We start from the raw sequence: 121,580 nt of genomic DNA on the forward strand, positions 1-121,580 counted from the left end.
CTCTTTCATCACTCCCCAGCTGAAAGGTTCCCACTCGGGGGGGGGGGGACGGGGGGGGACATTACCGCCCGTTCGAAGCACTGGGCAGGCTAACACCCTGCCCTCCATGGCAGCTGCAGCATTGATATCCCCTTCCACAAGTGCTTGCTCCCAAATCTTTTGCCAGAATTTGGCAGGATCTGATCCTGATGCTGTAATTTGGGCTGGTTGTTGAACATGACCTGAGGTCTCCTCTGATAAACCTATCACAGATGGCTCGGGATTACAGACAGGCAACGGGACAATGACCAGATCTCCCTGCTGCCCCGAAGGGAACCAACTCTGCCCACTTGACCCGGTGCCACTCTGCTCCTCCTGCCAGCTTTGACTGCATGAATCAGGCGATGGCAGAGAATCTGAATGCGCCAAAGGTACCTTATTGGACATCATCTGTGCAACTGGGAATGTGGCTATTTCAACTGCAGCCTTTGTCTCCCTGTCTGTTTCTGATTGTTCTAGTAAATCTAAGACCAATCTCCATGTTGTCAATGATGTTGTAGCAATTTTGTCCCCTCTGGTGGCAGCCCCCAACTGTAACAATCCAGCACTTAGCCATATCTGAATGCTGGAGACATTTCTTACTGTAACAGGCAAATTATTCCTTTTACACCACCCTAGCAGAGATCCTATTGCCATCTCATCATACTTTATGCCTTTATTTTTAAACATGTCTATTAGCATTGTTAATATAGAATTTATTTCTGTGGCCACATCTGATTGTTCTAGCAAATCTATGATCAGTCTACATGTTGTTAACGAAGCTGTGGCAATTTTGTCTCCCCTCAAGGCAGCCTTCAAAAAGTACCTTTCCAACACTTCGCCATGTCTGAATGCTGAAAACCTTTTTCACTGTAACTGGCAAATCATAGTTTTTACACCACACTAGCAGAATTCTTATTGTCATTTTATCATACTTTACACCTCTTTTTTCAGATATATCCATAAGCATTGCAAATATAGAATTTGTCTCCCTGTCCACATTTAATTGTTCTAGTAAGTCTAAGACTAATCTCCATGTTGTTAGCAATGTTGCAATTTTATTGCTCCTCAAGGCAGCCTCAAAAAGAAATTTTCCAGCATTTTGCCATGTCTGAACACTGGAGACATTTTTTAGTGTAACTAGCACATCATTTACTTTGCACCATCCTAGCAAAGTTCTTATTGCCTTCTTGTTATACTTTACACTTCTTTTTTCAAATATATCTATAAGCATTGTTAATGCAGAATTTTCTTCTGCACCCATATTAATTAGTCCCCATCTATGCTGGGTACCAGAAGCTGCAATTTGAGTTAAGATGGACAACAAATATTGCAATACACCTATATCAATTAGTTGCAAAGGCTCACCTCTCACAGTGTGTTATGGGTCACGGGTTCTCCCGCTTGTCTCAGCTATGTTGGGTGCCAGTTGTAGTCAGAGTCAAACTCAGTCAGCCCCACACGGGGCACCAATTGCTGCAGCACAAACAAACTAATAGGCTACAACAACACTTAAATAGCAAGGCAGTCAGATTCTACTGTCTGTGCTGTATCTCCTTCCTCCAGAGCTCAGACCACACCCCTCCTCCTCCATCCAACTCCCTCTCCCACCATCCTCGGGGCTATTTAACTACTTAGCAGGAACAGCTACAGCTGCACATTGTCCATGTCAATCAACCCACTGCCGCTGAGGCAAGGCCACAGATGCATGTTATCAATGCCAATCAACACACTGCCTTTGTTCCTCTACAATGCTGAGCATTATATATATATATATATATATATATAAAAATTTTGTGCTTCCTACATTTAGAATAAATCATTCATGTATGCTTGCATTTCATAAAGGACATTTTTGCATATGTTAGGACACTTCTGCAGTTCAGACTCCTGAACCATATAGATTTTATTACCAGGGAGCTGCAATTGGTCAGTCAGTACTCACTCAACTCCATCTACTATGCAATGTGGGTTTTGTGTTTTCTTGCTTCAGTCATTGCATTATTTGAAATTTTTGGAGCCCACATTAGTCAAACAAAACTATGTACTCACAGAGTTTGAAATTAGAGGGGGACTTGTATTTAAGACTGCCATTACATTTATCTGATTGGGATAAACAATGGAAACTTCTTATCTCTATATATCAATGTTCTCGAAGTACAGTAGACTGATAACATTATACAGCCACAGCAAACTGGCAAGTAGCAACAGAGGATAAGCCTGACAGTTTATAGCGGCACACAATATTTTGCTTCATCAGATGATTCTTGACTACACAGTCCTGAGTGATATATGTTGGAGAATCATTTTGTCCACCTGCTCGTCACTTTTTTTAAAGATGTTCACTAAGGAGAAAATAGCTTTCAGTGACCCGAAACATTATAAGGAGAGTTCTCAGCTATCACTTTGCTAAGTGCAAAGGGAAAATACTTATCTCCCAGGCTATCAAGGTGCAGTGTGATTACAGTTCAGACAATTCCATGACATTATCAACAATGATGCCTCTTTATGTAGTAGGCCTAAGTCTTTCCCATGTGAAGTAATCTACCCCAGTGAAGTGTCAAACTGTGATATTCCCTGCCTTCCACATCAACCTAGCCTGGCAGAGTGGTGGGGTTCTCTGTACTCCGGATGAGAACCTGGAAAGCAGTTTCCCATTACCTCTTTCACTACAGAAAAATTCTACCACCACATGACTAGACCTTGACCATTTGCTAGTAGTATAAGTGCTTGAAGCCAGTATAGGATACAGGCTAAAATTTCAAAGAGGTGCTAGACTATAATAAAATGTATAAAAACTGCTTTACTGCCAGCTTTCAGTGTCCCAGGTTGTCATTTAGTCCCAGTAAGGACCAGGAAATACCTTATTGCTAAAGCCAAGTTTGATTTGTGCATCCATTTTACAGCAGTGCTGATCAGTTTTTGGAACAAGCTGCACGGCATCACAAACCTGCAAAGCCAGTAAAAATCACTCAGCTCATGCACGAAGAAAAACATGGTTTAGACAGGAACTTAGTCTGGATAAAGTCTAGGTGAGTTTGTAACCCTCCATATCCAGCATCTTCCTTAATGCTTGGCTTATCTTTTGACTTGATTACAAATGGATCCATTATTTACAGTTTTTAGCTCCCAGGCTGACTGTCAGGAATTACAGTTCTGGTCTGCAGACACTGAGGCAAAAGGTGTATTAATCATCTTGGCTTTTGAAGTGTGTGCTTTATCAGAACCATAGTTTGATTAACTGATTTCAGTATTTTCATCACATGCAGCTCATGAAAATAAGGTTCTCAAGATTTCACTTCATGTGTCTCAGCAGGCTGCTAGTGGCCCCAAATCCAAGCCTATTTTGCATATTGGAGTAGACTGAAGATACCTTTCATTCCATTAAAATGATAGATGTGTTACTAAATACAGCAGATGGTCTTGAAAATTTCAGACATCCACCCTCAACTACAACTCTCATGAATGCTATGCGTAGCAACAGGTACCAAGAGCCTTGATGCAGCATTGGTCTCACCTTGGAAGAACTGAAAAGGGTAAGTCAGTTTGTAGACCTTCATGGGAAGCCTTTAGACCTATCCCTCATAAAAGCGTAACAATTAACACTACTTAATCTTCAGATGGTACAATTAAATTCTTCCAAACACTCAATGCAGGTTAAATAACTCCTTCTTTTACATGTATTTTAGCTTTTTTTACAGGACAAGACCTCAAAAGGTAACAAATCCCTAGTCACCCTGGATCAGCAGAGATGTTGAAATCCTGGGATGTCATCCAGTAACTGTAACATTAAAGATATTGCATTCCATATCTATAGAAAAAGATAATCACACAGATCTCTCTTGTAAAATGCTTTGAGGACAACTTTGTATAAGTATCAAGTATTATGTTTTTAGTAATAGACGATTTGTATAACAGGTAACTGTGTTAAACAAAATAAACTATTCTTTTCATTAAACCACCTTACTGAAATACTTGACAAATCACATTTTATTAATATGACTATAAGAAATCCATAATTTGACTGCAAAAATAATTGCCTTAGTGATATCAGCTATCTCAAAAAGCACAAGGCTATTTAAATCATCTAATCATCTTGTCATACTTTTCAAACTGAAGCATTAGTAGCTTTATCAAGGGTTCGAATGCAGCTGAGACCTTCAGCCTTGATTTAATCTGACTCCCTGCTGACACTGAAAGGAAATACGTAAATCTTATTAGGCTTACAGTGATTTCCTTCAATCATGAATTTAATAAAGCTGGTTGGTTTCTTTTAGTGTGCCAAAATCTGTAAAGTTCCAAAAGCTAAATAGCTTTCTATTAAGTAAACAGAAAGTCAGTATGAAGGAGCATTAAAGTACATTATGCAACACCAAGACTGGAACTGGAGGGATCATTTGCAAAACCCTGAGCCTGTTGTGAAGTTCACTTTTTTGAAGGGAAATACTTGCACCTTGACAATAAAGTCCTGTTGTCATAACTGGAAAAACATGAATTTTTTATTAATGTTGCAAAGTTAAAGCATACATGTTAGTCCAACCTATACAATTGTGTGTGCGCCATCAGGAGAACAGGCACACAGGTGTTACATAGTCACCTTTAGTGCAGGAAATAGCAGAAGAAACTGCATTCAGTGATCCTGAATCACTCCAGTATATTGTGGGGTGGGTTTTCCCTTAGCTCTTGGCCCCTACTGTCCATGTCTGCAAAACTAGAAGGCCTTTTAGAGATGCAAAAAGATGCTGGCTCCATTGGAGCTGAAATTTCCTATGGAAAACCAGAGCCAACCTTCCTACAAGCACAGCAGTGAGGAGACAGAGAAACTGTATTTAGTATATTTTCCCCTTTAACCTCAGCAGAGAGTTGCTATGCATGTATCTGTGACCACCACACCAGGTGACAAAAGAAACTGATACCTTTCTACTGTTCGATCTGCTACTCTCGAAAGTTCTTCATTGGCACTTTTAACTGGAACAGCACAGGATAATGTTAACCTAAAAATCCTTATAATTAATTATGAGAGGGCTGATTTAATCCTTACATACAACTTCGTAAGTCCCATTGAAATTGGACAAAGTGGTATATGTGTGTCCCAGAGGAGAGCTGGATCCTTAGTTAAATACTGCTTTTATTTTCCAGAAAAGCAGATCTACAGACAGCCACAGGGAACAAAATCTTCAAAATTCATGACTGCAGAAAAAATGCCCTAATCTGATAGATTTGCTATTAAAACTTCTGACCTATTTGAATGGATGCTTTAGCTGAAGTTTTATCAAATCTGATGTAACATGCCTTATGCAGTTTTCTTCATCATGATTTGTTGGAGCCACTGTGTATCTAAGTGGGTGAATCCTATGACGTCTAGTCATACGAGAAGATTGCTTCCATATCCTGGGCTGCATAAAAAGGAGCATGGCCAGCAGGTCAAGGGAGGTCATTTTCCTCCTCTACTCTGGTGAGACCTCACTGGGAATACCATGTCGAGCTCCGGGGTCCTCAGTACAGAAAGGGCATGGACCTGTTAGAGTGGGTCCAGAGGAGGGACACAGAAATGATCAGAGGGATGAAACACCCCTCCTGTGAGGAAAGGCTGATAAGACTTGGGGTTGTTCAGCCTGGAGAAAAGAAGGCTCCAGGGAGACCTTATCGCAGCTTTTCAGTACTTAAAGGGGGTTAAGAAAGATTGGGACAGACTTTTTAGTAGGGCCTGTAGCAATAGAGCAATGGGCAATGGTTCTAAATAAAAGAGGGTAGATTCAGACTATATATAAGGAAGAAATTTTTTACAATTAGGGTGGTGGAACAGTGGAACAGGTTGCCCAGAGAGGTGTAGATGCCCCATCCCTGGAAACATTCAAGGTCAGGTTGGACACACCTCTGAGCAGCCTGATCTAGTTGAAAATGTCCCTGCTTATTGCAGGACCATTGGACTAGATGACTTATAAAGGTTCCCTCCAACCCAAACTATTCTATGATTCTATGACATGGAAACCATGCATTGCTTGCACTGCCATATGCCTTATTCTGTATTCTTTGGACAGTCACATGTAAATCTCTGATAAGGTACCTGTGTATCCTTTTGCAGGAAGTGCTAAAGAAGACATTGGACAAATATAGAATATGGTGTACAGCTTGGAAAGATAGACCAGAATCTGTCCCATGTTCAAGCTATTTGAACAAGTAAGTTTGTATTCTCACAGACAGAAACACAGCAAGTGGGAAATGAGGAGCCAAGATACAAGAATGTAAAGAGGCAGATCCAGCCTAAACTTCTGAATTTTTCCTAGACATTTTATTTATTATATTTAGAAGACATTTTCATTAGAAAACATAACTGAAAATAGTCCTATTATTAACAAAGCACTGCATAAAAGATCCTATAGTCTTAAGTGAGAGACAGATTTGTGAGTGATAAAAGCTTGAATTCAATAAAAAGTGCATTAGACACATTTAAAGTGACTGCATATATTGCATTGGAACATGATTTATGAAACCTTGCAGACACTTAAGTGTATATAAAAGTATGACTCCATTGTTAAAATGAGGATACATGCTTCTGATGATTAGTGAAGTTACTATTATTTTTAATGGCATTTGCAGTGAGAGGGAAGGGGCACACATAGCAGAAACTGTCTACAAGTGTGGGTAGGGTCTGATGAAAAATTTAAGCTGAAAATATCAAGGAATTTTAAAATGTAAAAACATTTTTACATTTTCATTTTGGAAAGGCCAAAATCTTTGCTTTCTATGCTTTCAAAATAATAAAAAAATCTGTTCATAGCAGATTAAAAAAAGGAAGGGTTAAAAGTTTTAAATAGCCCATAACCAAATGATATCTTATTGCAGATTAAGCTTTTTATTTTTTTTTACTGATGTGAAAATGAAGCAGCATGGGATCTCCTTTTTCATTTTGCAGAAATCCTCTCTTCTCATGCAAAATTTGTTTTGACTTGAATTGGCCTAATTTTTTCAATGTTGGGGGTTCAACAGCTATATTTATTCATGACAGTAAGTCATATCACAACACTGGCATTACAAGACAACAAAAACTGAGTAGTAAATTTAGTAACTTTAAGAGTCTAAAGATGTAAGGAATTATATATTCTGCTCTCTCTTTTCTACTGAGTATGTTCCATGGACTAAATATTTATTTATTGTTCCTTTTACTGTTTTATAACATAAATGAGAAATAAGTAGCTCAGACACTTCTTCAGATTATTATCCTTTTTAAAATATATATGTATTCATTTTCATGATGTGCTAAGCCCATTGCAATCATCCAGAAATAGCTGAATGTTATTCCAAGATACGAACAATCTAATAGCCAAGAAGACAGAGAGAAGGAAGGGGAAAAGAAATGCTGCTTTAAAAGGGATTTTAGTGAACATAGTAAAAGTGAAAATATGTGTAATTGCAGTGTATAAAGGCTTTTCCACTTTACATATGAATGTCTCAATATCTGGTGTCAGTAAGCAGGTATCACTGAACACATAGATATCAAAGAACTCAAGATGATACATAGGGAAAACTGTCCAAAAGTCAGAGGAAAAAAAAAAAAAAGAAGAAAAAAAAAAAGAAAAATCTCATGTATTTTTCTGCTATGAGGATTATGTGAGTTGTGTTGCTAGAAAGCTAGAGCCAGATTCAGGCCCACAGCTCCTCTGACGCAGTACAGTTTGACAGACTAAGGAAAAAAAGAGTAGCCAGCAATTTAAACGGGAGATGTGACTGGGGACATAGGCAGGTACAATGTCTCAGTGTTTCACGCTTCTACCATAAGCACATATACACACACAGAGCATGTAAGTCTAAGGCCAGGTCCAACTGCAGCAGCTATATGCATATCATCAGTCACCACACCATTTTATTCCCAAGGCATTTCACAAACCGTGCCCATCAGATCTGTGTGGGTAGTCTGTGTGGAGGAGGTTCTTTTTCTTCCTAGTTATTGGTATGGCAACAGTTAGTTATATCTTGATTGCATTCAGAAAGCGATAGAAATTCTTTGGCTGGATCACAAACAGGCAAAACACTGTGACAAATGTTAAGAAGTGTTTTTATCAGACCATTTTTAATTGGGTAGTAGCCTACGGCATTATGGCAGGGAACTATGTTTTTTTCTTCCCAAATGGTTTTAACTGCTTGTTGAATAGTGTCACCCCTGTGATAGAAACTTCAACCATGTACTGTCTTTAGAGCTCCTGTTTGATAGATGAGATTTACTTCATATAGATAGTTTCTTCATAAGATTTACAGAAAAAGAAAATTGGGTAACTTCTCACCTTTGAACTTTGGCACCTCTTGGAAACCATGGAAGAGAGCATCCAAGTAAAGTAAAACCTGAGCTTCAGTTTCCTCCCTTCCCCAGGCAGTGCTGATGAATTGGGGCAGATCCAAGAGTTCCAATGGTATAAGAGGCTGAGCACTTTTTGTAGGCTGGCAGTAACATAAAAATCCTCACAGAATCGTAGCAGATATATGGTTTAGTGGTGAGGTCTCAGAAAGAGGGTGGTTTGTGTCTTGTTTCCTGCAGATCCCAGGTTTCTTAAAGATGTCTGCTCAAGCAGTCTTTTGACCATCCCAGTCTAAGACAATGAATTGAAACATGTGACTTACCAACTGTGATGGGACTGAAACAAAACATCCATGAATTCTGTGGAGGGTTGTGTCCAGATATAAATGCTATCACAGAGCCAGCTACACTAATTATTGCCCAGCCATACACCGATAGCTACAGTGCTCGAAACTGTGAAGCTTATGTGAGGCATCCTTCCCTTGCCATCAGGGAGCTGGGTTTATCTACTTCCATAACACCTTGGGAAAGCTGACTGTTTTCCAGTGATTACATCCTGAACCTTGAGATATATCCAAGATGCATGGGCATGTATGTGTGTATAAGACATTTAATCTTAGTCCCACAAGCTGTTCCCAAAGTCCTTTCTTAAGAGCATGTTCTATCTCCAAGGAACCATCTTGCTCTCTGATTCATTCTGTTAAATGCATGTTGGCTAATCAAACTGTTGACTTTTATGATATGATTAAGGAAGTAGTTCCTCATTATTTATGCCTATTAGCAGTTGTCTTAGATGATACTGTAAAGTCTACCCTCAGAATGAATCATGAAAGAATGAGGAAAATACCACATACCCTCTGCAGTGAAAATTCTTGTTCTGAAATAAGCTGTTTATAGCGTTATACTTCTTTTTAACTATATGGCCTCCAGAAACAAAGATAGATTTATTTTCTTTTCCAACAACATCCAGCACTCCACCTCACTGGGTATATTCCAGGCTTACTGGTACTTCTCCTAGCATTGCTTCTGTACTAGAAAAGATATTTGTTAGATGTTATTTCCTAGACAAAGTGGTGCTGATTTGCTACCACCACAGTCAAAATCATAAACAATAACATAATTAGTGGAATTCCCAAGTTTTTCTGGCTAATGTTCCCAAAATATGTGAGATGGATGTATTATTTTTAGAGATGTGTTTTTCAGCATATCTAGAGTCTCTAAACATCAGAGGCTAAAACTCAAGCAAAAAATAATCCTGTATTTCTAGGAGCCAGATAATGAAGTCCAGGTAGGAGCAATAAGGTGAAGCAAAAGCTACATTTAGAGAATACTTCATTTCTTACAGAACATCTCTAGTTATAATAATAATGTAACTGGTCATCTGCCATGTTCTTCCAGTATGGTGTACATAGTATTTGTGGAGTGGATCATTGTTCATGGAAGATCTTGTGGTGTGAAGATCATGTGAAGGTCTTGTGGTGAACAACAGGAGCTATTTATTGAGTGGAGTGGAAATCAAAGAGAGGTGATTCATGAGCTATGAATTTTCAGATTGTTAGATTCTTGACTACACATGCTAACACATATGATTTCATGACACAGGAAAAAGCAATTAGACAGAAGGGCACTGATCATGCAGGATGATGTCCTTTTGGAAGCATAGAGTGTTGGTGAGGTCTTTATGCCCTTCTCACATCGAAAAATTGTCCCCAGTTCTCATGGACTTTAGTGACAGATCTGAGGATGGTTTCTCAAATGAGTAAAAAAAAAAAAATGGTTTCTGAAGTACTTGTGTGTGCAACCCAGTCAAAGGAAAATCTAAACCAGCTTCACATGTGTAATGTTACTTATAAAGGTACTCTGAGGAGCTCTATATCTGATAATGACATTTTGTTCTCCTGAGATGTTTGAAAACAGATTAGGAGATCAGACAGGTAACTAACTGATACACATACGTTCATAGAGTATTTCTCCCTTATTCCTATTGAAAATCTTCACTGATTGGTCTCTTGTAAACTTGGCTGGGAAACAAAATTTTGTTCCATGGGAAATCGTTTTCTACTTCAAAACATAATGAAAAATTAAAGTACCAAAAAAGTAGGACAAAAAACTATGAGGTTTCAAAATAAAATTGTGAAAGTGAAAAATTACCACACCTGTGATTAGACAAAAGTTCCTGCATAACTTGATCTGGGTTTTGATGTTTTGTTTTGTTTTAATTCAAATAATTATTTGGAACTGAAAAGTATCCTTGTTTCAAACTATCACCTTGAAATGTCAGGGGTTTTGTTTTGATTACCCAACTGTAAAATAACAAATATGCATTGAAATTGACATTTTCTGATAGAAAGTTCTTATTTCAGCAAAACCACACTTTCCAAGAGGAAAAATTTTCATGTAAAAATATTTCAACGTGCTTTACTTACTTGCCAGGAAATATGAAGCTGTCTATAACCACCATCTTACTAAAATTTTTCCAACATGAAAGTTGTTATAATTTTGCAGTTGAAACTTTTAAAATGTTCTGTTGACAAAGAGGATTTGGCCATGAAACAGAACAGTGCTTATTATAGCACAAACACACAGAGGTCAGTTCGCACACTTCATGGCTATCACATGTTTAATTACAGTGGTAAATTCTAAGCATGAGTCAAACACAAATAAACCCAGGAGCTTAAATTTCTGCTTCTTTAAACATTCCAGATGTAGAAGTTTTCCATTTACTTCACGTCAGTCAACTGAGTTCAATGCGGTGGGATAATTAATCCCCTCAAGTGTTCTGCAAATATTTCAGTCTAGATATAGCTTTACCTTTTTGTGAATGTTGATATACTTTCTAATAAAGGTATAAGAAAAAAATTATTTAAATCTAATTGACAGATTAGAATCAATACAAAATTTTACAAAAAAATCAAGTAAAATGACTAAAAAATCGGAATGCAAATAACATGTTTAGAAATGTTTGTTGTTACTGCAACATACAATGCTAGTCTTATTTGCAATAATTTTCTGGGTACTTATTCTAATCAAGCAGAAAATGATGCTTTGGGATAGCTCAGTGTTTTGATATTCACACTGAGAAGTTTTACAGATGTTAGTTTTCCATAAAGTGATGAAGATCTACTCTCAAAAAAACAGGTCTACTAATTAAGAATCTGAAGTTAGTCACCTCCAAACTACGAACAGCACCGTTCCTCCATTTTTAAAGTCTTGTTGCCTCTTTAGTACTTTAGCTCCATATGGTTGATTGACCAATGATGGCACAAAGGACTTAATTTTCAAAATCTAAAAAAAAAAAATAAATTCTAAATTAAACATTCCAATATTTACTTAGGTACATTGAAATCCATTAGACTCCTTTGTATCAAGGTTTATAATTCCACCACTACACAGAAGTATATAAATATCTTCATGTGCTCATTTACACACACACATTTACAAATGATTCTACTAGTATGAATTCCAAATCCAGCACTTATAACACCAGTACAGAAAAAAAAAAAAGTATTTCAAAACCAAACTCTGACATTTCTGGATAGAAGCTTAAGTGTCTTCAACATTTAAAAAAAAAAAAAAAAAAAAAGCTGCTTTTATGCTATATTTCATGTTAACCTACAAAATTGAACAAGGGTATTTCTCATAGTCCTTCAACATGTTTCTTGCAGTCAGAGCACAATTCAAAATTATATGGGCAAGTCAATCATATATTCCTGGGAACAATATGTGTGATGAAATGAAGTCCTGCCTTGGGAGACATCTCTAACAAGAATCCTGTGCAGGACGGAATATGAGGAAACCTTTTTGTCTCCAACATACTGAGATTTCTCACTCTGAACCAATTCTTTCCACACAGCTACCTAAATTCTCTCTCTCTCCTGTGAAGTCATTAGACTAACCTTTACAACATGAATAAGGAAGGGGTGATCTTTGTTTGACAGCAATAATAAGCAGACATTCAGTTTCAATTATGTGAAGAAAACCATAGAAATGGAGGCATGAAGAGACATTAGCCTAGGTGATATCAAGGTCAGTTAATACCAAAAGCATTCAATTTCTGCTTTCATTAAATTAGGAACCTCACCCACAAAAGGCTGGAACAGCAATAGCAATGGAGTGAGGTGTACTAGGGGGATGCTGTCTGGTTTCTCGACTGACCTAGAAATACTCAGCAAATTAGAAAAGTCCAGACATTAGATGACACTGCAGTTGGGGCAAGTTATAGTACATGTAAAGGAGTAAGTTGTCCACAGTAATAGAGCCAGGGACAGCAAATGTCCATTCAAATCCTGGAAAGCCAGGTCTGCAGCTGCTGCTGGGAAGGAAGAGTCAGAGCATGCTGGTCAGCTGTGGCAGCAACCATGGCAGGGTGGGAGAACTAGTGATTAGGAGCACGAGGGTTAATGGCATCTTTTCCAGGCAGAACAGGACACTGGCAGAACTGACACTTTTTAACACTCCTTGTGTTAAAAAAAGCTACGCTGACTTCTCCAAAGCTCTCCTCTCCCATCTTGCCTTCACCCAGAAGAACTGTCGAAGCCTGCATGTTCCTAGGAGAGACAATTTGGAATTTTGTACATTGCTGAAGAACTTTGAGCTATCTGTGATCATGGTTTACACAAGAATAGACTCTTAAATCCGCTTTCTGGTCTTCTTCAATCTGGGACCACCTTGGGATTAACATCTCTGGAATAATTCAGGTTGCTCAAGGCTCCATAGGCTTTTGGCTACAGCAGATCCCGGAGGACCACTCTGACAATCCAGAATGAGATGAGTCTATAAGGCTGTGGTTCAGCTTTCCTCACGACCCAAATCTCCAATTAAAATAGTTTTCTCAGGCAGAACCATGGGAATGATTGCTGTAAAAGCTGTCTATTCCTGATTTAACATTGTGTAGCTGTAAGGGGAAGGGACTAGGAGTGCCTAATAACAGGAATTTGACTGTACTAAGAGCAGATTCCTCGTTGCCTTACAGCGCTTGAGAACCTTAGTGCAATCGAACATGAGGCCAGGGACCTGACCTTTGAGCAAGCTGGAATATCATATGATTACTGCTCTGTGTAAGCCCACAGCTGCTCTCCTCCCAGCTGTTTCACAAGTTTGGCTGACTAAGGATCTACTTTGAGATTTAACATATTTTTAAAATATTGTACTGTACCTTACACAGAAGTTGATTAACTCACTTTGACTAACTCATGTTTATATTGTCAATTTGCAGGTCCCAAGCTACTTGTCACCTATTTGCCAACTGGTCTTCTTTTTAGGGATCACATATTTCTAGTTGGAGTATAAACTAGTTTGCAATTACTAAATAATGATTATTTTCATAATAAAAATATTTATAAAAATAATGGTACAAAATAAATCTTTAAATTGTTCAGACTTTTTAAGCTCTGAGCAGCTGACTGAATATACCAAGATAGAGCTTACCCACAACAGACAAGAATCCAAAAAAAGTCTATTCCAAAAAGCAAACATGCAAATAACTCCAAAACATTCAGAAAAACATTTGGAAATTATCAGCTCAGAAAACTAAAATAAAATTAAATCTATATCCCTTCCTAAAAAAACCCACCTTATTTATATGTCTTTTAAAATTTTTAAGTATTTCTTTTAATATCCAAAGATAATAAAGAGAAAGAAAAACAGAAGCAACATCGTCTCAGATTACTATGAAGAGTCACACAGCATCAAAACTGAGTGCATTGTCACCTCAATGAATTAAGGTATGGAATATTATCTCTAACAATAATAGAAAAGAACCAAATAAGGTACTTGCAGTTCAGACCTTGTCATTAGTTCATCTTTTATTTTTATTATTTTTTAAAAATTTAATTTAATAATAAAAACTATTAATTAAGCACACATAGATCTCTTAGGTCCCTAATTCATCTGAGGAGCCCACATTCCTAACAACTGGCTTCTTGTTAAAATGTTAAATATCCTTAGGAAGACATTGCATTAGTTTATAAGTCCAGTTAAAGCATAAGATAAGAAGCAAACAGGCAATGAAAAATTTTGAATGGTCAGACTTAATGGATGCTGTATGCAAGATGTTTTTTGGCAAGCCCTAGGTGAAATCAGCAGTATTAAGAAGGGCAGGAGGCAGTGGAAGGAAGCAGGCAGTGCCTGAAGGAATCTATCACTTCTGTTATCATCTGTCATTTGCCTCCTGCTGTTATCAGCTACTAGTAGCATCATGGTTTAGAACCTCTTGCCTTTTTCTGTAGTTGGCAATTGAATGCCTTTCACAGGCATTAAAAAGAAAACATGAATCTTAAGTGATTTCAGGATTAAACACTACTTCATTAAGCCACAGCAATGTCCTTCTCAAGTGATCTGAACTGTGTGGCATTTGCTCTTTTCCATGTTCTCCAAAGGCGAAGCACATGACATACCGCCTAGAGTATCCAGATCAGTGTATTGATCAGGTGTGTTAGTGATAATACTGCCAGTCTCAAGCATGTAAAATTTATGAATCACTTCTTTCTCCAAAAATCATGATGTTTTATTTTTTAATTATATATTTGCATGCTTTTATGTCTCACTTTCTGAGCCTTCAGGGTGAAACTGTGCCTTGTTTTCAAGTTTCTCTTTGAAAGGAGAAGGTTAGGAAGATACTTTTTTCTGCTTTAAGAAAAGTTGAAAATCCTAGTAATTGCTTTTCAGGGATTACACTTCTAAGAAAAAATATCCAATGTCACTCAGACCCATGATGAAATATTTACACTTGTCATTGCTTTTATAGTAATACTAATTAGCGTCTGATGTGTCTTCTCACTTATTCTTTAGTTTCATCACCCCTGTGAGCTGAGATAGAGCTAGGAATAGGATTAACATCCCTCTCTGCCCCCACATTCCCACATTTCTCCTTAGTATAAATAGAAGGTATGCAGACTAGCAACAGTACATCAGTCATCTTAGTGTAATGACTGATATTTCTGATCTCCGCTAGGCTACAGGACTTTTCTCAAATTGTTCCTGTTTGAATTACAGCATGTGTTTTAAAAAAAAAAAAACAAAAACCACCCAAACCAAACCCAAACAACAACAACAACAAAAAAACACACACAAACAACCCTCTAAAAAACTATGCTACATTTAAACATTTCTGGTAAAGAATCCAGCTTGGTAAATATGATATCTCATCATCTTTACTGAAAATACTAACAATAAAAGAAAACAACAACAACAACAAACACAAAAAACCCAAACATATTCCTTAATTCAAGCTTGAACATGTTTCACTTCAAATTAAGACAGTGTCTGCTGAAGACTGTTTTGTTATCACGTTGTCTTACTCCCAATAACTCCAATAACTCTTCCTTTCACCCATTCTTAGTTTTTAATACTTCTCTTGAGCTCTGGACACATGAAATGGACATGCTGTTTCAGCAGAGGTTGCTTTCACAAGCACAGAGGTGACCACTCCAGGCTCATAGGTTTTGTTTCTACAGTTAAAAGCTACACCAGTGCTTTTAGCTACACTGTTATGGTGGGAGTTCATCTTCAATGTGTATAATTCCACACAAACAAAGCCACCAACCACCCAGGATATCAAAGTAAACTCCAGGATCATTCTAATATTTTTTCCCTATTTTCAGTAGTCTTTAAACACAATATGTTGTCTTTACTTTGAATTTCAAGGGAAGTTTTCAGTAACAAAATCAAGCCAACAATAGCTCTCCTGTTGTAAAAAAGTGCCTCTGAATTCCAAGCTTTATTTTGTCCAGTTGTTTGTATGAGTGGTTAATCTAATAAACCAGTTTGCACATGAAATTATGACTTTTGCACTGAAAACATATTTAAAAATACATGGTAAAATTCCTGTGCGTAGTTCTCCACAATTACTTTATTCATTTCTAAGACAGAAGCCATGAAGTGTTGCAACAAATGTAATTGTGTTACAGTTCTCCTCAGTTTGGGTAACAGCCATTCTTCAAACTGGGAAGGAGAGAAAGATCACATCACATCACATATTTTGGATGTTGAATGACATGACAAATATTATCAGAGCACCTCTACTGCACTGTAAAAACCTATTTTTAAGCCCAAATTAACCTACTACCTTGCTTAGATGACAGTATTCACCTCAGTAGAGTAGCAAGGAGCTCAGGATAGGCCTCTTGATAAGGTAATTAGATTATTCTGAGCTCTGCGTTTCTGTGATAGGTTTTGAAAGACTAGAAGCAAATACCTGATGAGGCAAACAAGAAAAGTCATTCTGTGGCAACATATAGGACAACAGAGTAGAAAGTGTTATGCATCAGCTGTAATGAGAAGAAGAAGGAAAAAACTACAAACTAGGGTTTACTTACCTCAGGAGGCCAACCATTTGGGAGGAGGAGATCTACAGATTCAAGGCAGAATAGAAATGGTCAACATGCTGCCAACACTATCTGCTCTTCCCTGATGAAAGTAAAATGCACAGGAATAGTCATCAGGTAATCCGCCTCTGACATCTTGGAGAGCTGAAGGAGGAATTTAACAACTCCATACTACAATGGGTAAATTACAAGTCTAAGCAGGACCCACACTAGTTAATTCAAAGCTCCTGAGGACACTTTCAGTATTACTGGGGCTCCAGGGAGGAGATAGGTGGTTTGCATGGTAGGAGAGGACTCAGTTAATAAACAAGAACAGTTGCACTCCTGTTTTCTTGCATTCTTTTACACATAGCTTGCAGAGGGTGTGAGGCGAGGAGAGGGGTTTTCCAGTGAGTTTTGAAACTGAGCAGAGGTTAGTATGTATGAACCTGAAGTCCTCTATGTAGAGCCACATCTAAGAAAAGTCAGCTAATGAATTTAAAGCCCTGTCTAAGATGAAATATAGATATTGTGTCTCTAATAATCATGAAAACTCCTAACAGGCAGAACAATTTTTCTATGTGTTTGTACCTACATAGGATGAGGTACACCTACACCAATTCTGTTTGGAGTGCATGTACTATTATAATACTAACTGTAAATAAATACGATTCTTACCTAAAGTTGGAATAAATTGCAAGCAATATTTTGATGGTAGGGCTATCACAAATGAGAGTACCCAAAAGTTTAGCACAAGTTAGCCCTTCTCTAAAACAGAATATAGCTTGATCACAGGGAAATGTCTATTGCAAAGTCAGTCTATGGTTTTTGGTTTTGTTTTAAAAAGGAATTAAACCCTTTTCTATTAAAACAATAGATTTAAAGATGGTTGTTTTCAGTGGAGCATTTTGAGCACAAGTGTTTATATTATAGAATAAGAGAATTCACAACCTGTGAGTCCAGTATCTCCACAGCTAAATTCAAAATAGACTGGGAGCCAAGAGATCTGAGCTAACTCCCTCTGCCACAGATTTCATTGTGCAACCTTGAGCTTTTAATGTCACTCTTACCTGTTCAGTGGTGCAAGTAGCACATAAATATAGATGCTTGGTCAGAAATAAATTTCCCCCAAGAAAAAAACTGTAAGTACAAGTTGGTAGGCCTAGACTTTTTTTCTGAAAAAGTGGGTGCAACCAGAACGCTTGTACACCTTACGTACGAGTGACCTGTGGCTGAAGCAGTCACATATGACAGTTAGAATGGTTCTCAGGTGTCTCTGGAATCTGAAAGCCATGAAGGAGGTGTGAAAACTGCATCTAACATCCTCACTTCACATCCAGGTCCTGCACAGTCCAGATGGACCTAGGATACCCAGGCATGTCAGGATTTCAGGAAGCAAAAAAGTGCATTAGATAACATGCCAAAATCTGTAATGCAGCTAAGCATTTTCAGAGACATATTTTGATCAGGACACTGTTCTGCCACCTTTACTTCAATAACTGCTATGGATTATAGCGCTGTGAAACAGTACTGCTCTTCTGAAATCACAAGCTAAATTATGGGCAGTACCCAAGTTTGTGTTTGTCCTTGGAAAACACCAGACTCCATCACCCTACCATTTCAGAGTGCAAAATGCTGCCTGGGTAGAATCAGGTTTTTTCTCATCTGATCCAACTCATTCACTGTTGTTAAGAAAGAGTTCTTATATTTTCACTTGTTTGGAAGGATCTGATGTAAATATTATTTGAATCAGTTTCTCCCCTTGCCATAGAACAGATTTACTTGCAGTAGGTGAAAATAAAGCAGAATTGAACATCTACTGTGTATTCCTCAGTTCCAGAATAGCACTTTTCACTGCATTTTGCTTTATTCAAAAATTACATGTACAAAGGGGTCTAATTCTGTTGTTACGAACAGGGAATTCCAGAGCAGCCCCAGAGAATTTTTATGAAGGCAACCTCAAATATTTATGCCTGGTAAAGAGAACAGTAACTTTTTTGCTTTTCCTTTATTTTGTCACCCTTATTTATATTATCCTATTATTTATTGACACAGTTCTATTCAAAATAGTAGAAACATGAAGTGCTTATAAAATACCAAACATATAGATCTTGAACATTATTTAAAGAACGTGGAGTGAGGCAAAACGTGGCATATGACCATTTTTTCATTCCTCAAAGAGAAAAACTATACAAGGCAAAGCAGTTCTACAGGATAACAGCTTTCTTTGGTTTTCTGGTTTTACATGATTCCCAAACAACAAATAATATCAGGAAATTCAACACGTCACATGTAACATGAAGTTCTCTGTGCATGTTTATGTAATAAGTCTGGTCTGATATAAAGTTTTTTATGTAGACACAGTAAGTCTGCCATATCACATTTCCTGTACTCTCAATAAATTCTCAAGAAACTGAGATCTGGTTTGTAAGGAAGAGATTTTCCAAAATTAAATTTAATTGAAATGCACTTTTTCTGCATTTCATATCTTGACTTCTTAGCTTCACAGTCACAGCCCTAGCACAAATAATTGCAGAATAATCTCCCATTTTTCTTTTGCTTAAATAGGGCTGAATTTAAAGTTTAAGATAGTGAATTTGTTCATCCATGTAGAACCACAGAATCACAAAAGAGAATAATTGGAAGGGATCTCAGGAAATCTATAGTCCAAACTCTCATGCAAAGCAGATTCAGCTTTGAGATCAAACTAGTTTACTCAGAGCCTTATCCAGTCAGGTCTTGGAAGCCTCTAAGGATGGAGAGTGCACAACCTCTGTAGGCAACCACTTCTTGACTGTCTTCATGGTGAAAAAAAAAATACTTCTCAGATCTTAATTTATCCCCACTGTTTCTTGTCCACCTACCGTGCATCACCACAAAAAGCCTGGCTCTATCTTCTTGATGTCTTGTAGGTAGTGGGCACTGTGGGGGTGGAGGACAGCTATTAGGTCTCCCTGAAACCTTCTGTCCAGGCTGAACTAGCCTTGGTTCTTTAGTCTGTCCTCACACAGCAGGTGCTCCAGCCCCAACCAGCTTGGTGGCCCTTCCCTGAGCTTGCTTAATTCACTGATGTCTTTCCCATATTGGGAGGCATAAACCTGAATGAAACATCTAGACATGATCTCATGAGTAAAGGGAAATAATCAGCTCCATCGATCTACTGCCTGTGCTCCTGTTAGCACAACCCAGGACCTTGCAGCCAGGGCATGCTGCTGGCTCATGCCCAATCCTTAATGGCTTGATGTTGCTACGTATGTTTTGATCTGTCAGCCTGATACGGCTTCTCATATATGCCAGAATATATATGCAAGTATGAAAACAAGTATGCATGTATATGTTTAAAAGCACAGATTTCCAGCTTTCTGTTGTTTCTAATATAGCCTCTGTCATCAACATTAGTAGTGCCAGTGGAGGCCCATGGGATTACACAAGGATAATAGGAAATAGTTTCTGCTTGCATATCTTAACTAGCTGATATAAAACAGGGTGGAGCTAGTGAATATAATCAACTGTTCTTAGACATGGAAAAGGAAGAGGACAGTAACTGCAGCAGCAACAGCATTCCATTATTCCATTGGTTTGCAACAGGTATCATCAGCCAAGCTAGAAGCAAATCAAACAAACTTGATTTGGTCAAACCAGTGTCCATCTTACACACACACACCCCCCACACACACACACACACACACCCACACACACCCCCCGTTGTTACAGTTTCAGCTGGAGAATAGTTTTGTTAACCTCACTGTTAACTATTTCACATCACTCACGCACTGGTCAACCCATTTCGGTGATAACCTATTGCAACATCTCTTTGTTCCTCAGTACTCATTCTTTAGGCATGAGTGGTCAGATTCCCTTTTAGAATAGGTCAGATGAACTCAGCGGCTAATGGGGCTGGAGGAGTCTATGATCACATGTTTAAGGGTTGTAGACAGTTCTGAATAGTTCAAGACGCTGATTACTGGGAAAAGAAAAAAAAAAAAAAAAAGCCAGTAATGGGAATTACAGCTTTACATGAAACTCTAGTGCTTATGCCTATCTAGTCTGTAGACAATGCTGTTGATGTTAACAGAAAAAATAAACAAGGAAGTGAAGATGAGAATAAGAGGAAGAGAATGTTGGGTAAGAATGCGACAAGTATTGAACCACTGTGTTTATACATAGGCCATATGGTGTGGACATAAACACTGTAAGCTTACTTTACCAGCATTATGCAGTCTGTAACCTCCCTTTCAGACAACTCCTGCCAGCCAAATGTTTTTCTTGTCTTTAATACTGCAGATTCTACAGACATGAAGCCTACATGCTTATATATACCAGAGACAGATTAAGTACACAGGCTTTCCTAAACTAGAGCCATTTTCTGCTAAGAGTATCGGTAATAGCTGGATTGACTTTAAATAAATAAATAAATAGATAAATCCTTCTTTTGCCATTAAAAAAAAATACTTTTACTGAATTTTAATGTGTAATGTCTATTAAAGGTATAGATTTTTCAGGGGAAAAAAAATTAAAATTACAATATAATCATTGCCTGAGCTGCTATCTGCCATGGACTACAGCTACAGGGAGACATTAAGATTTTTATCCAGTATTACTGTACCTATGGTTTTGAAAATCCATGCCCAGCTATCTGGCAGCCTATCTTTGATCTCTAGACTTTTGTTGCTAATTTGCTTTAATGACTTCTGAAGACCCAAGGACTTCAGGAGAGTACTTTCAAGAGCAAATTACATGCCATCTCAGTCACAATGCTGACAAATGCATAGATGATGATGAAATATCAAGTGTTCTTAATGTAGCAAGCACCTGGTTTTAATTCCATCATCTAATACATCATTTTGTCATTAGCCCATCTTTTACCAGTCATTTTAGCACTATGTATATTGATACTTTTAAAATTAATGTAATAATCTTAAAATGTTGTGGGGTTGTTTTGGTTTTGGTTTTTTCTTTCTCTTTGGCCTGGTTGTGTCTTTTTCCCAAGAGTTTCAGCAGCAGTGCAGACTTCTGCCGAAAGATTTTCCTTTTCAAATGACACCTCCTATATAAATCAGCCTATTTCTATTTCAGTCAATGGGCGTTATGCCAGTTTGCAGAGTATAACGCCCTGCTGCAAAAATGCCCTGCTGCAAAAATGCCCTTTTTAGACTGTCGGAGAGAGGTCTTATGCTTCATTTACTGTGCTTGTCTCTAGTAAGAGGAAGAGGATAGTTCTAGAGGAGTGCTGTCTTATTGCTGTCTCTCTACGGACAGGTAGAATAGATGCCTTCACCCCAAGTCTAGTAGCTGGCATAGTTGAAGATGTCATGATGACTGGGTAACAAGTCAGCATTCTCCCTGCTGGCAAGCAAATTTTAGGGGTCTAGTGAGGCTTTGTGCAGCCCAAACCCCCACAACCAAAGCCAGTGCAGAAGTAAGGTTCTGCTAGACAGGCTCAGTACTTCCACACCCAGATCGCTTTTGTTCAGCCTTCTGAGAGCAACCAACAGAGTTATCAGTGACTGCCATGAAGGTAAGGGCAAGCTGTGAATACTATTAGGGTTTCGACAACACTGTTTGTGACATTTAGTCCTGCAGCCTCACTTCCATTTCAGCTCCTGCCTCATTTGTTTCTAAATCAACAGCACATTGTTTGAAGGATTACTATATCATCTGTTTCCAGGAAACTTTCTGAATTTGACATTACCTTTTACTCCTGCAATATACCCAGCAGGGAGCTGAAGCCGAGTAGCCCCTTCCCCCCCACAGGATATTATCTTAACCACCAAACTGCCTGTAAGGAACTCTTGCCAGAAAATGTAGGTTCCTCAGTAATTTGAGGACCCTGTTCAGGTCATTCAGATGTATTTCTATATTATTATTTTATTTTGTTCTATTCTAAAGATTGCATGCTTGGGTATAGAGACCTAAGCCTACACTACATTTCAAGAGCCAAGCTTCTACTTCTGATATTGCTCTTTGTGCCCATTTTTTTGAAGCTATTTCATTTTCAGGTTCTGAAATGCTTCTAAGTGGGAGCAGCTGTATCATGCATACTGCACGCTATGCGCATCCAAACCAGGTGAGCCTAAAATGCAGGTATGCTCTAAAGACATGGTAACTCCTCCCTGTAAGCAAGCTCCAAGATACTTAAAATATTCATGGACAGTTCTGCAGAGTTCATGCCTGCAATTGCTATTGTAAGACATCTTTCATCCCCTTTTCCTCTCAAAAATGCAGAGCCAAATCTCATTAATCCTACAATGAAATTACAGTAAAATATAAACACTACTCTCATTTCCATCATATAAAACTCTACTTATTGTTTCAGTTGTTCCTTTTCCTTTTTGACCAAACTCAGCAGTTGTTCATCAAAACACTAATTGTTGTTTAAGTCTCTGTTGATCTACACAACAGCTTTGGGACTGTACCAAGAAACAACCTCACAAAACACTTGGAGCTGACTATAATGTAATTCCATTTACCCTAGCAAATATTATATGCTTACAGCCTGTAACCATGCAACCAAATAAGTGTTGTCAGTTTCTAACCGCAAGTCCTCATTTATATTTTTAGCTTTTTTATGAAGACAGGAAAGGTGTGGTCAAAACTGATCAAACAGCGTTTTGCAGAAAAGGGTTCACACATCTGCAAAATGAATTCTCAGTCAATGCATGTTTTCTCTATTCTCCCTAGCACCAGCACTCAGGACTAAAGAAACCACTGAAGCTCTTGCATTCTTAGCAACTTGATTTTTTTTTTTTTTTTTTTTTTCCTTGTGAGCATGCAGTGTGGTCTTATTTTCATCATGTTCCTCACACATATATACTCAGCTCCCTTTCCCCTCCTCCATTCTCTTCTGGAGAGGCTATAACCCATGGACTTTATGTCTGAAGGTAGAGAGCACAGATCTCATTACAATCAAAAAATTATACTAGCTTAAATATGACTTACTGTATACTGTTTTAGACAGAGCCATATTAAACATTAAGAGGCTACTCAAACCCAGAATTCTGTATTCGATCAAGTCTCATTTCTTTCTTCATAGCTTTTATTATGACATGTAAATTATGCCAGAAAAGAGGAGTGCTCCCCCCAGGTACAGATCAATTAGAGTTTATGCCAGTCAAGTGTAACTGCTAGAAATATATTATTCATAATCTTTTGACTCTGGATTTTCTTTCTGACCACTCTTTTCTCTCAAGTCTACAAATTATATGATCTCTTCAGTAATGCACACAGTAATCAAAATTCCCATTGCCATCACAATACATGGTTTAGGATGCATTTCTGAGACTGGGGAAATATGCAAACAATAAAATGATACAGGAAAATGCATTTTATCAAATCTAATTTTATTTTATTTGGCAATATGAAGCAGTGTAAACACAGCTTAATCAATCAGTTTTGTATTGTTGAAGCGTAGTGGTCAAGCTGGTTTTCTACATTAAGTTCCACACCTTGCTGCTGTTAGGGTGGCACAATTCACACTTGCATACAGAAAAACAGTTTAATTCACTATTAAAACAAACCAAAAAATAGTCAGGTTTTTTTCCACTCAGCTGAAAAGAAACTAGAACTGCATCAATACTGAAACTCTTTTCAGGCTGATTCCTGCCCTGTTATTACATAGATATGAATGTTGCTGTCTGACATTTCGGGAAAGCATGAGAAAAAGAAAAGCTGAGCTGCTGAGTCTGCATATTACATGCAGTCAGAGAGAATTATCTCACCATGAAACATCCAACTTAAGAAGCAGATGCAAGATATCTCTCAGAAGTGTTAAACAAAAAGAAAGAAAAAAAAAAGAAAAAAGGGGAAAAAAAGACCTAGTTAGTGATCCCAGAGCCAAAGGCTAACACACAAACAAACCAGGCACAAATGGATGACAGACAAGCTGGATCTGTCAGCTCCATGTACGGTACTCCAGCTCTTGCCCTGCCTTCCCCTCTCCCCCTCTCAGACACACAGCCATGAATGGAAGGGATGGTAGTGGTCTTCAGGGCATTAGCTGTATCGGTTATTTAGTCCCGTGGAAAGACTGACCCAACAATCAATTCCTTCTTTGTTTGGATGCCCAGATTAGTGTGCCTTTTGTGAAGGTTAATTCATTTATTGCCCACTTTTCCTGGCATGGAAGATCTAGGTTTTGCTCAGCCCATCCTCTCACTTGCTTTTCTAAGATCTGCTGACTGGCACTATTGGCATTCAAATGTCAGGCTCCTGATAGCACCAATTGACAGATTTGGTGCTGGTGATGGGTCCTAAGGCCCAATCTGGAGGTGGGGTGAGAGGAACCCCCTGACAGCAGAGCATCCCATAATGCCTCCTGGCACAGCAGCTGGCACAACTCAATGCCATGCAGCAGTGGGTGCACCCACTTACCCCTGACCTCAGCCTGCCAGTGGTGTGCAATTTCAGAAACCATTTTACAACTCCTCATTGCATCCTCGGTTGTTATGTGTGGGCATAAAAGATACAACAGAAAAACTTACTCATGGAAAAATATGAAATAATTGCCTCCGTCCATAGCCATTCATTACTATGATAAACAAAATGAGCTGGTGATAGTAACTCACCTTTACTCTTTGTTTAAGATATTAATATTCCATATGCCTTCTGTCCTTTCCAAATAGTACTTATGACTTACTTGTAAATCACTGCAAACCTATGCCAGTTTACATCAGAATACCTCTGCTGACTTCAGGAATGTTTTTCCATTTTGCATCTATGTTTAGATTTATTTTCTTTCAATTATGTTGATGCTTACCTATTCTCTGCAGCTAGATATAAGCAGATTATTGCATAGACTCTGCCTACAAAACAAATATTCACAGTGATAATCTAGGTCATCAGTTTTAATCCAACTAATTTCTGCATGAAGCCCTTAACTTCTGATTGAACTACAGTTTCTCCCTGAAAGAGAATATCAGTCTGTAAGAGTTGAGCAAAGAATCCACTGTCTCCTTTGGTAAATTATTCTCATAGTCCATCAGGCTGGCTCAACGTGTGTCTGTGGCTCAGAGCTCTCTATATCGGGCACACTCGGTTGTGCCCTCTAGAGTTAGTTTATTTTACATTTGTTTTGAGGGTCATCAACACCAGCATAAGGGGGAAGACCAGCAGACCCAGTCCAGCAGGGTGCAGAAAGCGGGTGATAACTTCAGCAACCCAAGTGCCATCTGAAAGACGGATGGCAGGGAGGATGTGGTTGTATAACCTGGGTGTTTCTTGGTAACTCAAGACTGCAATCGGCTTGCTTTTAGCAAGTGGATGATATCTGCCAGGATCTTTCATAGATAAGAGCAAGTTAAATGTGTTATGACAATAATGTAGCATAGGTGTCTCTGATGCTGCAGATGACACTAGGGTAAGCCAAAATTACTGTTCACAAGGAATGGAAGCAAGAAGAGGTCTGAGTGGGTGGCTATGGGAAGATGTAAAACAGAATTACCCTATGGCTATGCCTTTTAACAGGCTTTTTGGTGTCATCTAAAGTTACTCTTGTAGTAGGTATTCATGGTATAGCTCCATGCTCTTACCTGTTCTTTGCGGCAGTCAGGACTGCTTAAATGCAGGCTGATGTAGCAACATGTGAACTTTATCACCATGCCACATTCACCACCTCTTGAATCGCTGACTTTGCAGATATCCTGAACTTCCCATTCCCATGAACTTGCAGGGTGCTGATATACTGACAAGTTAAAAAGTGCTGATTTAATTCTCTCTCTTGTGATTTTATTAGAAGAGACATAGGGAAGTAAGATGAAGGCAGCCCTTCCCCCGTACCCCAAGCAAAACCTGATTCCAGTCATGTCACAAGTGGCTTGTCGGTTCTGCAGTTGTGCAATCCCTGTGCATCTATCCACAAGGCAGCAACAGCCAACAGCAGCCAACTTACCCAGTTGTAATGACCTCAAGGAAGGACTGGACCTTGATCTGGGAACGTAAACCCACAAGCAAGGCCTTCCTTATCTTCACAATATCTCAAAATTTTACTTCTGAAGAGCTTAAAATTGTTTCTTCTCAGCCTTACTTCTACCTCTCCCTAAACCCTAAGACAAATACAAACTAAAATATATGAATTAATTTAAAACAGGAAAATCAAACTAAAGCACTACAGAAACAAGCAATTTTTTTCATTTAAATCACCAGAATATGTTTTACTAGAAAGCAAATGCAGCACAAACAACTGGAACAAGGTGGCAGATTACATCAACTTCAAATGTTGATGTCCTTAAAGTTTACTGTTCACATCCTAGTGCACTGACCAAACCTAACATCACATTTATGCAGATTATTTATTAGGCTATGACTGATTTAATTGAAAGCATTCTCTAACATGACTGGAGTCAGAAACCTGATATCACAAAAACACAGCTTTTAAGCTTTTATCATTTATGATACCTAAGTATATCCATATCGTTCAATACATACTGATAAATTCTTTTCACATGTTTCAATAAGTAAAGTTGTTATGAACTCCTGACTTCAATACTGTCTGTAAAAAACCCACCTTGTTTAAAACCTAGAGGAAGCAGCATGCTGTGTAAACAAAGATGACGTTTGTGTATCAATATTTAATGAAAATGTAAAACCTGCCAAGCCAAGTCTCAGATCAATGTATTTTTTTTTCCAGCTAAAAAGAAGTTGCTATTCAGGTGCTGAGTAGCAAGTCTCAGATCTCAATCTTGTTCATTTTAGTTTCACAGATAGAAAAAAGTGGTTTTAAGTTCTCTCACACTATCAGAATAGGGAAAAGAGGGAGTAGAATTGGTACTGCTCAGTGACTTTAAACACAAATATGTTGAAATAAATGTTTAGTAGATAATTAATTCCAATAGAAAAGAAGTGAAAGCCACTAAAAAGTTAGATAACTGAAGAGATGGCAATTCTGATGGAGGAAAAAAATAAATAAAAAGTCTAATAGAATTGGAAAACTTCAAGTGACCCTTTGTGTCCCTACACCCAGCTTTGGCTTCTTTCTTCATTTCTTTTATCCTTCTGCCTCTTTCAACTTTTACAGTCTTTAATGTTGCTTCCTATGTTTGGAAGCCTCCCACTCATTGTCAGCCAAACATCTTTCTTTGCTTTCAAGCCCTATTTAAAACCTACTGCCTCATTGCACCTTTACTAACCTGGCCAGTTTTTGTTCATGCCTTGCTCTTCCTCAAACTTTTTCATGTTCTCTGTTGTCCGAGGCTGATCTTTGAAGATCTTCATGCTTGGAACCACATTTAGGCTTTTTTTAAAAAAAACACTTTTTTTAATTGTTGCTGTTGCAAAGCACAGAAGAACAAGCCAGTTTTTCAGCCTTCTGGGGTGCTTGTTGGGAGCATTCTGCTACTCACAGCAACTTCCTTATACCTGCTGCTGTGTCAATAAAGGAGGAAGGGAAGTCAACTGGTGCACATTTTTGACAGCTACAATATTATTTATCCAGACTAGCTAGTGACCTTGTTTCCCACTTCTCCATTGTTTTCCAACAAGTCAATTTCAGGGTGGGCAAATTGGCAGCAGCTACGCTGTGGGCTTACTAAAACCTTTATGCAGGTTTTAAAAGAGGTGTTATTTGGTCCTTCTACATCCTTGTCTGTCTTCTACAGCCATGTAAGGGAAAGCAAGATTTGTCTCATTCTCCTCTTCCTTCCTCCTACCCATATTAAGTATTTTTACAACACAGCTGAGATAATACCTACAATATGTTGCCAGAAATGAAATACTGCTTTAGTAACCCACAAAGCATATTTAGAACTTTTCTGTTTTCAATCATTCCACTAAATCTAGTCAGAACATAAAAATACATAGAATAAGTGAAACAATAACAACATATGCAGTGGTGGGAACTTAGCAACAAATTAAACTTGAAGCAAAAAAAGAAAAAACACAAATCTACAGTACTTTGAACTTGGCAGAATAGCAATACAAAAGGTCAGCAACAAATAATTTCTGTGTAGACGAAATCTCCATTTTTAGGAATGTTATCCCAAAACTTGAAAGAGAAATGCCAGTTGAAAGAACTGAGTCTCCCCAAGAATCTCACTTAACAAGTAAGAATGAAGCCCAATCAAGCCTTTAAAGTTTACACTCTGATCATTCTATGACAAAATATACTTTGAAATACATACCAATAACTTAAAGGAAAGGTTAAAATAACATTGATAAATACATTAACATTTAAAAAATCTGGAATATTCAGTAAAGGCAAGACAAAACCAAAGCGAAAAGCAAAGCAGACAGTCAAAGTGTCACTAAAATAGCCAAGGGACTTCATCAGGCTTTCTGTCCTTATCACCCTTATGTTCAGTTATATTTTTATGTCATGTAAGGCACAATAAAGGCACTGTGAAGTTTTCCAGCTGTGGTTTATATCAACCTTTTTTTCCAGTCTCTGACTCTCAAAAAGATATTTTCTACTTTGCAGTACAATCTATATTGAAAAACAGATGTGATTTACAATGCAAAGCACCATATGTGAGCATTACAAGATCAGAATCTGATTTATGTCACAGAAGCTAAGAATTTGACCCACTGAACACAAATAAAAAAATTTAATAGAGTCATCTACAGCTTAAAATTGTTTAAGTGTGTTCTGATCCAATTGAAGTCCAAAGGACTATATCAAAGTAGTCTGGTTCATTATGTAGCTCAATGTTGGGAAGAAAAGTTTATTTACTAGCTTTTAACTGAAAAAAAAAAATATTCATATATAATCAGGTTTTGTTCTGATATAACAGAAGATCTGTGTTACATCATTGATGACAATTGATGGCACTTCTCAAATAGCAGCCTCCTGACCAAGATTATGAGCAGGTTTTCTTCAGGACCCACCACATAACACCTCTTGCATTCCTGCAGAATGTCCTGTACTTCTCACCATCACCCCAGCTCTTAGGAAGTAGCTAACATACACTACACCTTCAGGCTGAAAATGCAGCTTGCAGAGGGTGGCTAGCACAGTGGAAGGCAAGTGGACACCACACTCTGGGAGCAGACTTCAGTAAAAAATTAATGATAAGCCTCTAAACCATGGCAACACCTAAAATCTTGACCGATTTGTCTGCCCTACTATCAGTAAAGCTGGGAGCCACAGCATAAACAGAGCACAGACAGTCTTTAACATTTTAAGCAGTGTTGATTAGGCCTGCTCTAAATAGATAACAATATTGAAAACGCTGGCAGCTTTATTTACCCCAAGGCTTTGAATGCTGCCAGCACCTGAGGAGCAAACCAACTGTTACCAGCACTGGGACAGGTCTGCAGCATTTTCCTGTGCTGATGAGAGTTAGATCTCTAGAAATGTTTGACCCCCCTCCCTCAAGCAACATCTGCTGCCAAGTTGAAGAGTTAACAGATCCTGCAGTGCTCTCCTTTAGATTAGACTGCATCTTCTCTCAGCTTTATTTTGGTTTTGAATGGAACACTGACAACCTATTTATATACACAGCAAGAAAACAACCGACCCATTCCAAATAGTAGTTAAATACTGGAATACGTAAAAAAAAAAAAAAAAAAAAAAAAATTCCTGTCCTCATTACAAGAACAGAAGAAAGCCAGTTCCACTTCTGGGAAATAGAACAAGGAAAGCCTCCATCATTTGTGAGAAGAATAGACACACTGAAGAACTGAGTCAGCCCAAGCAGAAGGAACCCTGCTTATCAGCCTGGGAGGAGGGTCACAACAGATGTTCAGGTACCCACCAGAGCTGCTGGCACCCTGGATGTGGCTTCAGCGAGGTGAACACTGTGTTTCCACACAATGATTTTTCTTTCTCATCTTTCATCAGAAGAGGCTGCAAGAGCCCCACCCAGAACATCCTACTGGCTGGTCTTCAGACTTTCACCAGGAAGCGGCAGGTTGAAATCTCCTACAGAAGGAAACCAGCTCTGGAGCCCCCAGCATAGGAAGGACACAGATCTGTTGGAGCGAGTCCAGAGAAGGGCCACAAAAATGGTCAGAGGGATGGAGCACTTCTCCCTGAAGACAGGCTGAGAGAGTTGGGATTATTCAGCCTGGAGAACAGAAGGCTCTGGGAAGTGGCCTTATAATACTTGAAGGGGGCATATAAGAAAGATGGGGACGGATTTCTTAGTAGGGCCCGTAGCAATAGGACAGGGAGTAATAGTTTTAAAATAAAAGAGGGTAGATTCAGACTAGATAGAAGGTAGAAATTCTTTACTGTGAGGGTGGTGAGGCACTGGAATAGGTTGCCCAGAGAAGCTGTGGATGCTCCATCCCTGGAAGTGCTCAAGGCCAGGCTGGATGGGGCTCTGAGCAACCTGGTCTGGTGGAACATGTCCCTACCTGTGGCAGGGGGGTTGGAGCTAGATGATCTTTAAAGTCCCTTCCAACCTAAACCATTCTACGATTCTGTGTGTCCCATCTAACAGGTGAGAGATTTAACCACCAGGTTACCAGTTAAAGGGGGTTCTTCCAGCATCAAAGTTGAGGTTTAGGGTAGGTTTTCTTCACCTGGCATTCTCTGAATACATGCAGTAGGTTAGCTGAATATCCACATTTTGAAAGTCGATGCCTAATTTGTGTGTTTCAGTGACTTGGCCCTGTGAGTTTGTCAGTGCCTCTGAGCACCCTCAGGTCAGACGTATGTCCACTTGGGAAACTCTTCTGGTAGAAAAAGACCTATCTCAACACAGGTGTCAGACAATGTAAAGTTTTAAGTTCCATATTTTGGAATTAATTACCTACATTTGCAGCCTATAAATAGCACTTCAGCATGCATTCACTTTCCAAGCTCCAGAGGAACAGGATTAGCCTCTGGGGAGGATGTTTGGATCTTCCAGGATGAAGCTAGACTCTGCTGGAGTAAAGCTTAGGTATATGCAATGTAAATGGCTACTACGTCTTGGCTGAAGGTCAATATCAAGATCAAATGAACTATCAGTGAAGACACAAATAGATATATGCTTTTCTGGATGTAGGTTCTGGTAATGCAAAGAAAGGGAGGTAGTTAAAATAATTATTGCATAAGATCCTCATTACTACAAGCCCATTCAAGTCTGCCACACTACATACTGTTTAATATGTCATATAAGGTAAGGTAGCGTAACAGTTTCTTAAATTGAAGGTTTTCAAGTTACAGTCTACATAATCTGCATAAACTGTGCCCAGTATCTTTAACAGGCAGCAAAGAGAACTGCTTATGGACAGTCAACCTAAATCGACTGTGCAAGACCTGCACTGCCAGTGGAGCCAAGAGCACAAACAGAGGCTGAAAACCTTTCACATGGGTGACTGCTCTGGATCACAGGCAGGAGGGTATGTTCAGTCTGACATTCCAAAATCCACTTAAAAGGAGTTCTGACTGCAAATGCTGAAGCTCAGGGTATTTATTAAACCCATTGTGCAGAGAAGGCTGTCTACTCACAGCAAGTATTTTTAAGCATGATCACTAATGAGATTGCCACAAAACTTCTAAGCACAAAGAAATTAAAGTCACTCAATCAATGCAGAGATGCCTAATTAGAACACCTTTACATAATAAAACCTGCCTATTAAGACTAGTTTTAAAAGCAATTTGCTCTTCCAGAAAAGGACGCTAGTAGACTAACGGCATTTTTGACAGCCAAGATGGATAGGTCCTGGCCCTATCCATTTTGTCAGCCACAAATCCCTGTGCAGAATGGCCAACAAGGCTTCACGATGTCCTTAGTTAATGCAGAAATTCAGTTTAAGACAGGTTTTATTTTCTTTGCACTTCTATACTGGCCCTATTCAGTGATCTCAGCTATTGTGTTCATTCCGCCTTGAAGTTGTAAATAAGGAGTACGTCCTCCCCCTCCAATCTGTTCTTTCAGTCAAACCTTCGTTTGAGAGTTCCGCCTCAACTTTATTCTGCAGTATCCAAATTTTAGGCTTTTTCTTTCCCACCAGTAAATACGACACATATTTATCTTTCAGTTGCATTGATCTGAAAGTAAGTAAGTCCTACTACAGATGGACAAAACACTGAAGAAAAATACATTTTCATGGGAACTCTTTTTTATCGATGTGACAAAGCTGTCATTATTTTATCTTTGCATGTCCCATCTTACACCTCAAACTGGGTTGTTTTGGTTTTGGTTTTTTTTCCCCAGAATTTCACATCCAAAAGAGCATTCGATTTGCTTTACTATCACATGACGGGAGGAGGCTATGCAGTCTTGGTGTATTGACCCCAACCCCCTAAAGACTTTGTCCATATTTAAATGTTTACATATTTGAATTGTGACAGTTTCCCTAACTTTTTGTAAGTAATTTCTTACGGCACTTAAGTTGCTTACATACTTGGGAGTGGTTCACAGACATAGAGGAGCAGATCCTTTGCAGAGTAGATACCACAAGAACATAACCTGTATTGTTCACCACTGTAACACCTGATAAAGCACCCAGTTGTGGACACTCTCATGTAATGAGGAGATGCAGTTACCAGCTCCCATTTTGACACCGCCATCATCTGGACAGAATCCGAGTGCTACTTTTCCATTTGAGAACATAGACCAACTATCTAACATTTCTCCTAAGAGCCAAAACCACAATCCAGCTACATCTATGTAAGACCCGTTCCAACTACCACCATAAGCTAGACATACCTTTTCTCAGAAAAAACACATGACAATTATGAACAAGTGTGCTTCTCCATGACCTTTTCAAGCACATAGTTTCATTTACTCAAAGGACAAAAAACAAAAATAGTCACAAATTGCTTTATAAGTAGCAGCTCTAAACACAGGACTTCTAAGCCCATTCATCTTGAAAGCCCCAAGGGCCCAGCAGTCAGCAAGAAGACAGGAATATTTCCTCTTCCTTCAAACTGTTCTTGCAGACAATTTCTCCTTAAGTAGGCTGTCAAAAATGAAAAAGTATACATATTTACTCTAGCTCCTTCTGTTCTAAACCTTCCAGTCTGTCTGTCAGACAAGACCCATTAGACAACCACAAAACCCTGCTGGACAAATCTGTTGACCAAGTGATCAGTACAGTTCTACCTCACTACAGGGAAACTAACTCCTTCCTCTGTGACTGCGTTTCAGTTAGCTAAACAAAGCAACCTATACAGGTAATTCCACTGAAATTTTAGTTCACTAGAAAAGTGAGACACCATTGGAAGACAAAGTGTGACCATACAACCATCACAGACAAAACAGAGTTGCAGTCTGCAGCCAACTTGTGTGCACCTTATAACACCATCAAGTATCAATTGACTAGATATAGCTAAATACAAAAATCATCACAGATATGTGCTTTTATATTTGTACTTGAACACCAATCAAATGCAGAAAAAAAACCCCAAGGACATACACGACTGTAGGAGATACTAACATAAAACTGAGATCCCAAGGGGAATTTCATAAGCCCAGTGATAGAAGCAGCAGCATATATGGTACCGTGACAGTTCTTACAAAGGAGGACTGCTACCCAATTTAACTGCTCTATTGTACCTTGTAGAGGAACTGCCAATCAACCTTTCTTTCTTTAAAAATTGTAGGAAAGGTAAAAGAAGACAGCTTTCTTGCAATAGCAAAAAATGTGCAGATCCAAGCTGCCTGCTCTTTTCTCAGAGGACTGATCATAGTATTGCTGTGAAATAGCAGCAATGCAGAAAGATTTGGGAAGTGGCAAGCAACCGAGCAGCACACACTGCAGCCCACTCTGCTTTGTAATCCCTGTATTTAGATGAATAAGAATACCTAATGTCAAAATAAGCTTAAAGAAAAGCAGGTTGGCAAATGCAAAGTTATCCTACTCAAGAATTAGAGATGCAGAACTTGGAATGAGCTGTATTATCCTGCAGACAAAAAATATAATGGTTTTGCCTGCCATGCTATCAATAAAAAATTGTCCAATTTTATAAAGTTATTTGTGAAGTTATTTTTAGCACATTGTGGTGACAAATATTTTTCATTGTCACTGAACTGTTGTTTCCATGGAAATTTTCTCACTAAACTCCTGTTTTATTTGCCCTTACATAGAAGAACAATTCTTTTAATGTCTAGTTATGTGGTTACAATCAAATCAGAAATCTCACTGAATTCCTTAGTGATTCTATGGACAGGGAAGGAGAGAAGGAAGGGAGGAAGGATGGGAAGGAAAGGAGAAAGGCAGGAAAAGAAGACAAAAGGAGGGAGGCCTTTCGCTTCTGAATACAACTTATTAAGCTCCAACACCCTTACACAATCCCCTCAATTAAATAAATAAATATATAAATAAAAAGCACAAGTGTGGCTATAACTAAGCAGTCTTGTCTGTCCTAAAGCTATACATGGAGAATAACCCAGCTGGAATTTAAAAAGTGAGCAAGTAGGCAGTGACTGGAAGAAAATGTTGAGTCAAGTAAGCAATGAGATCCTGAGATTCAAGAAAATGTAAAAATTAAAGTGAAGCCTTAAAGACAGAAGGTCACAGAACTAATGTAAAACATATGAAACAGATCTTTACATAAAGGATTGAACTCTTTTCTCCTTAATCTAGTTTTGTTTACTAACACTATAAAATTCTGCAGGTTGACAGCTTCCTAAGACTATGGGTTTCAAGTACCTGCTATGCGTTGAAATGCTGTAGAGCAAAGAATGGTGGTACTGATGTGGTTCAACAGCCTCAGCAGAGGGTTAGGATTTGTTTGTCATACTCTTTTCCAAAAGCTGGCAGAAGAAAACTCCTTATCACAGACAGAGCTATGTGGTAAGCATCCTAAACACTGATGTGCACCAGCCTGAAAGAGGGGACAAATCTGGCTCTTGCTAGCTGTGCAGCCCTGCATGAAAGATTCGTGCCTGTATGGCTGTGGTGGGTTGACCCTGGCTGGAGACCAGGTGCCCACCAAGCCACTCTATCACTCCCCTCCTCAGCAGGATGTGCAGAGGAGAAAATAAAATTAAAAAAACCTCATGGGTCAAGATAAAGGCAGTTTATTACAGCAAAAGCAAAGGTCATGCATGGAAGCAAAAAACCCCAAAAGATTTATTCTCTACGTCCCATCAGCAGGTGATGTCCAGCCACTTCCCAGGAAGCAGGTCTTCAGTATACATAGTGGTTACTCTGGAAGACAAATGTTATAATAACGAATGCCCCCCTTTCCTCCACCTTTCTCTTAGGTTTTATTGCTGATCAGATGTAATACAGTATGGAGTATCCCTTTGGTCAGTTTGGGTCAGCTGTCCTGGCTATGTCCCCGCCCAAGACCTTGCCCACCCCCAGCCTAGTGGTGAGAGGGGAATGCTGGAGAGACAGCCCTGATGCTGTGCGAGCGCTGCTCAGCAGCAGCCAAAACGCTGGTGTGTTATAAACACTTTCCTAGCTACGGATACAAAGCACAGCACCATGAGGACCGCTATGGAGAAAATTAACTCCGTCTCAGCCAGATCCAATACAAGAGTAAAGTCTACTCCTTTGTATGTACTGATCAGACTGTGTCTTGTGCAGCTGAAATGTTGGGGCAAGAATGGAAACTTTTGGCTGGGAACATTTTTAATGCCTTAAAACACAGGAATGTTACATAGAGAAAACAACTATATCAGGCCGGAGATACATAAGCTGTTACAGGATATATTTCTACATTTCAATAGCTGCAATTTCTTAACATTTCCCGTGTTAAAGTGCTTCACTAGTTCAGATGTGCTTTCTGTATTTCTTTTTTTACCTGAGACCACACACCACACAAGACATTTAATTTAAAAAGTGATCTAAAAGAGTCTCCAACAAGACCTATTAGAACTTTGGCAGTTCATAAAAATGACCAAGAAAGTATGGATTTTTTTTTTTCAAATTAGCAAGGAAATGAAACAAGAAATTAAATGAAACAAAGACAATATATTACAAAACAAGTAACTTGAGAAGTGCTACTTAAATCGGAAGTAGTATTTTGCAGGTATCTAGTAACTGTTCTAAACTGCATGTAATAAAAGTACTAAGTCTCATGAGTGAGACTTCTTTATTTTCTTCTTTATTTTAAATATATGATGAAAAGTGACAGGGCCATTGTTTGTGCAGAAATTACGAAGTGCACTGATGAGGTAAGCATGTAATAGTGAGGTTATGAATTCCCAACATGCTGACAGAAATCCAGGTGTCTGAAAAAGCATTGCAGAGATGTGGCTATGAGTTTTCCCTTCAGCTTCTTCTTCATTTATTTTTTTCCTATGATAACTGAACATATGGAGATTAATTTAAGTGTGGGAGTGACAGTGTGGATGTCTAATTAATTGCCCTAGAAAATAAAAAATGTTTCTGCCTTACTCATAGAAGCCATTTGGCTGAAGTGCTGCCTTACAGTCAAAATCTGCATGTAATATGCAGCATTTGATATAAAAACTGAACAAAAGGCAGAAAAACTTAGTTAAGAACCTGGCTTAGCCATGAGCCAGATTTCAAGTTGGAGTAGGTAAGCTGTGCCATCAGGCATGTGTGTTGGTTACTGCTTGTCAGCTACTGAAGAACTACAAATATGAATATGTACAAGTAAAAGAGTGATGAATTTGTAAATAAACCAAATGGTCTGGTCAAATAGACATGCAGGTGAGTTTTCCTTCTCACTGTAGCAGAGAGTGTTTTCAGAAGAGGTAAGGCTGAAGCAGAATGGGGCTTGCTCCTCTCATATGTCTCAGATAAATAGACACTGGATTTACATTTCTAAGCTTTTGGGCTTTGGGCTTTGTTTATTCTGGTCTCATTTTTCCCTACCACCAGTTTCCCCATAGCATAAATGATCTGGCAGATAATTTTTGTAAATAATTTCCTGAAAGCACTTCAGTGCCATGTTTTCTACACTATGGGTTTTTTTTCCTGAAGGTGTATTGTGTCATTACACTGTGTGTGAGTCCCCTCTTCTAAGGGGAATACGCTCAAAGGGTTTTCAAGCTGTTAGGTCAGAGAAAGGTGTTTCATGGATAAAGCAGCTCCAACAACAACAAACAGGGAGTGTCTCTGAAAAACATATCTAAAATATTAGCACTTTGTGTCAGATAGACTGTAAAGCTGATGTAAAAACTCAGTTGCACCACAACACTTCAGACCATTATACGAGTGGTGCCTGATGATATATTTGATGAGTAGACATGGTACTACAGGCAGAACTCCTGAATGACTACATAACTTAGTAGTGACAGACTATATAACTTAGTAGTAAAAGACCACATAACTTAAAAAGTAAGTTGGGTACAATTAAAGGAAGACAACCATCCATCAAAAATAGAAACTTGATTTTTTCTCCTTTGAGAAAGGCACAGCCTTTATACCAGGTTTATACCAGGTGTGAAAGACAGTTTATATCCTTTTCAAGTCTTCAGAGGCAACAGTATTTTTTCTTTGGTGTTTTCCATTTCCAAAGGACATCACCCAACAAATCAAATGTTTTGAACGTTGCAAGCCTGACATCAAACATCCAGAGTCCAGGAGAACACTTAAGTGTGCATTAAATAAGAGGATAAAAAAGTGTGATGAAAAGGCAAATAGTTTCACCTAAGAACTGGCAGCAATTCAGTGGACAAAAAGAAAAGGGTAAGTCATGGAAATCTTTTGCACGGGTAAAGCAAATTGTTTAATTGCAAGTTAATACTATCATTAAATAGGGAGTAGCAATTACATCAAACTATATTCATAAAAATATATCCCTGTTATTATCTCGTAAAATTAAATTTAATGAGTGAACAATATACAAAACTTAAAGTGTATCAAAGGATAACAAATACCTCTTTGTAGATTAGATTTTGTCTTTTAAAGTAAGGATTGGGAAATAAGAATTTTAAAATTTAGAGAACAAACTGATCCTATACACTGTTGATATATATTTTCTTTCACTATATCATCTGTTTCTCAAACCAACACTAAACCCATTGTTAGGATTAATATTAACTATGGAGGAAAGCAAATATCAGGGAAGACAAGAATAAAATGTGGATACCTTTCCCCCAGCTGTTCTTTAGACTGTTAGAAGCTTAACTCTGCTGTGCTCATTCTGGGTGAATACTGCTTTATTTATTTACCTACTAAACCGGTACTGTTTGGCATTTAGTGAATTATTTTTCTAAAAGCTGTTGCATTGATAGTCTATTAGAAGGCTGTTCCCTTTTTAACCATAATAAAAAGTTAGGATATTGTCTTATCAATGTACATAAACATTATTTTACCTCACCTGAATCCTCACGAACCTTTAATATGTCTTCCACAGTTTACACAAATATTACCTTTCAGTCCTTCTTCAATTTGCTTTTGATAATGTGAAAGTTCTCCTTCTTCAGGGAAATCTGACTATATTTTAAACTTATTTTTGGCTTTACAATCAGACAAATCATAATTAATGCATAGAATGTATCCTAGTGTAGGAACACTGTAGAAGAAAAAAATGAAAGCATAGAATACTAAAAATTATTTCTTTGACATTTAATACATAGCAAAAAATGGTAACTATTCTGCAATAGTTGTATTAATTAAAAAGATCCTCCAGTCATCAGCTAAAAGTACATGATTTAGAGATAACAATGGAAAAACAAGCCAAAAATAGAGAACAAATAGGCATTGTCAGGAAGGAAGAAGTATTGTATAAGAAGCATAAAGAAACATCATGAGTCACGTTTAAAAACAAAATAAAACAAAAAATAACTGGACTGGTGTGTGACTAAAGCCAAAGCGGAAACAGACCATGTCACTGATGTTTATCTAGATTATGGTATAAAAATGCAATATTTGCATTAAACACTTAAAAAATTATTTTTGAAACATAATTTATATACATTTGTTATATAACCTCTTCTTTCACTGCATGTTCAAAATATACATTGAAGGAACTGGAATAAAATTGAATGCATTTCATGTGATCAAGTATTTGTATTTTTGTGCTTAGTCAGTTTTGAATTCTTGCAGACTCACAGAGTACCCCTAAATACAGCCCTGAAAAATAGGAGATAGCTAGATTGCACCATTCCATGAATGAATATCTAAGATATGACTCAGAGGCTCATGCTTGAGATCCATTACCCCTCTGATTTCTCCCTACTTTGAAGAATTAATAAATATCTTCCTACTATAACAGGTCAACATATACAAAGTGGTAGCTGAGTAAGAGTGTGTGGAATCAGGACTTCGTTGATTAATTTTCTGCCTTCCCCACTCCCTCCTACCACTTCTTGAAAGAGCTGAACACTCAGCAAAGTAATTCATCCTTTCCATGCAGTAGGCCTCAGGTAGAAACTGGGAAAAGCTGAACAATGAAATAAATCGGACCTGCCCAGTGACTACTATTTGAAAAATACTTGCTGATCTTTCAAACCCTGCTGAAAATGACACACACCATGAGGCTTAAGATCAGATTATTTCTTTGATATATTTCAGGAGTGCAATAAAGTTGAAATACATTAAGAAAAAAAAACACTCCTTATTCTCATAACAATGGAAAATAAGTGCACATGTTTAAATTTTCAAAGGAACAGACTGGAGTTCTGGCAAATGTTTCTCAATATTGCAAATGGAAAACAATGACTGTACTGAAAGAGATACAGAAACTCCTTGATACAACACGAGCAATATATTTTCATGAGTTCCTTTAGGCAGTTTATGTCCTAAACCTGCAAAGGCATGCACGAGTTTAACTTAATCTACATACATGTTTCTGTTTGGAACTTGCAACAGAATAATAGAAAAAAACACCTTCATTAATACAGGTATGAGATATATATTATGTTCATTGCTTTCACTCACATAATTTTATTTTTGTCAAGCATAAACCCAAAAATAAAATAAGAATACATTCCAATGTGCAGAACACATTGAAGGAGAAAATAGAAATGTTGTAGCAAGATATTAAAAAACCTTACCCCTCAACTTCAAAACAAAAAAAAATTAAGGGAAGACACAAAATTATCTGCTTTTTACCTACCTTGATATTATGTCAGCAATAAGAACATTGACACACCAAAAGTACTGCAGTATGGATAAGAGTAATGTTGTAGCTTCATCTCTGAATTTTCTGACATTATGAGTTAAGAGAGGGACTTTATGTTAGCTTTACTTGTCTGCCAATGTAATGTTTCATGTAGTTTTTAAACTAATTTAGAAAAGAGGAAAAGATCAGGGAAAAAAAACAAAAACAAAAACAAATCCCCCCCGCAAACTTAACTGCATGACACTATCTGTTTTCTGACTTTAGAGGTCTTGATTAACTCCTGCTGGTTTCATTTCTCACAGTTAGCATCCATTGTCTACCGTAAGAGTTCTGTTTCCTTTTTAAAAAAAGAACAACATTTTGTATGTTTCCCATATAAAACCATCAGACATCCGAATATTTTTCTAAATCAGATATTTTTGCTTTTCTTCTCAGCAAAATTAAAATGTATGGGGATGGAAAGGGACAATTTTGTTTTAGGTAACAAGCTGGATTTTCTAATACCAACAGAAATTATGGACATTTTACTGTTGCTTTACAACTTAAAGTTTTATTATTTTTGTTAAATGTAGTACTGGTTTAGAGCTTCAGCTGGACATATGTTTAGACTACAGAGTCCTTCTAAAGGATGTTCTCTTTATGTATATGTATATTTTCTATCTATTTATACACACCAAAACATTTTTTGAGGGGGATTCTGGACACTTTTCTGAGTGCTAACACTTCCCTGCACTTTGACAGAGCATCACGGACTTCAACAGAACCACATAAAGGTAGGAGGCAGACAAACCTATAGTGACTAGGAAGATCAAAGCTTAAGTCTCAGTCTCATTTTCAAATTAGGCTGTGATAGTGCTGGCATTTTCACCCTGCACCTCAAACCTTCCATGTACTATATCCAGTATGGGAACCACAGCCATTTTCTTCCCATGGCTGGCTAGTCTAGCAACAAAGTGTACAATCTTAGGGGAGTTTAATCTAAACTGAGCCTATAAGGGCCACGGCCAACGAACTCATTGCAATTCAAGCCAGGAGCCATGTCCTGCAAGCTTTCCCCATGCCAATATCCCTTTCTTTACATATAGCTCCACTGGACTCAGACATACTTCACTTACATTGTTACTTAAGATCATGTCATTTACTTCATAAGATTATTCACCTCAATTCAAGTTTCCACACTTTAATTACTAAACCTTGTTAGCAAAAGTTGCACTAATTAGAAAAGCTGTGTTCATTAAAAATCACTAGCAATAGCTTGCTTTAAAACCTCCTTCTCCTGGCGCATATTTTCCCTTTTGGCTTCCTGGCATAGATTCTCCTGTTCAGTGGCCACTTGAAAGTAAGGCTGGTAGATTAAGAGAGTCCAGAATATCATGCAGTCTGAAAGAGAAGTTCATCTCACATACCCACTGCTAACCTTCGGAGAGTTAGACATTTAAACTTAACTACTCACCCTTGCTTACCTCCAGAATTAAAGAAGAGACAGTGACAACTACAGAATTTTCCTAAATGTTAAACTCAGAATGACATACATCGCCTTCTGGAGGCTGCAGCTTCTCACCATTGACTATAAAAGGAGCCTAGGGTTACTGGTACAGGTCTAGATGTGTCCCTTTTAGATTCCCATATAAAGACAAGTGAATCCCATCCTACTGGCAAGGGGAGGAATACCACACACCAAGAGCATAAACTGCAAATTAATCATCTGATGCGTTAGTTCCCCAGAATGTTCTTGGGGTCTGGTTTGGTTTGGTTTGGTTTGGTTTGGTTTGGTTTGGTTTGGTTGGCAGGAAGCGTGGGAAAGGTGTTACTCGGGGGGGGGGGGGGGGGGGGGGGGGTGCGGGAAGCTAAACTGAAGGAAAAGTGAAGGAGAGAGTACTTAAAAGGAAAAGAGGCAAAGGGACTTACACAAAGGAACAAAGCAGGTGGAAGAGTGTGGCTCAGCACTTTAGCACAGGGCTAAGCAAGTCCTAAAGAAAGATCTCTAGAAGTTCCCAAATGCCTTCCTTGGCTGTCTGAAACTGCATTATGATGTGAATTCAGTTCTTGAGTTGTTCATCTCTGCATTTTCCCTACATAGAGTAGAGAAGTATGAACACTTGGATCATCCCTATGATAAAACAAAAGTCTCCCCTTCTACTACTTTTAGTCCGGAGCGGACAATGGGGAGAGGTGACTGGCTGAGCTTGATTTAAACCTCCCACACTCCAGTGCCATTACAAGTCCTTCTGCAGCAAACTGTAGAGGAAATATTCCTGTAGAGACTGATTCATGAACAGTAAGTAAATGTGTGTTTTCAATGTATATAGCCAAAACCTGCACAAATGCATTAGGATAGTGGTTCTCAGATGCTTTGGACCAGTGGACTATCATTAGCCCTTAACATTTTTGAAGACCATTACATAAGCTACCAAGGACATGTCACACATTTACTCCTAACCATAGTCCCACAGACCAGCTGTGGGACCTTTCTGATATCTCGGTGGACCGATGGTTCCCAGAGTGTGGCTTGCAGTTCAAAAGCCACTGCTGGGGCCTGGGAGCTTGAACATGAAAGGTACTGAAAACTGACCAAACAGTGAAATGGACCTGGCTGGTTTTAACATCAAGCTGAGTGAAACACAAAGATTAACAAACTTAGGATTTACTGTAAATCTAAAACTGAATAGATCTAAAAGCCTTTTATGGGGATTAATTTCTAAATCTCTTTTAGCAATCCAAGGTATTTTTAGTAACATAGGTGTCAGTTTTAGCAATTTTTATGCATGTGCAGCTTTCACTGAATCCAGTCAGAACTGAAGAGAACAAAACCATCAATGTTTGGACTGCTGTCACGTACAAAATATTTTTCTATTTTTTAATTCACTTCTGTCCTAAACCAAACTGCCTTTACTGGTGCATAACATGCTGTAGCCTGAAAATAACCTACAGCAGTACTATTACTAGATGTGCCCATAACATGATATATTTAAACTCTGCTGGTTCAGTACAAGGCTGCCATGTTACCCAACTGACAAAAGGGAATTTAGGCCGAGGAAAGTCCTATTGATCTTTTCTATGAGTAAATTATTGAAATACAGTTGATATCAAAAGAACTTGGTTAACTTTCCTTGATTTTATGAGCTAACAAGCAACATTCTAAATTCTTTTTAAAAGTTTTTCCGACTCACCTTAATATTTACAGTTGTATTATTCCCTGAAAATAGAGACAATATCCTAGTCAAGACCTTCCTCTTTTGACTGCCCATAATCTATGCTTAAGCACTCTAAGCACACTTGATTTTATATATACTTGTATAAAGGCTTTACATAATACTTTAACTATAATTTATACTACTATGAAAAATTATTTATTTTGAGACTTTGATACTAGATATTCTATACCCACACCTTTTCATGGATAGCCAAATTTTAATCTTGCTAGTCTTCGGATCTGTTATTTGTAGTCTGGAACCTATTATTCCTGAATAAGGCTTGCAAGACTGAGCCCAGAGTTTTAAAATATGCATGTGAAATAGGTCATTATTAATATTTTTAAATGCAACTTTTGGTCGGTGGGATATTTTTCTTAAAAACAGCCAAGATGATTTGGAGCTATATCTGATCAACAAAGAAAACAGATAATTTATTCAAGTATGTTCTGGTCATCGTTTATAATTTGAATTATTAATCCTTGATTAAGGTAGTAGGAATAAGGTACTGCATTTTTTTCTGATACTCCTCCTTCAAGGAAATGCAGAATGGGACCTATTAGTTCTAATGACTCTTCAATGTTTCAAAACCATCTTGAACAATCGCCAAGGGGCAGAAATGCTAATGTTTGCTGAAGGAAAGGAAGGCTTAAATGAATTTTATCTATTTTCTTATCCAAAGGACGTTAAAGTAGCATTGCTAAGAGACAGTTTATTGTTCTCCTCAAGACAATTACCCAGCACTGATGAGAGAGAGGAGGGGCTACACTTACTCTTCCTAAAACTAATTTTTGTGAATCAGGAGCGTGACTCAGCCTGGTCAGTGATGTTGATGTTAGCCTCAGAAAGAGATAGCTTCATTATGCATGTTACTTCCTATCTTGGGGAGGGGAGGAAAAATAGACAAAACTCTTGCCATTTGATCGCAGAGGAAAGAATCACAGCATTACAATTTATGAACCAGATATGAATTGGAACAGATTCACAAGAAGAGTGAAATCAATGAAGCTTCACAAACTAACATCAGCTGACAAGAGGCTCTCAAAGACCACAACTTCATCAGACAAGTTCAGCAGAGAAACCTTAAAAACCAACACATCTAAAAGCACCCCCAGTAGCATACATCAAATGAACTAACATTTTATTTCAATCCAGAATTGTATGTACCATGAACCCCCAAAAGTGCTTTTGCAGCTTGGTAAGCATAATGGGTACTCCCACATTTTGAGTCTTGGGGTGGTAGGTGAGCTGCCTGACCAATATATATCCATACCAAGGGCAGGCGCTGAGACGATGGCTAATAGCAGTTCCAGGGAGACAGCAACAGCAGTGTAATTTTTAACAAATCCTAATGGTGAACTGGACTGAATTGCTTCCAGGACAGCCTTGCCTGAGACTGGCTGTCCTTTAGGAACACAACAATGAAGCAGCAATGGTCTGGCCATGGGGGAGAAAGTATCGGCTCCAAACTGGGGAAGTGCTATGTAGGAAAAGCCACTGCAGTGCAGGTAGCTGGTTGCTGGCTGTTTTTGAGCTCTGCTAGTACGGTACTTGCAGAGTAATAGCACAAATCCATTCACTAGTCATTTCTCACTTTCTAAGAGGCAGCCACGGTCATACTGTCTCATCCCATCAATACTTGGTTTTATTTTTTTTTTTTTATGTTTTATCATAAAATGCTTCCCAAACGTTTTTTTCCTGCTTTTTATAGCAGTGTAAACTACGGTTCTCCTACCCTGCTCTCTTTTTTTTTTTCTCCTCCTTTCTCATGTTTGATCAAAGTCCTTTAACTGGCCAGATTCTCCATCAGTTCTAGGATTTTATGCTTTTTTTTTTTTTTCTCTGCATGTAGACGTCATGCCTTTGTTCACGAAACATTTTTCTACTCTTTCATCTGGTTTGAGGCTGTAACGCTGTGGTGCTGTGGTGGCACCTGAAAGGAACATGTAAAGAAGAAACAGTTAACATATGAAGTCCAGTGTATTTTTTCTGATACATTTCAAATACAGTGCATATGAAAAAGTGATTTGCAATAACTCTTGCCTCTCACATTCCTTTATTTCTTTTTTAACTTTCACCCTCTTGATCCTGCAGTATTGCAGTAAAAGAACAAGAAACTAAAAGAAAAAAATGAAACAAAAAATGTTGTGAGGAAAATTAAATAGAGCAAAAAATATTTTAACTACTTTAAATTATCATACCCATTCACAACAGGAAACACATTATGCACTAATCCAGAGCTCCTGAACAGTCAAGAGGAAGAATTTGGAGCTGATAAAAATGCAAATGTTTATAGATAGGCCTCTTTCCTAAGGGAGGGGTAGACGATTTCAGGATGAATTGCATTATATTGTTTTGTTTCACGAGGTCATTGCTTGGCTGCAGGGGTGGATGATGGAGCAATTCGGTCATTGTGACACCTACAAGATGAGCTAAAGGTCATTTGTTTGCTTATTTAGATGGATGTCTGGTCTTTTAGGCAACAGACTGATCTGTTAGGATGCAGGGTACTGGAACCATCACAAGATGCAGCCTCCATGGCCCTTCGGCAACAGGGGCAGGGACCCAGCCTGGAGCACAGAGAACAGCAATCTTTTCCAAGGTGGTCTGCGGAGAGTGGTCAAGCAGTAGTACTGGCCTGAGAAAGCCGACTGGGAAGAAATGTAGTTGGTATGGAAAATGTTTGGCTCTGCAAACCCCATGGAAGCTTTGGACACTCATCTGTCCGCACTCAGAACACAAATATTCTCCCAACTTCTCACGCTTTCTCCATGCTCTTCAGTTTCATCAAATTTAATTCACTGTCTGAGTGTGAACAGGATCAGTACTAGCAGGATAGTAAAAAAATAAGTTTCAAAATTAAATAAAGTTAAGATATATGCACAAAACTACAAAAAGTCTGTTTTCTATTTTCTCTTCTCAGGTCAAGCCCATCATGCAATTTTGCCAAAAGACCCCTAGTTGACACTGGACAGTGAGGTGGTCCACTCAGACCTTGGCCACCTTATTAATTTTTGACCGAATATTGTCATGATCAAAATACTCCAGTTCATACTCTTTACGGTAAATGTCTCATAGTAAGTAGATCAAAATCAGGCAACCCACTTAAATTCTCTGTGATACATTTTCTGCAACTGTTAAAATGTGTGATGCTTCTGTTGTTAGAGTCGGTCATGGGATGAGTTGAGCTATTGTCACTCATTTGTCAAGTCTGGCCTTTCCAAATTGTCTGCAAATGACGCTGAATCTTCCAGAAATGGTAATGTTTCCTCAAAATTTAAATGAAAGATCTCCAGAAATATTCCTTTGTGCATCTTGGTTTTACTTGCTTTATAAAATTGGTGACCTACATTACATGGAATGCTTTCTGTTAGTCAATTACATGTCCTAACCTTTAGAAATAGGAGGAGTACCTATTTTCTCACAAAAATTATGAAGAGTGTTGTAGCTCAAGGATTAATTTGGAAAACAATTTGAAATCCTCAGGGAGAGGGCTCTGTAGACCTAGAAGAAATTCCCTCTTACTCTCAGTCAATGTGTTGCGTGTTTTTATGCTATCTTCATATATCAGTGCAAGAGGAACATTAAATAATAACTATTTTGTGCCTTGAAAAATGTATCCACTTAGAGAAATCTGCCATAACAGTGCAGCAAAAAATTAACGTTACATACCCCTCCCACCTTTGCTTCCTTCCTGTGAAGAAAATAGGATATTATTGCCATTTCATAGACAAAGAACTGAAGCACAGCCTACCTACTTTCCTGCAAGACAAAAGTAAGCCAGTACAGACATGTACCCAAACTGCAATGCGTTAAACACATCATCTCCTTCTTAGCTGTTCCAAAGCTAATTTTGTCTGCCTGAGAGCTAGGAGATATGACAGAACAGTGCAGAACACATCTGCCAATCTTATAAAGCTGTATCGAGAAATGCAATTTCCAAGTGCCTGGGGAAGCCTTGCTCAGCTACAGTGATCAGTGCAGAGGGTGCTGAACTGCAGAACCGAATGTAAGAGAATTTTATATGCATTCAGATAGTTTTATATTCTCCTTCTGGGAATAAATGTGAGAAACCTCCTCAGCTGAACAGTCTGCAGGATTGCTTACCTCAGTATTTTGATTTTCCAATTGACCTCTAGATATGGAGAGGTAAGGTAGTATTTTTAGCAACATCCAAAATGGGCAGGAGCCATTTACTGCTCACAGTCTCTTTTGATTGCCTCTCTTGAACAAGGAGAAAAATGTAACAGCCATTCAGGTAAGAAAGAAAGAGACAATGAAGCTCAGGCAAGCCATGATAATAACGTAGTTAGGATGATTTATTTATTTGCCAGTTCTTGTGGGATGTTTTGTGCTGACTTCATCCTGTTGCTTTAACCCTCTAGGCTCTGCACCATCTCGGTCTGCAACAGTAGTGATAAGTGAGCTTCTCCGTTTCATTTCTCTTGCAGCGTTGGCTCTGGCAACAGTGGGATTTGAACGGTAACAAAGGAGAAGCCGGGTATTAATGGCAGACCCAATGAACCTGACAGCCTGTGCCACTGCTGGCCAGTCATTCCAGTGAGATGCCTAACAGAAGGGCGGGTAGGATGTCAAAACAAGGCTCGAAAAAACACACAAAGGGGTTGTAGAATTACGTATGGGTTATGGATGGGGATTTTTCATTGCGGCGGGGACGCGGAAGATCTACTGCATTGGGTGGGAGAGGAGAACTCAAATCAGGGTCTCCGATTTCCAATTTAATTCCCAACCCTGTTATTCACTCACAGCGTCAGCCCGGACAACGCTTCAGGGCTCAAACGTTTCTAACCCCGTTTATTTTTCCTTCACCGATCAAGGAGCCCTCGGCTGGAGAAAGGGAGGTGCTGAACACCTGCGGCCCCCACCCCTTCCTCCTCCTCCTGCGGGAGCGGCGGACACGCCCGATGGGAAGCTGGACCCGGTGTCCCCCGGTCCCCGTCGCCGGCAGCGAGCGACAAGCTAGCTCCCGCCGCTCGGACCTCAGCGGCGCCGCGCAACCGGGGACTGGGCAGCTCCCGGCGCGGCGCGCTCCAGGCGCCCAGCTCACCCCTGCGGCCGCAGCTGAGCCTCACCCGGGCTCCGCCGGGCTCCCCGTGCCCGCCGCTGAGGAGCCGCGAAGCCGCCGGTGAGGCCCTCGCGGCCCCCTCAGGCCCCGGCCCGGCGCTCAGCAGCGCCCAGCTGCCCTCAGGCAGGGGGAGGCCGTGAAGCGACGCCGCCTCGGGCCCCGGCCGGCACGGCACGGCATTGCGCGGCGGCCCCGCGCCCCCTGGGGCAGGGGAGGACCGCGCCCCGGGCGCGCCGCCGGACCGTTAGGGCGGCCCCGCGCGGTCACGCCTCCCCTCACGGCGGCGCCACCGCCCCCGGGACGGCCCCGGCCCTGGCCCCCGCCCACCGGGGCAACCGCCGCACCTCGGCCCCGCGGCCCGGCTGCCGCCCGGCCCGCCCTCCCTGGCGGAACCACGGCCTCTCCCGCCGCCGGGGGATCCCCGCCCTCCCGAGGCAGTTCCCAGCCCCGCTGGCGGCGGCCCGCGACCCACGGGCGGGGAGGACACGCCGCCGCGGCCCGCCCCCGCCCCGCCCCGCGGGAGCCGCTCGTGGCAAAGTCACCGACCCCCGAAGCCCGCCGGGCTCCATCAAACGCCGCGGCCCCGCCCGCCGACGTCATGGAAAGAAGCGCGTCAGCCTCCCGCCCGCCAGTGGCGGGAGCGGGGGGCGGGGAGAGGTGCGGGGCCCCGCCCCCGCAGGCGCCGTGCCTATCGGCGCCCCTCCTCCGCCTCCCCCATTGAAGACGCAGCACGTCGGGACCCCCCTTCCCCGGCCGCGCGAGGGGCCCCGTCACGTGGCCGGCGCTCCGCAGGCGGCGAGGGGGGCGGCGGGGACCGGCGGCTGCGGCGCTGGGAGGGGAGGGGGCGGCGGGAGCGGACAAGTGAGTGACCGCGGCGGGCGGGCGGGCGGAGGAGGGAGGCGGGCGGACCGCTGCGCCCCGCCCCGCCCTGCCCGGTGGCGCCCGGCTCCCGTAGCGGCTGCTCTGCGGTGCTGGGGCTCGGCGGAGCGCTCGGCGCTGCCCGGTGCGTGTGGGGGAAAGGAGGCGGGCGGGCCCTGGGGAGCGGCGGCGGCGGGAGCGGCCGCCGGGAGGGCGAATCGCTGGTTCCTGCCGGTGAGGCGACGGGGGCGGGGCGGGCGGTCCGCGCCCCCCCCTTCCTTCTCCTCCTCCTCCTCCTCCTCCCCCGGCTCTCCCCGCGCCGGTGCCCCCTCCCTCTCGCCTTCCCTCCCCAATTCGGTCGCCGCTTCCCCCCCGCCCCCTCTCCCGCCCTCCTCCCGCGGCCGCAGGGCGGGGGCGGTGGGGCCGGCCGGCCGTGGGCAGGGCGGGGAGCGCGGGGACCTTGTGCGCTCGGCGAGCGGGCGGCGGCAGGTTCACGGGCGCCTCGTCCCGGCCCCCGGCTGGCGGCTGGCTGGTGGCGGGGTCGGCCCCGCGGCGCCGAGGTAAGTGCGGCGGCTCCGGGCGGCTGTCCTCCCGGCTGGCCGGGGCGGGCAGCCGCGCGGCGGCAGGTGCAGCGTTGCTCCGCTCCCGCTGCGGGCCGGGGTGGGCTCGCCCGGGGAGGCGGCGTGCGGCACGGCGGGGGTGGCGGCGGCAGCGGGGCCGCCGGTGGTCCTGGGTGCCGCGCTCCCAGGCTTTCGCCGCTTTTTCCCCGCAGGTAACCGAAGCGCGCACCTGGCCCCGCCGCCGTGCAGCCGGGGCGCGGCGTGACCTTGAGGGCAGCGGATGCGGGGCTGAGCCTCCGCGGGAGCGCAGCCGCCCGGCACGGCGCCTCCACACCGCCGCGGACCCCGCGGCCGGGCAGGGCCGGCACGCCGCAGCCCCCGCCGGGCGGGCGGGCGCGCACACGCCGCGGATTAAGGTGGTGCTCAGCCGCCGCCTGCCCGCCCGCCGGGTTAAGTAGCCGGGATTAGCCCGCTGCGGCTGCACGACACCGACATCCTGGGCGCCTCTCCGCCGCCCCGCGGGGGCCGGCAGTCCCGCAGCCGCCCCCGCCGCCTCCTCCTTCCCTCGCTCGCCCGCCCGCCCGCCGCGCCCCCGGGGCGGTGTTTTTGGCCGCAGCTGGGTCGTACGCCGCTCTCCGTCGGGGCGGGCGGGCTGCTTTGATTTGTCGATGCCCGGCCCGGCTGCTCATCGACCGGCGCGGGCGGGGGGGGGGATGCGGCGCCCCTTCGGGAGCCGAGGGGGCGAAGCTCTGGCGGGCGTCGCGCCGCGGGTGAGCGCGGGGCCGCTCCGCGGCGGGGAGCGCCTCTGACGGCGGTGTCATCCTCGTCCCGGCGGTGCGTGTAACCTTTGGATGTAGCACCACGTGAGTCCGGGAGCGGGCCGGAGCCTCCGGCGAGAGATGGCTGGCCGCTGCCCGGCGCGGGAGGGAGCGCTAGTCGCTCACGGTGGAGCGGAGCGGGAGGGCGGGTGGCCGCACCGCCGAGCCCCGCCGGCTGTCGGACAAGGCTGAGGTCGGACGGGTTCGGGCTCTCGGCAGGAGAGGTCTCACGGACGGCTGCCGGGTGGAGGTGGCCGCCTCGCCTTCGGGAGCGTTTCTTTGAGCGCGGGGTGCAGCCGTGCGAGTGGAGGCTGCGGGGCGCTGGGGGTGTCGGCTGAGCCCCCAGAGGCGTTTGGACATCGGTAGCTGTGGACGAGTCTGTCTCAGGTCTGGCAACCGATTTGCACGTAACGGGAGTGTGCAGCGCTGTGCGTGTTTCACGCTCGACATAAATTCTTAATAATATCGAAATGTTTTTTTTACGTTTCACTTTTTAAACTGCATGGCGGGGCAGGGGAGGAAAGATGCACAGTAACAAAATTTCGGGGCCTCTTGGGGTTTTACAATCTCCATTACAGAAATACTTAAGGATCTATTACCTACAGTTTTCTTAAATTTGCAGCTTCAGGTGCTGAGGCTTTCTTCTCAAGGTCTGTTCGAAAGGAACTGGTGATAATTCCTTGTGCCTTGTCTCAAACCGCCATTCTGAGAACGTGTTTGCGATGGTATCTGGCTTAACAGTGTTTGGGGGGTGACAAGCCAGGTGAATATTCAGATCGTGTCCCTTAACGTGTCTCTTTTTTGGAAGTGAAGTCCCAAGCTGAATGTCTGTGAAACATGTATTGCATCATTGGCGACTGACAAACCTGATGTGGAGGGGGGAGAAGGGAGTAGTGTGCCTTTGGAGAGCCACCACCTGTTGAAGAGTTGTTGCATCTTTAAAACACTGGTGGCTCCTAATGAATTTGAGTTGAAATAGTGTTTTTAAGTGCTCAGAAAGACTGTGGCTAGATAAGTTGCCAACTCCTTGGTTCATCAGGCAGTGTGTGTTCAGAAGGTGGTAGCTGTAGCTATTTCCAGTGCCTCCCCCCCCCCCCCCCCCCCCGCCCCCTTTCACCCCCGTTTGGAGCTTTTCAAGAATTTGTTCCAAACACCACAAATCGTGAATTCCAACAGAAGTAAACTTGCGTATCTTTAAACTATTGGCTCTTTTGGCAGGAATAGCTTCCAATGTACTAGGACTTTAGTACTTATGGCATAATGAATGGAAACTCTCTCGGTGTCAGTGGAAAAAGTGGTCACTGAATTCAGTGAGGGGAAAAAAACCTCGTACACTTCAATGTGAAATTGTCGTCTGTAATAGCATCAAACAACATTGGGTGGTCTAGTGTATTGCTGCTTTTCCTGTTTGTTATGGTAACCCAACCTGGGTGGGTTATCTGAAGAAAACAGGGATCCTGTGTTGTGCACAGACACTTGCAGGTTCTCCTGATCAATGTTGTTATCTTGGTGCTGATTGCAACATTATTACTTCAATTCATCCAAAGGAAAACGCTGTTCACCATGTGGGGAACCAAAATCTAGTGATAAAACCTAATTTTAAAGGGAATTGTGTTTGGCAACTTGAAGCAGAAAAGAGACTAGTGTCACATTAGCATTGGGTAAACTGTGTATGGGTTTCTTACAAAGTTACGTTACATATAGGTAATGGTATAAGCAAATCCTCATTCGGGTAATATATAATCAGTTAGTAATTGGTGGGTGATCCTACCAATTAAAATGCTCTGCAGTCTGACGTTAGAATCTCATTTAGAAAGTGATTCTTTCATGGCCCACAATATAGAGAACAGTCAGCTGTTAAAATCGAGAACCACTAAACCATGTTGTGGAAGCTTAACAGGAAGCTGAGAGGCTTGTAAATGTCTTGCAGCTCAGTCATGAAGTAATTACGTTTTGGCTTTTTTTACTGTTTGGATCTATTTGGAAAAGAAGAATATGATAAACTGGAGACAGTCATAAGGTGAAGATACTAAGAAGGAAGAAACAAGTTGAATCTGCTGAAGCCATCTCAGAAACTGATCCTTTGGAAGAATTAACTTTGCCAACATTTAAGACATTTAAGATTTTAGAGCTAGGAACTCAGTGTTAACCAACAAGTTCAAAATGGACCTGGCAAAGCAATCAATAACATGCCATAGCAAGCAAGTCTCCCTTGACATAAGGGTGGACAAGATAACCTAAAGTATCTTCTAACTCAAATTTCTTCCATTAAGGTAGACTAAATATTAATGGCACTGAGCATTCTTTACCACTGAAATGTGACCTCAGTGATGTCTTTCAGTGTTTGAACTGTTTATTTTAATATATGTTTTCTTCCTTTTTTTAAAGGGAAAATTAACACTAGTGCAACAAGGACACACATTTTGCCCAGAGTTGAGGTGGGGTTTCAGTCAGGGCAATTTAATCTAATGCAGAATAATGAACAGCCATGATTAGCCCGGGGCATTTAAATGTAAGTATCTTTTGAGAAATAAGGAAGACTACTTGAATCTGTGGCAGATTTTGTTACAGAAATGCATGCTTACTTTCCTCCAAAAGGATCAATAACTTTGCAAAAATATTTTAAAATTTGTACTCTTCAGTATTCTCAACTTGTCTTAAAATGAATAATAATAATAAAACAACTTGTTTAAAGCTGCTGTTCAGGAGATAATGATCTTTCTCTGTAGAGTATTTTAATTAAAAATCAGATAAAATCTAGGTGTTACAGTGTTTTGTCTAAAAAGCTAAGATTAGCCTGGCTTGCTATAGTGTGTGCAACAGTCTTAAGTAGGTTTATTTATTTAAACCTGTTGAGTTTTCACTTGAAAGCATAATTTTTATTCCTCCTTACAAATTTAACTGATTGAAGAACAAGGAGGGTAGTGGACATGAGGTGATACTGTTGCCTGTTTGAAAAAGAAAAGTGAACCTGTGATGACTTATGTAGAGGATGGGTATTCCTTACAAGCATTAAGAATTACTAATCTAATTCAAAATGGCTTGTCTTTATATTTGGATTTCTTCACTTTTAAATAACTCACTAATGTTAGTTTTCCCCTAGCTTTGGCTTCAAATAGTTGAAAAGACCACATTCACTAATCGCACAGCAGAGTGATAAAAAACAAGGAAGGATTTTTTTGTTCGTGAAGCTACCCAAATGTTTGTATCTGCATGTAAAAAGTGAAAATGTGCTCAATATCTCTGAAACAGGGCAGCTGCATACAGAACATGGAAGCAAAGCCAATGATAAGCAGTATGGAAGGAGGATTTCTGGGAAGTAACATGTACCGGGCAAAATATTAGACTAACCCATCTTGGAACAGTTGCACCTTCTCGCACCAAATGTAATTTCAATGCAAGTATATGGTATCGTCCAGTTTCTTTTATTTCTAAATTATCAGGCTTTTGAATATCAGTTTCTAGTTTTCATGACAGGCTTCACTTGATATGAACAGTAAATTTGAGGGATCTGCCTATTCAGGGTATTCATATTCCAGTAAACATTATGAAAGTGATTTCTGCTGCCAGTTATAAATCTTATTCTGACAGATGACAGCAGGAGGTGTTATAAGTTTAATTTTGGTGAACAGCAAAGTAGGCACGAGGCTTTCTCAGTTGGTATTTCAAAGGTCTGATGGGAGAAGAAATGTAAAGAAAATGTAGGAGGTGTTTTATTGTTTGTTTTGTTTTTTTAAAGCCAGAAATAGCTCTGAAAATAAGTCCAAATTATTTTTGTCCTGTAAGAGATAAGATGTAGCATGCTATTACAAGACACAGAAGTAATATCTGCCTTGCCTTTGAAGGGGAATGGACTGAGGGGGAGGGTATACTCTCCCTCCCCTTACTGCTGTTTGCAACTGTGCTGTGCAGTTGAGGAGTGCATGGGTGCATTTTGAGGATGACAGAGTTGACAAGCATTGGTGCTGGCCACTACATCTGTCAGGTTTAACTACTTAAAATGTGACCAGTCTCAGCAGTCTGGGCAGTGTTGGTTTATTGCTGGCTATTTTCTGATGCTGCTTTGGAGGAGAGAGTTAGGTAAGTTCCTGCATGGCCTCCTACTTACAGTGAACTTTGGTGGTCTGCATGTCTCAGTTTTTTTTAATATTGCTTACGAGCTGGATGCTTCCTTAATTCCCAGTGAGCACAGGAAACACCGTGTTCTTAAAGCACACTTCTGCAGAGCCTATCACTTGTAATCTGCTACCCTTACTTGTGCCCTTATATTCGCAGAAAGATAAGGTGGCAGCAAGGAATACAACACTATTGGGTTCTGACCACTTGGTGTACAGTGTCTGGTCTATGAAGAGGAGGCCTGGGATGTACCATGCTCTGCATAGTCAATGGCGACAAACCCCATCTCAAGGCAAAAAAGATGATTCAGCTGCTCTTGCTTTAAGCAACTGTCTGACTTCCTGGGATGCAGCCCAAGGGTCAAGGGTGTGCTTTTTTTCTGCTTGTCTTATGTATCATTGAAACACAAACTTCAGTATTAATTTTTAGATTTTGAATTTGAAATGACCTTAAATCACATGCACCAGTGGAAGAAAATCCATGTGCTCTTTTTGCTGGAGCGTTACAGATGTGCCCTTACATAGGAATCACACAACCTTTCTGCACTTGTTTTTCAGCAAGTGACTGGCAGCTTGTCCACATGGCTCTTTCAGGATTGCTTCTGTGTCTATGCAAATACCACGATGTATTGCTTGTGTGTACTTTGGCTTCCTGAACTACTGTGTTTGTAATGAAATCAAGACTTCGTGGGTCTTATGTGATAACATATTTTTTAACAAAAAAAAAGTAAAAAAAAAAAAGTGCGGTATGGCAGAATAAACTTCATCTGCAAATCAGATCAGAATATATACCTGGATTTAAAATAAATCAAGAACAACTGATAGTTCCATAGGTGGACAGGAAGAAGAATAGACATTAGCTGTGTTTGGTGGAGTTTTTCTACCACAGAAAGAAATAGCCATAGTACTGTGCCCCTTGTTAAAATAAGGAGCTTAGCCACTAGCAGTAAAGAAGTCTTCTTGCTACTGCAAACTTACTTTAGGAATACTTTATGTAATATTATAGAAAGTTCTGAGGATGGGCACCATGACTCTCCAAAAGCTTGGAAAACATTTGGTTTCGTTTGGTAGGTATTTCAAGAGCTGGGAGTCTTTTAAGTCCTGATCAAAAGACTTGCTAGTCCCTTCTGTTAATAGAAGATGGTTGATTGCTTTTTTAATATTCTGAAGTTATCGCACACTTTTATCGTGGCTTTCTGAAGCTGCTGTGTTGATACGCATAATCCAAGAGACTGAGAGGACAGTGAGACAGCTTCATTTGTACTCACGTATTTGGCTTGTCATCATGAGCGGGAAGTTTTATGGCGTGGCTGAGGTGGCCTGGCAGCTACTTTAATTTCCACCCTGTCCTGGACTGCTCAGTAACTCCCTCCTCTTTTGTGCCATCTCTGCTCCTTTGCATTTACTCGCTGCACCAGTAGATTGTATTACACAATCCTGGTGCACAGACTCCAAGCTCTCCAAGTCAAGAGGCAAGGCTCGCATAAGGAAGGCGGCACAAGTCTTCAGATAGGTGGTGTGGGAATGTGTGGTCATCACGTGAAACCATTCCCTGGAGAGTATTAACCTTTTCATGATGAAGAACTTGAAATTATTGTTCTGACAGTAAGTCAGAGAGTAGTTTGAGTGCCAGCCTTCAACTAATAGCTTTCCAGAAAATAGTATTTGCATCTATGCATAAAGATCTTTGTACTAAGTAAAATATTAAAAATATTTTAACACATTAGCTATATGCCTACGTTGTTTCTGATACTGTAGTGGAGGAATTTTGTGATCACATTGTGCATCCAGACTTGCTTTCTGAGGTTTTTGCTTAGATTGAGGAGGTAGTAACAAGAAATGGGTAGAAAATGACAGGTATGGTTAGCCTTTAAGCTGAGAAAGGGTGCTATTTTTTAACCTCTTTTGCCTATTTGGATATAGTAGACACTAAAGCAGGATCTTATGTGCATATTGAGCAGGAGTTTTTTCATTTCCTTCTAGGTGCTACTGCTATCACTGTTGATACTGCACTTTAAATTTCCTTGTGTTGCTTGAGTCTGCCAGTTTTTCTTCACTTGAATGAAGCTAGTACACAACTTCATGAAACCTATGGAATACAATGCAAATCAATACATAATTAGAGCAACATGTAGCAGTCTCGCTCTGGTGAGGTTGTATGAAACTTGAAATGATTTTAAACTGGCTGGCAGGATCTGTGCCAAGTGACTTTCAAACATACATAGTTGAGACTGACAGCTGAGGAGGGTAGGGAAGGTGCTCTACCACTGCTAGTACAAATTCTGTTTATTAACAACTCAATTCTGTTTGTGTTCAGGTACTTTGGCTCTGAAATCTGTGTAGTTGACAGTGACAACAACTTTCTTTTACATTCTGCAATGTGAAATGTCTTAACGTCTTCACGAAGTAATTTCAGACGTGTGTTTAGGTAACGGGTAGATCTGGCTGTAGTGAGTGCAGATCTAGGGGTTTGTTTCTAAACTGGAGCTGTATTTCTAAAGTGAGTTGAAAGAGATCTGGTAATGAAGTACTGAATTATCTAAGTTTTGAGAAAAGCATGGTCTCTTGCCCTTCATCTTTGTTTTGGTTATTTATTTTTTGTGTGTGCATGTTGGTTTTTGTTAGTGGAAGCACTCATACTGGAGCTATCCTTCAGATGGAGATGGCTGCTCATGTTGCATACCAGGTTACAGGAAACTTTTGAAAGAGCTTTAGTACAAACAGGCACTTTCAAAAATGAAATACCAGCATATAAAGCAGTGGTACGTGCTAAGGTTAACATCTTGTTTTAAGTGAACAATTCACATGTGGCTTTCTTTTTTTCCTTGTTGATCCTGGCATTGCTGGGCACTGGACAGCAGCACCTCAAACTGTATTACCAAAACCACTCAGAAAAGGTTGTCTTGGTTGTACGAGGTCTGACACTCTCAAGCTGCAGTGCAAACGTAAGCTACCTCAAAGCAAAGCACAGTAAATCAGTTTACCAGATGGAAAATACAGGGTGTGGATGTTTGAAGGGGAGTACTCTGTTTTCTGGGAAGATGCTGTAGTAACGTTTTTGCAAAGCAGACTACTCATTCCAAAACTGAAACACTGAATTTGCATAGGCTTGAAGCTTTATGTTCTCATTCTATTGTCGAATCTAACGCTGGCAAAATTATTATAGAGAAGAAAGCTATATGTATAACTATGGGGGAAATGCTGTGAACTGGACAAAATAAATACGTGTTACTTTGAGGCAGTGATCATAAGCCAGGCCTGTTTCAAGCTCCTGATGGGAGTTGCCAGAGGCCTCTCCTGGCCATTACTGAGCCAGCAAAGTAAAAACACCACTGAAAGGTTTTCCTGCTGCGACAGTTGGGAGTAGCTGGGGATGGCAACATGTGTGCGGTGCAGGATTGCAGTGGTAGAGCTGCTGGGTGGCCTGGGTCCCTGGTGGTGAGGGTGAGCAGGAAAGCTGGGGGCTGCCCTGGCACCTGTCCCTCTGCAGTGGGGCTGGAGGAGGAAGGCTGTAGGAAAGTTCCTCGCCAGGCTGCTTGCCTGACAGGGGACCCAGAGTCAGCAACAGAGGTCTCCTGTGCCAATGATGACTACTTCATGCCGGCTGCGTTAGCAAGAGCGTGGCAAGTGGGATATTGCCCTCTGTTGTGCTCGTGAGGCTGCATCAGAAGTGGTGTCCTGTTTTACATCTCTTCAGACAAAGAGGCTGGCAGAGGGTCAGTAAGCCACTTGGGGTCTGCCATGTAGTGTGTGGTGACAGGTTGAGCAAGGTGGATTTTCTTGACCTGGAGGGACTGTGGTGATAGTTTTCATTGGGGCCTCACAGAGAAGATGCAGCTGGGCTCTTCTTTTTCCTGGGATGAGCATGGGGGTGAGAAGAAGAACTTCTGTGACTGACTTGAGCTTGTGAGACATGTGCTGCACTGGAAAGGGGCACTCCCTGTCATCTGTGTGACCTTCAGGAGGATCTGCCAGTATTGCTGCTGTCTCCCTTGTCATCAGTTCTCATCAAGGGGGCTCTCCTCTGACCTTGAGGTCAGGTGTGCATCAGTGCTGGCATGGGCCAAGGTACAGGACTATACCCTCTGGCAGTAGCACAGGCTGGGATATTCATAAACGAACTGTGAAACCACATCCTTCCTCTGGTGTGTACCTGCTCTGACACGGTAGCACAGCTGCTGGATATGTGAGTTCATCAGCCCAGCTGACTGACTACACTTAACTTCAGCAGAGCAATCCTGGCCACTCACATAGGCATCTTAAACTGAAACTGGTTACTCTGCGCCTCTTTTGTTGAAGAGACACGAGCGTGTCTAAGATGAGATTCATGTGACTATTTTAGATCACATGCTAGGTGGCTAAATTTAATCTTTCAGCAGAGAAGTTTTAATTTTTCCGTTGCCTATTTATAAAAAAAAACAAAAGCCTGAAGTGCCTACCTTAGATTTAGGTGTTATCATTTGGTCAGGTGAATCTCGCATGTGATGGGAGGAATGTAAACTTCTAACCTGTGGAATGCAAAACAGACTTCAGAACTTCAGATGGCACCTCCAGGTGGCGAGACAAGGATGGGGAAGAGCACAACTTCAGCACTGTCTTCTAAAAAAAGCTCTTGTATCTGCTGCATGCTGTCTAATTATTGAAGTACTAAATCTCAGGGAGTGATTAATACTGGAATCAGTAGTTGTTCAGCTGTGTGCTAAACTGTAAGGTCTTCAGCTTTTCCGGTTAAAAGCTGAGATAATAACAAACCTCCATAGATCCTTAAAAGCAGCTGTAATAATTTTTAAAGTGTAAAATTTTGTAGAATCTGCTGTAAAAGCTTATCAAAGAGAAGCGCTCCAAATATACTCATGTTTTAAGGGGCTTTTTAATGTTTCCCCCCCACCTTAACTGTTCCATGTAAATGGATCACATGTTTTAACTTGCTAATTAGAAGCCTAATGTCAGTCTCTCAAATGTAAAGGCTATTGTAAACATAATTATTTAGGATCTTAACAAGGCTCCAGTTGCAAGATGAATTGGAGTTGTGGTATTGTACCCAACCAATAAATTGCTATGTGAATTTTTGGTGTTCACCTTGCTTATACACCTGTTTATGACTTTGTAGTCATAAATTCAGTCATGTGTTTTGAAAAATGCATCTTTCCTGTGAGTATGGTTTTACATTTGCTTGACTCAAGCAGATTCATTGTAGTTCTGTGCCCCGTTTTGAGTAGGCACTGATACTGGATTATCTGTGTGGTGAATCTGGTTAGATAACCAGTCTGCCTGAAAAACAGCAGGATCAGCTTCTCATGTTATCTGCAGAAACTTCACTGTTGTCACAAGAGACAGCAATATCTTGGGGAAGGGCAGGATGATCAGAGTGATTGGTATGCATCCTGATACTTGGCCATCACCATGTCTGTGATGGAAGAGGCAGGGGTTTTCCTGCAGTGGTTACCCCACATAAAGCATACTAGCAGCCTAGCCAGAGTCCTGGGAACCAACCAGGCACAGCACACAAGTAGGGAATGCCGCTGGAGCACTGAATTTCAACAGCCAAACTGTGAGGTGGTCTCATTCCATGCTAGGAGTGAAATTTTAGTCAGCTATACAATATGCAACTGTAAACTCTGTAAGACGGGAACCAGTTTGGCCCACTTTGACTTACTCATTTGGTGAATCTGCTACGTGGAAGTGAAGCTGAAAAGTGAATACTGCTTTCCTGTAGGAAGTGGGGAGCAGAAGCAGCCATCTTAACTTGCTTACAGGTGGTTCTTCTATTTTCAAAACTTGAAACAAGTGAAGGCTAAGTTCCACAGCTACAGGCACATTTTTCTTGGGTAGGTAGTCATCAAAATATAATGATTCAAGCTGTCAAAGCTTTTTAAAATTCATGTGAAGTTTTAAGATGATGGAAGCTTACCTTTTCTTTGGGAGGAGGAGCTCTTTTGGAAGAAACTTTTGAGACTAAGGAGCTAATTGCACGTGAGCTCTTCATATACAAACTTTTAAACAGTGGAACTTAGAAATAGCCACCCAGTAAAATAATTTGATAAATGCTGAAGATTGGCAAGAATTTTGTGTTAGCTTAGGCTCTTGCCAACAAGTTGAGAAATACTGACTTTATTTAAAAAAAAAAGGAAAATCTTGTGAATTTTGCAGTCTAAACGAGCAAAGAGTGTAGAGTTTTTGCCAGGAAGATGTTGTGTTGGCCTAGAGCTTAGCATTCACCTCTACGAGATGGCAAAAAACTATCAGTCTGTCTGCTTGAAGCCTGTTCTTTCAAACTGTTTCCACAGCCACCATGGTGTCAACACTGCTCAGTTGTAATTGCCAACTCCAAAGCAGGCTGATCAATGGAAATGCTAAATAAAGCAGCAGACCTCTCACCTCAGAGGGTGCATAAAACCAGATTTGCTAGCAGGTGCATGCCACTGAACACCAGCAGAAAGGTTAGCTCTTTGTTATCTTCCTGGCTTCTTTGTTAGCGGGTCATCTTGAACTTAGATTTTCCTCAACTTTTCTTCCAGGTGAAGCTGCTTTTTAAAAAATGAACAACCAAAAGGGTTTAGCTTTTCTGAAACTGAGGAGCAGCAGAATCCATAGGAATAAAAAGTGTTGACTAGCTCTAATTGTAGCTATATAATGTTTTGGGGGTTTTTGGCATGAAACATCAGGCTTGTGGTATTTCTTAGTGCTGTTAGAGTTGATCCTGCCATTTTTGTCAGATGTCACTGTAAGATGTTACTGCTGGTTGGGATCAGAAACAAAACACCAACTCTACTGGCCATTGACATCCATGTCTGTGAAAACCTGGGGAAGTTCTTGGCATGCTTTAACCGCATTAGGTTTGCCGGCAGAGCTCTTTTAGTGCTTTCTTACAAGGTATCTTTTCCGAAGCTGCTAAGTAAAATGATGTCTGTACTCCCTCTGCTGGCTCTGCAAAAACAGCTTTCATGAGCTTAAATAATCACGTATCACATCTTTTCAAATGTGCCTGTGTGGAATTCTGAGTTAAGAACAGTTTAATGTATGGAAGAGGGATTTTCCTGAAAAATAGGTCAACAAATAGTTACTGAAAGCTAATCAGGTGTCTCAGATGCTATCTCCTGATATAATGGTAAACACTGGTGTTGTATATACCTTTGTAATTGTAGTCTGGTCTGTTTTTGTGTATCAACGATTGGATGGGGCTATACAAATAAAGATACCGAATACTTGTAGTACATCTAGTCAAACATCTGAGCCCTATTTTTATAGGTTGTGTGTGCTATATGTACATAGAGGTCTGATATTTGGAAGCCTCTGGGGATGGTGGGGTGGGGGAGAGAACTTGTAGCCTTCCATAAATTACAGTGCTCTGGACACTTATTTGCTTATTCTGAGACTACTGCTTTCTTCCTAGGTGAAGAGATAATGGATATAAAAATTCTCAACCAGAGTGGAAGAAGTTCAGGCCTTGAACAAGGCTTTGGTATAGATAGGCGTTATGTCTATAATCAAAACAATTGCTCTTGGAAGTCAACAGATGTCTTTAAATGCCAGTGCAGTTCATTTTATTCTCTTGTTTTCTCATATCATTAGTCTATAATACTACTATTCTAGTTATTTTGGTTTTCTGTAGTTTAGGGATGGTTTAACAGTTTCAGAGGACTGAGCGAATAACCTACCCTGCTATACCGGTCAGTAACTGGTCTGAACCTGGGCAAGTGGAATAACAAGCCAAACTGCCTTTTTAGAATTTGCTTTAGTTCAGGGTATCTCTGAACAAGAACCCCTGAACCTTGTGATGAGAGAGAGTGCCTGGCTTCTGGTTGTTAAGTCTGAGGAGGTTTTCTGGCTTTTCACGCATGCAAGGTACATTTTGCATTTCCTGGAAAGTGCAGTCTTTTGTCTAGATGTTCGCTTGCGTAATTCATGAATGTCAGATATTTCAGAATGGTAAAACTATTGTGCAAACCCAATTTTAAGAATTCAGTGAAGCCAAACACCCTGTGGTTCTTCCTGTTAGATTTCTCTTTGGGTATACCTGTGGCTGCCTGCAGGTGTCTTTAGGCATTGCTGGACTGTGAAGGGACTGCTTGGCTGTGTAGAAACAGGCAGTTGCCCACAAGAGTTAGAACAGGTCTTTCTCTCACAGTGAGTGTATTCCCCCTACCAAATATCCTGTTCTTCCAGTTTTTCCCTTTGGGCATGCTGTTGTGGATTAAGGTCTTGAAGCTAAGCCCTATGACTTGGATAATTGCCCACTTTTATGTTCAGAATTTAGAGTTTTACTGCCATGCTCAGTAATCTTTCGTTTTAACGTCCAGTGTTGTATTTAAATCGTTTTCATGTTACTTGACAAGTAAACCAAAACTTGCTGACCTGCATAATATAGGTGATAAAATTTAGCTTAGCAATGCCTGCCTTGAACCCTAATCTTCTCAAGCAAGAACAGCTGAGGATTTTCAGTGCACAGGGAAATGCTTCTATTTTCTAGGAAAGCCTACTGTATTTTAGAAACCTCCAAGTTAAGGAGTCAGAGATTGCTAATCTTAAAGTAGCTTAAAATAATAAAGTAGCTTAAAATAGCTTGGCTTAGGCTTTCTTTGAGCAATTTTGCTGTGAGGCAATTGTTTAAATACTTGAAAATACTTGCTCGGTGAAAAATTTTTTGACAGCTAATGGCTTATTTTAGTAATAATTGCTCAACAAGGTAATGTTTTATTTAGTAAGTACCTACTTTTTGAGTTTTAAGGAAGAAAGCAGTCTCGAAAGCTGTTTAGTCTGAATTATGTGCCTAAAGCACTATGCCTTAAACCTAGATTGTGGTTTTGACAGACAGCTGTGTAATTGTCTGAAATTGTTTGTTCCTTCACACTTACTTTTGTTGTAGATTTTGACTGTATCATACTTGATCGCTTTGCTCAATCCCTTTAATTAGATAACCATCCTAAACTGTGTTCAAATACCAACAAAATAAGGTACTCAGCACCGAAACAAAACCCAAACAAACAAAACCCCAAACCCCTAACTACCACCCCAGTTTCCTGCTGTTTTGGTTAGAGGGAAATACTTCAATTACACCTGGATACATGTGTAAAAAGCTAACTCCTGTAGCAGGAGTGTAGCACACCAAGAATTAACTTGTTACTAATAGTCTAGAGAAAGTGACTAGTTTCTCATATGGAGTCTACAAGTGCAGAATACAAAAATATGCAAAAATGTTTAGTGTAAATGCATGTTTTGAAAGTGAACTGTAAGTGTTTATAAGCTATGCTGCTATACCTGTGAATCGTAAACATATGAAGGATATTCATCATGGTGTTAGTATAAATTTGTCTTACTTTAAAGCATCCCTTCCCTCCAGAGAAGGAGAAAGCAATGTTGTAAAAATAATGGAAGTAGACTCAAACTAAGAATTCAAACATGGATTAAAGGCAATGGTAGAACTTGGATGTCAACCTGCCTGACACTGTGTACAAACTTGAATATATACGTAACTTAAATGAGCCAAATTCATAATGTAACTTTGAAATTAGGTGTATAGTTTTTTAACACGTGAGACTTTTTACTGAGGAGTCCTACTTCTTCCTAGCCAGTGTTTGGTACCCTGCGTAGAGAGAACTTTTGAAGTCTGAAAGTGTGGAAAAACAGGTCTGCTACTTGTTACTAGCAGACCTCATGCTTGCACAGTTTCATTCAAGGTCTTACCTACCTCAGGTAGGTTTTTTGGAAACACTGCTGAAGTCATACTTAATTATAAAGGTGTTCAGATGGCTCATTCCTGTACTTGACAAACTAATTGAAATAAGTAATTCTTAATGAGACTGAAATAATAAGCAGGCTTTTGGGAGACCACTCCTAGCTCAGCTGCTTTCTAGCAGTCTACTTTTTCTTCTCCATTAGAAATGGAGGCAGGCTGCTCTGTGTCCTTCAAGCTAAAGAGTCTTTTGAAGGTGCTGAGAAAGCAGGTGACTATTCTGGGAGGAAAGCAGGGATACAAGAGGCTGCTTAGAACTGTGGAGCACTGGGAGGCAGAGAAGGAAAACTTCCATGCATCTTCCAAAATTATCTCTAGAAAGACTGAGGCCAGAACTGTGGGAGTTTTGGTTAAGTCATGTTATCTTTTGTTTCATGGTGCTGTGTCACTCTTGTTTCATGATACTCTGATGCTTTTTTCAGTCACTTCCCCCCAATGGGGAAACAGTCATTTCCCTCAGTCCTGCAAATCTCAGGCTAGATGAAGTTTTCCACTTCTCTACCCTGCTCTACCTGTTTGCTGTGGTAAGGGAAACTTGTGGGCTGTAGGGCTTAAATTAAAAATGTGATTAGCTTCTGATATTGGGGATGATCTGAGCCCCTACTTGGCTGCATGGGGAAAGAAACTCACACCGAGCTGAGGTGTGCTTGTCAGATGTGTAATTGCAATGGCCCTTTGAGGAAGTTCATTTGAAACCTTCAGCTGGACATACAGATCTTTTTTCTTAAGAAGAAATTGTGCCTTCAGCAGTGGCTGGTTGGAATTAGTCTAACATGCACAAATCCAACAGTTTGGCAGGTTGTTTGAAGTTTGTCACTTGAGGAGCTGACACTGCCCTTCCCTATTCCCTTTCTTCAGAGATACTGTGTGCTATTGCTAAAAACAACCTGATTGCAGAAGTTGCGGAACGTTGCTATGTGCCACTGTAAAATAAACAAACACTTGTGAGAAATAGCTTTATGTGGACGGAAGAAAATGGGTCTGACTTAAATAATAATTCTGACTCAGCTGTCATTCTGGTTGGGTAGGCTCTTGGCCCTGCGGGTCAGCCACAGCTGAACGAATGGCAGTGGGCTCCCAATTCAGATGCTGTCTTTTGGAAGAAGGAATATTGCCCTTATTGAAGTAGCCACTAGAAATTACTGCTGAGGGTTCAGAGCTGCTTTAGCAGGAGACCAATACCTCACTGTGTATGCCAATGGTAGTTATGTTTTAGGCGTCCAAGTGCCTGGTGGTTTACCACATTATTTCTGATAGCTTTGTGCTTTGATTGGGCAGGGGAGTGAGGGAAACAAATATCAGATTGTCAGTACTGAACAGGTCTAGCTGGTTGCTACAAAGTTTTCAAGGCATATTTCCCTACCTAGAGGAATAAGCATTGTGCCAAAGCCAGACACCGCTAGTTCACCTCCAGATTTGAATGCTTACTGTTAAGACTGGAAGCACAACTGTCTACAAATTGCTTTAGCATCCACTGATACTGGTGAAGAGTTAAGACCTTTGGTTCAGGGGAAACTGGGGGGGGGGGAGGGAGGGATTTCCTTTATTGGATGGAATAGGACTTTTAAATATGTGGCTCCATTTGCATTCTTTTCCCCAGTCACTTTATTCTAATGAATTAATCATGAAACTGATACCTTTGCGCTCTCAGAAACGAAAGTTATGCACAGTACAGATCTTCACACCTGACGAGTTTAGAAATGAAGCTGCAATTGTTAATTGTGCATAGCCGGTTTGTACAGCAATTATTAAATAGCCTACCAAAACTGAGAATTAATTAAGCTTACTAAATCTGCTTGAGCTGTGATTTGACGGTCTGGTGAATTTGCTGTTTGGTTCAGACTGTGTCTGGCCTTGGCAATAAAGTGATGTATCGTGATTTTGGTGGCCTGTCACTTTACCTGAAATAACAGGGAAAATGAAGCTTTCCTTGAGTGGAGATTAATGTTATCTTAAAGGTGGCAGCGGTGTAGTTCCATGTTGAAGATGCTCCCAGCATTAGCTGAACGTGTATCCCTTAAGTTGGCATATCCACACTGTGTTTATGACTTTTACAAATAAATCAACTGTTCTGGCATTTTGTGGGAAAACTTCTCGGGTGAATCTGCTTTGATAACTTGTTCAGCCAGTAGAAACCCTGATATATAAATCTTCTAGCTTTATTTTGTGTCTGGCAGGATGGAAAAATCCTTTCTCAGTGACTGCTTTCTGTGCCTGGCTGCTGCAAGTAGCTTCCTCTTGGACCGCAGAGAAGCGAAATGCGTGGCTATGATCACAGCTAGCTAGTGGGAGGGTGGAGGCTTGGTACTGTGCATGGTGGTTTCTATCTGCTTGGATCTGGAGGAGACAGATTGCATTGCTGTCAAGGAATTTGTCCATTTTTAAAGGTCATGGAAGTGCAGGAAGGAGGCAACAGCAGTGGAAAAAGGATTAGTAAAGGAAGGGGGTGCTGAAAACTGGTTGGAGAGCTGTGCGTCCCATGAGAGACGGACTTAGAGCAGGACCCAAAATGAAATGCTGTCTCTCAGTGGCTGAGGTGCTGTGAAAAAGAGTGAAAAGGCACACACGAAGTTACTGTTCTGAGCCCGGAGTTGCCTGTGTGACTGTTGCAACAGCAGTCTTTTGCATAGCCTATTACTTTGTTAATGCAGTTGCTAATTAATGTAGGTGGCTTTTCCCAGTGCAAAAGAATAAGGGTGGCAGGTGTTAGCTGCAGTGTTGTTGGTGTCAAATAATGAGAGCGACTTCAGGACCTCTGTGGGTGGAAGTCTTACGCCTTGACACTGTAGCACAGCCATGCCTTTGGTCACATAAGGATGTGACAGACTTGCTGCTTGCGTTGCTAGTCTTATGAAGAGATGGGAATCTCAGCTTTGTACATCCTGTCTACTAACAGCTCTTACACGCTCCCTGTCTATGTTAAAGAAACAGAAACTGCCAAGAGAATAATTTATTACCTTAAATTGAATGGTGGACCAGGGATTGTCATGTAACTCGTACTGATCACACAGCATTTAATTTGTCATTTTATGGACAAGTACCAGTAGCTGTATTGCAGTAATACTTAAATGTATGCAAAAAACTCCAGACCAGCAACCAAGCCTGCATAAATGACAAAGTTCTTTAATAGGAGTAGCTACAAGAGCATGACAGTGCAGGCAACACGGGAATTTAGCCTTTAAGTGGGTGTCAACTTCAGAAAGATCAAAGAAAAAAAAGTAAAATCACGAGGAAGGACTAGTTTTGAAACTGGAGATGTGGCTGAGGATGAAGCAATATATAGCCTCATGAAATGGTAAAATGTATCAGATAATACCATGAAGCGCAATTTACTGCAGACACTTCTTATACTGTACCAGAAAGAGGAGGCCCACTGGAATGAATTAGTGAGCTAAGCTCTCAAAACTTACCAAAAAGAGCTAAAGGGATGATCAATGTAATCATAATGAAGAAGTTTGCAAGAGATTCCACATCAGTGTTTCTTATAAAGCCATACAGTGGATTCTCAAATTCAAATGTTGAGGTTAAAAAACAAACAACACCCCCCACCCCACCCCCCAACCTCCTCTTGTCGCCACCAGCAGGAGCAGCAAACTTTGCAGTAGTTCTGAAAAAGTTACGGAAGTGTAGACTAAGATATCTGAAGTAAAAAAATTTGGCGCCTTACGAATAGAAGATGTCAAATGTAATTGCAGTTTTTGAAAGGATTTTTTTCAGAATGACTCTTTAGTCTGTTTACTTGGTATATTTCTGGCAGGAGGGATTAATCACCATTATATTTATTTATATATTATGTGTTTACAGTTCAATAAGCATATAGAATATTTCATCATACTGTTTCTATATAGCAGTAAGCTAGGCCAAGGTAGCAAGAAAACCCTTAAAACTTACCCTGCTAAGTTAATTGTACTGCCCCAATGGAAAGGAGTCAGTCATATGCAGAGTGACTTCATGGAAGTAACTAAGTGTACTCTCACTAGACGCAAATACATCTAGCAGTTTTAAGGCTAATCTTAAATTTGTCCCAGTTTCCTGAATACAAATAAAATCGGGTAGGGATGGACTTTTGCCCTCTGCCTGAAGGCTCAGAGCTCTAAAGAGCCTCTGGCACCTCTTTGATATCAGGAAGCATGGTTACAGTCAAAAGCATACCGCTCAGCCTAAATGGATATTAATATGAAGGAATACTTTCTAGAAGAAAAAAGGGGGAGTGTTCAAATCAGGATGAGATGGTAAATGTCTGATTCTGGCTGAAGCGTTATATGCAATTTAACTTGAACATGTTTTAATTTAAATGGGTGTGATGTCCTGAAACAAGGTTTCTGGTATTAAGAACTCCTGAAGTTGACTTGGAGCTTCAGAACAAAAAAATTTCCGCTAATGCTACTTACTGTCTAATAACATGGGAAGGGAAGAAGATCATTGTTCAAACTGACTAAAGCCATTTCAATGGTATGCATGTATGGTGTTGTGGGAATTGAAAGATGGAAATAAAGAGATAACATCTGAGATATGTGTTTAGCTCAAAATGTATCAGAAACACAGTTAAGGGGAAGCAGCAAAAAATTATAGGGTTTACCTTTTTTCTCAAGACAAGTAATATACCTGTAGGAATAACTATTATGAGGAAGTCAGCTGCTGTTTTGCTCAGTCATAATTACTGTCAGAGCTGACCAGGCGGATGCATTGCTTACAGACATGCACTAAGCTTAAAATGCAACAAGTGACTGAAATCCAGGAATCCAATTCCAGCTCTGGACAAAATTTGATGCAATCTCACTTTCCCTGTACTTGAAACTTGGCTGCATAGAATGATGTCATATGCCTCACTTAACACATGCCTGTTAGATTTTGTGACTGGAATGCATTTTGTGATTTGGGAATGCAGGTAAACTCTGTTGTAGTCTTATGATGCGTGATTTTAATAAGTAGGATACCATGCTACCATCTTTGTTTTTTTAGAAGTTCAGCTTCTCGTAGTATTATTTTTGCCAATATGTTTTTGATGAATACTGGTGAGAAAATTGGTAACTTGTCCCCAAACTTAATGAGTGTTTGTCAGTGGATGATTTCACTGCATAGTAATATCTACTTTTAGGGTTATATGTTGTTATTAATGCAACAGACCTGTTAATAGTACTTACTTTACAGCATTATTACACCAAATAAACATTTTTATTCAGAACTGTGCAGGATTAAGAGACTTTAAATCTTCAGTCATCTTATTTATGACTCAATGGATGTGAAGTAAAGGAAAATATTGATAGGCATTGGGCACACTTTTTTATTGCATTTTAAACACTAGTAGGTGGAGCTTTGTGGTATCCCATGATTGTTTTCAGCCATTAGCTACCTTAGTCCAAATTTTGGCAACTCTGTTCATTTCAAGTTATCTGAGGAAGCAGGCTCACACCATAAATTCACCTTAGGTACTCGAATGCACTAGAAACAATGCCCAATCGGACAGTCATATCTAGAGGTTACAATTTTTTTCTCCAGGATTATAGTCTTATCTTGGAATTACCTGTTCTTACAAGCAGTTCTGTCAAATTTAGCCTTTTTGCTTTTGCTTACGATGGCATTCCAGAGCAAAAAATGTGTGAGCCTAGTAAAAGGAAGCACTGAGAAGGAAGCTTCAGGGCCTGCAGGTGGAGAAGGGAAAAGCTGTCTTGTGTGTTGGTCAGAGCTGTGGACAGTGGGAGACCCTTCAAGATATTGCTCTGATAGTGGATATCTGGAATGATTAACTCCAGCTTCCAAGAGAGTATTTTAAGTAGTTAAACTCAACTCTTTCTGCATGGGTTTGTGACTTGAAGTGTTTGGCTTCTTGTGGTCAACTCAGTATTGTAACATGAAATGGGAGACACTGAAAGCCTAGTATTTTAAATACATGGGACACTTGATGCTTTCTGTAATGGTGATCACGTTGGTTTTATTCCCTGGGGCTCTGCAGTATGTCTCAGTTTGATGTTTCTTGGAAGTGTTCTTAGATTTTTCTGAAGCTCTACTTGCTGGGTCAGTCTTTTTTACCTATTTAGTTCTCACATATTCAAGTTAAAGTACTTTAAATTCAGAAAGCTAATGATCAGTTTAAGCTTTTGATAAAAATATTTTTTTTGCTTAGACATCTATGCAGCACTTTCCGATCTTGTTTCTTAATGTAGCTGTCGCTTCAGTTGGAGTGGATTTGCCTTGTGAGTGAAGGGCCACGGCTTGGAGAAGGCAGGGCAGCACAGGCCAGCGTCGTGCCTTGATGGTATAGGACAATGTGTGCTTGCTTGCCAGGCTCCTTGCAGAGGCTGTGGAGTGAGCTGCTTTATAAGAGAAGGTCATGCTTTTCATGCTGTAATAATTCCCCCTCAACTTACATTTTCCCTTGCTGCTGCCAAAATAGGAGGGAATCGATGTGGGAATCCTTTGCCTGAACGTTGCTAACTTGTACTGCCAAATTGACTTCACACTACTGAAGTCCTAATTTGTTAGCTGTCATTTCAGTAAGAAATAATTTGGGGTCTTAAAGCAAAGAAACTACCACTGGATGAAACTGCTACTAAGAAGTGTCAATCACGGTAGGCAGCAGCAATCCTTTAAGTGCGATAAATGCCACTGTTTACATCTGCTGCAGTCTAGGAGCAGCAGCCAGTTTTTATTTCAGTCAGGCGAGTACACCTCCCAAGAGAATAATAAGCTTCAGGAAGAAGTCAGATTTCTGTTTGAAAACTCAGCAAAACTCATGACCTTTGAATTCACTGTTTATAACACAGGAGTTGTAATGAGGGAGACTTGTCACTGGGCATATTTAAGGTTGAAGGTGATGTATTAAAAACTTATTTGCAGAGTCTTCCATGATTGTGCCCTCTCCCTCTTAGCTCTTCAGTCTACTTGTAATTGTCTCTTCATAAGCCAGGCTCTCTGAGATGCTTGCACTAAAGCAACAGCATGCGACTGAAACGATTTAACTCCTAGTTGCTCAGTTTGGCACACGTTAACATGTGTGATTGTGACCTGTAAATGCATTCTGTTCTGTATGAACGTATCGGTTTATTAGTGTTCATTTGTTCTCTTGTGAAAAAGCTGGTGAGTTTCTGTAGGCTTTCAAGTTGGTATGAGGGTCTGTCTCTTAAAGAAAACTGACCCTCCACAGCAGAAGACCTCAGACTTTTGCAGTTTGATTTCCAGGTCACTTTCTCAGTTACAGTTACTTTCCATTATAATATTATTACAGGCAAATTCCACCCCCTCCACCCCAGAAAAATGTCATGTGATGGCTTGAAAACTGTGGAACATACCCAGTGCTGCGGTTTTCAGTCTAAAGTATGCAAAGGCATATTACGTTTTTTAGTATCTCAAAAGCTGTTTTATGAAACTGATTAAAATGGCATGACTACTGAAATACATGGGGACAGTTTTTATTACTGTAACCTCTTGGTGTACACATCTGTCCAGTCTTCATTGAACTAATTAGATTAAACAAAGGCTTTCCTGAGATAATCACTTTGCAGGCCTTTTCCTATATTACAGCAACTAGCTTTAGTGTGTTTTTGAAAGTCAAATGCTAGTACCAGCTCATGTTTAATATCTGAATGCACAGTGTTCAAGCAGATGTATAAATTAAATTGAGTGCTACAGGATATATAATTGCTGGACCTTTGACTCTTGAGATTTGAGTTTGCTTAAATGTTTTAAGATTTAATTTCCTTAATATTAAAATGTATTTCTTGTAGGTTGGTGAAGCAAGTATTAAATGCAGATTCAATAGCAGGAAAGGTTTGGATAGGGGTCTAAGGTATGCTAGGTCCTGTGCATCTGGGTAATAGTAATTATTCTACTCTTAAATCCAGCTGTTCATATTTGGTTGTCAGTGTGTGGCCACTGTGAACTATCACTTCAAGGTAGCCTTAATTTTGATGAATGTGGAGCACAGATTAGCTTTTGTCCAAATAGAGGGAATTATTAGTTACTAAGTGACTCCACCTGTGAAGGACTTCCTGGAGTCCTTTCTGAGGCGTATTTAATGTTCAGGGATGCCTCAATAGTAGCATTTTTGGGGTGGTATGGGGTATTAACATGGGTTTATATTTAAAGTGTTGTTACAAGAACACTTCAAGAAACATGTTACAGCTGTTTCTAGTTTAGTCAACATAGTGTGTTCTGGTGGTGCTAAATAGAGTTGTAATCTGTAGTCTCATCATGCTTTGGTAAACATCTCTTTGGTAAACATGGACTTCAGTTTAGAGCTTGTCTTTTTTGCAGTCCAGCTAGAGAGGATTATGAGATTGTTGAACTTCTAACACTGGTAAAATTATCTAACCTTTGTTTCTTGGGTTATGGTTTTGAATTATTGTCTTGGGTAACAAAACACACTCAGTGATAAAAAATACTAATTTGATTTAGGTAAGAAATTTGGGGTGCAGTACTCCTCATAGGCAGCTGCAATGATGTGACATGTCAGTGAAGCTGTTAGTCATAGAGCAGCAAGGTCTTTTCAGAGAGATTTGCACAGGTATCTGAATCCTGCCTGTGATAGTATGTGCTGCTACTGTAAGGTACTTCTACAGTACAGCATTTCTAGTCACTTGAGTGTGACAGACAGTAGCTTCAAAGTTGCTCATAGTCTCAGTGGTATGTGTAAACAAAGGATTATCCAAAAGTTGATGTGCCTAATGAAAGACAGACTTCTCTTCATCATGTTCTGTGCAGCATCTTTAAGGTGGATACCAACATAACTTCAACGGAATTAAACTTTAAATAAGATGGAACTTCAGCAGTGGTGCATAAGTGAATAATAGACAGTCTAACTGTTTCTTGAATTTAAAATTTGAGGTTAGCATATTGGAGTTGCTTTGAACTATAGTGCTTCAGAGCTTCTGCTACTCCAACAACATCTGAAATGGCTGCTGCAAGAATTAAGAAGTGGAACGCTGGTCAAATCAAAATATTCCACTAGTGGGAGATAAATATTATTAGAGGATCTATGTAGCTTAAAGATATGCTTTCTTTTGATACTTGGATTTCACTGTTTATAGTTGCATTATGCATTACCACTTTGTTACAAAAGTGGACTGTTGGAACATGCTGTAACAGGAAGCAATTGAATGTTGCAAGTTTTGACATAAAAACTGCATTAGGATGTTTCTTAAAGGCATTTCTAGCGAGATTTTTCTGTAGGAATCAACAGAGAAACTATGTTAAGGTAAGTTGGTTCTGTACTGGTGTGTAAAGAGGCTTTTGTACTGTCCATTGAAATGCCTGGTAAAAATGGGTTACCAGAGCAGATTTTCTGGTCTGATTTGGTGTAAGATTGCAAATGTTTAACAAAGTTTTTATGATTTTGAGGGAAACTGCTCTTGCTTGGTATTTAAAATTGGAGGAGTATTCATATTGTTTCTCTCTATTTGCCACAGCTATTTCCTAACATGGATGTGCCATATAGTCTGTAACTCTACTAGAGCTGATCAGCAGAACCACACGGCTTTTGTAGTGTTAATGTAAGCTTATTGAACTTGTCTGTGAATGCTAAGTGTCTTTTGGTAAGTTAGGACACCACTGAGGTACTTCAGAACATCAGATAACCCCTTTCTTTCAGTATAAACTGTTAGTAGTAGCTAATCAATGGACTATTATGGCTTAACAAAAATGCATCTAGGTGCAGAGGTGATAGAACCAGAGTGCAAAGCACAGTGTGAGCTATGATTAAGCACTGTTACTGCTCTTAAGGTCTTGCCCTGGCCCAGAATTCGCTCCTAAAGCTTTTCGATGCTAAGTGAGCAGTGACTAGAGCTGCAGCTTTTCCTAACTTCATGTCTGCACTTGGATTTGGGTGTATTTGGGCCTCAAGTGCAGGGCTCCTGCTAGATTGAACAGAGCTTTTCTTAATTAAAGTTGAATCAAGTTTGACATCATTAGTTGTGGGGTATTCTGCTTGGTCTATTTTTGCCTAATTAGCAGCTGCAGAACCTTCTGCATAGCTATACAAACTCATTTGCCTGATCTGTTTCTTGTTATACTGTCATAGCTTATGATCGGATGCCAATTGATAAATCTTCCTAGACTAGTAGTTGGCCAACAGCCTCCAGCTTTTGGGCATAGATGAGATAAAGAAGTGGTGTGGTGTGGCTTTAAAGACCACTCTTTCATATATGATTTGCATGAATTTCTTCACTTACAGGATACTCTAGCAGAACATGTTACAGTCAGCTGAAGAATGTGCGTTAATCAAAACTGCATCATAGTATGCAGGTTAACACCATCATCGTGGACTTTTCAACTGTTGTAATTTTTTTTTTGCAAGTAACAGAAGACAATTGAGATATAAAAATGAATTTTTAAATTAGGTACCTTGTTGATGTTAGTTATAGGATGTTGAAGTTTTATGCATATGAATATTGTTTGCTTTGTGCTTTTCGCTGCTCTCCAGGAAACAGCCACAGACAGTGCTTTTCTCAGAATCTCCTAGTGATAGGAAGAGAAGAGCGGTTGTAGTTCTGCTGGAAATGGGACTGTCGCTTGTGGCTGGGTGACAGCACTTTAGAGTTTTTCAGCATCAGTGGTTGCCTTCAGTGTAAATGCAGTACTGTGGCACAGCGCTTGAAATGTTTGATTGACTAGAGCTGAAGCTGATTGTTTCCAGAGCAGAGAACTGAGACTTTCCTCTCCTTACCTTAAATGTCTGGCAATTAGGTGCTTATACCTGGATCTTAACATAGATGGGGTGGTTCAGCTGAACAGTCCTCTAACCTGGAGGGCAATAGACAGAAATCTTTTCTTTGCTATTTGACTCTTTGCCTTTGTAAAGCAATGCAGTCAGTGGTAACTTTTTGCTTCTGCTAGGCATATGACACCTGAGGGTCGTCTTGACCTGGAATTGTCCAAGTTACCGTTTGTCTGAGCCTGGCAGACATTATGTTTCATGAGGAGTATATTGTTAGTTGTGCTTGCTGTGCCTCCTTTATGTCAATAAAGCTGACTTACATGATCAGACATCAGGTCTTTATGTAGGCATGAAGTGTCTGTGTGTGTTCACTATACTGTTGTGGGGATACATGTGTGCATGCAAAATGTCAGCTGTGTGGGAATTAAATATAGAACACCTGTGCAGGTTAAGAATCTGGTTAGTAAATGTTATTAAGCTACAGTGCTCTGATAGTCAGATGGAAGAGCTACTCTTAGTCTGCCTATCCGTTCTGTAGGAAGGTGGTATTGTGCAGTTTTCCCCTCTGTTCAAAATTAAATGCAGGTACTGTGGGAGGCTTGATTTGTGATGACATGGGCTGGAAGGGGGCTAAAACTGTTTGCACATGAAACTGCATTAAGGTCTGCCTGAAGATACACACCTACTTACACTACAGAAGTGCTTCATGCATGGGCTAACTTTGTGTTGAACCTGTTTTTCTTGAGATTTCCACAAATGAGTTCATGGGAACACACAAAAGCTTGCTGATCCCAAACTTTGAGGTGAAAAGTTGGGATTTTTAGCTTGAGCACGTTCTTACCCCATGTGACGTCAGTGGTGGATGATCCAAACTCCAGTTCCCTGGAAATAGATTTATTTCCTGGTATTTTAAAAGGTTTCCTCTTGATGATGAACCGTATGGATATACCAAGCAAAACGCAAGACTTAAAGGCAATAACTGTTCTAAGTAGTTAATGATTTAAGAAAGTATAATAATGCCTGGTTATTTTGGTATGCAAAACATCCATTTTGTGCCTCGTCATTCTTTCCAGCTGAAATATTTTAGGAAATGTGAAGAAATTGTCCTTAAGCAGAAATTGGTTCTATAACCTCAATACAAAGGGTAGGGTTGTCTTACAATGTACTGCGATATAGCTGTTATGTAACTGAATGTGTATTTATTCTTTCCCTAGACTGTACATGCCATTTGGCTTGGGGAACAGAACACGCCATGGGACAAGCTCAAAGATATCTCTTCAGACGGGGTCTTTTACTTGGGTGATGTGTCTGCTCTCCTGACTGTCTCCATACCCAAAGGATTTATTTTCGTTTTGGAAATATTTTAAGTTGAAATCTTTTTCCTTACTGGAAACTGTCTACACGAAAGACTGCACGCATCATGGGTGATATGGCAAACAACTCGGTTGCATATAGTGGCGTAAAAAATGCTGTAAAAGAAGCTAATCATGGAGATTTTGGAGTTACTCTTGCAGAGCTCCGTTCTCTTATGGAACTTCGAGCTACAGATGCACTGCATAAAATACAGGAATGCTATGGAGATGTACATGGCATCTGTGCAAAATTGAAAACTTCACCAAATGAAGGTAAGTGGATTTTAACACTATTATTGAGGAAACATCATTTAGGAAAAACCTTGGTCAAGCCAACAACATTTTTTCTTAATGTAACAAAGTGTATAAAAGTATTTCGGTTACCTTAGTATTGCTTCTTACTCTTATAAGGCAGAGGTACTCAATGGCTATAAATAAGCAAGTGGGGTTTTTTCAGTTGGTCTAACTGCATGTGAGATGTTGGACTGGTGGTGAAGTTGCACTTTGGAATGAATTTCATTGATGTAGGCATCCACATATGAAATAGCAATGCAACTTAGCTGATGTTTAACTTTGAAAGCGTTAAGTTTAGTGAATAGCTCATATGACCTATAGTTCACAATTCAAATCATGCTGTTGTAGAACACAAGGTTTTAATAGTCTAATGCAGGGCTTATTAATGCTTCTGTGTTGCTACTTAGTTCTTGTATTCCCCTATACAACTATTTTTAAAACTGGTAAAATCTGTTTTCTATTTGTACTACATTGAATTCTTAGTGGCAGGATCTAGTTTCTAAATCTGTAATATTACTTTAGATTTCATTTGATCTAAACAAAGTAACTATTAATACAGCTTTAGGTCCTAAGAGGTACTGTCACTATTAGTAGAAAGTTTGCAAAGTGATCATACAATATTATTCTCTAGAAATAAGCATCTTTAAAGGACATTTTGCCATGTTGGACTTGATGACGTTCTGTGAAATGCGGTACCTGATGTTTTTGCTCACTAGAGTTATTACTCCCAAGATAGACTGTACAGATGTGAAGAAAGTAAATGTATCAAGTCTCCTTCCTGAGAGCTTTCCAGAAGTTTTTCTTAAGATCTCACCCTTTTTTACTACTCTTCCAATGGAAATGAAAGCTATACACTTCAATTTCTACAAGAAAGATGGAAGTCATATCGCTTAAGATGTCTAAACTGTAGTGTCCTGTACAAATGTTTTTATGTATTTTTATCTAATATTAACTCAAACTTATGTGAAGTCCTGCTGTTGGTGGTGCTTGAGAAGGACCAAAATCAAGACTTTGGCAAATGGTGGTGTCTCGGCATTTAAACAATTACGTGGCTTTTAACCAATGTGGTATGTTGGTGTCAGTGAAGTACCTGCTGTCTTAATCCTGGAGAGCTGTTGCTTTCTGTTCTTCAGAAATGCTATGGAAGGTTTTGTCTCCTTGGATCAAGAACAGCCTACTAATGCTATAAGGTATCTTTGGGTACATCTGCATTTAGCATGTTTTGGCTTGATCTGCTTTTGAAGCCAGACTCCTGAAATTATTTCAGTACATGAACTGGGTTGTTCTTACCAAACTGAAAGTAGCCAGCTCTTGTGCCTGACCTGCCAGTGAAAGGGAGTAGACCAGTTTCAGGCTGAAGAAGGAATCTGTAAAACACGAGGAGTGCAAACTTCTGTTCCTTGGCATCAACGGAGTTGTAAAGTTTAGTGCATGTGTGTGAAGCACTGGTGTTATATTGCTTGTACGCAGCTCTTAGGAACAGCAGCCTCGTTACCCTGTTGACCTGTTGCACAGTACTGAAAGGCAGTTTCCTTTCTCAGTGAAAAGGGCTGCAGTTTTCTACAATCAGGAACTGAACTGAGAGTTGAATACTGTTTTACAGTAGTCTGCAAGGTTTAAGGCCCATTATTACTGCAAGCTAGGTAGGCATACAATTGTAGATGGACATGATGCACTAAGCACCAAATACCTGGGATACTGCAGAGTTTTCTTCATGCCCCTTAATGTAACAAGCAGGTTAACACATGGCAATGGTGAGTGTCAGCATACTTAAATGAGAAAGGGTTAGATGCCCTTTCCTGCAGATTGATCCTGCTGTACTTGTGATCAAGGCCTTTCCCCATTCAAAAGCATTTGACATTTAGGTGTACTGCAATCAGTTAAATACAATCACTAACTTGATAAAAGGGCACCATCTCTTTTTTTTTTCCTAAGTGTGAGAGCAGCTCATCAACATGGCAAGGCCTCAACAGTCAATCATGATAATTAGCTCAGAAAAGGTTAAGTAAGATGAGTTAGAGCAGTGTCCTCTACAAAGGTGTCATTTTGGCTCTGAATCACTGCATGAAGCTTTAGAGAACCATCCTGTCTGTCAGGTAAGATGCTATAAATTTCTTGGAGGTAGTACTGGGGAGCTCTTACAAAAGTAGAACTAGGTCTCTTTTCTTTTGTTAAAGTTGTAAGTATAGAAATGCAGACATTTCTAATGGAGAAAACCTAGGCAAGATCTAAGAAGAAAACTGCTATGTGTTACACTAGTTCTAGCTCTCTAAGATACCATGTGTACACCTGCAAGGCTCTGTGACACTTCTTCCTATTCAGAAGTTTTCTTTATAATGTGAAATGCTGACTTGCGTAATTTCTAGTGGCTTCACAGCAAAAGCACAGGTAGTTCCAAAATGCTATACAGTGGATGAGTTCAATTTGTACAGTTTCTTGCTTTGCAGTTGTTGACAGTGTAAGGCAATGTCTGTTTTCAGGTGAAATGTGGGCCAGACCTACCTGATTTGAAATGAGAAATGGGAGCTGTCCTTTACCAGTATTGCAAAAAAAAGACAGTGAGCAGACTTTACGGCTTAGTATTTAATGTTTATTATGTTCTTTACATGTGTACCAATGTATATAAATGTGAATAAATGAATGTTTGACATATCCATAGTAGCAAAAGTTCTTCTTATATTCTGGAGAGACGGACCACTATCAATATTTCCACGGGTCTACATAATTTTGATTGTCTAGTAACTTCTAGATTCTAATACAATCAGTATATGAAGTTTTAACTAGCCCCTTGCATAATACTTTTCAAGCTTAACCCCAGATAACATAATTTACTCTAGTTAAGAAATATAACAAAAAATATAATGGCAGTAGTTTCAACCTCAGGATGGTAGATAGTGAACTATGACATTGCCAGCCATGTGGTAAGTGTAGCAAGTTTGGTAATGGTGCTTGGTGTATTATGGCAAATACTAAAAATATAAAGCTTTGTGTCTTTGCTAGGTGTATTTACTAATCTTCACTAAGTGGTTCTGATAGTAGCTTAACTTTATGTAGCCTTTTCGGAAAATGCTTTTCATTCTTCAAAGACCATTGCTGTATACTTCTGATACTCTGCATCCTGGTGCTCTGTGAAGGGAGGAGGAGAGTGGTGCTGCTGCCACTATGTAAATAATCTTCCAAACTCTGCTATGCTAAAAGGAAGACAGAAATGGTATCTGTTGCAAAACAGCAGTATGGCTGAGCCTTTTAGAATGGCCAAGCTGTCCTGAGTTTCTCTAATTTCTCGCATATAGCTTGATTATGAAAACGGCCTTGCAGTGCTCTGAGTTGAGAGTTAAATTAAGCACCTGAAAGCTTGAACTTTGAGAAGCGTAGTGTTAGGGCTAACCCGTAAAATTGCTCCTTTGTGTTAAACCTCTAAAGACATGCATTGAAGGTGAATCTAAAAGTGCTGGAATAAATCATGTACACTAAGAGTACATTTAATTCATTTCACTTTTGTAAAGATCTGCACATGCATTTTGCTTTTCAGTTAAGTGATTACATAGAAGTGTTAAAACTGAGGTCTGCAGTTCATTAGTCTTTGCAAAGTGTCTTGCAATAGCATGATGGTGCTAGGAAATATCTATTAGGTATGTTAAATACCCCAGTTACGAAATCCAGTTGCGGTAGTTGCCTGTTCTTATTGATTACCTAGCATGTTTGCAGTACCTTTATCACTAAACAGTTGGGTGAACTACTAAAAAAAATGCTATGAAACAAATTGTTGTCTTTAAGCAGGTGCTAATCATAACCTTGGGGGCAACATAGTTGACATGTCCAGACCTTTGGTCTGAACATCACTGGATCTTTGCCATTTTGCTTTGAAAAATGAGCTTGTGGCTTAAATTCTGAATGGTGGGTTAGGTAGCTGGAAACTATTGAAGGAGTTAACAGGAGGTGTAGTTATGGAAGACCTTGAGTGCATGACCTTGCACTGAATATACTTGGTATTCCTTTATTTTTAAAGGCTTGGCTAGCTCTTGAAGCATGAAGTGCCTTTTAGCTCTGGCCTGCTCTAGTGTCCCTTAAGGATAGTACCACAGCTGAGACACAGAAGAGGACTCAAAAGAAATACGACCTATAAAAAAGAAGATAGGTACAAAACTGAGGGTGACAGACCCTGCACAGTGCTAAATATGGACTCCCTGTGAGATGAGATGGAAAGTGAAGCTTTAGAAAAGCAAACAGTGGCTGTCCAGGCAGAAGCAACATTATTAAGTGGCTGCTTCTTTCCACATGATGCCTGGAGAGCTTCACTAGCCTTTTGTAGTATTTTATATAATAATTCAATAATATACAAATATAATATTTAATACAGTAATCATATTAAATATTATATAGGTGTTACATTAATTGTAGGATCCTAGGGCATTATCACTGAATACAGAATCCCTACAGGGGAAACCAGAGCTGGCTTCACAGGCCTCATCTTGCTGAAGCTGCATGGTGCTACTCAGTTCCAATAGTAGTAACTCTACTAATGGTCTTGTCTTGCAAACTTGTTGACTTTGTATGAAGGTATGTCTGTTACTGTTCCTCTGCTGCTGTGTCATATAAGTGCGAGCAGGCAGACTATCAGCTTACTTTATATTGGCAAAGTGTGAATTATAAAATATAGCTGGTTTTCTGTTGCAACTCTTAATTTTAAAGGATAATACTTAAGTAGTTATATCTGAGATACAGCTTTTCAGTATTGTTACTGAAATACGGAGTGAGGCTTGACTCTGTGAATGGGAAACCTCAATCGCTTATGATGTGAGGGTGAAATGCATATAAGTGTCACTAACTTTGTCTTATTATTAAATAGGTTTAAGTGGAAATCCAGCAGATATAGAAAGGAGAGAAGCAGTTTTTGGGAAGAACTTTATACCTCCTAAAAAGCCAAAAACATTTCTTCAGTTAGTATGGGAAGCACTACAGGATGTTACACTAATCATATTAGAAATTGCAGCCGTAGTATCCTTGGGCCTTTCTTTTTACCAGCCTCCAGGAGGAAATGAATCACGTAAGTAAAGTTTTTTTAAAAAGTAGGTATCTACCTATATTATCCTACTGACTTTCCTGGTCCAACATGCCTTTACTGTGAATCTGATGGGAAACAGTAAGTCGGTGGAAAAGCAGCTAATTGACAGAAAATTCCCAAAACTCTAGTTTGCCTTAAAAGGGCAACATGAGATTCACCTGGTCACGATCCGGTATCATTCTGACCAAAATAATGCCAAATGTAAAGTGCAAGCAGCAGGAGCAAGGACTTGTCTTAGATCCAGTCATGTTTCTGCGCAAGTGGTTTTTTTAGCTTTGCCTCAAATATTTAAGCAATTTATAATTTGCAGTCATGTGCTTTCTTTGGGGAGTCAGCAAGTCTTAAATTTCTCTTGATTTGCAATATGACACTGGTAACTTTCTAATTTAAGAAATGAAGCTATGTTTATACTTCTAAACAGAAAATGAAGGGATCTGGTCTTCATTGAACTGAATTTTGCAAGGATATCTGGCTTGTTAAGATAAAAGTAAAGTGGGAAACATTGAGAAAGTAGAAGGTGGTGAACTAATTTGTCTAGTTTGGCATTCTTATTATTATTCATTTAACAAGATAATTAGGACAGGTAACTTCTTATATCACCTTTTCTTACGTTCTGATAAGCAGGGATGTAAATTCTAGGCGGTTTAACTTCATTGAGCTGTTCTAGCTTCCAGGTTCTTTAGCTGCTTTGTGTGCTATCCTTACTGAAAAAAAAGATAAAATTGTAAAGGCTAGCACAGAAAATGTAGCAACTATTAGTTTCTTCTGTTTGGCAAAACTTTTTTGTTGAAATAACGATTTGCCTGATCTTTCTTAAATCTAAAACCTGTTTTTACAGTATGTGGATCAGTAAATGTTGGTGAAGAAGAGGACGAATCTGAAGCAGGTTGGATTGAAGGAGCAGCAATCCTCCTATCTGTAGTTTGTGTGGTATTAGTAACAGCTTTCAATGACTGGAGTAAAGAGAAACAGTTTCGGGGCTTGCAGAGCCGTATTGAACAAGAACAGAAATTCACAGTCATCAGAGGTGGCCAAGTCATCCAAATACCAGTAGCTGACATAATTGTTGGAGATATTGCACAAGTGAAATATGGTAAACATTTTTAAAGTTGAAATTTCTTTTATTTTAAAAAAGGAACTACAGTCCACATACCCAGTGATCTCTTGTAGGTGATCTTTTACCAGCTGATGGTGTACTCATTCAAGGAAACGACCTCAAAATTGATGAAAGTTCACTGACTGGAGAATCTGATCATGTTAAGAAATCTCTGGACAGAGATCCTATGCTGCTGTCAGGTGTGTAACATCGGACAATTCTTGAAGAAAGTGGTTTGTTTCTGGGGGTAAACTGGTTTTTTAAAATTTTGAGGTTAAAATCTGGCAAACTGGACCTTTACCTAGGGCAGCTTCTTAAAGTAACCAAAACCAGTGCAGCTAGTACAAAACTTTGTCAAAGCAGGCAGACTCTTAAAACTGATAAACATTTTGTGTAGCTGCTTATGGTCTTATCTTCCAGATAGTTTTGGCAATTAAAACTCTAGGGGAACACGGTGGTATATACACATATCCTAAGGTTTCATCAGTGTGAAGTTTGAAAATTCATTTCCTTTGTGCTCTGCCATATAACTGGTCAAGTCTCAGTGGAAAACCTGATTCAATCTTTCAGGTACACATGTGATGGAAGGCTCTGGAAGAATGGTTGTTACTGCTGTAGGTGTGAACTCTCAGACTGGAATCATCTTTACCTTACTTGGGGCTGGAGGAGATGAAGAAGAGAAGGAGAAGGAAAAAGAGAAGAAGGACAAAAAAAGTAGGCATAATAGTCTTAAGTCCCTGGGGAGGGAGGTGTGGACTCCTGAATGTTACTAATAAAACCATGTTCTTGTTGTCTGGAGCCAGAAATCTTTTTTTCTATTATTTTTTTGAAAACCCAACTCATGCTTTCAGTAAGTATCACAAGGGCAAAACCGAAATCAGGTCCTGTCGTGGTTTAACCCTGGCTGGTAATTAAGTACCACGCAGCCACTTGCTCACTCCCCCCTCACTCAGAGGAATGGGGAGGAGGGTTGGAAAGGAATGTAAAACTCAAGGGTTGAGATGAGAACAATGTAATAATTGAAGCAGAATAATAATGAAAGAACAATAGTAATAATGATGACAATAACAATTATAATGAAAATGGGGAGGGAAAGAATAAAATCCAGAGGTAGAGGAAGAAACGTGTGATGCACAATGCAGCTGCTCACCACCCACTGACCGATGCCCAGCCAGTCCCCAGGCAACAGTCTGCCTGCCCTGGCCAACCCCCAGGTGTATATACCAACCATGGTGTCCCATGGTGTGGAATATCTCAGGCTAGTTTGGGTCAGCTGACCTGGCTGTGTCCCCTTCCCATTCCTTGTGCCCCGTAAGCCTTTGCACTAACAAGGCTTGAGAAACTAAGAAGTCTCGCGTCAAAGCCAAAACACAGCACCATACTACCTCCCAGGAAGAGAATTAACTCCGTCCCAGCTGAAACTGGGACAGGTCCAATCATGCAAGACTACACCACAACTAATTCTCCTTGCATAGATTTTTAATTAAACTTCAGATCTCATTGATCAATTAGAGGTTTGGAAGTTTACAACTTCTAACCAGCCATACTATGTATAAATTTTTGAACTGTCCCCTTGTGTAATTACAAAGTATGTTCATGTCTAACAGCAAATATTTCTTTTATGGCAAACAGGTTATTACCAATAACTCAACTTAGTAAGTATCTAGTTCTGCTTTTGACAGGTAGAAAATGTCCTGTGGCAAGGAGTTCTGTGACACTTGGAGGGAAAAAGCTTGCGTCATTGATATTGCTGAGTTTGTGGGTATCTTAAGCATATGTAAGACTGATTTTTATACAAGTGAGCAGACAGCTGCTCCTGCTATTCCTTTTCTTGCAGAGCTGAACCTTTGAGTGTTCAGAGACAGACATAAGGCAAATCCCTTCTAGCACTTTCCTGTAAACTGTTTGTGGAGGGATGAGGGGCTTGTAACCTAGAGCATTTTGGAGCTCTTCTGTGATGTGTGAAATGGGCGGTCTTCCTTATTCTGAAAGACTTGCTCAGCAGCTGGAACTATAAGGTCACTTATCTAAGCCACAGCCTTTATCCTGAGAATCAGGGCTTGGAAATGTTAACCAGTAATGTTTTGATCCTAGCTCTTCACAAGGCATGTTCAGGACTGAGCTTCATTCACCACAGCAGTAATTTTTCTAGAAATGGTTGTGAGGCCCACTGGATGGGACTAAGCCTGAAGATTCTTGGCAGAAGACTATACTTTTTCATCAGAGGAATATGAAACAGTAATGGAAAGTTCATACAGAAATGTGCTTGGGAATTTCAGTGGCCTTCAAACTAAAGAGATGATTGTTGGAATGTGTGCTCTTTGCAGGAATTAGGATCAAACTGTGCTTTTTGTCTTGTCCTGATCCACAAATACTTTGCAATTCTCACTGTTCTTGATACTTAGAGTAGTAAATTTCTTTAGAAGTAAGTTACAAGAATTGTTACAAAACGACTTTAAAGTTCAAAATCAGTTTCAAGCTCAAGTGTGGTACTGAAGAGTAAAAGTTGACCTACAGCACTTCCAGGGATTGGTGTGGAACAGTTTCCATCCTTTGCTCTTTCCCTTGCAGAGGAAAGAGAAGGAGAGAAGTAACAGTACCAGCTGCTGCAAGAGCTGTGGAGAAGACTATAGCTTTTATTAATACTGAGCCAGTGTTTATTATTCTATAAGCAGAAGTTGTTTTGACAAGTAGTGTTTTGTTTATGTCCTAGGGCCTGAGCACTTGTGGGGTCTTTTGTCTCCCAAGATAGGCGACTTCCTCTTTCTCTTAAGTTAGGTGCCTGATAAGATTCTCCTTGGTAAAACTCAGGTTAAACTAATTTAGCTTCTCTGTGGATGTTAAGGAGATTAAAGTGGCTATTTTTAGTCAGCTGTATATGGCTTGGTTCAGAGTGAAAGCAAATGTATATACAAGGAGTTAGAAGTAACTCAAGTGTAGAACTTTCCTCTTGTAATGAGAGAAGAACTAGGAAAGAAAAAATACTGAATTAGGAGACAATTATGAGTTCTGAAGAGGTCTGAAGTGACATCTTCTGGAGAAGGTGAACATGCTTTCTTCCCTCTTCCTCCCCCACCCCAGCTGTTCTGAGGATGCTTGGAGGAAAATCCTATGTACAGAAGATACATATAGACTATGTCTACAGTAATAATGTAGTGGAAGTATAAATGTCAGAGAGGCTGCCTGATAATTTGATTTTTCTTCTGCCTGAGTACTCTTATACATTTCAGTCTACGTAACCTAAGTCCAAAAACTTAATACTGGTACTGAATAAATAAATAGTGATACTGAGAGACTTTGCGTTTCGTTCTTAAGTTCCTCAATTTTGCTTTTATTTCAGGTTATTGCAAATAGTAACTATAACCCTTGCTTTCATTACTTAGGAGAAAAGTTTTTCACTTGGCAAAGTAGTATCTAAACCTTTCTACCTGAAAATACAAACAAAAAAAGATAGTGTGGCATGCCCCCCCCCTGCCCCCAAAAGGTACACATGATGTGTTTGGCCTTCTAGTTACCTTTAATGTTTCACTCATTAATTTATTTTGTTATTTCACTGTTTTTTATGATCTCTTGTTGAACTCCATTTCTGAACAGAGATAGGAGTGATATTTTATTATGAACTTGAACTATCCTCCTAGTGATGTAATATTGGTATGTTGCCAACAGATTATGTTCATGCTTGCATAAATAGGGTTAGCATAGATCCAGTAATCCAGCACTGTACCTCCATTAAGCTTTGGTGCGGATTTATAAATATTTTATACTACAATAGTTTCTGCAGTGTTGTATGAAAGCATGCATTCTGGAAGTGAGATCCTACAGTTCATTTACAGTAGTAGTCAGATAATAGCTGCAAAGTGTTGGAAGAACAGAGAGCAAGACTGAGGCCACCAGAATCACTTCACGTCACAAATTTCTTTCCTAGAAAAATGTTTAGGCAAGCCTTTTAAAGGCTTTCCTCACAAGTATTAAATATCTGTATCAGTAATTTGTGCAAACTTAACTATGGCAGGATAACACTGTAGCAGTTTTGTATGGGAAAAATAAAGTACAAAAACCCTAATACGAGCTGCTTCTGTGGGTTGACCTATACTTTTGAAGCCTCAGTTACATGAACCCTTGTCTCCAGTTTGTTCTATACTTTCTAAAAATTCAGTTACTCGCTTAAGCATATGGTAATGTGTGCATTTTTTATATGAACATAAGCACTGCACTGAAATTAACTCTGCACAGCCAGTTTAAAACACAACTTGTTCCTCTCTCCAGGTAAAAAGCAAGATGGAGCTGTTGAAAACCGTAACAAAGGTAAACGCATGTTCTCTGATCCTTTCTCACACAAGTACCTATTTTCTGAGAGTGTATGTAATGGGTACGTACTTTCCTTTGAAAGTACATATTGAATACTTGGATCCAAAGTGCTTATGCTAAAGATGGCCTAAGTGACTCTGCCCAAAACAAATGCTTAAATGAACTCTGTAGTCTCAACATAGCTAGATACTACAAAATTAAACTTCACCAATGATTTTTTTCAGCTATCCTGTAGAGGTGAGTTAACCTTGGCTGGCTGGCTTCCAGATGCCCAGCTAGCTGCTCTCTCACTCCCCTTCCTCAGGGGTGTGGGGCTGAAAATAGAATTAAAAGCTTGTGATTTGAGAAAAGGATGGGGAGGTATTGCTAATTATCCCCATGGGCAAACCAGACTCAATTTGGGGAAAATTAATTTATTGCCAATTAGAGTAGGAAGGTGAAACAAAAACAACTAAAACCACCTTCCTCCCAGTCCCCCTTCCTTCCAGGCTCAGCTTCACTCCTGACTCCTCTGCTTCCTCCCTCTGAGGAGCTCAGGAAGATAGAGAATAGGGCTCTTTGGTCAGTTCATAATGTTTGTCTCTGCTCCTTTGTCCTCATACTCTTCCCTTGCTCCACCACAGTGTCCCTCCCACAGTATACAGTCCTTCATGAACTTCTCCAATGTGGGCTCTTCCCACAGGGTACGGTCCTTCAGGAACAGACTGCAGAAGCATGGGTCTCCCCGGGCCACAGCTTCTGCCAGGATCATGCTCTGGCATGGGCCCTTCACATGCTGCAGCTTCTTTCAGAGCACAGCTGCCTGCTGTGACAATGGGGTCCTCCACAGGCTGCAGGTGGATATCTACTCCACTGGGGTCCTCTGGGCTGCAAGGGGACAGCCTGCCTTATCTATCCATGGGCTGCAGCTCCCCTGCTGCCAGCACCTGGGCACCTGCATCCCAATACACCTGTTTCAACATTCTCATGTAGTATGGCATCTCTGGATACAAGGTACTAATGCAGTCCTGCTGTTTACTGGAGCCCAGTGTTATTAGGCTTTTTAAGTATCGTTGATTCTGGGGACTCCCCAATATTTAAACTTTATTTGATTTGAACTTCTAGCTAAAGCTCAGGATGGTGCAGCCATGGAAATGCAACCACTGAAGAGTGAGGATGGTGGCGATGGAGACGAGAAAGACAAGAAGAGAGCAAATTTGCCAAAGAAAGAAAAGTCAGTTCTTCAAGGCAAACTTACAAAGCTTGCAGTTCAGATTGGCAAAGCAGGTATGGTATATCAATAACTTTGTTATGTTGATGTGACATGTTTGTATAAAGTTAGAACATGCATGGTTTGTGAGTAGATAACTTAAGTAGCTAGCCTCGAGTAGTTTGATTCTTTAAGTGCAAAATTTCAATGTATGCCATCGTGCCTGAGTGTGCTGATAGCTTCTCACACTGTATCATGTGGATGGCTTTTATTTTTCCTTGATTGAAATAGATTCAGGCTTTAGTGTGTCAGCTTCTGGGTGAGCAAATTCTAACTTCATAACACTGAACAATATGAAAGATGTTCTTATATAAGATATGGCATTTAGTGATGTATGTAGAGAACTATAAATTGAGCGAAGCTTGGAAAATGTGGTAGGGTTGACCAGGTTATCTCTGCTACTTCCAGAGGAGTAGGAATTTCCACTTGCCTTGCTGCTATGTAACATTTTTATTGACTTTCTGCTATTCTTTAGCTTCTGTCACTCTTCTGTGAGCTAATATTCAGCTGTCATGTTAAAATCTTTCATAAACTCTTGCTTCTTTAGACTAAAACAACAATGAAGTGCAGTGTAAATTTTGGGCTGTATTATGTAGTATGTAGAGAGAGATTTATTTCAATTATTTCAGGTTTTATTTTGATCCATTTTAGAATTGCTGAAAGATTTAAGCTAGAAGGAGCTTCTAGCAGTCTTCTAGACCAGCCCACAGCTCAAAAAGGGCTGACTTCAGCATCTGTGTCATAAGACAGTTATGCTGTGAGGACAACCAATTAAACTTTTAGCTTTAGCACTCCATAGTTATGTATAGCAATGTTAATTTTTCAGAGAAACCTGTACTAACAAATGTTGAATAAAGCTTCCATAGTATGTTTAGTGTAAAATAGTGTTATGAGAAAACGCTTGTGAAAGATGTGAAAAAAATTTAAAGTTTTTGTTCTCCTTTATGCATATTTTGATCTATTGTAATTCTCCATGCACCCTTAATTAATGCTCATGTACTTCACACATGCATTTTTCTGGCCTGCTGCTTTGCGATGGTGCTCACATTGAAGCATCTTTCTATAACAAGCTGGCACTTCAGTGGCTTTATTTTTTTATTTCAGCCAGGTTCATTTTCCTTCATTGTTTCCATGCAGTGTCTGAAGTGTGCTGTTCAGCTTGCTAACAGCAGTTCTAGTTTGTCTTCCCAGTTAATCCCAGTTCATTGATCATATATGCTGAGCTGCCATATTTAATCCCACCTGCAGCAGGAAGCAGGTTACAGGCTGTCAGCAGCTTTCTCTACTAAGTCAGCAGTACAATTGCTGAAGGACCTGCTGAATTATTTCAGTTCTTATGCTGCTTAGTCAATCCACTTTACATATTGGTCTCTCCCGTTCATAAGTAGATCTACACTTTTCAGTGAAAGAGAAAGAAAGAAAAAGATTTTTAGAAGTTTCTATGTGAAATGCATGAGGAAAGACTTGCATTGGAAGCTGGAACACCTTTGAGAACTACCTCAATGTATCCTGACTTGCCTGCTTAAAATCTTAGTTATAAACTAACTTCTATAAAGGCAGAAGTATTTGCACTACTTATCCAGAATCTGTACTGCCAAACATTTGAGATAATTTCTGAAACCTGTTTATTCTCTTTTTAACAAGGTTTGTTGATGTCTGCAATCACAGTCATTATCCTTGTATTATATTTTGTAATTGATACCTTCTGGGTTCAGAAGAGACCGTGGCTTGCTGAATGTACACCAATTTATATTCAGTATTTTGTGAAGTTCTTCATTATTGGAGTTACAGTCTTGGTGGTGGCAGTACCAGAAGGTCTTCCACTTGCAGTTACTATATCTCTTGCTTACTCTGTTAAGGTAAGTGAAGGGATGGGGAACAGATTTTAAGGTGGGTGTATTCATCAGCTGTAAAATCTCAGTTGAGATACACTGCATCACATATGTGCAGCAGACTGGGGAGGAACCTTTTCTTCTTGTCCTGAACTGCATAAGAAATCCACAGCAGTATTTTTCTTAATCTCTGAATACACACTAACGTGAACAGTGAGCAGTGACAGCCTGTTACCACCAACTAAGGATGAATGGATTTAGCTCATAACATTGTGGCATTTGCTTATAATAAATGGCTGAGTTCGTAGATAACACTCTCTTCTGTAAACCTGAACTTCTACCCTAACAGATGTGTTAAGCAACTACTACAAAAGTTCCCAGACTGGTTTTCCTTGAGTGTTGAATATTGTAAAATTACAGCTTTCTATTTATTGGAGCATGAGTTAAAAAACATGCTGTATTTGTTCTCTTTATTTTTTTACTACTTCAGCATGCTGGGACTAGTTATTGATCTGAAAATCTAATTGTAAAGACAATGGCTGTTTAGGCTGTGTTCTAAAACTTATTAATTTAAAGCACTAACCAGTAGTGGCCTTGGTATTGTATCATTTGAAGTTACTCTAGCTCTCTAAGGTTGAAATGCACAAACTTGTGAAGTAAAGAATTTAAAGTGATACTTAACCTATGAGACTTGTGTAGTCCTTGCTGTCTTAGCTGAAACATCAGTCTGCTCCTAGTTTGTGTTTGACTTGAAGTCTTACCCAAACATCATATGAGATGCAAGAGTAAGTCTGTAACACAGCTTATTTGAGCTTGTAAGCAGGAAGACTGTTTAAATTTTGTATCTGGTAAAGCTCGGTCTGTACCTGTCCTCTATTTCTAAATATCATAAATTATTTGCTCCTAATGGTCTGAATATTATCAGTAGTCAGTGTGACATGCAGATACAGGAGACTTAAGGCTGTATTTATGAACATTGTTCAAAATGAAGTTTACTGTGACATAATAGACTTAAAGGAATCCTTACAGTATGTGACATCTACAAATTCTTCCTCTAAGACAGGGGTCCTCAAACTTTTTAACCAGGGGGCCGGCGCGCGGATGCAGTGGCAGGCAGTCACCTGCGGCTGCTTGGTTTCCCCCCCCCAACCCCCGGGGGGGGGGGGGGGGGGGGGGGGGGGGGGCGGCGCAGGGGGGTTCTGTAAATACCGGGGGCCAGATTGAGGACCCTGGGGGGCCGTATCCGGCCTGCGGGCCGTAGTTTGAGGACCCCTGCTCTAAGATGTTAGATAACTTAAAGGCTGAGTAACTTCTGAAACTGCTGTGTAAGTAAGACTGGACACCCTAAATGAGAATTTCTGAAATGTAAAGTAATGGTTATGGATAGCTGTTGACTGCTTTTGTTTCCTAGAAAATGATGAAAGATAATAACTTGGTGAGACACCTGGATGCGTGTGAAACGATGGGCAATGCGACAGCTATTTGCTCAGATAAAACGGGAACATTGACCATGAACAGAATGACAGTGGTCCAAGCCTACATCAATGAAAAACATTATAAGAAAATTCCAGAACCAGAAGCTATTCCAGAGAAAACTATGGCTTACCTTGTGACAGGAATTTCTGTTAATTGTGCTTATACTTCCAAAATACTGGTAAGTGGACTTCTTCTTTCAAATCAAGATAACTAAAAAACTTCCTCAAAAGATGCAAATTGTCTGGTGGCCACATGGTAGGCAGTTAAGTGTTAACACATGGCAAAATGTAGTGTAAGGTATTTTGTACCTGCTGTAAATTGCTCAACCGTTCATTTGAGACTAAACTTCAAAAATAGTTTATTTCAGTTACAACTTAACTTAGGTTTTGAACTGATAAATCAAAGATGCACTCTCAGGAAGATAACTTCCTTTAAGTTCAGTTTTGTCTAGATTTGTTTTTATAAGTTGAGCGGTTTACCTTCCTTGAAGAGCATCTTGGCTTGATTTGAGTGCTACTACAAAGTAAACATGTAAGAGTAGCATAACATTAGCATGTAATGAGAAAATGCAAGTACAGGTGAGGATTTTCATGGATTTTTATTCCAGATACTGTTTATGAGTTTGTAGGATTTAGAATTGTGACACCTTTGATGATAACTTGTTTGAGACTTCCAAAATAATTTGAAATAAAAAGAGTATTGGACTTAAGATATTTTAAATAGTGAACTATTTAGCACTTGTATGCTGTTTGCTGCAACTCCAAACATAGTTTCCTTGCTGCAGTTATTCCGATGTGTTGCATAACTTATATTCTTTAAAGCAGTTAAAATAATCATTAGGATTTAGCTTTAGAAAATAAACTACCACTTCCAGATTCAGTAGAAACCTCCATTATGAATGCTTTGTACAGGAATAGCAGTAAAACCTCAGTCCAAAAGCTACTTTTCAGCCAATAAAGATGGTATCTCTGCAAGAAGTTCCTCAATAGCAGTACTTGAGGTAGCGCATGGAGATCACCAACACTGATTTCTCTGAAACAAGACTGAAATGCTCCTAATGAGGTACAGCATGTGAGGAGTTTCACAGTCTGTTTTCTAAAGATGCTTCTTTTAAAAGTAGCTGCATGCAAACTGACCAGGTCCCTCACTCCTACAATTTTAGTCAAATCACATCCATTGCAGTCAGAGTGAGTCTGTTCTACAGAATCAGAGGGCTGAAAGGGACCTCTTGAGATCCTCTGGTCTATCCCCCCCTGCTCAGAGCAGGGTCAGCAAGAGGACATTGCTCAGGGCTATGTCCAGTCAGATTTTAAGAATGTCAAAGGATGGAGACTCTGCAACCTCTGGGCAACCTGGTCAATTATTTGACCACCCTTAGATTAAAAGATGTTTCCTTGTGTTGAAGTAGAATTTCAAGGGTTTCAGTTTGTACCCATTGACTGTTGTCCTCTCACCGGGCACCACTAAGAAGTCTGGCTTAGCAGTCTTTACTGTTGCCCCACCTACCTGCCCCATTCAGGTATTTAATATATATGGATAAGTTTCTCCCCCAGAGGCTTCTCTTCTCCAGGCTGAACAGTCCCAGCTTTCAGCCTCTCCGCGTATGTTAGGTGCTGCTCCAGTCCCTATATCATCTGTGTGGCCCATGGCTGGACTTGCTCGTGGATATCCATGTTTCCTGTACTGCGGAGTCCAGAACTGGACATGTTAAACTGCAGATTAAAGTGGACATTTTGAAAGTGTGAGCATTCAGTACAGCTAAACCCAAGATCTTGCAGCTCTGAATGATGAAAATGGATTACTGACTTGTGATTAATACAGTTCAGCTCTAGCTGCTTGAGGCATGTCAGGCTGAGTAAGTGCAGCTTCTGCCTTTTTACTACAAACCACGCTGCAATGTTATAGCTATATAAGATGAGAAATACCTTGAGAGAAATACTCCTTGACTTAAAGCACTAGTACGTGCATATTCCACATCGCTGAGATAAGAATTTGTTCTGGTATTAAAGGGTGGGAAACTTGTTTCTGAACTCCTTCCAGATAAATAGGCCGTGGCCTGGAAAACAGAACTTGTGGTGAGGCTTAAGAAGCTTAAAGACTTAGTTTGTTAGTAGAAGGCTAACAGGTGATGTGATCACAGTGTAAGTCATTGAGGAAGAGTTATTACAGGAGCAGATAATTTAGGAGAAATAATGTTATTTAGCTTGCTTAAATCAGTTTTAAGTAAACCTGTCTGTATTTTTTAATGTGAAATAATTCTTCAGGGACTGTGCTCAATTGATCAGATAGATATTTCAAGTAATGGAAAATGCCTTTTAGAAAGGTCATGTTGGGGTTGGATACAAACTTAACAGGTGATTTTGGGGTCTGACAAAGGGATGGAAAGATCCTGAAACAGGTACAGAAGAAGTTACTCACAAAAGCCAGCACTATGACTTTGGCTCACGACTCAGGAATTTATAGAGTAATCATCGCAAAAGTGAAACTTCCCCCATCCCAGAGCTAAGCTTGGTCTTCACTTCCTTGTTTTCTAAATGCTGTTTCAGTAGTTCATAATTTAACCTGATCAGTGAAGGTTCTTGTTCTTCTTGCAGCCTCCTGAAAAAGAAGGTGGCCTACCACGTCATGTTGGAAATAAAACTGAATGTGCCTTGCTGGGATTACTCTTGGATTTAAAACGTGATTATCAGGACGTAAGAAATGAGATACCAGAAGAGGATTTATACAAAGTGTACACCTTCAACTCTGTTAGAAAGTCTATGAGTACTGTGTTAAAAAACTCTGATGGCAGTTTCCGGATATTCAGTAAAGGTGCCTCTGAGATAGTTCTTAAAAAGTAAGAAAAACTACTATTGTAATTCAGCACTTAAATTTGGCTAAATGTTGTGATAGATGAGGAGACTAAAGTGCTAAACAGCCCTGTGGCATTGCCAGTTAAATATTTCTGTTGTTCACAAACAAGTGCAGCAGTCCCATGTGATTGCAGCCAGCTTCCTAGCTTGTCTCCTTCCATTGTTTGACTTTCTACACTAACATGGGTAAAACTTCGCATTTCGGTCACTGATTCTCACACCCCAGCCATGCCCTCCTTCCCCCTACTCCCCACCCCCCCAAAAAATGTCTAAAATTCCAGCAAAGATTTGTACCTTTGAAAAGTGATTACTTTTAACTTCAAAAGACTCTGTAAGTTGGTGTGCAAGTTGATCATTTTAACAGGAGGTTGAACTTGGCCAATGGAGAAACTTAAGGGGTTTTAATATGAACAAAGCAAATTGCTTCCTTAACCATCTGCCCATCTATAGAGGATTTATTAGAATAGGATTAGACTATTAGTGAGAGAATAAGTCACCACTGGGACAAACCTTTAGGTATGAGGAAGGCTGCGGTAGCTCCTGACTAGGTGAGGAAAGAAGTCAAGCATTATGTTTTCTAGGAACAGCACTTGTAGCCAGTCTGGTTTTGGTTCTAATGTCAGACTATTTCTAGTCTGAGTAGCGTATAAATTCTGTTAATCAGTTCAATTTACCCATTTGCTTGCTACTAGCCCCCCAGATCATGAGCTAGAAAAGTACTAATGTACTAAATGCACATCTTCTCTACTTAATGCTGACAACAAAAGGTCAGTCTTTAAAGGGCTCTTGTTCCTTTTGATATGGATCTTAGATTTAGATGTGAATTTTTTCATCACTAGATTTTAAAGCCAAGTCTCATCAGTGAATAAGTATGCCTATACTTGCATGACTTCTACCTTTAGAAATATTTTGTACCTTATTATCTTATTGAGCAATTGAACTGTAGAAGTTGCTAGAACTCCTGCAGCCCAGACTCATGCAGTCAGTCCACTTGGCTTCATAACTGAGATAAGAAAATAAATAATTTGGCAAACAACAAGAAAACCTAGACTGATTTGGATACTATTAGAACAATTGCAACTCCAGAACTATTTCAGAATATGCACCAACTAGGGAAAAAGTCTTATCATCATGACTTTATCCACTACCTATGCAGTGCCAGAAATTAATCTCGGAGCTTGTAACCTGGTTTGTCTATTGTGCGGCTCATTCTTTATTATAACATGTTTAAGCTTTCAGTGCCTAAAAACAGTCATACGTGAATATTTATAAGACACAAATTAGTCACTAATAAGTGTAGAAGAAATCTAGTAAACTTTTTTTTCAAGCAGAGCAGTTGTATTCATCTTTCCTTTATGGTCAAGCTGAATATTTGAAGTGAGTTTCAATTAAATCTTTATACAAAGCTTATTGGCTTCCATTTAGTCATCTTGGAATGCTTTGAATTTTTTAAAAGCCCTTTGATTGCAAGTAACACAAGATATCCTTAGCCACAGCTGACACTTGAACAGATAACCAAAATCAGAAAATTCAGATAGACTTCACATTTCAGTTATGAATACTATGAAGCTTTAAGGGACTGCTTTGTTTTCATTTCCTGGCTGAGGTAGAAATTTTTATCTGTGTATTGCACCCCGGAATTCCCTAAACCCTTGGACTAAATACTTAAATCTAACAGTAGTCACTTTAGCAGATCTGCCAGGTCTGAATTTAACATTTTTTTTAAAGTCATAAGCTCTTGTGTGTTTTTCAGTGTCACATCAGTACTAATTTGTAAAACAAATGCTTGTGGCATTGCTTTATGACAAAACTTTGCTAAGGATGCAGGTGAACAAGACTAAACTTAGTGTTCAAAGTATTTGCTAGTGTTATGGCATCAATACTGGTAAAGTATGTATGCTGCCTATGAAAGCAGTGGCATCTTTGGCAACTAAAAGAGCTTGTGTTGTAATGCTAGAGTACTTAGTGTTGAATCCAGTCTCTATACAAACATTTAAATCAGATTTAAGTATTCATTTTTAATGTAATTCTTCACATCTACAAGAATTTTGACAGATGCTCTTTGAATTCTTTGCACTCTAGATTGAAGGGTGCAAACCTTACCACTTTTAAGGATAGCAGTGCCAGAGTTTGCCTTCAGTGCTGTAATTTTAGTGCTTACAGCTGTTTAAGCACCAGATGCATGTTCTGGAAGCACACTGTACTTCTGAGACTTGTATAACTGTTAACAAGGTGGGATTATTTTGTTGAACTTGAAATGGGTTTGCCTGACTCAACCAGTGCAGACACCAGTATGTTTACAAACGCTGGAGGAAATTGATACTTCTGGGAGGTAACTAATGTTTGTATCCTAAATTCATTGGGCATTATTTTCAGCCTAGGATGACTGACTTGGTTAACTTTCTACAGCTAGTATGTTTTGCAATTGGGAAGAGATTAAGTGCATATGGAGAGGATTACCTTAGAGGTGCTGCTACTGGCTTTTGTGTGTATATGTGAGTCTAGTAAAAACAAAGTTTGTGGAAACTTACTGGAGTTGACTAATAAGCTGTTGAATGAGTTTAACTTCTGTTCTAGTTAACTCTTTAAACCTTCCTTTTCAGGTGCTTCAAAATACTGAGTGCTAATGGAGAACCCAAAGTATTTAGACCTAGGGACCGTGATGATATTGTGAAAACTGTAATTGAGCCGATGGCTTCTGAAGGGCTCAGAACAATCTGCCTGGCATTCAGAGACTTCCCAGCAGGGGAACCTGAGCCAGAATGGGACAATGAAAATGATATTGTTACTGGTCTGACGTGCATTGCTGTTGTTGGGATTGAAGATCCTGTGAGACCTGAGGTAGGGTCACTGATAAACTGTGGTGATTCTGTTACAACAGATCTTGATTCTTGTTATACTCTCTGCATGATGAACAAGAAGAAACTGAATTTCTATTTTAGGCCTTAAGCATAGTTGATAAATGAAACCCTGTTTTCTAGGGAGGGAATATTTAATGGAGTTAAAAATGCAGATTAAAACTCCTTAATGTCACTTTTGCTGTTAGGGGAGGTATGTACAAACTATTGACTTAAGGCACTTACTGTACAGGGTCTCAGTAGATGGAGCAACTTGTCATGATTTTTACAACTTATATTATTCTAAACAATATTCCTAATATTCTTAGCCGTTGTGCTTGTTGCCAGCTTCTCATGGGGAATGATGTACAGAAGGGTTTGTCACCTGAGAACTGAGGTAAGGGGTCCAGCTTGTGGTTGAGGTCTATGGAGGGCAGTATTTTTCAATAGTGAAAGCTTTTATGCTACACGTAAGTGGAACTCCAGTCTAATCGGCGCTATTGTAACTTCACACTGTGTCATGGGTGAAGCAGGGGAGTATGAGCTGTAGTTTCTTTCACGTAAACATAAATGAAACTATAATATAAACAAAAACGTGGTGGTTGGAGGACATCTTAGACATAGCGATCATGAGATGATAAAGTTTTCAATTCTTGGAGAAGTAAGAAGCAGGGGTCAGTTGAACTGCTACCTTGGGCTTCTGGAGGACCAACTTTAGCCTGGGTCAGAGCCTGGTTGACAGAGTCCCTTGGGAGATAGTTCTGAAGGGCTATGGGGTCCAACAAGGCTGGATATTCTTTAAGAAGGCAGTCTTAAAGGCACAGGAGCAGGCCATCCCCATGTGCCAAAAGACAAGCTGCTGGGTAAGACCGGCCTGGCTGAACAGAGAGCTTTGGCTGGAACTCAGCAGGTAAAAAAGGAGGAAGGGCCAGGCAACTCTGGAGGATTATAAAGATGTTGTGAGGTTATGAAGGGCAAAGATTAGAGAGGCAAAAGTGCAATAGAACTTAGACTGGCCACTGCCATAAAAGATAAAAAAAATGTTTTTACAAATACTTTGGAAACAAAAGGAGGGTCAAGGATAATCTTCATCCTTTATTGGCTGTGGCATGGGATTGCTACAAAGAATGAGGAAAAGGCTGAGGTCCTTAATACTTTCTTTGCCTCACTCTTTAATTAGCAAGACCAGTTACCCTCGGGGTACTCCGCTCCCTGAGCAGGAAGACAGGGATGAGGAGGAGCTGAATTAAACCCTTGCAGTCCAGAAGGAAATAGTGACCTGCCGCTCCACTTAGATGTGTGCAAGTCTATGGGGCTGGATGGGATCTACCCAAGGGTACTGAGGGAGCCTGGCAGAGGATCTTGCCAAGCCACTCTCCATCATTTATCAACAGTATTGGGGAGGTCGCAGAAGACTGGAGGTTAGCCAGTGTGACACCTGTCTACAAGAAGGGCAGGAAGGAAGATCCAGGAAACTACAGACCTGTCAGCCTGACCTCAGTGCCAGGGAAGGTTATGGAGCAGATCATCCTGAGTGCCATCACACGGCACGTGCAGGACAACTGGGGGATCATGCCCAGCCAGCATAGGTTTGTGAAAAGCAGGTCCTACTTATGAAACTGATCTCTTTTCTGCAGCAAGATGACCCACCTAGTAGATGAGGGAAAGGCTGTGCATGTTGTCTACCTGGACCTTAGTAAAGCCTTTGACACAATCTCCCACAGAATTCCCCTGGAGAAACTGGCTGCTCATGGCTTGGAGGGGTGTACTCTACGCTGGGTTAAAAGCTGGCTGGATGGCTGAGCCCAAAGAGTCGCACTAAATAGTTATATCTGGCTGGCGACCTCTCACGAGTGGTGTTCCCCAGGGCTTAGTATTGGGGCCAGTTCTATTTAATATCTTTATCAGTGATCTGGATGAGGGGCTTGGGTCCAACCTCAGTACGTTTGTGGACGACACCAAATTGGGCAAGAGTGTGGAACTGCTTGAGGGCAAGAAGGCTCTGCACAGGCTGGGCTCATGGGCCAAGGCCAGTTGTATGAGGTTCAACAAGAAGTGCTATGTCCTGTGCTTGGGCCACGACAACCCCACGCAATGCTACAGGCTTGGGGCAGACTGGCTGGAAAGCTGCCTGGGGGAAAGGACCTGGGGGTGCTGGCTGACAGCTGGGTGAACGTGAGCCGGCAGTGTGCCCAGGTGGCCGAGAAGGCCAACAGCATCCTGGCTTGTATCAGACACAGTGTGGCCAGCAGGACCAGGGAAGTGATTGTCCCCCCTGTACAGGGCACCGGTGAGGTGGCACCTCAAATACTGTGTTCAGTTTTGGGCCCCTCTGTTCAAGAGGGATGTAGAGGTGCTGGAGCGTGTTCAGAGAAGGGCAGCGAAGCTGGTGGGGGGTCTAGAGTGCAAGTCTCATGAGGAGTGGCTTTGGGAACTGGCGTTGTTCAGTCTTGAGAGGAGGAGGCTCGAGGGGACCTTACTGCTCTCTACAGTTGCCTGAAAGGAGATTGTAGGCAGGCAGAGGTAGGTTTTCTGTCCCAGGTAACAAGAGGAAGTTGCCTCAAGTTACACCAGGGGATGATTAGATTATTGGGAAACAAAATTTCACGGAAAGAGTGGTGAAGCATTGAACAGGTTACCCAGGGTGGTGATGGAATCTCCATCCCTGGAGGTATTTGAAAAATGTGTGGATGCGGTGCTTAGGGACTTAGTTTAGTGGTGGACTTGCCAGTCCTGGGTTAATGGTTGGACTTCAAGATCTCAAAGGTCTTTTCCAACCTAAGTGATTCTATGCAAAGCCAGTACTCAGTACCTTTGATTATTACAGCCTAATATGTCATGAGGATTTTTACAGTATTTTTAAATACTGCAGTATGTGAAAAATGGAGGGGGGAATGATACATGGCATGACATAACAACAAAGCCTCTTTGCCAGAACTGGGGTGTGTGTGTGTGTGTGTTTCAGGAAAAGAATTGTGGTAAACTACATAAATTTTTACAATGTGCCATTACAACAGTCTTGATTTTAAAGTAGCAGTTACGCTGGATTGAGCCAAAACCAATCTTTTCATTCACATTTCTGGATTTATTCAAATAACATACAGTCTCTGAGTCTGTGGGTTTCTTGTGTTTGGGTTTTTTTTGCTTACAGGTACCTGATGCAATAAAGAAGTGTCAACGTGCAGGCATAACTGTACGTATGGTCACTGGTGATAACATTAACACAGCTCGTGCTATTGCTTTAAAATGTGGTATTCTGAATCCTGGTGAAGACTTCCTGTGTTTAGAGGGCAAAGACTTTAACAGGAGAATACGCAATGAAAAAGGAGAGGTAAGCACGCTGACTAAGTACAGTACATAAACAGATATTCTCCGTCGCCTAACTGTAAAACGTAACCAATGCTGTTTTTGCAGATAGAGCAAGAGCGAATAGATAAAATTTGGCCAAAGCTTCGTGTTCTTGCAAGGTCTTCTCCCACTGACAAACACACTCTAGTAAAAGGTAAATAAAAACTATCTGTGCTTTTAAGTAAAGCTAGATTTTATTTTCTGCTTCTAGAAAAATATCTAGGACCTAGCAGTGTGAAATGTCTGTAAGCGTGTCTTCATTTGCCAGCTGATTTTTTTTTTTTGTATCGCTTGAGAAATGGAGCCACCAGCTAGAACTATCTGTTATGATTTTTTTTTAATGATGACTCTGAGAGACAAAACCTGGGTTTCTCTTTTCAGATTTGATCTGCTGTGTTATCAATTTTGAACTGTAACACCGAGATGTCATTTTATTTTAGGTATAATTGACAGCACTGTCTTTGAGCAGAGGCAAGTTGTAGCAGTAACTGGTGATGGTACCAATGATGGTCCAGCTCTGAAGAAGGCAGATGTTGGTTTTGCTATGGTATGATTTTATTTTATTAAAATCTTCAGTATTTTGGAGAACCTGTTTTGATAAAATAACTTACCAAATCACTTAAGATTATACAACCTTGCTTGTTTCATGAGCCTAATATACAACTAAGTTAATGGAGTCAACATCTCTCACACTTAATACTTTTTCCTCCTTCCTCAGTTTTCCAACTTAACCATGTTTTTATTTTATGGAAAATGTCCTTAAAAAACACAGATCCCCAGTCACTTGAGAATAAAAAATTTTTTACACAAAGGTTTGTTGAAAAATGTAGGAACAGAATTGCTGATACTGAAGATTTCTGAAATGAGATCTGTTCAACACAAGGGAAAATTACTTTAGGTGGCAGATAGCATACTGTGGTGACTTTGAATAAAGCTTATATGCAATATGGAATGAGCTCATTAATCTGTTTTCCATGAAATTATGCATAGGAACAGAGAGACTATAATGAGAGAGTGCCAGCTGATGTTTACCAATGGCTTTGGAGGCTATACTAAGGTACATCTCTTAGTACAACTGAAGTAACATCATTTAGTAACAATCTAGGATCTTCATGTGTCTAAAATGGTTTGTTAAATTACTTGGTTTTCTCAGTTTAAGTTCTCAACTACCCTTTCAAATGGTAGCCAAACCAAGTCTTGGCTTTTAAGTGCTAGTACTAGATAATCATGCCTTAAGTATGTAGACTTCAGCTTTCTTCTGTCTCTTTCAAAATGCTGCAAGACAGATTCCTCAAGCTTCCTCTTGCCTCAAGATTCTTCCATAGTCTTAAGCTGGAAAGGTACAGCTTGGTGCTAGTAGGTCCTTTAAGTCTTTAAAAACTTTTAATAAGCAGTCGAAAGGGGAAAAAACCCCACCATACTCCTCCTACACCACATGCAGATGCACTAAGATGCTAAGGGAAAAACAGGAAGAGTTTTCTGTCATTTTCAAGGAGATTTTTCAAAGTGTACCTTACAAATTTGACAGCTACATATGAAATGTTCTCTAGACTAATGGTCTTGTTTTAACGAGTATCTTTTTTCTACTATTGTATAGTTACTGTAGTTGGCACTGTCAGGGGCAGATTTATTTTCATCTTCCAGAATTTAAATGTTTTCTGCAGTTGCTGTCTGTGTTCATCTGTGTAAGAAACTAATTTCTCTAACTGCTTATCTAAATAGCATTTAAAATACACCATCTAGTATGTGGTATTTAACGGTACCTTTGTAAGATGTACAGATAGCTGTGCAGGTGACTCATTTCCTTGGGAAAATAATGTATCACAAATAACGATCATTAAATTTGCTATTGAGTTAGTGTTTTTGAAATGCCAACAGCAAAATAAATATCCTATTACTCAACTGTTTGGATACTGTAGGAGACTACAGGTGCTTAAAACTTAATGTCGTATTGCATTGCAACATCATATGCAGTGACATTGCATGTTCTACTGTTTAATGCCAGTGCTCTCCTGCAAAAGGCTTTCGGTAATGTGTGTCTTTCTATTGTGTTGGGAATATATGCATTGCTCTGCTGCTAGAATCCATATAGCAAACTCATTAGGAGATGGACCAAACTGTAGTACTGCACCATCTGGTGGCCTTTGACTTGAACAGGGTTCAGTAACATTTCTTCAGAACTTACTTGGTGTCTTTATTATTGACTTGAGGATTTTTATTAAGGTTTTTATTTTAAAGACAACAGTACCTTTTTTGTTTACATTCTTCTATGCTTGAGTAGAACTTGCAAGCAGAACTTGATTCAATAGAACTTTATATGCTAACATTAAAATAGTCCTTCAGACCCAGTGCATCAAAGTGAATGCTGACCAAGGATATCACAGTAGTAGTTCCTATTACATAAGTCAGTGCATGCTATTATATTTCATAGTGTTTTTCTTTTTCTACCAGGGTATTGCTGGAACAGATGTAGCTAAAGAAGCTTCTGATATTATCCTTACAGACGACAACTTCACAAGTATTGTTAAAGCAGTTATGTGGGGACGAAACGTATACGACAGCATCTCCAAATTTCTTCAGTTCCAGCTTACTGTCAATGTAGTAGCAGTTATTGTAGCTTTTACAGGAGCATGCATAACACAAGTACGTACTGGTGGTGGATTGTTTCAGCTAATAAAGGTTGAAAAGGTCATGACTGATTGATTAACTCTTGAAATCAAACTTTCAGTTAAATACTAGTCCAAAGAACATAATGCTTTTCAGAGCATGCCCATGTTGTATAATGAATACTTCTAATAGCTGCAAGTTGTTTACTTATATTGGAGGGTTTATGTATCTGTCTTCATAGGATTCTCCACTTAAAGCTGTGCAGATGCTGTGGGTAAATCTCATAATGGACACGTTAGCTTCTCTTGCCCTGGCAACAGAACCACCCACTGAAGCTCTTCTGTTACGAAAGCCTTATGGTAGAAACAAACCTTTGATTTCTCGTACAATGATGAAGAACATTTTGGGTCATGCATTCTACCAACTTGTAGTGGTCTTCACACTCCTGTTTGCTGGTAAGAATACTGAGGCTTTACAAAGTTATTCTAAAAATTGTACAGACATGATTAAAATGAGGGGGTTTTGTTGTACTGTGCATGTAAAGACACCAGTTAAGCTGCTGATAAATGCCTTTCATACACAGGTGAGAGAATTTTTGATATCGATAGTGGAAGAAATGCACCTCTGCACGCTCCTCCTTCAGAGCATTATACGATTGTATTTAATACATTTGTGATGATGCAGCTTTTTAATGAAATCAATGCCCGAAAAATTCATGGTGAAAGAAACGTTTTTGAAGGAATCTTTAACAATGCTATCTTCTGTTCCATTGTTCTGGGGACGTTTGTTGTGCAGGTAAGTAAATTCTTGGAGAGGGGGGGAATGCACTTAGTACACTGATTACCTTGGAGTTGCTTACCTTGGAAATGCTAATCAAGTAGTGCCAGGCATTTCATTTCTGCAACATGAAAACCTTCAGTGTCAAACACACTATAAATCACTTGAAAATGCTGCTTGATAGGACTTTCAGGTACAACCTCTTTGAAATTGGTAAAATTGGAATGTAGAAGTATTTGTATTTACCTTTTGAATTTTCAAGTCCTTTAGATTGATCTTCATGTTCTAGTCTCTTGACAAAATATGAAGTTGTATGTCCCATGCTGCCACCCCCATCAGAACTCTTCCTCATACTATCTGCCTGTGTATCTATTTTGCTGATTGACTGGATACCAAGAAAAAATTAATTCCAAATCAAATATAAGAGTAAATGCAGATTATTATATTACACTATAAGGGGGAAAATGGCATGCAGTATGATAAAAGGAAACAGTACTAGTTATGATAAAAGAGCAATAGGAGCAAAGCATCAAATCATTCCTGCAAAGCATTACAGAGACTAAGAAAAAGATACATCACCAATTATCACCTTAACATCATCCAGGCCTGTACTTTGGCTGGGAAACCCCATTGCAGCTGGCACCAGGAGTCTCTTGGTAACTGGGAAAATGTCTATATGGTGCATCAACCTGTAGGTGAGGCTTCTGACCCAGTCCCAGAGCTTGCCCACCTTTATACTCGATGAAAAACAAAAATAGTTTACACACCTAGTGTATACAAACTTTTAAGTTTATGCTAAGTGCAGTCGTGCGCTATCTCATGGTTCGTAAGGTTCACACACATCAGGGACGTTGGCCAGATGCCTGAGCATGGTGGAGTTACTGTCATGACAGAGCTGCACACGGTATTTATTGTCTGGATGGTCCTGCCCACATCTGGCTTGTTCGGGAGCTCAAGACAAACACCACCTGCTTATTAAAGTTGTCCTTGAGCTCCCTGAGCTCCCTGTCCACAAGTTAAGCGATCCCTAATTAAAGACAAAGGCTTCTCCATAAGCAGTAATCAATTTAATAAATTTTCTCCACAGTGTCTGAATGGGAGCCCATTTAAACAATTATAGAAAAGTTACAACTTCTCATATCATCTTAACGAGATTAGGACAGGAATAAGCTTTAGAAACTTAAGTGTTGAATTTCTGCATCAGGAAGATAAAAATTGTTATCTTTATTGGTATATATTTTAGTTATCTGCGTAGATGCTGCTGGTTTAGGTGGAAAACACTGAAGGTCTAGGGACCTTCTGTTGGTGCATCTAGGTAGATTTGTAAAAGCTAGTTATTTAACTCTTTATATGCTAACAAATGAATCTGAAATTGAGTTGACACACCGGCATTGAGAAACACCAAGTCAAAATTGAATCTAAAGAAAATAGTTTACAAGAAATAGTTTCACCTTCTAAATGGCCTTAATTTTTGATTTATCAGAAGAAATAATCAGCAAATCAGTATACTACTTTTTTTCAGAACCATCTTTCATTTTAATTTGAGTAATTTTGGACTTAAGATATAACCTACGTCTTGAGCTTTTCCTTAGACTAGGGATTCCATGAAGCTGACCAGATTCATAGTGGTTCAAGCAGTGCAAATGTATGCACCTCTGCTTCACATAAGTTAGTTCACTTATTCACCCAAGTTTAGGATTTTTTAGATGACAGTTCTTCAGAAGCGTTTCCGTTTTTAGGGTTGCATATGCAGTAGACTGTTGTTGTGCAACAAAGCCAAATACGTAGAAATTCATTCTGATTGCAACTGTGTTCCCTTTATAAACTTGGCAAACTGAATGCCTTCCCAAATAAGTAATGCCTGAGTTGTCATCTCAGTGTTTTACTCTGTTAGTAAAAGACTATACTCTTGGGCTTTTCAGCTGTCAGGTGTCCTACTTAAGGGTCAATACTGTCTCCTTTTCACACCTACCCTGCTACTTGAATTGTTGATTCCTCAGGGCAGACTTTAATGCATGTAATTCCTGTGCAGAGGGATGCCTTGCTTGTTAGGGCCCGTACAGCTTGTTGCAATAGGTAAGTCAGCAGGAGCTCATTTAATTTGGCTTTTGAGATCTCTACCCCTTGCCCCCAGGACTTAATACACAGATTTCACACTGCGATGACTTACTTTGACACTTAACACTGATGGGATATATAGTAATATTCTGTTGAATTATTTCTGAAATGTTTTGTGTATTGTGGATCTACAAATTCTATTAATGCAAGTTTATCAATCAACTCAGTGCTGAGATGGGTGTTCATATGATAAATAATCACCATAAAATTGTAGCATCAAATACATGCTGTAATTGTGAGATGAAGGGAAAGAACTGCAAGTAAAACTAAGTAGTTAACAGGTTTTTGTGAGTGGTATTTGAAGAATAAATGGGTAGTTCTTGAAATACTTAAAATCAGTAGATGATGCCTTAGTTTGGAAACTTGCTGAAACTGCTGAGATGGTGAAAGTATATGTTTAAAAAGATGGGCTGTCCTATTTTCTACTGCAGAGTTGTCTGTAGTGATCTTAAAGCATTACGGAATTTTCTAGTAACTGGTCACTCATACATGTTGTTTAATGATGTTGCTCTTCACAGATAATCATTGTGCAGTTTGGTGGGAAGCCTTTCAGTTGCTCAGAACTCTCGATTGAACAGTGGCTGTGGTCCATTTTCCTGGGCATGGGAACACTACTGTGGGGCCAGGTAAAATAGCTTTTTCAAAATGCCAAATATTTACCTGCATTAGAATACACGGAAAATACAAATACACTGTCTTTAGCATTTAGATCTTTCAAGTGGACTATATGAATATCTGGAGATTAACAGTAAATACTGATTAAAGTTGACTAGTTCAATAGCTAGGAAGTCCTTAGTTGGATATTCCTTACTCTGACTTTGTCAATTAGTTACATTTCATCACTAGATGCTATGGTTGGTTTGTGTTTAGTAACTTTTAACTAGAAATAGCTGTAGTTACCTCTTAAATGAAATTACATCTTTTGCCAGATAAGTACTGCAAGTCCTGTAAGAATACAGATGCAATGAACGTATTAATCTTGAAATAGATTTAACAATGTTGAATGGTTTTCTTAAAATCAGAATTGTTAAACTTGCTAGTATTTTCTTGATTTAAAAACTTTCTGGAGTAGCAAGAAATGCAGCAAACCTCATAACAGCTTTCTCTTCATTTGCATAATTATGAAATAATTGGAAAGTTCTTTCACCTATTAAACTATTGCATTTGCATTTTTATTCTTCCCCTCCTCCACTTCCCCTTAAAGTTTCATTGGTATTGCATGCACAGCAGTGCTTGTAAGCAGCAAGCTTATTTACATGAAACTTTAGAGCTACAGAGTTTTCCATTATTAAATAACATAGTTGTCTAAACTTTTCATACCACATGAAGAGTTTTCCATTACGGTTTCTTTCCTTCCATTTTGTAAAGGGCACTTCAGGTTTCAGTATAAAATTGGTAGGGTGAATTTTAGTTGTAAATACATAGATGCATATTCTAAAAGCGAGTATAAGCCTTGTTTATAAGGTTCTCTGGAAAATTAATTATTAAAAAAAAAAAAAAATCAAATAGTGTCACTCTAAGGTTTAAAAGTAGCCTAGAAGAGAATCAAGATGGCTTCAAATACCTTTGACCCAAAGTGTCTTGAAGGGCAAAGCTTCCCTGCTGCGGTTCATGCTGCTCTAGCATCTCATTAAAGTCAAAGAGCTTTTGACTTTCTGAGAATAGTAGAAACTGAAGTGTGATATGGGAGCATTCACAGTAGCAATTTCAGCATGAAGGGCTGTTTATCTTGCTTTTGGAGCAGTCTTTTTCCTCTGCAGCTGCTGAAGTGGTCTTCTAGGTTTGTGATGATCAAGGAAAGCAGTTTTGGAACTGATCTGGATCTGCTAGATGGGACGTATCAAAAGATGACTCCCCTTAACTACATAGTTCATCAGAATAGCCCTGAAGGTGGGGATGAAAAGGAGAGCTGGAACAGCCGTATATAGCTTTTGTTTAGTTTAAGATAGATAAATGAGTGTACACCAAGTAGCAAAGTAACGATTTGGGATAAGGGTTTTGGAAACATCACTCACCTTGCAAATGGATTGATACCTTCCAGGTCACAAGAGAATGCATGTCTGTTTTGTATTTCTGAATTAACTGTGGCTGCTTTAATTAAATGATGTAGTTCTCACATGAGGTAACATGTTCATCATGCTTGTCAAACTCCTGGAGCTCTGAAAACTCTAGATGCCAGCACACATCTAATCTACAGAATTAATTGCTCTTGTAGCTTCAGTACTGCTCCTTCCTGGCATAGTCAATTAATGTTAAAGTGGAATTCTTTGTCCCTGGCAAGGACTTTTTGTTTTCTAGGTTTGTAGTCCAAGTTTAATTTCACACCTCAGTTGAGGTGGTAAGGTTATTCACAGCTTTGCAGCTATTCAGCTGGAGTGATCGCCCTACACTGATCCACTCATCCCATTTACATAATTTGTTTTTCAACTTTGCTAATTGTATGTAGGATATTGTGTTAAGCCTTAAGGTCTGGTATTACTTATATATGGTTGTTTGTTTTTTTTTTTTTTTAAAAAAAGGATAATCCTGATTCATATTTTTCATTCACCGTTAGTTGATTTCAACAATTCCAACCAGCCGTCTGAAATTCCTTAAGGAAGCTGGTCATGGAACACAAAAGGAAGAGATTCCTGAAGAAGAACTAGCAGAAGATGTAGAGGAGATTGATCATGCCGAGAGAGAACTACGTCGTGGTCAGATCTTGTGGTTTAGGGGCCTAAACAGGATACAAACTCAGGTATGGTCTTGAAAAAGGTAGGATGCAGTGAGTGTTGAGGGAAATATCACCTCTCCATCTGCAGTCCTTTGACTAAGGCGGCAGTTCTAACTGGTGTGACAGACTGTCAAAAGTGGGTATGGATGGATGTGTAATCCCTCAGGGTCCTCTGTTTTCTTCAGCTCTAAGTGTAACTCTTGGCCTGTGTATCTGCTCTATGGAAAAAAAAAAAAAAGTGCCTTTTTTCTTTACTTTTTGTATGTTATAGATGGGATGGTCCTTTCTCTTGTTCTTTCTCTCTCTCTCTCTTGCTGAGCAAGCTGTCACAATCTCTTGATTCCTTGCAGATGGATGTAGTGAATGCTTTCCAGAGTGGAAGTACCATTCAGGGGGCTCTAAGGCGGCAACCCTCCATCGCCAGCCAGCATCATGATGTAACAAATATTTCTACCCCTACACATGTAGTGTTTTCCTCTACTACTGCTTCTACTACTGTGGGGTGTGAGTGTGTGTTCCTAAAGTGCATGAAATTAACATTTCCTAATTCACGTACCTAACGTTTCTCATTTTCTCCTTAGTACTTAAAATAATCGTTCAGGCTTTTATAGAGCTCTTCCACAAAGTGGAGTCCTCAAGACTTTTTTTTCTTAGAGGGCTGAGAACAGGTGGAACAGTTTCAACAAAAGACTTTAATGTGAAAGCTGTGAGCCTGCACATCCGTGCCTTCATCCATTCATGTACAGAGGGATGTTTAAGATAAATGGGAAAACTGTTGTAAATTTTCGAGTATATGCCTCTTAGGGTGACTTGCATTGAATAAGTGAATTAACTGCATAATCATGGACCCAGGTCAAAAATAGATGTCTTGCGCTGCAGCACAAATCATATTTAAGGTAAACAAGCTGATGGGGAAAACAGATGGTATGTTAAAAAATATGAATGTAGTTAGAACATGGAACACTAAATGCATTTTCTTTGTAGCCTGTAAGGAACTTCTGAATCTCTGCTGTTGTTGGACCTTTTTAACTGAATAACACAACTTTCTCAACATCAGGAATCAGGTGGCGAGACAAGGCTTCTAAAATGTGTCAGAAGAAACACTTAATTAGCTAATATAAAAAGGAAAAAGGTGTTAAGCACTGAATGGTGAAACTTACATTTAAATCTGAAGGCTTTTTTTCTCCTCTAGGTTCTTCTGGCAGCAGTGCATAAGCCATCAGTGAAAGTAAAAAGTTTGTCTCACCTTAATTCTGCCCTCTTTATATTGTGCTCTAAGTGGCATTTCAGTTTCAGCCTTCCTCTTTGTAGAGGCTAGAGATTTAATTATTGCGTATGTAGGCTTAAATTCTGGAGTCTGAAGATCCGTAACAGTTGCAGTTGAATACTTATAGTAATATCTATTGTTAAAAGAGTTTTTAATCTTAATTATATATTACATGTTTAACTTCCATCTCTAACTTCCTAAAGACTGGTTAAATAATTGTTTTTTAAAATAACTCCAAGAGGGCTTGTTGTTCCTGTTCCCCCCCCACCCCCGGCTTTTTTAAACTTTCAGATTGCCAGATGGATGAAGACCCTTAATTTCGGGAGCTGTCTTAAATGAAATGTTCTCTTCTGGTTTTGTTTTTTCTCTTGGCTTGGCCAGAATTCCTGTGTGAGCTTGTGCAAGTATTTGCCTCTGTACTTGTTCTCTATTGGTGAGACAGGTACTTCCCTGCCTTGCAGTAGTATTGAGCAGCTCAGCTTACAAATTTGTGTGCCTCAAGAACATGAAATGAAAAGTAGATTTAACAATTCAGGGTGCACAGGATGGCATCTCCTAGTTAAAATGCTAATTAGTAACCTGTATCCCTAACTACAGTCAAGAACATTAATTAGACATTCAGAATTCTCTAGAGAAGCAACTTCATGCCATGCTGCCATTTGAGCAGAATCTAATGGGCACTGCAGCACCTCGTTGCATCAAATGGCCAGTGCAGATATGGAGCTAGAATAGCAGAGAACTAGTTTTTGATCCTCCCTTAGTACGGCCTTCTGCTATGCCCTCCAGGAGAACAACTTCTGATAACTAATACCTGTTAATGGGAAGCAGATGTGTTATTTCATTGTGTTTCTCTTTTGGAGCTCTTTGGAAAAATAGTTCAGCTGTTTCTATGAACAAGTCTTCAGCAGCCATCTGGCTGGGAGGATGTGGAGTGCTTACTGCATTCCTTGCTATTCTGGTACTAATATGAGGAAGGCCTGATGACAGTATAAGTTACACATAACAAATTGTCTTGTTTGCTCCTCACTTTATTTATAGTCACACCTCTCGTCTGTCTTGAGTAGTTGAAAATGAAGTGTTCAAAACACTAAATTTATACTTAAATAAAATTTAAGATGCTGACAGTCTGGTTTCTGCCTTCATGCCTGGGCTCTTTGAGGGTCCTGGGTTCACAGGACTGTCTAGACCACTTGTTTTAGTACCCGTTCTGCATGGGAATCGAGTCTTTATTGTGGGTATGCTTATATTCCGATGATAATTACAGCTTTCCTGTTAAGCCAAAATTTGTTTTCCATTACTGCTTATGTTCTAAGTTACCATCTGTAAGCAATAAAAAACCAGCCCCATGAGGCAGTCATATTTCATTTTGCCACATAAATCAGTGGCACAGTGGGATGCAACATGCCAAATGAAGGCAATGCAAACTTTTAGTCTGGCACTGTCACCGCTGGTTTTCTTGGTAAGTGCCAAGACAGTTTATGCAGCTTGCTGGACTTGTTTAAAGCTTATGTAGCATTCCAACCCCTTAACAGTCTGCTCAGTTTTTTCATGTAATGAACAGTAAAGTGCTAGCTGTTGTAATATTTTACCTTTCAAACACACTCATGCTGTTCCCTGTCCTCCTTTTATAGGTAGTTATGTCCTCTCCTGTGCGTGGCTCCCCACCTCCGACCTGGTTTTCATGCTTAATGGGGCTCAGCCATGTACCTGTAGTATAAAAATGGGGACATAATAGCTTTTGAGTAAAAGTCTTTGTGCAAGTGCTCTGAAGGGGGTAGGGGTGGGGGAACAATGCTGTGTCTAGAGGTCAAAGAACACAGTCAGAACCAAAGACTGTATCATCTGCAGTTTTTCTGTGGTAACAAATATGATAATGCATTGATTTTGGGGAGGCCTTCTCTGTGTTTACAGTGAGGTTGTTTGGTATATCTTAGCTGGTTTGAAGTCTGCTTTTGATCTGCTTGACCGTCTAGCTTCATTTCATCACCTGGAAGTCACTTTGTTTAGTGTTAAGGAACTCTGGAAGCACTAGTCATGACGTGTTTCTCAGCTTGAAACAAGTCATCTTGGATGTGCTAAAAAAAAAAGTCTTTAAATTGGACTTACTGTTTGTAACAGTAAGTTCTTCTTACTACAGAGTTGCTCTGCTGCTTGCTATGCAACAGAGGAGCTTTAGGATTGAAGCTCAGAGTAGAGTTGCTGAGAATTGAATAGGGAGCTAAAAGTAGGGGGAAACTAACTTGTTGAAATGTTGGAAAAAGAGGTCACAGACTTCTGCCTAACTTTGTTTTATCAGTTCAAAAATCTATCCTGAATTCCTGCAGCTGGGTGGGAAAATGTGGCGGGTGGGGTGTGTGCGGGCAGGTGGTTTCATCATTCAAATTATAATTAGGAAAGCTTAAATTCAAGTCAACTAGAACATGCAAAATTTGCAAAATTGAGCTGTATTTTATCTAACTTCCCTCTGAAATATTTATGAATTCTGTAAACCTAGCTTTCTGATTTGAAAAATGTTGAACAATGAAAAGACTTGAAATAATAGTCAGCCTTGGAATGTTGTCCATGAATTCAATGTAAAGTGAAGACTCGAGGAAAGGCTTCTCTGATACTTTGTGCTACTTGAATAGTCTCTTCAAATTTACCACCTGTCGTGAGTACTTAATTGTACAATACAGTATTCAATTTCCTAGTTCTGATCTTAAGGTTCCAAAGCGCTATTCGGTAAGGAAGTTTCTCTAGTGTGGTAAATGGGTATATACTCGAATATTTACAGCTGTTACTGTGGTATCCTTTTCTGCATGATTCTTTGTAAGTGTCCGGTCATTGTGACATTGGCTTACACTTGCTTGGCTTTTTCATAGTCAGTTGACATCCTAATTCCTAGCATGAGAATTAGTAACCGTTTTATCCTCTAACTTATTTTCAGCCTCTCCCCTCCTTCCACCCCACCCCCTGCCCCAAGTATTCAATAAAATACTCAATGAGGTTTATTTAGTTGTGAATAAATAAGTAATTGTTGGCCTCACTTCTGAAAAAATGCTTAGCCCGTGTTAAATAACGGAACAATTCTAGTGCCATGTCTGAATTTTTAGGCCCTTCAGCTTTTTGCAGTACTTTTACAATTTTTTTTTTTTATTCCTACTGTGTAGACTGGCAGTGCTCTACTGAAATGCTTTTCATTTTTTTTTACAGTTTATTGCAAGTTCCACTGCATCATATACAAATTCGATTCACTCATGTCTAGCTGTTTGTGGATTCAAACTCATAAGAACCATGCCATTACCAGCAAATCTGCAGTATTTTAACAACCTTTTTTCTTTGTTTACAGATCCGAGTGGTGAATGCATTTCGTAGCTCCTTGTATGAGGGGCTAGAGAAACCTGAGACACGAAGTTCGATTCACAATTTTATGACGCATCCTGAGTTTAGAATAGAAGACTCCGAGCCTCATATTCCCCTTATTGATGATACTGATGCTGAAGATGATGCTCCAACAAAACGCAACTCTACTCCCCCACCCTCTCCCAATAAAAATAACAATGCGGTTGACAGTGGAATTCACCTTACAACAGACATGAATAAGTCTGCTACCTCTTCATCCCCAGGGAGCCCGCTACATAGTTTGGAAACATCACTCTGATTGTAAGCTGAATGTTAACACACTAGCTGCATTGTAAAGAAATTGAAACTGGGTCTCCTCACACATTATGATGGACAAGATGATACTCTTGTCTTGGACTTCAACAGAAGACACACTTGTACGAATGTAGATTTATTTTTTTAAAAAAAAAAGCTTTCTGCCAGACTGGAGGGTGCTTTTCTGGGGGTGGGAGTAATAATGGACTCTGACAGAAAAACAGTAACTCAGCATAAGTGACCTGTGGATCATCTATTGTACTTAAGAATGGTCCTGAACAGTGTGTTAGCAGAGCTTTAGATTATCATGATCCTTTTCTGAGGGGAAGGCTGGGAAGGGCAAGGAAGCCCTGGATCGTTGAATTGATACTTTAATTTCTGCTGTTGGCTGTTAATAATTTGGATTATTTATGTTTATAAATGATACCGATCTGTTTACAAGGTTTGTAGATACTTTTTTTGTTCCTGTTCATGGATGGGAAGCTTCCTTATAAATGATGCAGAGAAAAAAAAAAAAAACCAACAACAAAAAAACTAGTCCTTCAAATACTGCTGTATTTTCAGGAAAAGGGTGTTTCTATTGAAACTGTACTAAATTTTGCCTGCAATTTACCTTGTTAAATATTGTAGATAAATTGCTAATACTAATAGCCAAATAGATAACACTAATGCTTTGTAAAAACATGAGCAGTGGTGTTCTAATGAAGTTATGGCCTCTGTCCTAATTAGTTTCTTAAATACATTTACTACTTAATGGTTTTGAAACAACTGTTTAATTTTTAAAAATTTTGAGAAACTTACTGAATAACTTTTGTTCAGAACTTAGTAGGATTGTTTAATGCAGGACATCAATATGTGATGGAACTTGCTTGAAATATTTCTGTTATCCGGGCAAAATGGATTAAATCAAAATACATCAGAATCTTAGTCCTTTGTTTTTGTCTAAACATGTTAGTTTAGTGCTGTCTTGGTGAACTGTGAGTGGAACTGTGATTTTTTTTTTTCTAATCTATAGAATCCTTCATGCAGCATGAGGGCTGTTGGCATTTTGAAAGGTTGTTAGTGGGTAGCATACATGTTCTCCTTTTTGTTTTTGGAACTTGTTTGTAAACATGAATAAATCTGCCCTTTTGTTAAAATAAAATTGCAGCGATGGTTTCTTACAGATTTTTTTTCTCAGCTCCTTCACTGGAAACACTTAAAAGTACTCTTTTGTATTACTGGTTAACTTTAAACTGCAATTTCAAGATGGTAACAGCCCCACTAAAAATAGTGCTTTGGGTAAATGGAATCATGGTGGCTGCATCCATAATGAATGTAAGCTAAGGTACTCAAAAGTCTTCAGTGAGCCAAAAAGGATACTCCTTGGGAATGAATAGGTCTGCCTGAAATTCCAAGACTTACTGTGAGTACTGCATAATAGATGTATCCCTGTCCATTTAAGTGAGGAAAAACTGAGAACTGATATATATATAGCATGGGTGAAAATAAATTTTTCAGTTGATTAATATGTTATGCACCAAAACTGACCTACCAGCAATTGACTGAAGAAGTTATGGTCTGCCTCAGCTGTAGTGTTTAAACAGTGAAGGATGATGGAACAGTACTTGATCTGGTACTTCATGTTTTCTAGGTCCAATACTGCTTAGAAGAGCAACCGAAGAGATGAGTTGTAAACTTATTTTTTTCCTTTCTTTTTCTAGCTCTTGTGTTCTTTAAAACAGCAAGTGAATGTTTTTTTGCCAAATAATCCCGTATTTTGGAGTGGTTTAAAGGGGTCCCTTCAAAGGAGTGCAGAATTAAGTTGGTAATGAGGAAGGAGATAATACTAGAGCAAACTGCAGAAATTAGTAGGATAGGAACCTCAAGCGTATCTTCCCCTTGTGGTGGGATACACACATGCTTGGGTTTGTCCTTTAATGGTTATTGTTCAACCAGTAGCACTGTATCCCACTGTCAACCACTCCTGAATTCAGTCTTTTCTATTGTACTTAAGTAAATGCACTGAATTCTAGGCAAGGGGGGTTTGCACTTGACACTTTGTATAGTAATTTCTCCCACATGTTTCTAGCACTTCCCTTACGTCATAGTTCTTGCCTAGATCGCTTGGTAGGGGGATCAGTTTTTATGTAAGCTGCTTTCTCCCTACTACGATAGTCAGATAAGCATTGATTTAAAATGAGGAGAGTTTCTTTACTCATTAAGTACACTGCCATGTGAGAAAGTATCTTCATTTAACTTCATTAATGCATCATAATTTGACTTCATTTGAAAACACTAATTTTTCCCTCTTTGCTAGTTGTGATCATGACTGTGTGTTGTCTTTTTTGAAATAAAGTCTACATTTAAGCCTTTTGAGGCGGGGTGGGAGGGTGAATGTAGGCTTTGTACATTGGTGGTCCCTCTCAGTTCTGTTAACATCAGTGTGCTGTTCTGACAGGAAATTTCCTTACAGAAAAAAGGAAAAGTTGTTCAAGAGGGGGGCATGCTTTCTTTGTGATCTCAAGACGTCATAACATGTTGCCTAGATTATGAAATGGTTATCACTAAGCTCATGAGGCCTTCATTGCCTTTCTGGTTGTAAGGTTTACTTGTCTTTCTCCTTGTAACTGAAATAAATAAAAGTGCTGTTCATCTCAGTCTGTATGGGGACTGAAATTCTTGAATGTCAGTACAGTACTGATTTAAACTTGAAATGCATGCCAATTCTATAAAATAGCTTTTGCTATGACTTTAAGCTTATTCCCTTTCAGAGGTCATAGTGTACATGGTATTGTGATCAAGCAATAGTAACTTCTAACACAAATGCAGTTCTAGACTGATTACTGTTTGAAGTTGCTTCAAATTCAGTATTGTGGCTAGGATGTCTACTATACTTGTATATAAAAGAAATGCTGGGACATCTAACCTTGGCTTTGAGAGGGAGGGTTGAAACTTGTTATATAAAAGGACTCATAATTTTTATTTTTTTTTCTGTATTGGTCTTAACAGGAAGAGGAAAATGGTGCATCACGGAGTAGTCTGGAGAGAATAATGGAAACAAATACCTTAATGCCAAATCAATGGGTAAATGCAGCAGGGGTCTGTAGAAAGTGTAAGCAGTCAAAAAATGTAAACTAACATTCTCAGGGACTTCCTTAGAATAACAGGAAGTTTTCCAACATGTTTCAAAGTAGTAAGCAAATGTAATATTCATGGAATGATAAACTCCTATATGGCTGACTGTATTGGGAAGTTACTCCAAAGGCCTGATAAGTTCGGTTTTTACTTGTAGTAGTGCCAGCCTCAGCAGAGCCCTAGAAGAATCTAGATTATATTAAACATTGCATAAATCAAAGTAGAATGTCTTAATGTCCATACTGCTTTTCTGGTGCAAATACTTGGTTCTAAAGAGCTCCTGCTTCTTTCCACCTCCACCCTCTCCCCAGGTAGTGCATATCTTCTGATCTTACAGGTTTCAAGTCCTCACTGAAATACCTTAACTTTGTTGGATGAGCCTGGCCAGCATGGAGGTACAGCTCCAACATATCTCCAGACTGAACTGGCTTGCTTGTTCAGGGCCATGTCATGAGAAATTCTGGGCCAGAATCAAGAATCTTAAGCTGTTTCTGCTTATCTTCTTCCCTGGACTGTATACCACCTTCTTCAAGAAACTGCAGCATCCAGCAAGGAGATATGGCTTAGATGGTGTCTAAACCAAAAGCGCCTCCTGCAGGTACTACTTGTCCTGTTTTGCTCAAAGTAAGGTCTAGGACAAGGATTTGCTTAGAAACCCATGGGATGGGCTTAAACACCTGAAAGAAGACTGTGAAAAAGGGAGCCCGCTAAACAATGGCAGCACCATTCTAGTTGCAAAGCATGAGGCTAGAGTTGGTGCTTACACTGCCAATCTGACAAAGCAAGGAGTAGCCCTCAGCAGGGGAAACACGTTGGACGTGGCTCTTATGCTGTCATAGTAACTACGCAGCATTAATGGGAGATTATACGTAAAAGGAGAAGAGATGTCCAAAATGTGAACAGCTGCAAGGAAGCAGGTGGGTTTCCCCTGCCCTATATGGAGCAGGAGAGGACTTAGTTCTGTGTTCACATACAACTTTATGACCGCTTTAGATCTCATTAGTGTTCTGCATGTATTCCATTAAAAGATAGATAAGGGTGCCTAGCTTTGCAGAAGATGGGCAGTAGCTTGCTTTAGCTATATGTGATCTTCAAGATCTAGTGAATTTCTCTGTCACTCTTTACTACTGTTACATGCACCTGACACCACCTAGTTTTCTAAAAAAAAAAATCTATGAAATTGCTAGGCTGAAAAGGTTCCTTGGCTTGCCCCTGCTAGAAGGCAGTGGGAAATCAAGTTTGGAAAAAATGACTAGCAAGGGAATTTCTGGGAATTAACAGTTTTTCGGTTGATGAAAGTATACGCTATGAAATACTGGAACATCACATGGCATCTTAAATACTGGTGAAGTGTCAATGAAGCAAAGAAGCAGTGGTTGCTCACTGAAATGCAGATATGCATTCTGTATCCCTTTGATTCGTTGCAAAGCTAGCAGTATCTAACAGTATTCTGAACGTCTTCATCTGCTTTCCTAGGCTGCTTATCTTTACAGGGCATGAAGCTGAAGTGTGCTGGAAGACTGTAAGTACAATCGTACAGAAAACATTCTATGGTTTCCTCCTTAGCAAAGGCACAATCTTAGCATTGCTGTATGATAACTACTAAGGCACAAAGTGAATACTGTATTTTCCTGTTTAAAAGCTTTCAGTCTCTTGTAGAGAATCAGAGCGTATAGTTCAAATGCTTCTAAACTTTGTGTGAATAACTTCCCAAAAATTCTGATTTAAGATACTACAATAGACAGAAAACAAACCCATACTGCAAATAAAGCCTAGAAGATGCACTTGTTACCTTTGACAATTTCAGTTTTACAAATACAGGATTTAAGTTGGCGTTTTCCCTCTTCCACAAATTGGTTGCTCTGATAGCTGTAGGTACAAAACATACTCAGTTATGACCTAAGCTAGTCTCCAGAACTCCTGAAGGTAAGCCTCTGTTAGGCTGATGTTTGTGGGGAAATACATAGGTTATTTTGAGTACTGGGCTGGCAGCTACTGCTATGTGTTTTAGGAGAGAATCTGCAAAACTATCAATTCAGAATATTCAAATCCTTGTCATAGCACCTGTCAAAGGATACATGGGTCAGGCACCAATTACATGTAATAGGGAGCTCTTGGAATTAATATTTTTGTAGGAAGTGCTAGGATTTGCTTTCTGACAACACTGCTTTTAAAGATGGATAGGTGTATCTTTAGTCGTTTGCCATGTATTAGTCATTAATATTCTGATCAGTGTAACAGTCAAATTAATTAAGGACCATATTCCAAAAAGCACTCTTAAACTAGTGTTTTTAAATAAAAAAAATGCTCTGGAAAAGGTACTTTCTGTTGTATTTTAATTGCCAAAAATATGAGTCATTCCTTGCTTTTTTCATTTTACCAAATCAACTAGGATTTGTTCTAATAAATCTAGCAGTAGTATGGATGTGATCTAAAACTTGGTATCTTCTCCCTTTCTCCTCTTCTCCCTTCCAGTCTGTCAAGGACCACTGTAGGGAATCAGCGAAGGACAGATGGAGTGAGAGGCGCAATTGTGGATTTGTCTCCTTCATCATCCTTCTACCCTGCCTTGTGATCTTTTCTTCTGCCTTCATCTGCAAGATCTCACCCAGTGTCAGTAAACATACTGGAAAACTGCTGTGCAGTGTGGCTGTTGGTGTTGCCAGGGAATAGTCCTTAATGTGCTCCTTCCACTTTTAATCAGTGTGAAGGCTTGACAAATTGAGTTTTAGACTAAGAATGAACAGTGAATGGATATAAGAACGAGCAGTGGAGAAATGAATATTTAAGACAAAACGTTTCTCCCAGGTTGTTCATAAAATCTCCTCACCTAGCTGATCCCTTGATGTTCATTCACGTGCCTTGTGAAAGCAGCTTGGTATATAGACAAGGTTCTAGCTCTGTGCACAGCAGGACTTTGGTTATGCTTGCAGATACACAGGTGTTGAGAATTAGGGTAACACTTTTAAATTTAAGCCGTGGGCAGGAAACTTCAAAAGCATTATGCCTCACAGTAGACTTCTGTCAGGTATATCTTGAAGATCCACTTCTAGTAGTGAGTCTGAAGGGCAGGGCTTTGAAGACATGCATAAAAGACCTATGAGGACTTTAACAGGGAAAATACATGCAAAGCTACTGTAAGGTAGCTATAAAATAAACTACCTACTTACCTGTAGGTAAAAGATAAAGTGTAGTGATCCTGACTTGCAGACCCTTGTAGATGGAGGAGCGATTGATCCGTGACACAATTGATGTGAGCGGGCACAGGCTGTGCTGTGCTGTACGGATCCCTTGGCTGCAGGTAGCAAAGACCTGCTTAACAGCCCCTCTTCTTCCTACCACCCAACCCCCAAAACAAGTGTTAAGTTCTTCAGCTGTATAGGGGTCTAATTTGCCACAATTATGCAGGTATGGTGGGTGGAATCAAAGGAGTCTTTTCAGTGGTGCCCACTGACAGGCAAGAGGCAACAAGTTAAATGTGAAATTTTACTAGAACATAAGAAAACTTTTGTGTGTGTGTGTTGGTGGTCAAATGCTGGACCAGGTTGCCCAGAGAGGTTACGGAGTCTCCATTCTTGGAGACACTCAAACCCCAACTAGACACCCCTGAGAAGCCTGCTGTAACTGACCCTGCTTTGAGCAGGGTGTTGGACTAGATGATCTGCAGAGGTCCCTGCCAACCTCAGCTATTCTGTGATCTTGAAATTCTTGAGGAGGAGGTGTAACTCTATAGTGTTTCCCCATTAGCCTCATGGATATTATTCGTACACATAGACGGTACTCAACAAAGAAATCAATCACTGGAGTGCTCAAACCTGAGCCAAAGTGAGAAAGGAACTTGCACTCGTCTATCTTAAACTGACCTGACCAATGGGCTTGCTGATATTTGCCTTCTGTAACGCTTACTGTGGTAGCAGAGCTTGGATCACTTCTGCTGTAGTGAACCTTTCTGAATGATGAGTGACTGGGAAAGTAAAAAATCATTGTCTTAAAATGGCACCAACTTTAGCTATGTTCTGTAAAGACACGATTGGCGTTCTGGAATACTGATGATCTAAGTAACCAGCAAAGCGATTCTGGTGCTAAGCTCTTTTGGGCTTTGAAATTTTGAAGTGAAACTCATATTATTGTTTTTCTAATGGGAAAAAAAATC

General features: G+C 40.0%; 1 protein-coding gene and 1 long non-coding RNA gene across 8 annotated transcripts; one reads left to right on the top strand and one right to left on the bottom strand.

The window, feature by feature from the left end:
* Window positions 1-11,461: 11,461 nt before the first annotated feature.
* LOC130149536 (uncharacterized) lies at window positions 11,462-26,177 on the bottom strand. Its single transcript, XR_008821947.1, has 3 exons — window positions 26,142-26,177; window positions 16,627-16,717; window positions 11,462-11,596 (listed from the first exon to the last, which is right to left on the bottom strand). It is a non-coding gene; the product is annotated as an uncharacterized LOC130149536 (long non-coding RNA).
* A 23,302-nt stretch (window positions 26,178-49,479) lies between these two features.
* Window positions 49,480-115,475, top strand: ATP2B1 (ATPase plasma membrane Ca2+ transporting 1). 7 transcript variants are annotated; one of them, XM_056339801.1, is made up of 22 exons: window positions 49,945-50,166; window positions 76,698-77,108; window positions 81,979-82,176; window positions 83,033-83,287; window positions 83,365-83,490; window positions 83,861-84,004; window positions 87,557-87,595; window positions 88,703-88,864; window positions 90,492-90,706; window positions 92,091-92,333; window positions 94,750-94,991; window positions 97,611-97,848; window positions 100,996-101,175; window positions 101,259-101,346; window positions 101,633-101,739; window positions 103,644-103,835; window positions 104,041-104,254; window positions 104,383-104,594; window positions 107,213-107,320; window positions 109,249-109,431; window positions 109,758-109,871; window positions 114,003-115,475. In XM_056339801.1, exons 2-22 carry the CDS (start codon window positions 76,904-76,906, stop codon window positions 114,312-114,314), a joined length of 3,777 nt encoding a protein of 1,258 aa, XP_056195776.1. In that variant the 5' UTR covers window positions 49,945-50,166; window positions 76,698-76,903; the 3' UTR covers window positions 114,315-115,475. The 7 variants fall into 7 exon arrangements, with proteins under 7 accessions (XP_056195770.1, XP_056195769.1, XP_056195771.1 ...); XM_056339795.1 differs by lacking the exons at window positions 49,945-50,166; window positions 109,758-109,871 and adding an exon at window positions 49,480-49,609; XM_056339794.1 differs by lacking the exons at window positions 49,945-50,166; window positions 109,758-109,871 and adding an exon at window positions 49,617-49,751.
* The last annotated feature ends 6,105 nt before the right edge of the window (window positions 115,476-121,580 follow it).

Source organism: Falco biarmicus, chromosome 5, assembly GCF_023638135.1.
Source record: "Falco biarmicus isolate bFalBia1 chromosome 5, bFalBia1.pri, whole genome shotgun sequence".
Classification (NCBI taxonomy): domain Eukaryota; kingdom Metazoa; phylum Chordata; class Aves; order Falconiformes; family Falconidae; genus Falco; species Falco biarmicus.

What these genes read in the sequence shown, in the direction of transcription:
- ATP2B1 (XM_056339801.1), top strand. Translation starts at nt 76,904, where the DNA reads ATGGGTGATATGGCAAACAACTCGGTTGCATATAGTGGCGTAAAAAAT. An exon ending in AGTTCAGATTGGCAAAGCAG is followed by an intron (nt 88,865 to 90,491) that starts GTATGGTATATC and finishes CTTTTTAACAAG; the next exon opens with GTTTGTTGATGTCTGCAATC. An exon ending in GAACACTACTGTGGGGCCAG is followed by an intron (nt 107,321 to 109,248) that starts GTAAAATAGCTT and finishes ATTCACCGTTAG; the next exon opens with TTGATTTCAACAATTCCAAC.